We start from the raw sequence: 144,179 nt of genomic DNA, 5'->3' as shown, positions 1-144,179 counted from the left end.
TCCAATGTTTCTTTGCTTATTATCTGTTTCCCGAAATTGTCAGTGCAGTGGAGACAATAAATTTCCACTCAAAATCAAAGTGCCACTTGAAAATATGGAAAGCCTTACTCAACAATACATTCCTCAGTCATAATTTTGATTCTCACTAGTGTTTTAGGCTATTGTTACTTAATTAACCTAGGTGTTGTATCTATCCATTGAAATAAAGCAAATTAACTACAGAAATAAAAAAATTGCAGTGTTATGAATTTTACGACTTCACCATTTAGTCAATATTGTAAAAAAACAGCTTTTCATATAAACACCAAAATGGGGTTTCAAAATATTGAAAACATATTGTAAAGGAACATCATAAGTTTAAAAATTTTAGATGGATAATTACCATGTGGACAGAATAGCACCTCTAGAAGTTAGTGTACATAATTTTGAACCGCTTTGTATATTCAATATTGCATATAAAATTTGACAACTGATCTAATTTGGAAAAGTATATCAACAATATTGTTTAACATAAAATCATTTTATGTAGTGGTATCCACACTAAATACCACTTTCAAATAAAAAAAATATAAAACTATAATTGTTTCTATATAAAACTTACTCAAACAATTTTAGGAGGTATTCACTAGGGGCAGGAGATCTATTGTTCAAGATATTATGCAATCGGGTAATTTTCTGCGTTAAAAATTTGTCAACTGATAAAGGTGAAGTGTCTGCCTCTCTAGGTAAATAACTCCTACCAGTTAAAGGAGTATCAGGTGCACGTGGTGTGGCCTAAAATAAGTTTTTCCAATAAAATATATTTCAAAACGGATAAATTTTATTTTATAACTTACAATTCCATTTCTTCCATTATTTTGGGGAGAAGTAATAACTGAACACTCTGCTAAAATTAAAAAATTTTGATTAATTTATTATTATTTATGTACTTAAAATATAGGCAATCATTTTTTGATAATATATCAGCAAAAATAACACATAATTTGTTACATGGCAAAACTCGATAAGAGAGCTTAAGGTGTCTTCACTGGCTTAATTTTGTAGTCTCTCAATTGTTCTCTTTGAAATAAAATTATTTTTTAAACACTGATTCGAACTATCAACTTTAATTAACCCTAACGGTCACCAAAACCAGACTCCAAATAGCACAATCGTCGCATTCGAGAGCATTAAAAAGGTTTCAATAGACGGGGAAAAAACAAAGGCCAGGTTAGCGCCATGAGCATGTAATTAATGTAAATCGACAAGATTTTGTCTTATGCTATCTTGAAGAAATACGCGATGATATAATAAGAACACAACAGATATATTTGCCCAGAGTACCTGAAACTAGTCCTTCTAACAAATTGAAGAGTTCCACGACAATTTACCAGGAATCATCTGAACCGGTGTAGTTCTCAGTTATTGGATGTAATATTTTCATATGAACTTTTTCCTATTTGGATCCAACCAAGGTCTACAGATTATACCGGATCGACATAGGGTGGTATTAATATGGAGAACCACATCAACCAATATCATTGAGAAGATTGTCTTAATGCTCACAGGTACAATGTTGTACTTGAACCACAAGCAGTATTTTTCACTCATCTTGTAGGAGAATATTTTCTCCTCGAGAGATCGAGATCCAAGTAATGGTATGGCCAGCTAACAGCCTCTTTGGGAAGTAATTGAGAGTCGTCAATGAGTTTTATTAAATCCGTCTCACAATTTACATGACTCTTAGACTCATTGACATTAATAAATACTCTTGACCAATATAAAATCATAAATGAGAAGTATTGTATAGGATACCAAGTTTGAAGCTTACCAATGCCGATTCATTGCTTTCAGTTTTTTTGTACATTTTTTCTTAAATCTTTATACAGTTGTGGTTGACATTGGGCAATACTGGAACCTTTGGTGTGTTCAATACATTAATTTTATATTTGTTTCAATTGGAAAAATTTTCTTCAAATTCATATCAATATTCTAAAAAACCAAAATTCGAACCTAACCTAACCAAGACCATTATATTACTCTCTGCAACTACTTTTTACTAGGAGAAAGATTCTCACAAGTACTAGTGGCAGAACTCAGAAGGAAGTTTGTGAAACTCATAATAATAAATACCCAGGTCAACACATTTCACAATCTACAATTAGCAAAATTTAAAAAAAGTTTCGTCAAACTGGATATGTAAAAAATACTGAAAAAAATTTAGATGTACTTCTAGAGATTGAAGAAAATCTGCATAAAACAACTCGACAACTTGCCGCCGACAATGATGTAAGTGAATCATCTATTCTGAGAGTTTTGCATAAAAAAATACCACCCTTACAAAGTTCAGTTGGTTCAGAAGTTAAATGAAGATGATCCTGATAGATGGCAAGAATTCTGTGAATTGATGATGGATAGAATGAACGCATATTTGCAGTTCAAAAACAAAATAGTTTTTTCTGATGAAGTGATGTTTCATTTAAACGAAATAGTTGACAAACAGAATTGTAGATATTGAAACAGAAAAAATCCTCACTGGATTTGTGAGGCTCACACTCAATATTCTAAAAAAGTGAACTTTTGGGCTGGGCCATTAACAATAAAATTATTGGTCCATATTTTTTTGAGGGCACAGTTAATGATGAGGCTCATGTAGATTTTTTGGAATTATGGACATTTGGAACATTTGATTTAATTATAAAGTACATTGAAAAATATATTCTAAATATTATATGACATTATTATCTTCATTCTATGTAAAGTTTGGTGATAGACACATTATCAAAATTTTACATCTTAAAAATTAATTCTAAATCCATTTCCCAAAAAGGTGCCATACTACCCCCTTTTTATTCAAAATTTCGAGGGGATGCTTATAATTCAGAGGGGATGCTGGAAGGAGATATTTTCATACTATGAATTGTCAATTTAAGAATAAAAATAGAATTGTTTCAGTTTTTTTCACATGGCTAATAACGCTAAAATTGAATTTATTCCATACGTATGGACCACATTGTATATCCTGATATTATAAAAAAAAACTCATTCAATTTGTAGAAATGTAAATAATTTTTTCAGCTTGTAATAACATATCAATAAACAAGTTGATACATAATAGTTTTGGATAGTATATGGCTATTAAAATTAGTCAGATGATAAAGAAATTATTTTGTGCATATTTACCTGAATATGACATTGGCGATGCTTTAACACTTTGTTCAAAATTAATCTGGTTTTGTTGCTCTTCTAATAGTCGTCTACGATATTCAGCTAAAAAAAAAATAAACATATTTAATTATCTCATCAAAAGAATTACAAGCATACAATTTATAAAATCTAGTGTTAAAATAAACTCTACAATTGAAACGTTTTGTCCAAGAAAAAAGCAAAAAATTAGCTTACTATTATTGCTTGGGTAAAATTTTATTGTGATTATTTCTATTTGTATTTAATTATTTAATATGTGGAAGTGTAAAGAAGATGTACAATAGGGTAGGTTGCAAAAATGCTTTTTTAAAAGCTTGCCAACTATGATTTTTCATTTAAGTAACATATTTACTAAAGAAACAAAAATTCTTTCAGACATTGATTAAAATAAATATTTGTAGACTTGATACAAAGATTTTTCAACATTATGTATTTCTTCTTGATTTTTATTTTATAAAATTTATATTTATAAATTAAAGCTAAATAATGATTTTTTCAAAATAGGGCAATTTTCTACAATTTTAGCGCGAAAAATTTTTTTTGAAAAGAAAATGCATGTTTTGTCATTAAAGTTTTAGATATTTGTTATCTTACGCCTACCTCCTTGAAGGGCTTTCTTTAAGCCACTATTCTAAGGTTCCAGGTTTACTGGATCTACAAAAATGCGTTTCAAACACATATTCAATCACTTATAAATTACTTCATAAAAATTTCTAAACTGTGTCCAAAACAAAATGTTAGGTACTTTTTTAATGAACCATAGAGGTATGTACAATTTAAGAATGAATGATACTAACATTTTATGTTTATTCACTAAATGCCTTTGTCCCAGTTGCCTTTACTAAAATTTAGAAAAAATGCCAGACAGTTAACTCATTGAGAAGCAAAAGGCAAACTCCTGACTGTAGCAGTTTTTAACATGTTCTATAACCAGCTTTCCAACATGTGTTGGTAAAAATATCAATACATGCCATTACGAGAAGTTCATTCAAGGAAAGACGTTGTTTAGAAAATGCCAAACAAATAAGTTTTTATTTAATTTTACAATTTCTTGAAAGGTAATACTTCACTCAATAAGTCGTGTGACTGATACACAGATGGAGCTGCCATTGTCAAATCCATATGACGTTTATGAAGTACCAGCTTTCAAAACACTATGTGTAAAATTTCATGAAATTTCGATTAGTCAGAAAAAAATAATAGCCATTTTAGTGAAGCTACTAGCTACTTCTGTTATTTTCAAAACAAGTGTTATCTGGACTCTGCTCCATTGAAAAGAACCATTTGTTATTGGTTTGCTGAATTTAAACATGGTCGTACAGACATCGATGATGGTGAACGTTCTGGTCGTCCAACTGAGGTGGTTACTCCAGAAAACATCAAAAAAGTTTATAAATCGGTTACATCTAATCCTAAATGGAAATGGCATGAGATAGTCGAGGCTGTAAGGATATTAGAAAGTAGTGAGTTTACAATTATGCAAGAATATTTGACCATGAGAAAGCTTTTTTCCAAGTGGGTGCCACGTTTACTCACAGTCGATCCAAAACAACAATGGTTCAGAGCAGTGTTTGGCCATGTTTACACGTAATGAATGATGAAACATGGATCTATTACTTCCCTTCGTAATTAAAACGATCATCATCTGAGTGGACTACAGCCGGTGTACCACGTCCGAAGCGTCCACAGGCATAACAGTCAGCTGGGAAGGTTATGGTTTCCTCGAAAAGGGAGGGACAACCAATAGAGAATACTACATAAAGTTTTTGGATCGTTTGAATGCAAAAATCAAGGAAAAACGGCCTCATATGTCGAAGAAAAAACCACTGTTTCACCAAGATAATGCACCGATTCACAAGTCGATGGCAACGATGGTTAAATGAACGAATTACACTTCAAATTGCTTCCTCATCCACCTTATAGTCCAGATTTAGCCCACAGTGAGTACTGGCTATTTGCTGATCTCAAAAAAAATGCTTGCCCGTAAAAAATTCAGCTCAAATGAAGAAGAAATTTCTGAAACTGAAGCCTATTTTAAGGCAAAACACAAATTCCTCTACAAGTAAGGTATCAAGTTAGAAAAGCGTTGGAATGATTGTATTGCTATTGAAGGAGATTAGATTTATGAATAAAATTGACTTTTGGCAAAAAAATGTGTTTCTTAGTTACAAGACTTTTTGAGCGATGTGTGTATTGAGTAGTTATTCTTCTACTTATTACTTTTATGTGAAATTAAAATGTTTTAACATTTTGTATTTACTTTCTGAATTCGTTTTGTGAATAGGAAAGCGGAATTGCCCTTCAATCAAAGTACAGGATATATTTAGCTTGTAGTGAAAATGTACATTGATTCTAATAAAACATTTTCACATATACAATATAAAAATAAAAAAGTAAATTTGTAAATAAAAAAAGCCTTCCTTTAAACATTGCTATGTTTAGATGGTATTTTTATGGGAGTTATGGAAAATGATAGAATTGATTATTTGTGGTTGTCTGAAATTAAAGTTTGTACTTTAATGTTTCAAATGTTAGTAGTGATTGTAAATTAACTAATAATATTAGTTAATTTACTATCTGGGATTCAGTTAAACATAAACAGGTATTTTGGATATTTTTATAACTATCCTACATGAGTGGAATATTCTAAATATTTTCTATTATTTTTCCATAGGTATATAATTTTGATTACTTTGTTGAAATCAGTTTATAGTTTTTACAACTGAAATTATTGATTAAGTTGGACATGATTTCTTTGACAAGACATGTACTAACTGAATATAACCCTAACATTATAATATCTGATTGAAGTTTACAGAGTTTGTAAATTCTTATATATTGTATATTCTGTATACTGTATACTGTATATTCTTATATAGCAAAATAGTATTCTATTTTGTTTTGAGATCCCAATGAGAAAATTTACTGGATGATCATTAAAGTCTAATTTACTAATCCAAAAATTTCATTATTAGCTCTCAAACCAAATAATGAATCTATGATGGACCAGCTAATCTACTTTGCAATTATTTTCCTTCAATACCAATATCAAATAGTATTGGCTTTATCTAAGTGAGTAAATTTCAAATATAAGTAAAAACCATCATTTTTAATAGTGTCAGATTCTCAGAAATGAATTTAATTAGAAAATTGCAATTGAAATATTTGATTTCAACTATTTACTATAGAAACTGTGCTTAAATATTCAATTCCTACTTAATTAAAAGTGGTGAGGGTAATGAGTATCAGAGCTATTATTATACATTCATATTGTATGTATTAAACCATATTCTTATAGCATAGTTTTCAGTATATTTCTATTTAGAGTATAAAATTTCATTACATAATAAATTTTGGCTAGAAGTATGACGCCTATCATATATGATTTTAATCCATTACTTGAATTTACTTTATATGTTGGTAAATATGCATGTACTTTTTTGTAATGGTATGTAATAACAATATATCAATGAATAAATCAAATAAAAAATTGAGCAAACTACATAGATTAAATCTAAGATTAAGGAGACTAAATTATAGCTTGTAACAAAAAACTAATAGAGAATGCGTGAGGAAAAAGAATATTTAAAAATGCAAAATGAGATTGAAGCAGAAATCTTAGTTTAAACAAAATAGTTAATTAGATTGCAATATTAAGAATCATAATACATTACCCAAAAATATTTTTTCATCCACATCTACTGTATTGAGTAAATGGGCATCATATGTATTGACAACATTCTTAAAATTACTTTCAAAAGTATTTTGATCAAATAATCCAGTAAAATGTCTTGAATCGGCTGTCAACACTTTGTTGTTAATTAGATTTCCAATAAGTATCTTCAAATCATAGATTTTAGTATGCATGGCTTCTGTCACCATTTCTTTACAAAAATAACCTATTAAACAAGGAGCCTCTGAAGGTGACACAAAGTCAGGATGATTCCAATTAGTAGGTAAGCACTCAAAATTTGGATTTAGAAGATCCCTTCTTTTCCCCAAAAAAGCATTTTTGAATGCTAAGTCTAGGCAAGCAAAGAGTAAATGAAAAGATTTCACTAATTCTGTACTATACTGCGAGTCTGCTGCTTTTAATGTTATGAACAGATTCCATATAAATTCAAAAACTTTGGAACTATTGCACATAACAGGCCTGGAACAAAATATTTTTATTAAAAATTAATTTTCAATAATAAAGAACACACAATCATGAAAAATCAACTTTTATATTACATTAATATCACAGAAGAATACTACAGTAGTGATTGACAGATATCAAGTTATATAGAAAAATTATAAAATTTTAATTTTGTTAGGTCACCTAAGTTGATGCATTGAATATAGGATAGATTTAAATATAATATAATGTCAACACTACTTTAATTGTAATGTATTTCGTTATGCAGATAATATAAAATAGAATTTTTCTATAAATTCTGTCTGATTACATATAAAAGTGTACATATTTTATGTAAATGTTACATGCTCCTTTTGTGATGAGAAACACTAAAATTTATTGTGTGAATTAATTTTTGCATTAGCTACTAAGATATTAATTTGAATTATATGACATAAAAGTCTATAAAAGTGTACACGAAATGCTTAAAATAGTCAACAATGATGAGGATTGATACTGTATCCATTTAAATATTTTTTCAATTACTGCATTGTACATGATCATTAATTTAGAAGATATAATGGGTATATTGAGCTAGTCTTACAATACATATATATTTATGTGCATTGTTATACAGAGATCGACATAAGTCAGGCAACACCCTCGAATAATCGACAGGTATTCATGTAGAATGTCTTGTGAGTCCGTACTTTTTCACCATGGATGAACCAAAGTTATGCACGAAGATTTATGTGGGCAAATACAAGGATCCAACACTCACTTACGAGATCTGCCTCTTGTTATGTTAGCATAAATGCATTGATCAAGATTGGCATCAATTTGAACACTTAGAATAACCATTTTTCTGTCCCTTTTGTAATTTCCTTCAATAAATTCATTTTGATGTTATATTTTTTTCTCTTATCTAAATTTGTTGCATGACCTATACCGAACTCTGTATTTCAAAGGGGCTGATTAGAGATTTCAACTAGCTCCCAGACGACTTGTCATTTTTGGCCATCTTCCAGCACTAGTTGCCAAGTTACAACTAATATATTGTTTTTATTATACTAGGGATGAGTTGAATAATTAAAGATCACTTACCTCAATTTTCTATTTCGGTGATGCTTAGACGCTTCTAATTCTACTAAATTTGGTGGAACAAATATTTTAGAAAACAGAAAACAATACTTTTTAAATGTACTGTGAGCTACATTAAAATTATCTTTAAGACGATTTACGTTACTCTTAAATTCTTCTGATAAATTAGCCATATCAGCCCATAAATTAATGTTTGTAAAAAACTGCACAAAGCTAAAATAAAATAGATCATATTTAATTGAAAATTGTGTATTATTGAATGATATTTAAACAACTAGCCAACTAGGTTATGAATGTGATTTTTGTGGATTGTGGCAAGGAAACATCAAAGTGTACTGTTTTTAATACATATTCTGTGCTTTCAAATACCTATTCATCATCGGGGACCTAATATATGTATAAGTATATAATGTAAAAAATTGCGGTTCTTAATTCATTTAATTGTGAAGTAGTCATCAACATAATATTCATTCTTGTAGTAAAAGATTTTATCAAAATAAAAAATTACCAAAGAGTGAGAGTGTTTATTGGTGCTATTATATACTAAACCAATTGCAGCAATTTTGAAATAAACTATTAACTTCACTTTGTTGAAAAATATGACATTGGATATAAATATTTATTACCACAACTTATCAAGTATGATCTTTATTGGTTCAAATCAAATTCAAAAAAAGAACATAACAGGAAATGTTTATTGCATGCCGAGAAAAAAAGATTTTTATCACTTATCACAGAATAATATTAAATCAATAGAAAAATACTCATATGACAAGAAATATAAGCGAATTTAAAATATCTGTACAATATATGAACTAAAAGTTATAATTTAAATTATTATGAATTAATCCAATCATGATCTGAATGTTTGGAAACTAACTCAGATCATATTCATTGTGGTTCAGAAACAGATTATATTAATCGGGTCGTTGTCATATGTTATAATCTAAATTGTTAATAACTGCTCAATAATAATTATTAAACATGTAGAATTTATAATACTGAATAAATAATATAGGAGAATTGATACATAAAAAAAAAGATAAATATGAAAAATTCTCGTAGATCATGTCATCATCATCAAAATTTGGAATTTTCACTAAAAATTGATCGCGATGTCTTGAATTCTGGGTTAGGATCTTCAATCAGTTGATAGTTGATAGAGGTATAAGAGTTACTAGCTCACGGAGGTTTTAAAGCAGAACCTCAAAACAGAATTGAAATAAATACAGAATATATATAGGAGAACAGTCAGGAATTTGTAAAGAGCAATCATGTACTGGTAACAAATTTGTGTTATAACTAATAAAAAAAACAATTACTCACAATGAGTAGTAATCTAAGAAGGCATATAATTCATTAAAAGACACTTTAAAATCCCAATAAAAGTGGATTTGAATAAAACCCACAAAAGCTTAATAGAATAGAAAATAACAGGGAAGAAAATTACATAGCAAACGGCCATAAACACGAAATAAGCGAAAGATTATTTGAAAAAAGAAAAATGGCATGATTGGGGATAAATATTTATTATTTATATTAAAGTAAATTATAATAAAGTTACTGATGAAATTTAATTATGTAGGGTAGGTTACATGGTAACTGAAAAAAGTTGAGATAGCTGGTGATGATAAATGTTAACTGTACTCTCTCATATTAGATATCTGTAAATTAGTTGAATACGTAAGGTATTCTTTGAAATGAGTGAAATATTTATTAATATGTAATGAAATATAGTACCATACATGACCTTAAAATGTAATAAGTTACATGTTCACAAACACCTAAACTTGTATTTGAATTTCCCAGCCTTGTAACTACTTACAATTTAGACTATCTAATTTTATAAAATGTTTACTTACCTACTATACTTGCTACTAGTGACTTACCTTAAATTACTATGTCTTAATAGACTCTTCAGATTTATGCCGCTGCCTTTAATAACAGGAGAAGATGGAATTGTTGAAACAGTTGATATTTCTACAAATTGTGAAGCAACGAAAACAGCACAACCTAACCATTGCAAAGCATCTCCCTGAAATAAATTGAAGGTAACAATCTTCTAGTTTCAAGTTCAAAAGCCTTAATTATCAAATGGCCTTTATTAATAAGAAGAAAATTTCACCTAATGCACAAATAAATAAAAATAACAAAAAATTATAACTTTGAAAGGGCATAAATTTAAAACCAATAAAAAATAATTTGAAAAGTTTGAAATATAAAATCATAGAGATAAATGCTAGGAAAAAAATAGAGTAATATTTAAATATAAAATTTCAAATAATGTAATAATGCAATATTTAATGCAGACTTATATATGGTTGATAACAGAAAATAATAAATAGATAATTATAAACAAAAATTTCTAGTGTACAAGTTAAATGATAAATATAAAATAATTAGAAAATACCTAATTCCATAAAATTTTTTCCATAATTAAAATTATAAGTTAATAAGATTTCTAAGCTGAATGTTTAAAATTTTGCATCCACCACAAAATTGACAAAGTAAAATTAAATGAAGTTATGAATAAAAACTTACTTCTAAAGTAATATTCTTATTTATATTTGTGAAATTTTCCCAAGCTATTGAAATGGTCTTTTGGTCCAGATTTAATTTACTGCACAAGTCTAATAACTTCTTGTGCAGCTGATCCTCTCCTTCAGACAGTACCATTTTGTAAAAATTGTTTCCTAACTACCTGGATAACTGCAGTCTTTTCATAGGTGTATTAAAAAACAACGCCTACAAATAGCGGGAAAGAATAATTTTTCTTTTGTTAGATTGTATTCTTTTTATCACCATGCGCGGGAATCACATTGAAATACTTTGCATTTTGAATTATTTGTTTTTGTTTGCAAATATATCGCGGGAGTTTTTTTGTTGATATTTGAGGAACTAGTTTTGAACACGCACTAAGGTTGACATAACATAACCTTCTCAAGTACTACACAATAACGACGCATACATTACGTTTTTCTAATTAAAATATTCACTAAAAATTACTACTTATTCAATAAATAAAATTTCCACCCTGGGGTGTGTCTACCCTGAAAAAGGAAACAATTATTATTGTTTACGTTCCCGCCAATCTGTTTTACGCCATGGCGTTTGACGGTGACGTAGTGTGCGTGTATTGTCAATGTCAACTTAACAAAAATCCCTGGCCTCCAATATAATAAGCATTTATATCTGTATATACTTTATGTACTAGGATATTAAATTGATTTAAAATAAAATAATGAATAACAATTAGTTTCCTCTTCTAAGTCGAAATTTTGACTGGATGTTCGATTTCCTAATGACAACTCCCAAGAATTAAGTTGACTGAGAAAGAAGACCAACATTAGACTCAGACCAGACTTCTTGTTCTGCCACTATTGTGGTTATATTTACAATTTGACTACATATCAGTAAACTTTACTTGAGCATCATCAATAGTAAACGAATTTATAATTAATGTTAACCTTCATTTGTTAATAGTCAATAATGGCTAATAGAACTGTAAAAGATGCAAAATCTGTTCACGGAACGAATCCTCAATATTTAGTGGAAAAAATAATTCGCTCCAGAATTTATGATTCCAAATATTGGAAAGAGGAATGCTTTGCACTTACAGCAGAACTTCTTGTGGATAAAGCTATGGAGTTACGATTTATAGGTGGTGTTTTTGGAGGTAATATAAAACCTACTCCATTTTTGTGCTTAACTCTCAAAATGCTACAAATTCAGCCAGAAAAAGATATTGTTGTTGAATTTATAAAAAATGAAGAATTTAAATACGTGAGAGCGTTAGGAGCCTTTTACATGAGGTTAACTGGATCATCTCTTGACTGTTACAAATATTTAGAGCCATTATATAATGATAACAGAAAATTAAGAAGACAAAACCGCCAATCCCAGTTTGAGATTGTACATATGGATGAATTTATTGATGAACTTTTAAGGGAAGAAAGGGTAAGACTTGATAGATTCATTAGTACGATTTCCATGGCGCCGCCTGACATTGAATTTTTAATTAGGCGAAATAAAATAAAAATGAAGAATAAAATTGTTTCCATATCTCGTTTTGTTTTCTAGATGTCTATACTTGAAGTAACAACAAAATGTTGCTTTGAGATTAGCTTTATGGAACAGATGGTGTTTAATACTTCATCTAGAATGAAAATTATATAGCTTTAAATCCACCACAAGTCTTGTAATTTAACAAAGGGATTTTATTAATTTTTACATAATTTACACTTAATATTCCAATAACATATTAAAACGAACATATTGCTTACTTCAAGTATCAATATCTAGAAAACAAAGCAAGATATCAAAAAAATGATATAATATAAATATAAAAGTTGTTTTAATAATACTCCCTAATAAAGTTCATGTTTCAAAATTTTTTTGTGTTTTCAGGTTTGTGACATAATACTGCCTAGAATTCAGAAACGTTCTGTTCTGGAAGAAAATAATGAGATAGAAGCAAAAATATCAGCTTTAGAAGATGACTTAGATGATGATATAGATATAGAAGATGAAGAATTATTGAAATATGATTTGGATGAAGTACCCAAAGAAGAAAAAAAAGAAAAGAAAAAAGATAAAAAAAGGGATAGAAGTCGTTCAAGAGACAGGCATCACAGTAGAGAAAGAGAAAAGCATAAAAAAGATAAGGATAGGGAGAGGGAAAGGGACAAAGACAAAAGGGGTAAAGACAGAAGTAGAAGAGATAGAGAAAGACGAAAAGAAGAAAAGAAAAGAGATAATGATAGAAAGAGAAGATAAATTTGGTATTACTATATAAATTTTTTTTGTGATTTCAAATAAAAATAATCAATATAGAAAATGAACATTTTCAATATAATTTATTCAGTTTTAATGACATTAATTAAAATCAGTCGTCTATATATATATATATCAATATCAATATTCACCTTGTCTGGAAAAATCCGGAATTGTAGAAAAATGTAATCATTTATCTGTCAACATGTATTTTGGATAATACAAATATATTATTCGCATAACGGACATACAAAAATGTCTTGTTCTCTTCAGTGGCGTGGCAATCTGGGGAGACGTGCGGGACCGGACCCTCCCTTCAGAGCCAAGAAGTATAATCTAAAAAGAATCAAATAATTTATATGGTTTTTGTCTCTTATTACTCCAAGAAAGTTTCCGAACATTCCGTACAAAATAATATTTTGTGCAAACAAAAATTTTGACTTCAAGGCTGTGTAAGGAAATACTTACTTTTTAGTTAAATAGCTTATTCAAACCGGTGTCAAGGCTGATCTTATATATAATTTTGAGCCCAAGAATTATAGAGTAATTTGATTTTTGTAACTATAGCACTCTCTAAGGGGCGCAAAACAATACCATTTAAAACATTTTTTTTTAATTTCACCCCTCAGATGTTCCTTGGACTTATGTCCTGACCTCGACCTAAGCAAAATTCTGGGCACACCACTTCATTTAGGCCGTTAAAATCTTCATCAATATGTCGTGCGCACACAGAGCGCAAGCGCATATAATTTTATTCATTCAAGACACTGTACAATACCAATATTTTTTATCTACTTTTCTTTTAGTAATAGTTTTGTCATAGATGTTGTTCAGAAACGTCTGACGCGCGTTTCGATAACCCCGTTATCGTCTTCGAAGATCGGAGGTAAACTGAAACCTGTTAACTTAACCTATTTGTTTATAATAAATTTTTCCACTAATGGACTTCTTGCTAAAAACAATACCACTGGGAAAAACAAAAAAACAACTTCAGCAGGAACTTTCACATTAATTCCTTAACTAATAAACTATATAGTGAGCAGTAATGAATAGGCTCTTGTTCCACATTTAAATTACTGTAAGATCCCAAAAACGACCCTCCTTTTTACAAAACAGATGCATTTCAGGTAGGAGGGTTATAATTAGGGGTGGGCAAAATAATCGATTCATCGATATATATTTTTAAAAATAATCGGTAATCGATTAATCGAAAGTAATCAAATAATAGAAAAATATCGATTAATCGCAAAATATAAAAATATCGACTATTCGGAAATAATCGGTTAATCGAAAATAATCAATTTATCGAAGATTGATTCTTTTTCATAATTTTCACACATTTGTACTTTTTTGTGGTCCTGTAACCTGTAACTCAATACTCTGTTCTGTAGGTATACTGGATCCAAAATTTGACATCGTCAACTTCTTTTTTTTCTTTGCAGAAACTTACCTATTAAGAAATATTTCTATTGTTTAGTTTTATTTTGGTGGGAATCAAATCACAATGTTATTTTTCAACTTTATAGCTGCCGTAATAAAAAAATTTTTGTTTTATATAATTAATTATATTAATCAATTACATAAAATTAAGTAGGAGCTCACTCCCTTTTAATTAATCGCTTTAACCAAATACAAATACCTACATAGTGATAATTAGGTATATAACATTTAAACTTTAGTTAACTAGGTACAAAAATTATTCTTAAAAAGCTCTTTACAAATGGCATTTACCTTAAAAAAAAATAGAAAATATTATTTTCTTTGATGTTAGATAGTGTCCAGCGACCCGCGTCTTTCTAAGTATTTTATTTTATTTAATATAGGTGTCGGCGAAAAATGAAACCTTTGCGGCCTAGTACAGCATAGATAGTTTTGCTGCTGTATTTATTTTGGATCACAGGACAGAAAATATTAAATCATTTGCTTTGCATTAGAACCGTTCTGATATGACGCTTTAGCACTTTTGGCAGTGTTCATCATAAAAGAGTTTTGATATTTCACATAACGTTTGTTTTTTAATTCGACCTATCCTATCACTGTGCTTTCCGATTGATTATTTAAAGTACGCAAAGAAAAAATCAAGGTAAGTTTCTAAGCATAACCAAATTACTAATTTGTTATTATGATTATGACTATTGCTAATTTTTATGATTATGATTATTACTAATTCCATTCAAGAGGATCCAGATTTGTGTGCCAATTATTTTCTAGTTTTTGTTACAAATGATCATTTATAAAAACAGTTTTACTTAAAATTTTTATGTCACCTATTTTTTAACAAGTTAATTACAATTACTATAATCTTTGATTATACAGAGTTCGGCGAAAGTCTGGTATATTATAGTGCTGTCAAATTTTTGGAGGGCGGCTAGTTTAAAGTTTATTCTTGCAGTCGGTAATAAAAATAATGTGAATGAGGTACAGATGCAGCATTTTTTGTCTGAATTATGCTTTTTTAAGGAATATGGAAGAAAATAGAGGAAGAAGCTTACTTTGGCATTACTTCAATAAATCTGGAACTGGAGACACCTAAGTTTGTAGAAAATGTAAAAAAAAACATCAAGTCATGTGGTAACATTACCAATTTAAGGAATAACTTGAAGGCAAAGCATCCACTTTTTTACATTGAAATGCAAAATATTCATGGAACAGATAAATCTGTACTGAAATAAGCGATGAGGAATCAAGGTAAATATTATTTCATAGTACAAACTATTTTTGCATGATTGCGCCATCTTTCAACGAAGGAAGAATTTAACACTCAACTAGCGAAACTGTGATAACAATTAAATTAAAACAGTTCAAAAATTATAGTAGGTAAATAATATGAAATTTCCCCTGTTTTTAGAGCAAAATAAATTAACAACATAATTAGTAAAATTTAATTTTTTTACAGTATGAATAGAAACAAAACAATTGAGTTAAAGAGATTCAAACTTTTCATTAAACAAAGATGAATTTATTTATCAAGTGTGCAAACCTTGAATATTCTTAATCAATTTATATATGCAATTCGTCATCCGAAAATTCTTTGGAATCACTTTGAATTTAATCGTCCTGCACAATTGAATTTAGAACTTCGGACTCAAGTTCTTCTGGTGGAGTAATATAAGCCCAAGTAAGATCATGGTGAAGTTCACCATTTTCTTGATCCATCTAAGTTTATGAATAATCCGCAACGCTTGAACAATTTTTCTATTGTATTTTCTGAAACCGCTGCCCACGCACTGGAAACCCACCCTTTCGACAGAATGTAACGACGAGAGGGCTGTTTCAGATTCCCATTTTCTATTCTTTCTTCCTTACGGATGTAATTTTCTCTAATCTCGCTTTTGTTTTGAAAGGCTTATTTCAACTTACATCTGCAGGCTGTAATAAGCGAGTACAACCGGAAGAAATTAGTTTTAAGTGGGTATTAACTTCTGCAAGCTGTGACGCAGCATTGGACGTTTTATGGATAGGCGCATGATCTAACGGAATATCGTCTTCATCTGCACCCCACACTTTGCGAACCCATATTTTGAACGTTTCTCCATGAATCCAACCATTTTTTGTAGCTGTAACACGATTTTTATCTGGAATAACTGGCAGTACACTAGTCTGCAAAAAAAATCATCAAGCTCTGGCACTATTCTTAGTAATTCTTATATAAAATAACGTCCTGAATTTAAATATAATTGCCGTTTTCTTCCATCATCTACCCTTTTCGGGGGACTACTATTTTTATCTCTTTTCGATAATAATAATAAACTTATGGACACTGATTTAATTTGAAGGGTTAAAAAGAATTTTATTTTATTTTAGCTGGAAGCAATTATAAATAATTTACTTCGTACTTGAAATCATTTTACAGTAAGAAGACAGTGTAATACTTAAGTACCTAAATACTTCAAGCTACTACTACTCCGTAGTAATATTGTTACGAACTCGTCCACTGACGTAGATCGTGAATCAAGTTCTGTTTTATTATGTTAATAGAATCTAAAATTGACGGTTGCGGCGAGTACAATTACCAGAAGGACCATTTACATTATGTTTTCTATATAAGGTTTCAATTTTTTATATATTATTTTAATAATTTGTTTATAGTATGTCGCGGCTGTTTTATAGAATCAATTTGTAAGAAGGCTTTTTTACAGCAAATTAGAGATTTCGAAAATTCTGGATAAGAGTATATAAATAAACGAGTCTTTAACAGCCGTATTAGTGGGTAAATAATCTTATGTCATCCGGAACACATTGGGATAGACAAGTTAAAAAATATGTCAAGAGTGTTTAGCAATAAGTATTAGAGCGTAGTTTAATGAAATTAGTGTAAGTGTATAAATAAATTGAGGAAAAACATTTTTTATAAATTCACTCCACCGTTAAAAACCGTTTAAAGAATTGAAAAAAATAATATATTTTTAAAATATATGCCATATATCCATGAAAAATTGTTATCCAATTTTTTTTGGTCAAAGTTTAAGTTGTAAAGCAATAAAAAAACTTCTTTAAAACTAGAGTGTTTTATTGAATTGATATAAATAAAAGTTGTAGCATAATAATGTGATTATCACAGTTATTTTTAACCTATTACTTCAAGTATTTTAACAAGTTTGTACAATTCAATGTAACCAATTTATATATCTTAATAATGCAGAATATGAAGAAAAATGTTGATTATTTTATCTCTTATCTTTATTTTACACAGTAAACATCATAACAAGTAGTTTTCGACTCTTTAATAACAATGGAAAAACAGAAGATTTTGTTCTTTAGGGGTTTGAATACCAAATGGTGAGAAAATGAAAACTTTTTTACGTATCAAAGAGGTGAAAATCTACATCGACTTTAAATACTTTGGACACGAAAACTATACAAAGTTAAGTTATGGAATTTAAACAAGACATATAGACCTGTCAATAAAACAAATAATTTAAAATTGGTTAGAAAAAAAAATGATGTCATTGTATAAAAATAAACGTAGATGCAAATGTTTCATAACGTTTACGGAAGAAAAAATAATATTTTTAAACGTTTTGGGCTTCAAAAGATTTACAATAGCAGCTATATTATGTGTCGAATCAAGTTAATCAAAAGCGTAACAGTTGCTTTAACTAAAAATACTTACTCGGTAAGAATATTTATTTTTTCAAAATACACTAGAAATATCTGATCATTAATGCAGCTAAATGTTCTTGATTTTAGTTCTCTTCTGTTTTAAAATTAGATTTTTTAAAATTAAAGAAACGTCAAATTTTATCTTTCTTCCAAAAATTATTAAAAAAAAAACTAATTTTAAAACACAAGAGATCTAAAACCAAGAACATTCAGATGCATTAATATATCAAAATGACTAAGAAATTAGAAATTAAAGAAATATCCGAGTTGTGACTAATAAATCGATTGACGAAGTTTTGGAAAACAATTTTAAGGGAAAAGATGAGTGTAGAAATGTTTTGGACACTATTAAAGAGAGCATGTGCAACGATCTCAATTCCAGTCGCGAAGTCAACAAGGGCAAATACTTAAAAATAGATGTAGATGGAAGAAAATATCACACAAAAAATTACAGATTTTCACCGAGTAGCCTGTTTCCATTTACAAACGACTTTTCACGCCTTGAAGGCGATATCATTATCGTCGTTTTACTATAAAACACGAATTACATGTTACCAAGACACCGCTCACAGGCTTTCACAAAAAGGACTGGGGGTTGAATCTTTTTTTCTGGCAAAATAGGAGCAACTAGCTAGCAAGAAAAAAGATTTTAGATTTCATATTCATTCACTCAAGCAAGGTAAGTAGCAAAGCTGTAGGTAAGATAGATCTACAGCTTTTGCATTTAGAATTTTTTCACATAACCTCAAAATTTATTATAACCATCTTTTTGGTTTTTTATTTTCATCTTAAAAAATATTTCTGTCGGAATTCGGTGAAAAGCTACCTTTTTGTGCACAAAACAAAGTGTAATTTTTTTATATTATATTTTTTTACCATATTTTGACTTAATATCGAAAATAATAAAAATAAAAAACCAATATCTTGGTTGTTTGAGATTATGTAAAAAAAGTAAACTTAAAAAAGTTTTAGATCTTTATAATACCTACAACTTTGGTATTTAACTTTTTTTCTATAGAAAATAAACAGTTTTTTCCCTTTAAAAAGTCACTCCCTTCCTTTCACTATTTTTTTAGTGTCAATACTTCTCGACACTGCCCTATTTTTTATAAATCGGCTATAAGATTTTTTTACTGTTATAGTCAGTGAACAAATACGAGGAAACGTATCTGTAGTTTCAAAGATGTCAATCTGGCATCCCTTAAAGACCACACATATATCAAAAAAGGATAATAACGACTTACAGAGTGCAATTATCAATAACTCTATGCTAACGGGGCAGGAAATTTTTTTATTGCCATTTAAAGATTGGAGTTGATGATGAACATTGAAAATGTTTGTTTTTCTATTTTATTTAGTTGTCGAATATCCAGATTTACATACGTGACAAAGATTTTTCTAGTTTCCAATAGTTATGATATTGATTTTTAAGTAATTCCTCTAATTAAAAAATTTCTGAATGGTGACGATCTACAACATTCTTTGTATTCGATCTTTTATGTCTATAATCAGTTAGGTATAATGCAAACAGAAACAAAATATTTTTAACAATTTTGTATATCTATTTGCAATCTGCTTGATATTTATAATAAATGTTAATTTTAAAACGCCATTCTTTGCGTATTATGAATTTGGTTCTAGAAATATTGACAATATATTTTAATAGGCTGCAGAAGCTTCAATGACAAAGGGGTACACGGTTGGTTTTTTAATTTCAATTGTCAAGATTTTGCCTTTAATAAAGTTTCATTATATTATATATTCTTTACATAACTATTTATAGATATATACAATTGAAAAAACTTTCAAATATTTACATTGTTTATAAATACACTTTTTTTCAAATAATTATATAGCTATTTATATTTTGAAAGATTTTTCTAGCATCTAATCAATAAAAATTTTAATACCAAAATTGATTTTTCTTGAATACCAATGAATTCATTTGTTATTGTTGATACATGATTATTACAATACATAAATAAGTAATACTATTATCTTCATTGTATGTTAAGAGTTAACTATTGCACAAATTTCATTAGTTATTCATTTTCCCTTATTGTTAAAAATTCTCAAGAAAGGATTGGAAAGTTTAATAAGCTTAAATATTCATGTTCACTACATAATAAATATTAGAGATCTTGAGTATTTATAATGTATGATAAGATATACAATTTGGAGTGCTATATGCATGGGTACCAGTACAGATATAGAGAAGACATTCTACTTTGGAAAAATTAGGTGAAAGTTTTGCATGAACCTTTATTGGTGTTTCCTAAAAATCCTAGCCCCAACGGTTTATTGCAAATCTCCCGTTAGCTTATATTAAAGAAATGATGGTAACAAACATTTTAGCTTAGAAAATTGCATAAAAAAACAAGTATTACTTTTAAGACGCGAAACTAATAGTTTTCATTTCTGCGTTGTTTTGAATTTACGAAAATTAAATAAAAATATTAAGTGAGCACATCCGATCACAATATCACTTAATCCTGATATTGGTTTTTTTAATATATTATACTCAAAATTGTGCCCTAGAGTGTAATAAACAGAGTTCCTGTCCAACATATACTAAAATTACTTGACGTAATTTTATCTATTTTTATTTATCCAAAAATTCCATCTAAGAGAGTTAGAGCCCTTTGGATATGTCGCTGTTAAATCATTTCTTGAAGAATATCTTGAAAATTGATTAAAAAAAATTTGGTACATTGTATAAACCTGATTTTACTACTGTCACAAGAGTTGAAGTTGGGAGGAGCAACAACGTGGGTGTATAATCCTCAATTCATCACTGTACAATATACCAAACTTGAACATTGTAGGTGGTATTTTTTCAAATATGCTTCAAAAAGTAGTAGCTCCTTTAGGAGAAACTTTTGTATAGAGATAAAATAGGTTAGATGGGTATAAATATCTATAATTTGCATTTGTTGGATCAGTTTCTGGACACCTTGATTATACGTTGAATTGTCTGATTGTAGGTTATGAGTGTAATATAAAAGAATGTTTACATTTTCATGCAATTTTCTCAGTTAGAAATTTGGTAGCTATGATATTTTAAGAAATGTAACCGTTAACAAGATATTTGCAAATAGCGTGTTTTGTAAGCTTTTATCTAATCTGAGTGACATTTTTAATGAGACAATGGGGTCAGAAGAAATATTTATTAAAAATCTGGCTGCACGATTTATATATTAATTTTAAATTCTTCTGTATCACGCTTTTGACAACATTGTAATCTATTCATCCAAAAGAGAACGATGGATCTCCCGCCTGCCTCCTGCTAAACAAAAATCAACAACACATGTTACAGTGCCAGTACTGATGAGATTCGTTACAACCATAACATTTTGTTGGATATAGTCAGAAGACATTATCATAAATCAAGTCAATAGAATTGTTAAAAGCTCGAATTTTTTTAATCAAATTCAAATACAGTCTGCTTTTACTTCCAAATTTGCTTGAGCAACTCATACACCAGCTTTTCGCTAATTATTCCAAAGTTCATTCAATATTTTAACGTTTTCTGTGAATTATACTACAGTTTGATTTTATAAAGATATCTTCAATGCCATAGATAATAAGAATTTGACTAAAACTACTAGTGACAAACCTTGTGTTTTTTTGTTTTTAAAATGTAGGTGCATTTAAATGGAAAAACTTTTCTTCTCTTTTCTTAATCCAATTTAGAAGTCTACCTACCAAAACAATGGCAGTAGAAGTATCTACAAGTGGTTCAAAAACAACAAATAGTTCGAAACCCTTAGTATCCCATGCAAGAATAGCTTCATTTGAATTTCTCTCAAATAAGAGTTTAAGGGGTTTAGAAGTACTGTGTAACCTATGATGTGTCCTTTTATAAATTTCTGTTAAATGAGATTTAGTTTGAGTGTAAGGAGGACTTATGTTTGGTTGGTAAAATTGGGCAGTAGATTTACATTTATATAAATAATGACGTATTTCAGTGAACCCAGCACTCGCACAACTCCCTAGTGGTGCTGCTAATGATTCATTAATAGCTTCTAAGCAATTGCTCCGTCTCAGTTTTTCCACTATCTTTTGTTTAGCTTCACTGAGAGTGAAAAATACATCTTTTTCAACTGTTAGAAGCAGCAAACAAGCTTGACAGTCCTCAGATAAATAAGAAACATGACCATAGAGAAATCCGCTAGCGTCGAACTTCGGCAGACAGAGTGGAGTCCAACTTTCCGAATTTTTAAGGCTCTCAGAAGCTTGAACTAAATTGAAGATCAGATGTAAGTCAGCAGGATGGAGGCAATATTTCTTCATACGAACCAGTGTGATGAGCTTATTATTGGCTAATAGTATAGCAAACACCAAATTCTAAAACACAGACAATAATAATTTTTATAATATTTAAACTTACACATCTAGTATGTACAAGCATTGTTGTAAAGGTGATGCATTTAATATTCCTAAAGATGAAAATTCTACTAGCTTTAATAAAATCTTTTTGAGACGCTTCTTGTGTTTTATCAGTGTTTGGGAAGAGTCTCTGGGTATCCAAAACCTCCGAAAATTTTGATTTTTTTATTTTTTATTTTATTTTCCAGACGATAAGAACGAAAAAGCTATAAATGATAAAAAAGATCTCAATAAATTAAGTAAAATTTATAGCTCTATTTTGTGAATTCTAATAAATTTAATCGATTACCGCTATATATTTGAGATGTGGGAACCAAAGGAAAAATTAATTTTTCTTATTGGAACAAATTTCTAAGTTGATTTTATCTTTATCTTTTGATGAAGACTTAAAGAAAAGTCGAAACGTCAAAATTTATCTTTCTTTTAAAAACTATCAAAAAAAAAACTAATTTTAAAACAGAAGAGACCTAAAATCAAGAACATTTAGATGCATTAATATATATATATATATATATATATATATATATATATATATATATATATATATATATATATATATATATATATATATATATATATATTCATCAAGTACTTGTATTTGAAAGGGTTAAGAGGTAAGCGGATTTACGAAGATATGATTAATACCCTTGGTGATCAATGTCCTTCGTATGCGACAGTGAAAAATTGGAATGCAAGCTTCAAAAGAAGTAAATTTTCCATTGAAGATAATGACCGATCGGGAAGGTCAGTTTCTGTGTCATTCCCCGGAAATATCGATGCAGTTCATGACATGATTTTATCAGACCGTCGAATTGGGCTAAAGGGGTAATCTGAAGCACTGAAAATTTCATACGAACACGTTCATCATATAGTTTACGTCATGGACATGAGAAAAATTGCTGCAAAATGGATCCCCAAATGTTTGAATGTTGACCAAACGCGTGCAAGGGTAGAAGCATCGCGTTCGATCTGTGCTCGATTTGAAAACGATGTAGACTTCTTAAGCCGAATTGTTACTATGGATGAGACATTTGGATGGTACATTTCTACGATCCAGAACAAAGCAAAAATCGATGGAATGGCGACACTCTGGTTCTCAAAGACCTCAGAATATTTCGTGTCCAAAAATCTGCTAGAAAAGTTCTTACTTCAGTTTTTTGGGATTGCCATGGAGTAATTATGATTGATTTTTTGGATAAGGGTAGAACAATAACTGGAGATTACTATTCGACATTACTGATTACTTTTTGCAGGACAACGCCCCTGCACGCAAATCTCATATTGCCATGCAAAAAATTCGTGATTTAGGGTTTGAATAACTAGGACACCCCCCTTATTCACCAGATTTGGCTCCGTCTGGCTATCATCCCTTTTCTCAACTGAAAAAAAGTTTAAAATGTTGTAAATTTTCTTCCAACGTGGAGGTAATAAAAGCTGTGGAGGTCTGGTTTGCAGAGCACGAAGAAACATTTTTTTTTTTTGAAAAGTCTAAAGACGTTGAATGTTCGCTGTAATAAATGTATCCAATTAAGAAAAGAATATGTTGAGTAATAAAATATTTTGACATTGAAATTTTGTTTGGTTCTATAGTAGGCTAAGAATTTTTCAATATATCCTTGTATATATATATATATATATATATATATATATATATATATATATATATATATATATATATATATATATATATATATATATATATATATATATATATATATATATAATTTATTGAAACGTCAATTTTATCTTTATTTCAAAAATTATTAAAAAAACTATGTTTAAAACAGAAGAGACCTAAAATCAAGAACATTTAGAAACATAAACATATCAGTGGGTCTAAGAAATAAGAAAAGAAATTTCACAATTCTTGGTTAATTAATGTGTTATTTTCAATTTTTGAATATTTTTGTTTTTGTACAAACTATGTCCATATTATATTTTCAGTCTTCAAAGGTGAATACATAGTTATTCAAAATCTCGGGTATACTTTGGTATTTTATGTATAATGTTAAGGTAGAAGTAGATATTGCGGCGAATGTACACATTTTCCGGTAAATAACATTTACAATTTCAAATAAGGGAAATGTACATTGAATTCACAATGACCATGTCGTTTTGGTAAATGTGAGCATTTTTGAAAAACAATGGAACAAAAAGGAAAATTTAAAAACCAACTAGAACAGATTGTATCACAAAAAAACAAAAATACTTATTTGAACCAGCATCAGTATGAAAAAATATTATTGGAAGTCAAGGCAGCAAAATTAAAAGAAAAGAATAAAAGTGATGTAGATTACCGACGGCTGAAAAGATACGATATAATAATGGTAGGAAAGAAAGAAAAATTAAGTCCATTTAAAGAAGGGGGTAGCATAACATATTTTGCAAAAATTGCTCATTTGGCAACTGCCATGGTGTCCGAAACAGATTAGTGACAGAAATAAATAACAAATACAACATTACTACTGAAGCAGTTATGTTGTATTTATCTTTATGTAAAGTATGTTAAAAAAAGGCAAAGGGCAAGAAAAAAGGAATTGTGATAAAACCAATTTTGACGAGTGAAATGAATTTTAGGAGTCAAGTGGATCTTATAGATTTACAGACACAACCAGAAAATAAATTTAAATTTATTTTAAATTATCCAAATCATTTAACTAAATTTGTTGCAATTAAAATTATCCAAGAATTAGCAAATATGTGGGATGATGTGAAAATAATACACGGGAAGCCACGTCATTCCCAAAGCCAGGTCTCGATTGATCGAGCGAATCAAGATGTTCAAAATATGCTTACAACCTGGCTAGGTCGAAAATTGTATTTAGGAATATTGGGATCGTAACCGACGACATATTATATAATATGCAAAGAAAAGTATGTTATGTTTATCATTTACATTTTTTTATTAAAATAATTTTTCGTTATTAAAGCCTTTTGTATTATATTTATTTAAATAAATATTTTTTACTGCAACATTATTAACCTATTTGTATTCCAACTTTTCTTAAAACATGATGGTAAGAGTATACATTTATTTACCAAAACGTAAAAGCAGAGTATACATTTGCCGGGAAATGTACATATACATTATATTCAGTTCATATATACCTTACTTTTTAATCTACAATTACAATGTTTACTTGAAGTATTTTTAATTTCCGGATTTGTAGTATTATTATCACTAAATATAACAGATTGTGAACAAACCTTTATTTTACTACAGGCTCCTACAATAGCTGAACTAATAGTATCTCTAATAGATGCGCTGAGAGGTAGGCATTGAACAGCTCCCAACATAACAGAAGATTCATTTTCTGAGAAAGTTAGAAGGTGATCTATAAGTCTTTCGACACCTGCAAGTAGTCTTCTAAGATCATAGTTTTGCCTTTGTTCATAAATTTTGTTCAGCCTTGCTAGAGTTAAAATACTTGTAATTTGATTAAAAGCGTAACTGAAATATATTAAAAAATATAATTACATATAGCAAATAAATATTATATTAAAAGAATGAATATGTAATAAGTTTTATTGATTAATTGACGTTAATCTTTTTTAGATTAAGAACTATGTTAAAATAAAGTTATAAATTTTCTTATCTCCTTTCTAAACAATATGAATTGCCTATTACTTGTTATTAATAACTATTGTTAATTTCTAGTATCAATTACATTTAACATACACTGTGATGAAAAGTTAAATCATATATTCTTCGTAATATTTTTTCAATGTCTGGAGAAACAATTTTTGTGAAAAGTATATGTAAAGCAACATTTTTTTATAGTATTATAAAAATTAAGTTATTGAAATTTACTTGAAAACAATCTAGGCACCAGAATTTGGTTAATTTAGGTGCTATCAATACATGAATAACATTTTTGTTCCACTTCTGTTTGGCCCATCAGTTAAAAAATTCAGTATTCATGAAAAACAAAATATTTAATAAGGATTTTTCAGCTGGTGTCCCTGAGATTTAACAGAATTTGATTTACAGTAATGATAATGATATATAATAATGAAAGAAAGCATAGTTGAGGTAAGTTGTCAAAATATAACATATATTAAGCAAACACAGTTGCGCCAACTTACGAAAAAAATAATTTTTTATATATATAAAGAATTTCCATTACAGAACTATTTTAATGCTGTATATTCGACTGACTGAGGTCACTGAATTACTGGTTTATCTTTGAGAATACAGAATTTTTTCTCATGGTCATAGTCATAGACTCAACTTTAAGCTCCTGTAACATTTTTGGAAATTAAATCCTGATCTACATGATGATGGCTTTCTATTCAATGCATTATTTTTTTGTTCACCATCCACCAGACTCTGATTAAATTTGGTACTCACTTGTCTCATTTGCAAATCATTTATTAAAATGCTTTTTTTTATTTGAAGCAAAACTTAATGCTTACTCAATCCATGTTTCATGACAGACAGTAATACTATCCCACTAAAAAGGTCATAACAGTAGATGAACAAGCTAGATTGAGTTTAAACTTGTTCCTGCTTATATCAACACATGAGGGTATAAGTTGAAATAAATGCAATAAAAGTAATTGCTAATATAAAAATCATTCTCTGTATTTGTTTATTAGGCTTTGTATGAGCAACTGGTATATGAAATAGAATCATAAAAATTCATGACTTTTCTGAAAGAAAAACGGAAAGGAAGCTCTGCGTTACTCGCGCTAGCGTTCACATAAATTATATTTTTATTTCTATTTATTAAATACACACATATGTGTCACATCATCCAATCCTCCCTCCAAGTGGTGACTACAACCTAATAAGAAGAAAGATTCACATAGTTGCTTGTTGATTTAGTTTTGAAGATTTATGCATGTGCTTGTGTGGAAAATGAGCGCGCCGCTAATATGTGAGTAACGACGACTACATTTCATTTATTATTTCTATGTTGGTAAAGTTCTAAATTCCTATTTAATAATTTTTTTGATTATAGGACATTTATATTTAGTGAAATGGAGTAGTGTTAACTGATTTAAACTAGAAATATGGTTGTGAATGGGGTAAATATAAAATACATCTTTAGTATTCCAGTCGAATTCTAACAGTGTCAAAAAAAGTGTTTAGTAGTTTTTACTCCAAAAGATAAGTACTCCTATCTAATTAGTATATATATTTTAGGCTATTTTTTGAGGGAATCATTAGAATTTAAAAATGATATTTTAGATATCAAATCCATAGGTATTAAAAGAGTCAGAATAGAATTCAAATCATATCATATTGCTAATTCTTTAATCAATCAGACTTTGATAAAAAATAATAAACTAATGGCATTTATACCTAAATTCTTTACGCAAATAAAGGAGTCATCCGAATGGTCGATACTTTTTTCTCAGAAAATTTTTTAAAAATTGAAATTGAATCTGATAGGCCAGTTGTTGAGGTGAAACGTATGAAAAGACGGGTAATCGAATCAAAACAAGTCAGCTACGTAGATAGGCAAATGATGATTGTCACCTTTTTAGGCAACAAAATTCCAGATACAGTCAAAATTAACTTAGTAAGATTTAATGTAGAGCCATATGTACACCCTGTGGTGCAATGTTACAAGTGTTTGCGTTATCGTCACACGTCAACCCAATGTAAAAGTAAAAAACGTTGTCAAACTTGCACTAACCAATATGACGAAAGTGATGAGAATAAAAAATGCGAATCAGAAATATTATGCTTATTTCGTAGCACGTCAGATCACACCTCAATTTCTAGAAACTGCCCAGAGTATATCAAGCAATATAATATTTAAAAAAAAAACAATGGTCCACCAGAATGCAACATTCAAAGAAGCTAAGTTTGTAGTAGAACACCCATCTTATGCAAAAATAGCCACGTATAATAGATTCGAATTACTGAAAAATTATGAGAATTTTCCAGGAGTGTCATCTAGAGGTGTGAACAACCTCCTCAGAAAACCCAAAATTCCAAACTCCTCGGTTAAAATTGACTTCAAAATATCCAAGAAAAGAAAATGCATCTCCTTCTCTAGCAAGTAAAATACACTTGGAAGTAATTGATGATACAATGGGATCGGACCACTACCCAATAATTATGGAATTGCAAACCGTGTCTTTGTCTACTTTAATCAATCCTTTTCAAAAGTATTATCGAATCAAAAATCAAGTCTTGATTTAAATAGTTTAAATAAAAGTACTCCTTTGTCTAATATATGGAACAAAGTTAAATGTATTAATAATAAATATCACCAAACTAAAAAACCAAACTTAATTCCAGAATTAATAGATCAAATGTTAAACTCTTTAGTTACTCTAAAGTAGGTAAATTCTAAGTAAAATTACACCACAATTCTTCATCACTCGAACTGTCAGAGTTACTACCACCCGTATTTTTAATAAGAGAGCCATTATCACGCTCTGAATCCAAAACAAAATATTTAGGTACTTATTTTCTTCTGTAATTGCGTGAACTACGTATACTTATGTTCCACATAAATGTGGAATTACCTTTTTTATTAATACTTTCTTTTAGTTTGACTTACGGCTGGAGCGTCTGTAGGTTGCTACGGAGGTAAGTACATAGGTGTAATTTATCCAGAATCTTATCAAATGTCGGATTTTTTGAGGATAAATTCAATTCGTAGTATAACAGTTCACAAACACAATCTTTCACTACGGAGGCGCTTCGATATAAAACTGTCAATTTCACTTTCGGGTGTACGCCGCACGCGGTAGCCTTTGTAAATAAAATTAAATCCTTTGACAAGAGGCGGCGCGGGCGCGGCGGGCGGTCGGCCGGTCAGGTCAAAGGAGCCGCCGCTTGAGAAAAAGGATACCGCGGGCGGCCGGTCAGGTCAAAGGAGCCGCCGCTTGAGAAAAAGGATACCGCGAGCGGGCGGCCTTTCAGGTCAAAGGAGCCGCCGCCGCCGCTTGAGAAAAAGGATACCGCGACACTATTTAAGCAAACAGCCGCATTTCTCCATTTCATTTCGCGACGTGCGATGATACTGTTAACACGTGTATTGAGCTATTTGCGTCATAGTTATTATTTTTGCTAATTTTCGTCAGGTAGGAAAGTAATTTAATTTATTAAAAAATGGCGGCCGAACAACGAATAGCTGAGATGAAAGAAAGATTTTATTCACAATTACAAATAAAAAGAGAAGCAGTAAATACAAAAAATCGCACGTTTATTGAAAAAAATCGTTATGAACAATTGATAGAAGAAACAAAAAATGCAAAAACGGCTGAAAAAAAGTAGTATTACACAAAACTGATGACGATCTATATCAACTAGGCACAAAGCAAGGCGTTGTCAAGACATTGTATTCAAGACAACAGTTCACTGTTTGCCATCAGAAATTACTGCAAGAAGAAGACGTCCCCAATCTGGAAACGACACTCCGTACAGTTGCGACTTTTCAATCTACGGGGACAGGACAGGGCTTTGTGAAATGTAGCTGCAAAAAAAACTGTGACTCTAAAAAGTGTTTCTGTGTCAAAAGTAAGGCTCTGTGCTCTTCAAAGTGCCATAATAGTTTGTCGTGTAAGAATAAATAAAACCTACTTTTACTTAAAATTGTGAATGTCTATTAGACCTACTTTTTGTTATAAAGAGAATTGTTTTGTTTGTGAAGTTCAATTACAAAATTACTTATATTATGTTAAAAGATACTTGTAATGTTATGTTACAAACAAGAAGAATTTTAAGTTTCCTGTTATTTTTTTGTGATTTTAAAGTTGATAATAAAGTTTATTTCAAGTAAATACAACATGTTTTATTTGTCCGCTATTTGATAAGTAAGTCTGTTAAGATTTATTGATATTAACCGGCTTACCTAACATTAGTTTAGTCTTAAGATTTATTTATTTTACACATTACCGGTGAACCAGCAGGTATTCTATACAATCCCTAGGAATTGTATACAATACCTAGGTAAAGTATGAAATGGACAATGATATTCAAGATATTTCATACATTGCCTGGACGCCCCAGGGATTGTATACATTACCTAGGGATTGTATACAATACCTGAATTATACACATTGCCGGTAACATATATACCACAGATATGCATGACATTATGGGCGATAATATAAAAATAATCCAATTCACGGACGATATATGCATATACATCTCCCATAATACTTATGAGTGATGTGTTAGAGAGCTCCATCATGCAGTATACTGTATCAAATGATGGTTGTACAATCTTGGTTTTAGTTTTTCACCAGAGAAATCAGCTGTTTTGTGATTTACGAGATCTTGCAGATACAATATATATATATCAATAATACCTCCTTTCCTATAGTGGATTATTATAAATATCTAGGCATTGTCCTAGACCTAGACAAAAAACTGCTTTGGTCTAATCATGTTAGATTTGTGAAGGATAAATGTGGGAAAGGTTTGAATCTTTTTCGAACTGTTTCTAAAACAAAATGTGGAGCTGATGCAGGCATCTCACTTGTCTTTTACAGGGCTTATGTACACTCACTCGTGGATTATGGTTGCACTGAATATGGATCAACCTCTGACACAAACTTACTCATTCTTGACAGAATCCAGTAAAAAGCCCTGAGAATCTAAATCTTCCACATGTCATGTAATTCTGGCGGAAGCATAAGAGCCTCCACTGAAAGTTAGAAGGCTTTATTTAGCTCGTAAACAAATCATTAAATACAGAGAATTTAAATCATTACTGTTTTCAAAAATAGCAAATTTAAATAAACAAAATGTTACCAACAAATACTGGATAAAAAAGCTCTACGCCACTAGCTGATGCTTTTGTTGATACCCAAAATACTATGTATATCCCCAATAATGAAATATATCCAATTTATAGATGCAAATTTGAGATTATCTTTTTCAAGCCAAACATAAGCTTTCCTGAATACACCGATATTTACACAGATAGTTCTAAAAGTGATGATGTATATATATTGTTATGGTATGATAATGTGTAATGTTTATTTTTATAAATTTTTTTTTTAAATAAAATCAGATTTTAATTTGGGCGCCATTAATAATTATTTGAATTTCTTTATTTTATTATGTTATTATTATTTTTTTTTATTCTCAGGGTATTATATTGTGAGGTCAAATTAAAAAATTTTATTGCGATAAATTATGGTTATAAGGTCAGATGATAATAGTCTTAAGACCGGGTCTGTTCTTTATAATGAATAAAATATTCAAAATATACAATTTCTTAACTAGCTATTACAATTATTTTATTTTACAAACATTCATTCATTCATTCATTCATACTCGTAATTACATTCATAAAACTAAATTATATGGAAATGTGAACTCAAATATATACTAAAAGAAATACTTAAACTTAATAGAACAGTACCTTTGTGTTTGTTATGTTGTATTTTTTTTTTAAATTGGAAATTGTTACGGCCTTGCAGAATAAACGGATACTCCGCTGTAGTTCCACTCCTGTTCTTTTCCTTTTCACAACTTCTTTATCTTTCTCCTTTTTTTTATTCATTTTTTTTAACCAATGATATTTATTTTAAAAGTTAGTTACTAAGTTGTCATTTCTAAATTTTTAAATTATTGTGACTTTATTCAAATAATATTATTCTATAATTTCTTTGTTGTATTTATTTCATTCCTATGTTATTAATTTTATCATTGCAGTTGTCAAAATTTTTATATTTTATCATTTATAAACTTAAAATTTATGTTGGTATGTCACACAAATTTTTGAAGTTGGTGCTCCTGTTTTTATCTGTCAATTTATGGATTAAATTCTTTGATTATACAGGATTTGTCAAAATTAAATAATAATTTAGAATATAGTGTTGGCCAAAACTTAATATAAAGAATGTTATTTATTTTATTGTGATAAACTGCTCTAAATAACCGAATAACAGAACTGAACTTATTGCTTTATTTATATCTTATTATTGTTTAATAATTTATTTTGGATATATTTATACCATAACAATATATATATATATATATATATATATATATATATATATATATATATATATATATTGTATATGTATATATATATATACATGGTGTTTGAAACAAAAAACAAAAGGCATTGTAAACATATCCGACTCCAAATCAGTTCTGGAAGCTCTTCAGGGCTCCCCTTCAAACATTTCAGAAACAATGTAATTTTCAACATAAAAAAACATATTTCATTACTTCTCCAAATATAAATATAACATTTATCTGGTCTAAGGCTCATGTAGGGATCATAGGTAATGAAAAAGCAGATTTTGAAGCCAGGAAATCTATCACGGGAGTAGTTACATACTATCCCCCACAGTACTCTGATGTCATTAGTAATTACAGAAATCAGATTGGTCGATTTGAATCTGAACTGCCAAAAAAATATCGCTCCTTGAATTCCCCAACATAAGTAAAAATTACAATATCAAGAACAAAATTGAATCATGGTCGCTTCCCGGCGCATCTTCACAGACTTGGCATAGTAAGCTTTCCAGATTGTACTTGCAATAATAATAAAATTGCTGACCTAAATCATATATTCTTCGAGTGCACCAATCATATTTTACCTACAAATGAACTGATAGCTCAATTGATGAAACATGAATTCCAATTACCTGTAAATATTTCTACAATAATTTTTTCAAACAATAAATCGGTTCTAGATGCTATCAAAAAATTCATAAAAACAAATCATATAAACTAGTGTTACATTTTAGTTGCTATACAAACCAAAATTAGTATGTGGCAAATAGCAGAAGCTGATGCCAACTGCCCTCCCCCCTACACACACACACACATACATCTTTAGTATTCCACAATTAATTATGAATTTTTTATGTAGATTACATAATATGCTACAATAATGTGATCCTATGGAACAAAATCGTTTCTTGAAAATTCTTGATGAATAACAAGAAGAACAACGTCAACAACAGAGAGAAGAAAAATTGCTTTATGAGAAAAACAATGTCAATTGCTTAGAAAACAATTATGATCATCATACAGATACAGAGGAATGTGGTGATAAAGGAATTGAGTCAAACAAGAAAAATGATAAAAGACAGCCAAAAATGCTAAAACACCTTTACATACATGGAACGTTTTTATAACTAATGATTTCATTGATTTCAAGAGGTTAAGGAAAAAAACTATATAAACTGCCCCCAATATGAGATTTATTCAAGGTTTTTGTAGAGAGATGCCAAGCATGTTACTCATCAGGGAAAAATTGGTACAATTGATGAAATATTAGTGCGTTTCCATGAACTTTTGTGAGTATATAGAAAGTAAGGCTGTCAAAAATATGGGATGAAAATATTTTTGTTAAATGATAGTTATATATGCTTTACTGTGAAAATGAAAATTTACAGTGCTAACCAAGCGAATTGTCCATATGCTGATAAAATAGTTCAGCAAATGTTGTTAAAACATTTGTGCGAGCCCTTTTCTAATTCTGAACAGAATTTTACTTGCGACAATTGGTTCACTTCAGTGCTTTTGGCTGTACCCAAAAAACAAAAACATTCTTTAGTTGGAACTTTGTATGTACCCAAGAAAAATAAAAATGTCTTCCTTGAAAACTGGACAAATCTATAAATCTGAAACAATTACATATTACAACTCGATTAAGTCAGGTGTTGATACTGTTAATCGGCAAAAAAGTCTCTTTCCGGTATCAAGAATGATTTGTAGATGGAGTATATTGTTTTCCATACTTGATATTGCATATATAAATGGACATATTATATTTCAGTCATATGTCTTGGATGTGGCTAAACCAAGACTTACATATTTTCAAGAATTAGTTAGTACACTGCTTAAACCTCACATGGCAAAGTGTTTGACAGTACCAAATTTGCTTTTTTGATTGAATTGTGAATAAAAAATATCTTAATATTTCTCCACTAAACATTACTGAAACTAATAAAGAACTCATCCTGAAGACATAACAAAATTTGCTTATTGAGAAAAAAATAGGAAGACAAGTATGAAATATGTAAAGTCCGCTAAAAAATCGAAATGTTGGCATTTTAAAAAATTCTTATGACAGCTTTATTTTGAGTCCTCAACCCACAACACCATTTGAAATTACATACTAATGACAATAATATCAAGAATTGACATTTTTATTTTTGATTATAGCATTATTTTGAATAATAAATGTATGTATTTTGTTTTCAATTGACAAACTTACATTAGTATTTATAAACAGAGAAATTTCGTTTACAAATAGGCATGTGAGCGGAAAACTAAAGTGTATCAGTGTTAAGAAATAGGCAATCTTTAATTCATTAATTTCAAAATAAACATTATATGGTTAAAAGTATATCATACTATCCTTCATTTGAATATTGTATGTTTGGTAGGATTAACTAGATGCTGGAAAAAGAGGCCTCGATGCGAATTTGGGTACATTTATATTATTTAACACCAAGCCTCTGTATGAAACAGTTTTCAAAATAATTATTATATTTAATTAGTTTGTTGAAGCAATATTTTTGGATTATTTGATAATTCTAACAAAAACCAAAGTATTCTGCATACTACCATTATTCTAAATGTAGATACTCACTTCAATTGATATCTTAGTTGACTATCACTTTCTTTTGTTTTAGACACTGCAACTAATATTAATGGTTTTTTAACTAAAAAAACAAAATGTGTATCTCCTGCATGCATACTCTGAATGCAATCATCTGAGGATTGAATAAAACTAACTAAAGTTTGCATAACTCCAAAAAGCCACGCCAATTTATCTTCATTACCATACCTAAAAAATGGATTGTTTCACAAATAATAGGGAGTATAAAACATGTTAAGAATATTCATCAAATTTGTTTAACAAAATCTGTCAACTACCAGAATTTAATAAAAATTGGTTATAATTATTCAAGACTAAGCGCTCTAAGAAACTTACCTAGAGTAAATTGGTTTTCCTGCCATACTTAGAATAAATACATGTTTCAGCTTACTGGTCCATTCTTTATTCAAGTGGAAGTCGTCCTCAGTTGGTGGAACTTCATTATCATTATTACTATAATCAAAATTTTCGTTATTTGAGATCTCATTACATTCTTCTTGAGTGACATAACTGATACTTTTTATCTCCTCAAGACTAGAGCTCATTTGATCAAGATTATCTAAAATATCTGTGGTCATTAAGACACTTTCGGGCGCCGCCCCTGGTTCTAGTTCTAAATTGGACATATTAATAATTGATATATGTGGCTAGTTGCCGGTTTACAAATAATTTTTTCTAATATTTTGAACGAAATGATGGACTTTTACATTATTTAACTTTTTATGTTTTTCTACTTTTAACCTTAATTTTCTTTGACACGTGTCACTCGCTTCTTCTTTCTATGGAATTATATGGTCGATGGTATTTCCATAAAGTATCTACTATTTTTGCAATAATTACCCACAGACATTTGATGTCTTTGCTTAATAATAATTTAGTAGTATATTGTCTTAATTCCGTTTTTTATTGTACTTTTTAAATTAGACTGCAAATAGATACATACAAACAAGAACTCACATTAGGAGTATTTAAAGGTCATTTCGAGTAACGTGATTTGAGACGTTGGCCATATTGTCGAGGGGGACAAACAAAGACTTTAATTCATTTGTGTATGGATAATTGTTTTGAGCACTTTTTTGATTGAAATGAAAATCTTTGGCCAAAAAACGAAAATTAAAATTATCTTAATTTTAATGTAAATAACACGATACTTATCCCCCTATACAATATATGGTTGTGACGTCTAACTAAAATGACCTATTGAATATATTTCACACATGCACGTTTATGACCTACAGAGGCCAGTTCCAATGAACCTTCCACTCTATAAAAAAGTTCTCATCCGATCCAAAATATACCCAACGAATCTCTTATAAAAAAGTTCTCATCCGATCCAAAATATACCCAACGAATCTCTCTTTTTTTTTCTTATAAAACGAGTATATTATAAGCATTAAGTACAAGCTGTAGATTTACATTTTGTACTAGCTAAAGTACACCATTTAAAACATTTTCCGAAAACAGATTTCATTTTATTACCAAGCTCCTATTACATAAACTGTTTCTAACAAGTAACAAATTCAACAAAAATGTATCATTATAAAACCCATTGTATTATAAATATGATACGAAAATGGGATGTAGATATTCAATAACTAAATAATGATATGTCTGTATATTTATATTACACTTTGTATATATCTGAACAATTATTGTATTTGTTACTTTCCGTTCTAATTTATCTGTTATATTATCTAACAGTGGCCAAAGATATTTGTCCTCATTATTAAGTAGATATATCTTTGTCACTCCCTCTCTAAATATTTTATCTGTTATGTCCACTTACTTTGTAAAAGTTACTTTTATATATCTTACGACAATGGTCGAGTAATTCCATCATTTAGGCTTCTTTAAAGTAATTACATCTGCCCCAGCATTGAACCAAAATTGTCCAACGAAAACAAGGTGCTGTGTATAAATATGCAAATGGTTAATTGTGACAAATAGGCAATCTAAGAAAACAACTGATCTACTTGAAAAGTATGGCGTGGGGCAAACAATCGAATTTTTTGTATCCGTATTCGTGTTAGCTTTTCTTTCGCATAAAACTGAAAATAATGAGGTCTTGAATCCAATAAAAAACATTCAAAGCAAATAAATCTGCACAGAAAAGCTTATGGCAAAAGTATTTATTCACCCCATGGCGGCCGTTTATAAATGAGCATTAACTCATTTTTAAAATTAGTCAGATTCTCTAATTGGGGGCAATATGTATCCCACTACTTTCCTGCAATCTTTTTATTTTAAAGAAACATTTTTTGAATGACGTGTAACATATTTTCTATATAAAAATTTCATTTACCACAAATGAGGTTGCTTGCTTTGTCATGGGTATTTTTATAAAGTTATCTTAAAGTTTTTTTATTCAAATTTAATTAATATAATACACTTCTAGATATTTCTTTTTTAGATTTAGATTTTTAGATTCGTGACTAAGATCCATGTTTGTACTCACATTTCTTTACCCCTTGAATGTATTCAATTTATTCTTAGTTGATGCGGTGCTTCCAATTTACAAAAAAAATGTTTCCGTTTATCCCTTATATTGGAATAAATATTAATGCTATACAATTTATTTTTATTATTGTAATCTTACTTAGTAAATAGGTATCTGTTATATATTTATTTTGTTCGTTTTGTGTGGTTTATTTAGATATATTTTATTTACCTGAGCTTATATTTTCAACGATTTTAGACTCCTTACAAAAACTATTCACCATAAAATTTCAATAAATCATCCAAAAAATTAAATTTTGTCTGCAAAATCTGGAAAACCCACACAATCGATTCACCTTCCTCAAAGCTACTAAATAGAATCATGCCCAACGCGGTTGACCACCTCCAAATGCTAACGGTCGAGACAAAGACACAGGACACAAAGTGGGGGTACCCCATCGTATCCGACTACCCCATTTTATCCAACTCTCTCCTACTATAGCAGGATGTTTCCCTGAATCCTCTCTCATGCATTATTTGATGTTTTTTTTAAATTACTAAAATAATTTCTCTCATGTTAATTCAATTCCAATTTTTATTTAAAGCATTTATTACTAAATTCATTATTATAACCTTCACATGTATTTCAGATGAGATATTACTGATTTCCAATGACCTATTTAATCTAGAAATATCAATTTTATATATAATAATTGTATACAATTATCATTTCTTTCGCTTAATAAAAGGTATTCAATAATTATCATGGTCACGGTCGCCTATGGATTACAAACCATGCATTTTATTGGACAGCCGATAGAAAGTTTGTCACAAGAAAAAACATTTCTCAATTAAATACAAATATTTTGGGGCGACTGCGCATTCGTCTGGCCGATAAATGGTGGCTTACAAGAGGATTGCCCCTTTGCGAGCCACCTATGGCATGCCGTGCACTTACCGGCTATCGGCCCGTCGTCGATTATTCAAAGGCGTTGCCGAGGTTGAATGGTTGGCTAGCCTACTCTTAGCCACTTTACGGCCTGGTGGACATGCCTACCTAGACACCGAGTCGGAAGCTGTGAGCGGACTGAATGTGGCATTTCGGCAAGCCACTTTCGTCCCATTTTCGAACCAACCAGTCTGTGTTTGGTGGGGTAACAATCACTCTTGTTACTTTCTACCGTTAGATCCAGCCTTGTATATTCTCTTTATTGCAAAAGTTCACTGTAATCATTGTCACTCATTAATTTTGAATTTTGCTGGTAAACTTAAAAAAGGCTTTTGAATTGTTGCTGTTGATTCATTTTTTAATGATCAGATTCGCAAAAAGAAGGGAAGTAAACAAGAACAAATTGGTAATAGTAAATATAACCTCATTTTTTAAATAAATTTACCAAAGGATATAGGTTGCCTTACAAACTCAACTAGTTGGTTATTATGCATTAATAGAAATATACTTCGCAAGTTATCCAAATACTGTGGCTGGTTTGTAAGCAATTTAAAAACCCTGGTTAATTTGTATCCAACTTTTCTTGTGGTTTATATTATGGCTGTGTATGTTGTATAGTTTATAAATTACCTGGATAGTATACAAAACACCAAATTCTGGCAGTTATTTTAGTTGGGAAATATTTTCCATGGAAATAACAAGACATTTGGATAGTTTTCATATTATTCAGCTTGTTAATAATAGTAGACGATACGAAACTAATCGACATGCTGAAAATATTATAAAACTTATTTTATAATAAATTTAGTATGTTAGAAAATATATTAAGAAATCCTGGACAGAATATTTTTAATTATTTGTTGCAACATCAAGATACTAACTAAATTTTATACTGGACTTAAAGTACAAAACATATAGAATGTGCAGACCTGGGGTTGTCTATTATTTACCTAGACAAACTACTGGTTTGCCAGATGTAAACAGGTATGTCCATGCAAGCTACTTTCACTTGATGGGATAATAGAAAAAAAGTTATATCAGCATAAGCCCTGTTTTATTGCGAAATCTTTAATATAGAATTGTGTGTAAAAAATTCAGTCCCTATAGAGGTTTGCGAATTTTAAAGATTTATATTTCTAAGCGTGTGAAAATTAGTGATAAAGAGATCCAAGGTAAGTATACCATATAATAATAAAGAATCAAACATTGCAGTCGTGTCTGAATATAGGAAAGTGCGCATGCTCGGTACGTGAACTATGGAGAGCGGGTAATTTCGCAAAATTCCGGGAGATACGCGTATGCGGTTTATTTGAAATGGGTAGTGATTATTGTTGTGTTTTAAAGCAGAAAATTATTTAAGAAGCATAATAAATTCAGAACTGATACGTCTGTTACTTCTCATAATAGGACTGTTATATTAGGTATACTATAAATGGACAATTTATCCCAATTTTTTTTTATTCATAAAAATATTGTATATTCATATCTTATTATCATACATATACAAAATATTGAAAAAGAAATTCTTAACTATAAAACATTACATATTGGCAACAAAACGTGATATTTAGCGAAAGTCAGATTTACACTGCTTTTTGATAAATTAACAGATTTAAACAGGTACTTTGATGCTGTTTAATATTAACTAAAGTACTTTTGTCAGTGCAATTTTCAATCATCTGTATTATTAACTGTTAGGTTAGGTTAGGTTAGGCAGTAATACAAAAGCTTTTTGACATCATTGCGAAAAACCTCAATCCACCTGTTAAAGTACTGAGGAGCCTTGTAACTCGTTGTTAGGATGGAGAAGGCTGTCATCATCTAGTCGTTTATATAACAAAATAATCCCATCTTTTTGTAAATCCTCAATATAAAGATTTGTTAATATTGACAAACAATATAGTTCTGTGGTCAAACCTGAAAAATGTGTTTCATATACAAAAAAGAAGAAGAGAGCGGGAAGCTGAGTAGATAGACTGAAGGTGGTGTCGAAAGCATGGTCGACAGAGTGAATTAAGTTTTTAGTTATTATTATAAAGAATTAATGTAGTCATTTTATTCCAATAAATAATTTTATTTAACACACTCTATACAACGCACATTTAAACCTAACATTGGTTATGGACCCAGAGGGAGTGTGTTAAAAGTAGAAAATTAAAAGAAAGTTACTATAACAAAAAGGAAAAAATAGCAAGGATGGAAAACAAACATGGAATCATTCCATTTAATGGAGATAACTTTGATAATTGGAAATTTCGGTTAAACTCCGTATTAAAAGCAATGGATTTAAGTGATATCCTAAAAGAAGTACCACAAAGCAATAGGAATGATGATTGGCAAAAGAAAAATAACAAAGCCTGTATGGTGATTATACAAAGTGTAGCAGATACTCACCTAGAATATGTGAAAGAAACAGAGATAGCATATGAGATGATACAAAAATTAGAGTCAATTTTTAGTAAAAAAGGTACATGTTCCAAATTTTATTTACTAAAAGAACTAATTGGCCTGAAATATGAGTATGGGAAGAATATGCAAGATCATTTCTCAAAATGTGACAGAGTTTTTAGAGAACTCAAAAATTTAGGAAGCTCTTTTGAAGAATCTGATATGTCATGTTTCTTATTATTGTCAATGCCACAAGAATTTGAAAATGTAGTTACAGCATTACGAACCATGTCGGATGATGATCTCAAACTAGAATTTGTCAAACAAAGGCTTCTAGAGTTTTCAGTAAATAAAAAGTTTGATAAAAGTCTTAAAAATGTTGGCGAGGTGCCCTCTTCATTTAATGCAGCGCAAAAGGTACTGAAATGTTTTAAATGTGGTAAAATGGGACATAAGGTGAAGCAGTGTTTTAGAAATAAGAATAATAAACAGAGTCAAGACATCAATAGAGCTAGTTATTCCAAAACAGAGGTCGACAATGAACTTGAAGATGATTCTATAGCTTTTTGTGCAATCTCAGATTTTCAGACAAGCAAGACAGAATGGTATGCAGATTCAGGAGCAACACACCATTATGTTAATAGAGAAGATCTGTTGGTGAATATGCATAGATTCACAGAACCCAAAATAATACAGCTGGCAGAAGAAGGTAAGTTCATGGAAGCTACTTGTATCGGAGACATTGAAGCAGTAAGTAAAGTAGAAAATAAAAATGTGCTGATAACAATAAAAAATGTACTATGTGTGCCAAATTTAAGAGTGAATTTATTATCAATCTCTTCAATAGAAAAAGCTGGTTTTGAAATTGTTCGTGTCGATGGTAAAATCATTATAAAGAAAGGAAAAACTGTGTTTGTTAAAGGCGCAAGATGTAACAATTTATATAAAATAATTTTTATGCATAACAATAATGAATTTGCAAACTTGGAAGCCAACAATAAAGATAAGCAACTTTGGCATTTCAGGTATGGTCATTTAAATTACAATTCACTTTTAAAAATTAAAAACTTGAATTTAGTGGATGGGATGCAGTTTGAAAATTCAGAAGTGGAGACCATATGCGATGTGTGTGTAGATGTAAACAAAAATGCTTTCCGTACTACTCAAAGATATCTAGATCAAGTAGAGTATTACAGCTTGTACACACGGATGTTTGTGGTCCAATTAAACCAGTTTCTCGAAATGATAATTTATATTTTGTAACTTTTGTTGATGACTATTCCAGGTTTGTAATGGTTTATATTATCAAAAATAAAGATGAGGTATTTAGATGTCTAAAAGATTATGAAGCAAAAGTAGCATCTTTGTTTTGCACAAGAAGGATATCTAAAATTAGATGTGATAATGGTGGAGAATATAAGGTCAAAAATGCAGATTCATAGGATACACAGAAAATGGATACAAACTTTGGAATAAAGAAGAAAATAGAGTAATACATTCCAGAAATGTTTTGTTCAATGAAAGCTGTTTCTCTTTAGAAGAAAACAAAAATTGTAATATTCAAGCTGAAAATGAAGAGTTTGAAGATGAATATAGTAAAGAAAAAGAAGTAAAAAATATTAGTTTAAATGAGAGAATTCAAGAATCAAGAGAAAATATTCTTGAAAATGTTGAAAATAGTACAGAAGAAGAAAGGCCTAAAAGACAAGTGAAGTTACCATTAAGATTCAATGACTTTGAATTAGATGTAAGTTGTTTAGCATTAATCTCCGAAATATCAGATGTCCCGAAATCATACACAGAAACGAAGAAAACTTCAAATTGGCCAAGCTGGGAGAAAGCTATTGAAGATGAACTAAATGCATTAAACTATAATGCCACATGGAAGTTGGTTGAAAGACCAGAAAATGAGGATATAATAAGCAACAGATGGGTGTTCAGAATTAAGGATGACGGTGCAGGTAATTTTGGTTATAAAGCGAGATTATAGCAAGAGGATTTGAAAAAAATAATATCAATGAGTTTGGACAGATACATGCGCCAGTAGCAAGGCTTTCCACTTTAAGAATCCTAATTTGTATTTGCAATAACTATGATTTACTTTTGGAACAATTGGATGTAAAAAACGCTTTCTTACATAGTAAAGTTAAAGAGAAAATATTCATGGAATTACCTGAAGGTCTTAAAGTAACAGTTGCTGATAAAAATAAGGTTTGTACGCTAAATCAGGCAATATATGGACTAAAACAAGCACCCAAAGCTTGAAATGAAACCTTCAGTGATTTAATGGTAAACTTTAATTTTAAAAGATCAAAATCTGACTACTGCTTATATAGTTTCCTTGATCAAAGCATAAGATGCTACTTACTTCTGTATGTTGATGACATTTTGATTGTGTGCAATGATTCTACTTTTCTCAATCAACTTTAGTTAAAGCTATGTCAAACGTTCAAAATAAAAAAAAGTATTAATGATGAATTTGATTTCTTAGGTATTAAAATACAGAGGAATCAGAAAAGTGGAGTCATGACTTTAGATCAGATTTCTGCTATCAACACCTTAGTAAAAAAATTCATTGTAGAAAATTGTAAGAAGGTCAAAACTCCTATCGAAAAAAATTTGAATTTAAAAAGATGTGAAGAAAGTAAAAAAACAAAATTACCTTATAAAGAACTTTTGGGGAGTTTGATGTATATAATGATGGGCACAAGGCCTGATATTTGTTTCAGTATTAGTTTCTTTGGGCAGTTTCAAGATTGCGCTAGTGACGAACATTTCAAACATCTTCTAAGAGTGCTCAAATATTTAAAGTTTAGCGTTAATTGTAAATTGCATTTTTACAAGGGTGACAGTAAATTAGTTGGATACTGTGATGCAGACTGGGCCAATGATATTTTAGATAGAAAATCTATAAGTGGTTATTGTTTTAAACTATTCAATAATATTATTTCTTGGTGCTCTAAGAAGCAACCATTTGTAACATTGTCAAGTACAGAGTCTGAATTTGTGGCAGTATGTGTTGCATCATGTCAACTACTTTACATTAAAAACTTGTTAGAAGATTTAAATCTTACTTTAGATTTACCAGTTTGTTTATTTGAAGATAACCAAAGTGCCATTAAACTACTGCAAAATTTTGAAAACAACAAGAGATGTAAGCACATAGATGTTAAGTTACATTTTGTATTAGATTTAATAAATGAAAATATTGTCAGGATTGAATACTTATTGAGTACTACTGAGCAACTAGCGGATGTATTCACTAAAGCCTTAACAAATGAAAAGTTTACTAAATTTGTAAAAATGTTAAATTTGTTGTGATGAAAAAGTGTTATATGTTTTAAATTCATTTCTCACATTTTATAGGTTTGAGGGAGGGTGTTAATATTGACAAACAATATAGTTCTGTGGTCAAACCTGAAAAATGTGTTTCATATACAAAAAAGAAGAAGAGAGCGGGAAGCTGAGTAGATAGACTGAAGGTGGTGTCGAAAGCATGGTCGACAGAGTGGAGTTTTTAGTTATTATTATAAAGAATTATTGTAGTCATTTTGTTCCAATAAATAATTTTATTTAACACACTCTATACAACGCACATTTAAACCTAACAAGATTCATACTAATAGGGCTACGGGAAAGCGCACAGTTAACTCAATTACGCTAAACATTATATGTATATGCATATACAATACATTATCTTACAGACAACTTCAGTTTTAGTTTAATAATGCCAAATCTATGTGACCATTTATAATAAATACACTACATTTTATACGCTATACACATAACATGAAACATTCATTGAACTGTTTTTGACTGTTTCACATGTTTTAATGTGCCTATAATCAGATTTTGAATAAAATTATATTTTCACCCATGCATGCGCGTAAAATCTTATCTCTGCTACGCATGCGTGTAACTCCCGGAATTTTGATAAATTACCGACAAGTTGAATTTATACATACATATATATATATATATATATATATATATATATATATATGTTATACATTTATACATATTTCTTATATTGTATTTGTATATATATATATATATATATATATATATATATATATATATATATATATATTACCAGCTACATTATGAGTAATTTTTTATTGGGAGCGTGGCAAGGAATATACAAATACAATATAAGAAATATGTATAAATGTATAACAATAATAAAATTTTACTTACAATAATTAATTAAGGTTTCTGGTGATTTTTGATATTATAAAAGCTTGTAAAAGTTTTTAAACTCATAGAATTCAAAATTCAATATACAAATTGACGTTGATAGAGCAATATTGATTCTGGTTACTATAGGAATTTTCTTTAATTTTTGATTGGTTAGATAATGAATGACGTTAAATTTTTATAAGTTAGATAAGGATAAGTCTTAATAAATGATGTTTAATATTGATTGGTAAATTTATTGGTAACATTAAATTTCAATAGGTTAGATCGTTATGAATGTAGTTGAATATTCATTGACTAGAATATAAATGACAATAAATTTTATAGGTTAGGTTGTTTTAATTGAAGTTGAAATTTATAGGTTAGGTGAGGTTAGTTGGTTGTTAATGGCGTTGAATTTTCATATAATTTGTTTTTTCGAAATCTAAAAGATAGGCAAAAATTACACTAAAGTTATTTAAATCAGTTTTCTTATTAATGCATCTAATGTTTCTAAAAATAAACGTTTTTTTGAAGTTTTTTTCAGTTGTCAAAACTTTGGCAGATTCATAATTCATATTGTGTCCTTCTCCTTAGACATGAGTCGCTAATGAACATCTATCAGGATATAATCTGCTATCACTCTTGTGGGAAGTTATCCTACTGATCAGTGACCTTTTCGACTGACCAATGTATTTTTTGTCACAATTTAAATAAGGTATTTCATATACTATGTTAGGCAATTTACTGATTGGTGTTTTATCTTTTACTTTAGTAACAATAGATTGAATATTTAATGTTTGTTTGTATGCTATTTTAATATTGTATTGTTTAAAGATTCCAGAAAGTTTTGGAGTAACTGATTTTATCTATGGTAAATGTGTATAAATATTTGATGATTCAATGTTCGTGTCAATGTCAAATGAATTATACAAAATTCGTTTCAAAAGATATGGAGGATATGAGTTTTCATAAAAAAGTATATAAAGTATTTTAAAGTTTTTTTCATGAAAAATTGGATCAGAAATTTTTAGAACTCCATTTTTCATCTGTTTGAGTAAATTAATTTTAGTATTACGTGGGTGATATGAATGATAATTGATATATCTTGCAGAACTTATTGGTTTTCTATACCAGATAATTAAAATTTTATTATCTTCGTTTCTTATAAATTTAGTAGGTAACGATTTTTCAGTATTCCCCTTTTCTATAGTAAATTGTATATAGGGATCGAAACTATTGAAGTAAAATAATAAATTATCAATAAAATTATATCATCTACATACTTTTTAATGAAGAATAATTTGAAGGGTAAAACAGATATTACAAAGTCCAAGATGTAATCCATTACATAATCTGATTATTTCGATTCAAATTTTTATCATTCACAGAACAAGACATAAAAACCTCAGCCAAATTTAGCATAATTTGAATAATTAGTTTATTTCAATCTACCTGGTATAATAACGTTTTATTGAAATTTCGAGGTAAATACATTGATTCTAAAACTATGTTTTTAATAATGTTTTTAAGATATCTACTAATATGTTTTTATCTATTCTACAAATATTTAATCATCATATATTAATTATTCTTTTAAAAATGCCCGCAAGAAATATTTTGATAAAGAAAGACATAAAGAAAAATCGAAACGTCAATTTTATCTATCTTTCAAAAATTATTAATTCTCCTTTAATGTATCGTGGGGAAAACAATAAGCATTTGTACATTGAAATAATTTTTAATTGCAATTCTAACAATTGTAAAAACAATAAATTTCAAGACAAAAAATACTGGAAAAATTTAGTCACTATATATCAATGAACTAATATTCGTTTTGAGATTTCAGAAGTATATAGCAAACTAATAATTCAATAAACTCAAATATTTCTTAATTATCTACAAGTTGTTCCTGTGATGAGGTTGTCTGCCCATGAAAAATTGGTTGACCACTTTCTTCATAAGTGACGTTTTGGTCTTGAGTTGGATCCAATTCATCATCTGGAGAATTACTGTAATCTATTATTTCCAATATTTTAGCTTCTTGATTGGCCTAAAATAACATGTACATATTTAAGTGTTCACATTTTCTCTCCTTAAAATCAGAACATATAAACGTATATATCGGAGAGGACTCAAACTGAATATTTTAAAAAAAAAACAAAATACCTTCATTCTTATATAGTGAACATACTTTTAGGGTTAATGAAGATATAAGGTGTTTCTGGTAATAATTAGACAAATTTTTAGCAAAATTACTTCGTATTGACATCATAAATAAGATTTTCCTTAAATATTCATGTACACAAAATATACCATCATATCCCAGAGAAATGAATAAATTGTTTGAATTGAGTCGTAATTTATTGACATAATATTTCTATCAAGAAATGTTTGTTGCACTTCAAAAAAAACGGCAAGACATAAAGGATTTATAAAAAATGATTTTATGCAAGACAACTGCTTACGTATGAATTAATAATAAAAAACGAGAACAAGTTTAATCAGAATTTAGAATTTTCTGTTGGATTTTGCGTCTTCTCGACTTCCAATGGGGACGTTATCTTAGTATGTAGGCTGAGATTAAGAGCGTCACATTTTTCTTCCTATTTTAGTACTGATTTAATACCGAAGCATTGCCAGCCTTTACCAACGTGAGGCTTGTGGCGAGATATGTTTGCCTTTTTTTACACTGATTAAACCCCTTCTTCTTTCAATAACACCTAATTCGCCAGTCCGTCTAGCCCAATCATCATTAGCCGAGATGTTTCCCTACAATTTGCTCGCCATTCACCTGAGCCGTATCACTATTAATCGTCGGCTCTCTATGTGCACATATTGTAAGATACAAGAAATCAACTTTGGAAATACTTTTTGTATTTTGAACTTTTAGTAGTTCGTCTTTTCATATTTATTAATAAACCTATCGCACAAAGTATGGCCTAAACACAATTTAGTTTACTGTTTAGACCCATTTATTAATAATTGTAAGTAGTTTGTAGTTTAAATTAAAATATTTACATAGAAATATTCCCATAATTTTGTGAAACAGTTAATTAAATTTTCCCAAAATTTAATTTTTGGATTTTTAGTTTCTGCTAAAACTTCTACTTTTAGAAGCGCGAGGCTTTCCTAGTCGGGAGGCTTGGGGCGACAGTCTAGAAAGGACCGATTCTAATGGAAAATGATTAATATAGGAAATATGACATTTTGAGTGCTTATCCTTGGCAGATTTCGGACCATTGCTTATTAGTATGTATTTGAGTAGGTGGCAGCATAATAATGTGATATTTTTGGGGTATATTTTAAGCGTGGAGTAGGTGGCATAGAAAATGTGAATTTTTATTATTATGACATTGTTTTAGTTACTAATTCATTCAAACTGAATTCATTAATACCAAGGATTGTCCACTTGTGAAGGTTTATGTCCTTGAGAATTATTATTCGTCACATGATAAATTCGTTTTATGTATTTTTAATGAGTATCTACAATTTTGCTTGCCATTTTTATCCAATATTTTTATTTTATTTTTCCGGTCTTATAGTGGTAGAAGGTGCATGTAATTTACGTTTTTGTGATAGATTTTGAGCTGGGATTGGTTCTACGTTTTGGTTGTGTTTACCTAGAATTTCTTTCTTTCTGTTTTTGGTATAAATTCGATACTAAAGATATCAATTCTTCTTATGTTTTTGATTACTAATACTCATTTAAGCGAAGATCGAAGTCACAATGTAAATATTGGCCTGCGATAAAAAAGGATTGAACAACTTGTAGCACTATGAATTAATTGATTATTTATTAAGATATCAAGTGTGAAAATATCGGCAAGGGTTAAGGTTTTCATCTCATAGAGTTCTTAGTTTTTCTATGAATGTCGAATAGAATCTTTACAATTGTAAATTCGATTTCGATTTGTTGCACCTTTAGAATTTTTGTTTATTATTGCAGAATTGAATTCTAATTGTGGTGAGAAAAGTAATACTTGGATTAAAAGTAGACGATTTGTCTGCTATTTTATAATATTGGATGAATTTAGAGAAGGAATCTATAATTGTGCGATAAGTATTTTATTATATAGAAACAAATCTAGCATGTGGAAAGATTTTTGCCTAGCATGGGTCTAAGCTGGGTTATATTATAACGATGTCTTTTATATTTGTTTCTGTCTGAAGTTGTAGTTTGCGCGAATGGCCAATTTTATTTTAGTTCTTTGTATGTTCCGACAATTCCATTGTTATTGCCTGTGTGATATTTCTCAAGATATTCTACACGTTTTTTTTATCTTCGTTGTCTAGTAGGATTTTATTGGAAAACATGGCTTTAACAGTATAATTTATATTATTTCTAAAATAGTTATAAACATACAAAGTTTTATTGCGTTTTAGATTTGTTAACTCGAAGGAGTCTGTATTTTCTGATTTCCAATTTTTGCGATGCATCGCATTGTTTGGAATTAATCGACGATAATAACCAATAAGTCCAAAGAATGATTTTATTTCTTGATTTTTGAAATTGATTTTGATTGTTTGAATAAGGAAATTTTTGATCGACTCCTATTTTGGCGGGATACGGTTGGATTCTTCGAGAAGTGACAATAGTACTTTTCGGAAACTATGATCGGGTTAACCCGATCATGATTTGAGTGTTCGGAAGCTAACCCGGATCACGTTCATTGTTGCTCGGAAACTTATCGAGTTAATCGGGTCGTAGACATATTATATGATCCTTTCTACCCTGCTAGACCAGTGGGTAAATGATCGGCTTACGGGTTATTTCATTTGTCTGTAGTTTATTCAACTTTAACAATTATTCCCATTTAATTGACTGTCAAATATTAATTCTAATGAGCAGCGTAATTTATAGGTTATTCAGGTTTGCGGTTTTTACACTTTTCAGCATTTCAGCTTACAAATAGCTTATAAGTATTAAACCTTAAGGCAAAATCCATGTGAGTGGGTAAATCGTTGATAACTGCCCAATAACAATTATTAAACATCTAGAATCTATTATAAAATTAAATATCTATCTTGGGATTAAACTACAAAAAAAGTAATGAAAATAATAGATCATGTTTTGAATTTTAAATTTTCAACGAAAATTGAATCCGACAATGGGAAACTGTAATTAAAATCCGGTTATAAAGTTGAGAAAAGAATTTCAATATTAAATTAGTTATTATTTTTATTTTCGTAGGCAATTATAGCATTTAGCATTATAGCAGTAAAAAATTTTCGAAATGCCATCCGTATTCAAGATAAAGGGCGTTGAATAAAAAAAATATACACACATTGGCAACATTGTATTGAAATTTTATACGAATATGTTTTGGAAGCTGATACATCTAATGAATTTGTTTTTATGTCTTACCATTATAGAGGGCGCTAGTTACACGATCGACCTAGTAGTATTGAACATAACTTTTTAAATATTATTCATTAGGCAAAATTTCAAGTAAACTTAAACATCATAAAATTTGCACCAAAAAGGTACTCTTGATAAAACTCGATACTATGTACAGTTTTCGGAATATTTTGATTTGGAAATTATGAAGTAATAACCGATGTTTGTATGAAGTAATGATAAATGTATTATAGTCTATTTCAGAAAGGTATAAAGCAATAAAATGGGGAATTCCGTCCAGTTCGGCTCAATTTCGGTGTCGGCCATAGGTGTAGGTCTTTAAATATTGTGTAGGGATTACTTGGGTAGTAGATTATATAGTTGCCTCATTTCAACCCTATTTCAAATTCGGCTTAACCATGCCCCGTAAGGACAATGGTGCCTTAATCAAAATTTCTAGACCTTTATAAGCATATTTGTTTTGTTTAATGCATCAGTATTTGCTGTTAAGCCGTAAATAGTGTACACACTATTATAAGATTAGTAATAAAATGGCAACATTTATACCAACGAAAAGATGTTTCAATAATTCTCCACTATCAGTGAATGAAAAACTTATTATTTTAAATGTACACGATTGCATAAATGTACTGTACAAGAAATTGTCGACCGATGTTCCCGAATGACTGGAGTTGGAAAGTCCACCGTTTTTATATTATTGCGGTGGAGAAAGATAGCAGGCAGAGTGGAACCTCTCAAGAAAAGTCTAGGCAGACTAGTCGTTGATGAAAACACCAAAAGTGTAATTCGAAGAAAAGTTCACTCTTTTTATTTTAAAAAAGAAATACCCTCGCTAGATAAGATTTTGATGGAGCTTGGCGAGGATGACAGTATTCCGTTGATAACTAAAAAACTTTTATGGACCACTTTGAGAAATATGGATTTTGTCTGGGAAAAGCATAACCGTAAAGCACTTTTACTGGAAAGCGATGAAATTGTTTGCTGGCGACGAAAATACTTAAGAAGTATAAAGCAGTACAGAACAGAGCAGAAGAAAATCTTTTATTTTGATGAGACGTGGATTAATGAAGGTTATACAGTACCAAAAATGTGACAAGACAAAAATATAACCAGTGCTCGCCAAGCTTTCATGGAAGGCCTGTCAACGGTGCCTCCAGGTAAAGGGAAAAGACTAATAATCGTCCATATTGGAAGCAAAGAGGGATTTTTAAAAGAAGGTTTGATAATATTGAATCTGAAGATAATTTGATAAAAAAAAACTTTTAGCTATAGCAAATTTACACAAACATCGTTTTATGAAATACGCCGTGGAAGGTATAGCAGAATAACATAGTGTAACTGTGCTGCGTCCACCGCCATATCATTGAGAACTAAATCCTATAGAACTTATATGGTCGCAAGTGAAAGGATTTGTAGCAAGACACAACAAGACATTCAAAATGCAAGACGTTAAGCTAATGTTTGATCAAGCCATTAAGGAGGTGAACTAAATTCAAAATCATATTTTCTTTATTAATGGTTCTTGTTGTTCTTGGCCTACCAGACTTTATTTATTTAGGTCTCATATTTCCTCTTTTTTTACTTGGTAAGTTTCTTCGAGAAAACTTTTCTGCACAACGCTACACTATAGTTTCCTAAACACTCGCCTAAGATTAATAACATGTCATTGCATTCGAAATTTGAGTACATTTTGATTAACAATATCTAATTTAATAAATAACAAACGTTACAAGAAACGAAAGTCCTCAGTCCCAATTTTTTTAAATGGATGCGTTTTAACGATGGGGTCTCATTCATGCGACAAAAAATTTTCAATTCACATAATGCTTCCTATTTAATAATAATAATAATAATTAATAACTTTATCAATACTTTATACCAGCATCGGTTATTACTTCATAATCATAAAATCAAAATATTTCGAAAACGGTACATAAAAACGAGTTTTATTAAGGGTGCAAAATTAAATGATGTTTAACTTCACTTCAAATATTGAAAAAGTTATGTTCAATACTACTTGGTACGAACCGTGTAATTAGCGCCCTCTATGAGAGTAAGGCATAAAAACAAATTCATTGGATGTATCAGCTTCCAGAACATATTCGAATGAAATTTCAATACAATATTGCCAGTGGTTGCGGTAAAGTCGTATTAAATGTGTTATCATGAATACGGATGGCTTTACGAAAATATTTTACTCAGCAACTAATATTTTTCAGTTTTCTATCTATCCTTGAGACGGAATCACTTTTTTGAAACACACTGTATAATCGATAGCGATAAATTTATTTGAATTATAATTAATATATTTTATTTAAAATAAAGTAGTTGAATAATAAACAGCATGTTAATAATTTGAAAGTAATAGTGACTCTAGGAGGTGTTGGGAGGTTTGATCATATCAAGGAGGGAGGTGCTCCCTCTCTTATGACTTTGTTTTAGTTTTTTTCCCATTCAAGCGATGCCTTCAGATTCAGGTGAATAGTTTTCAATGAAATACTTTGTATAACAGTAATGTCGAGAAATCAGTAACAAAGCCTTCAGTGTACTTCTACTAATACTCAACCTATATGAGTAGTGAAGTATTATTTCCATTCAATATATATTATCAAGTTAGCACTTTTTTATGTAGAAATTTAGAAAAGTAGTCATTGTTCTGTTCAATCGAAATAGGTTAGGAAATACGTGATACAAAATATCAACATTATATAATGCTGTTTTGGTGATTATGCAAAACAGTCAACGAAACGGTTTTATAAGTTTTTTTAGGCCAGGTCAATAACATCCGAAGATAATGTTTCAAGCTTGTTACAAGATAAACGTTTATCTGACTCAACGAACAATTTCAATACTTATAGTGTTCTAGATTGCATTTATATTTTATTTTAAATTAAATACGTGTATATAATAATGTTGTTAGTGGTACGATAGGTGAGAGTATCAGGTATGTTCGAAAAATTTATCCGGAAATATGTGCGTTTTATTTTCTATTTACTATTGATTCGAATAGAATATTGATATAGTAAATATTTAAATTGATTTTATAATTATGATTTGCAATTATTTACAATCAAATCAAGACAAATGAACGAGATATGATATCCGAAACGTAATCGGGCCTTGTTTGTATTTTACATTTTTCTTGATCATATTTTCTTTAAGAAATATATATTTATGTGCTTTCAAAAATATCAGTCAAGGTCAATATCAAGGTAATAGCAATTTAGTTCAATAATATAGTATTCCGTGGATAATAGGAGAAAGTAGGTAGTCATAGTGATGTTATTATTTTCTTAGATTTTGATCAGCATCGCATACTATTAATGATACATAGAAATGGTTTTCACTTAAATATTGTACGTTATAGTTAGGAGTATGGCTTTATCAAAATATTGAAGAGTTTTATACAAAGTGAAACTGAAAAAACAAGATGAATAAATAAATGAGTAGAAATCCGTATCTAAAAAGTCATACTTCTGTAAGTAAATGTCTATGAATATTCTTTACACGTTGTGAATAATAATATGAATAAGATAGTAGTAATTTAAAATTGGAGTAGCAATTTGGAAGATGACATATAGAATTGATTAATAGGCATCATCAATTTTCAGCCAGTAATAAAGTGCGTTTCATTCCTAAAGGCTTTTTTTTCTCTCACAGTTTTCAGGCGAATAGAGTAACTCGTAGTATTAACAGGAAGTAATTAAAAGAGTATTTGAAAAAAAATTTAAGGCTCCGATAGAGTAGAAGTGTAGTAGAAGGAAATTAATAATTCTCAATAATTTTTAACGATATCTATACATTCCAAATAAAAGTGAATAAATTAAAATATCAAAAATTTAAAGGTAGCTTTCAAATTATATCCAAATTTCAACATTTTTTGAAATAATTTTCAAAATCAATTTATTTGACAGTTAATTATAAAACAATCAATAAATAGCGAAACTTTCAATTCTTTCTTTCGAATTTTACTTGAAACTCAACATAATTTAAATATTGCAGGGAATTTTGAAATTAACACGTTGACGGACAATTGCGGCTATAGCCGTCAAAACGAAGTTCACAATGTGGCATGACTGCTATAGCCGTCCAAAACGAAACGGTCGTTTTTAGACACTATGGCTATAGCAGCACAAATGTGCACTTACTGGCGTATACGTAGAAGCATAGTGTCGTGTTTTGAAAACATCTTTTTAGGTTGAAGTTCATATTTCACCTGTTATACGAGTTGCAGATTCAGTATGCACGTGGTTGTGAAGGGAGTAGTGCGATCGTGTTTTCTATTGAATTTATAGTTCTTATTGATACGTTTAACGATATTTATTATTATTTATATAACTATACTGGTATGTATTTGTTTATTATTCATTTTATACTTTAAACAGAAATAAAAAAACAAAATTTAGCATTTTAGGTTAGGTTAACGATACTATAGGTTATACTGTTTACTTTTTTTTTTTGGTTTTACATTTGAAATATAAATAAATAATGATAATGTAAATGATAAATATATATTATATATATAATATACAATAAATAATAATACAAAATAAAATGTTTTATTCAATATTTACAGAAAATGGACAGTTGGGAAAAAGATCAGGCTAGGCTGCTGAAGATTGTTGAGGAAATGAATAGTGGATCAAGCAACAGTGAGTCTGAATCTGATGCTGACAGTGCTGAAAATAACAATTCGGATAGTGAAGATGATGAATCAACTACAGATGAGGAATATGAAGCACCAGAAGAACCAGAAAATGATGAGACATGGCATACCAATACAACATCTATAAGAAACTTTTCTTTTGATGCAGATGCCGCTGGGATTCTTTTGGATATAGAAGAAAATGTTTCTCCAATTCAGGTTTTTGAAAAAATATGGGATGACCAAGTAATGGAAATGTTTATAAAATCTACGAATGATTACGGCATAAAACTTTGCAATCAAGCACGGCCACATACAAGGCATAGTAGAAAGGCAAATTTCAAAAATACTGATATGATCGAAATGAGAAAGTTTTTAGGTTTGTGTTTGCTTCAGTCCCAGCTAAAATTCTCCAGCCTTAGAAAACTCTTTTCCATTGATGCATTACATTACCATCCAGCATTTCCGTCACAAATGTCTGGAAGGAGGTTTGAGCAAATATTGAGGTGTTTTTGTGTTGAGGAAGAAAATTCAAACGACCCTTTGAGGAAAATAAAAATATTTCTTGATTTGCTCATACAAAAGTTTGCGAATGCATATGCACCAAATGAAGCATTATCATTAGATGAATCGTTGTTATTATTTCGAGGAAGGCTTTATTTTCGCACGTACATGAAAGGCAAAAAGGCAAAATACGGAATTAAATTCTATGAACTTTGTTCAGCCCAAGGTTACGTTTTGAATATAGAAGTATACAAAGGCCATCGAGAAAACGATGAAAACATGACAACTATTGAAAGTCTTGTGATGCGATTGATGCAGTCATACTTAAACAAAGGCCATCATTTGTTCATGGATAATTATTACAACAGTCTACCATTGTCTAAAAAATTACTTAGCAAAAAGACACATGTGACAGGAACTCTTCGTGTAAATAGGAAGGGTCTGCCACAAGAAATAACACGTCGTAAGCTTAGAAAAGGAGAACATGTATGGCGACGCCAAAATCAGACTTATGTGTCCAAATGGAAAGATAAACGGGATGTGCTATGTCTAACAACAGCTTACCACCCAAGCATGATAAACACAGCTAACCGGCGACAACAGGAAAAGAGAAAACCAATTGAAATAGTGAATTATAATCAGAATATGTCAGGTGTAGACAGAGCAGATCAGATGATGTCCTATTATTCCTGTCCACGGAAGACAATTAGATGGTATAAAAAGGTAATCTTTCATCTACTGGATGTAGCAGTATGGAATTCTTTCTACATCTTTAAAGAAAAGGCAGGTTCTCAAATGAAGTATATAGAGTACAGGGAAGCAATCATACGATCTCTAACTGGTATAGATAATAAACGGGATGGAAGAACTTTGGTTCAATTTAAACGTGCACAAATCCAAACCAATGAAATCAACAACAATGGAACACAGCATTTTCCTGAGAAAATTTCACCTCCTGAAAATTATCAGCGAAAAACATATTTTCAACGTTGTAAACAATGTTATAAACAGGGAATAAGGAAGGAAACATCATATTGCTGCAAGAATTGCATGTCAAAACCTGCACTGTGTCCTGCACCATGCTTTGAAACATGGCATACCGAAAATAATGTATAATAATTATAAAATTATAATAAATTTTTTTGTCATTTATTTATTTTTGTTTGTTTTTTGTCATTTATTTATTTTTGTTTGATTAAGAACTAACATTTCGTGTAAAACTCCCAAAAATACTTTGTTGCATACAAAAATTGCTTGTTTGAACCATTAAACCTGTCATTTACGTTTTTAAATTTTTGCTGTTATAGCCGCCATCGTCCTATGACTTAGTGTATAGAGTCCGCTGGCGCCATGACGGTTATAGCCGCAACCTAATTAAAGGTACTAAATTAATCAAAATTAAGTTTATTTAAGCAGAAAGAGTAAAACTATACTTCTAACATTCTAAAAATCACAAAAACATATAGTGTCAATTTTCGAACTTCGCTTGTTCCTACTGTCCGTCAACGTGTTAAAAAGTTTTATAATTATACTTATTTATCATTATCTCACAATGATATCTATCAAAAAATTTTTCAAAAGAACGAAGTTATGAATGGTTCTTTGATAACCATTCCGAAATACAAAACATCTCGAGTCAAGTTCCAAGAATATTGTTATTGAAAAAATATGCATAGATCGTCATAAAATCTAACGTAATCTTTGTAGACCAGATATTTATGATTATTAAAATAGGGTACACAGTACTAGAAACCTACATAATGTTTGATAAGAAACTAGAACTTGATATCTTCGATGCAGTGATAATGAAAAGATATTTTGTAAATAATATCTAGGAATGAGTTCCGATAAATTGTATTGTTTCTTGAATAATCAAAAAGAAACTACGCCACAACACATCCCATTTGCTTATGGTACGATATGGTATAATAGGATTAAATAAGCCTAGATTGCAAGTTTATAACGTTCTGGTACGATTAAGCTGAAATTTGCCAGTAAAATACTTCTATAATAATACTTGAGTGTTGAACATCCAGTACACTTATTTAAATTTTAACATTGAAATTTGAGATTATGTTCAAGGAGGTCCATACTTATGTGTATGAATTTCTAGCTGGAATCATGTACAAAAATTAGGACAATTTGGAGTACATACATTGCTAAATAAGTGACATGCAATCGTTCAAGTGAATAAATCGAGAATTTTCATTTTTTAAATATTTCTTTAAAAGGTTTTCATTAGAGAGTTTATTATACTTTGGAAGAAATTATAACATATAATAACAATTTTCAATACACTACACATATAGCATTTCTGAAGCATAACAGAAAATTTTCGATGATTTGCAGAAATTATTTTCGAAATTGTTTTCTTAGACTTTCCCATGTAAAAAATGCTGTTTAGTTCATTTTATAGAAATCACCATTTTCGATTTATTTCTTAAATGTTTAAGTATGAGCTTGTAGTATACAGATTTTAAAGTATACTTACAAGTGTTTTCGATTGAAATATTAACATAAATTTCCTACAATCCCTATACCCTAAAACTAAAATTTAGTTATTAGTTGTTCATAATGTGAAAAAAACCGTCTCCTAACATTATTCAACATATTATGCTTGTTCAACATAACCGCGTTAAGTGTTGCCAGTTTTTTAAAACATAATAAATCAAGAGCATTAGTTTTGTATACAGTATCTATATTCCAATAAGAAGCAAACCAAGTGGCTATTATTAGGTATATTGATTATCTTTTTTCATAAATGCCGAAGACGTAGGTAGGCGTGTTAGACATTCCAAGATATCACAACAGCGCAAAAGAAGGGGAGAACCTTCGGAGTTTTGTTGTTTATCAAATTAATGTATTGTCAAGTGCACAGAAATTGACTTTCGTTTCTTTCCGTTACACACATACATACAAGCTTATATAAGCGTATTAAAAATGATTCTAATAATAAATAAATTCATGTTTTTATATCTTATTTCATTTTTTAGTACTTCTACATCTTTAACCTTCATTCTAAAAATTTATTCATTGTAAGTACTTTCTGTTCTAATAAATAATTAATATCAACCGGTAGAAAAGTGATTTAAGTATATGTTCCGCTTCATACTTAAATAACTTTTATGAAATCGATTTCATAAAAAAATTTGTTGAATATTCTTAGTTTGGTGTTTCTTGATATTTCTTTTTTATTTATGAATTCAGTGTTCATGGCGTAATATAGTTTATTGGTTTTTGCAAATTTGTTACTTATATTGGCATCTTGTGTCCCGTTTTCATCTATTATTGTTTCTAGTTATTGGTAGTCCACCACTTATTCCAGTGTTTCTGTATTGATTCTTATATTTATCTCGGTTTCTTCCTCCTCAATCACCGTTACTTTTGTTTTTTTCTCATGCCCAAAAAATCTTCAAGTGTGTCTTCTGCTGTTGATCTAATTCTTTTCTCTGATATTGCAGTCTTTTACGTTACCTTTTATATCTTTCGACTACCACAGTGTTTGTTCTTGTTTCTCTTGTAGCATTTAATATAATATTTGTAAAGTAATTCCACAATTTTTCTGCATTACATTTACATTCACTATTATAATTATTTTTCTTATTGATATTCCTGAGTGATGTGTTTTTTCTTAGTTTGTTTTTATATTTTCCCTTTTTTGTTACTTCACAAAGGTAGTTTTTTCTGTTTTTATCTTCAAATTTGGATTTTGCTTTGTAGTGGTCGCAGCCAAATACTGGTCCTCGTTTTATTCTTGCGTATTTAATTATTGTATTTCTATGTTATCGTTTTATTACTACATAATTCATTATTGATTATTAACTCTCGAGTGTATATATTTGGATATATTGATGCTGACAGAACGTATTCGTTATTATCAAGTTTTTTATTCAGTATTCTTCTTCTGTACAATCTCCCATTTGATTCTTCTATTGTTTCTGTTAGCTCATTCCAGAATATTTTTTTGTTGTCAATTTTATCATCTTCGTTTGGGCTATATACTACTATGATGGTTTTCTTTTCGTTTGTTATCTTTTCATTTCAACTTTAAGTGTTCTTTCTGACCTTGGTCTATTTGGTCTGTATATTAATATATTGTTTTTGGCCATATTTTGCATATCTTCTCCTAATCCTTCATTTTTGTAATTGTCATTATATCAACTTCCAATTTTTTAAACTTTTCTTCCCATTCTATTTCTATTCCTGTAGTACTTTCGATTGTTTCCATGTTGAGATATTTTTGGTTCCCTTACTTATTTTAGCGCTAACTCTACAGTTTGTTTTTCCTTTATCCTTATTTTTTTTCTATCGAAGTATATCATTTTTCTCGTCGTTATTTACTTTGTTGTCCTTGTCATTTTTTGGTGATTATTAATATCAATATTTTTTCATTATAATTATTAATATCATTATTATCACCGTCATTATTACTTTTATTTACATCAGTAATATTACCCGCATTATTGGTATCGTTATCAATATTTTTTTTTGAAGAAGAATGTGGAATCCAAGTAACGGATTCCACCAGAGAAGGTGATGGATTTGTGGGACTTCCGTAGCCTATCCACTAAACCGCCTCTTCTATAATCTCCGTCCAACTAGGAACTATGTAATATCAGTTCTGGTTGGTGGATCTGTCTTTGTATGTTGTTCCGTCTGTTCGTTTTCTATGAAATCGTCATACCACCTACATTATGTTGCCTATGAATTCTTTCGGTGTAGATGGCAACTAGTTGTTACAATTCTACCTTGCTTAGCATCACCTGGACGATATTGTCAAGATTTAGGCTACTAACAGTTTTCTCTACTTCCTTTTTTCGTGGGTAACACGCGAAGAGTGTGGTTCGGCATCATCTGAGTCGTGTTCGCAACACTCAGGTGTTTATACTTCCTTCATTTTGTCGAGATACCTTCGGAAAGAACCACCGTGTCCCGTCAAAAGCTGGTTAATGTAGAAGTTCACATCTCCGAACTTCCTTTCGGTCCACAGTCAAAGGTCTTTTATCAGTTGTCGCGTCAATTAACTTGATGTTTCTTCTGTCCGCCGTTGTTGCCATATCTGTATTGTTCTAGTGCGTTCTCTGGCTTCTGTATCCTCTCGTCTTATATTTTAACTGCTTCTGCATACCCTCTTACGCTGGAAAACCAGGAAATCCACGGGGATTACACCCGCCATCATTATGGCAGCCTGTGCAGAGACATTCCGGTGTGGGTTGTCGCCATCAGCAGCCTTCGTTTATCTGGCCGTGTTTTGTTAATTTTTGCCATTAAGCGGCTCAAGGATGCGGTCCTCTCGGCCGCCTTTCGTATGTGGGGCCAAAAAGACCTTCAAATACTTTACTTCGCATCTAGACTCGATTTCGTCTGTCTCGATCTCGATGGGAAGTCTGTATTCGTTTACTTGTGAGAAATATCGTTCGGTGATCATAAGCAGACTATCATATAGACCATTCCATAGATCCGGTCCCAGTGTTAATCCTTAAACGACCCTTGCGGTAATTTGTTTTGTCACCTGTCCTTCTGTCGTCTCGTAGATTATTCTCCTGTTTGTCAGATAATTCTCCACCACTTGGGTCAAATAGTCAGCGATTCCGAAGTGGTCTTTAAGCGCCTTTAGGATGTCTACCCATCTGGCCCAGTTGAAGGCGTTCCTTATGTCTATTGTTGATAGAATCACGATTGGTCGCTCCGCGAGGCAGTGTCTGTCCAATTCCAAAACGGGATTGGTTCGATTGATATCGTTATTACTACTATTATTATTGTTATTGATAGTATTATTCATATTATTCCCAATACTTCTTTGTTTGTCTCTCTTACTATTAACGCTTAATTTATTACTAATATTGCAATATCTGAACTTATTCTTCAACTTTGATTCATTATCTTAACTAAACCTTATTTTATTGTTATTGTCTTTTTCTTCATCATTTTTCTGACTCATTTTTTTGATATAACTTTTTTTTATTTATTTTTCATGTTTCCTCATTTCCATTCTTCTCCTCCAATCTGTATTATTCTGTAGCCAGTTTTGATCTACATTCCTTTTTTCTTTTCTTCCTCTGTTTTTATTCTGGTTATCTTTTGTATTTCTCTGTCTTTTCGTGACATATCGTTTAGAATGGGTATTCTTTATCTTATTTATCTTTCAATCTATATTTATTCTACATGATCCTTTTTTGTGATTTGAATTAGTTAATTTTATTAAACATGTCTTCTCGCCGAGCTTAACATCTTCGTGTATCTTCGTATCTTTATATGGATCTTGTTTTAAATAATTTTCCATTCCGACTGTTCTTTTTCTTGATTTTTCGTATTTATCTGTAGTCCTTGTACTACTATATTATTTCTTCTTCTCTCGTTTATGTTCTATGTTTATTATAATTTCTTGCATTTCTTCGTGTATCTTCGTACCTTTATATGGATCTTGTTTTAAATAATTTTCCATTCCGACTGTTCTTTTTCTTGATTTTTCGTATTTATCTGTAGTCCTTGTACTACTATATTATTTCTTCTTCTCTCGTTTATGTTCTATGTTTATTATAATTTCTTGCATTTCTTCGTTCTTTTTATTTAGTATTTCATTTTCGGTTTCCATCTTAAAAATTTCATCTCTGCATTAAATGTATACGATATTCTGAGTTATGAGTTTATTAATATTTGGTAGTTTTTCTTACTTGTTCTGCAATTTTCGTAGTTTTTAGTCTTCGATTGCTGTTTTAGTTTAATCACTGTTATTTTTAATTGCACTTATTATCTCTATAAATCAAAACACGTTCCTGCCTTCTTGCCAGGAAACAGGTATAAACAATATTTCTCTGAATCTTATTTAAGAATATTATCAACAATTTTATGAGAAAAATATTTTTTACTTTATTCTTTTTTATATAGGTCAAAAGTACTAAAATTTGAGATTTTTTAAATACGCTAAAAATATTAACTTTATTGTGAAAAGACCTTTTTATTTTTATTTCAATAGATACTATAAAAAATTTCTGGTTGGTAAATGATGATTCCTTTTAATTGTTCAAACAATTTTGGTTAAAACAATAAGCACCGAATTGCCAAATAGTTTTCGGTAGTCATGCGCTGATTTCTTATGGACTAATTTTATCAGATCTGATTAGTCGTGTAGGAGTTCTGTTAAAAAGCACCATTGTTTTTCATCATTTAGATCAAAAATGCATTCAAAATCTTGAAATGTATTGTAATACATAGCCACATCTACAAAATGTTTGCAACGATGAGTGATTTTAGAGGAGTGCTAATTGTGAATGAAAATTATCAAACGTATTGGAAAGCAGTTGAAAAGTTCAGTAACATACAATAAGAAAAAATACGCACAATAATGATAATTATAAGCAAATTCAATATATACGGAAATATAAATCTAGATATTCTCTACAAAAGAGGGCAAAATGTAGATTAAAATACAAAAATTTTTAAGGAAAACAAGCTTCTCTCATATAAACCGACATTTGTTCTTACTTTGAATAATGAAGACTACACAGTATATTAGAATATTGTTTTCTTCTCCAAGAAAAACTTAAATATGTGCCTTTTATTGTTAGAAAAATAATTTTTTTAGTGGAAGATTTATTTTTCAGAAATCTCTAACCCCCAGAATGATATCTAAATTATTTATTTCTCGTCCCAACTTGTCATGGCAAAAAGGCAATATTTGGAAAATATTTTAATTTATATGAAAATTTTACAAGGAAAATCAAAGATTTTTTTATCCAGATATCACCTAGTTAGTTTATTTGTTTTGGGGCTACTTGGAAAAGAATGTATACAAACAAGAGCTGTTTATAAACGTTCAATATTTGGAAATAATTATGATAATGATTCAGAATTCATTGAACTTGCTATAAGCAAGTGTTTACATAAATTTGTCGTATAATGAAAATTTATATTAAAAGAAAAATTGGGGACACTGAAGCACTGACCGCTATCACGTTTTATTTTTTGGTAATTGTTTCTTGATGTTAAATTGTATACTCATAGTTCCTTTTTACACTAAGCTCATGTTATGATGGCCATTGAGACAAACACGATGAGCTGAATTTTTCTATAAATGAATTATTTATTCTACAATTTGTGACATTAATTTGTGGCCTGATTCTTTTCGCATGTTTGTATTGTTTTTATTTTCAGTTGAATTCAAAAGTATTGTTATTTAAAAATCTAATTACGTCTTTATATATTTCATATATTTGATATTTACACATAAAGATCTATTAATTAATTAACTATTAAACTATTCTTAGAAAACGATGATATAATTTGTGTTCCTCCACAATTTCAAATAACTTTTCTTGAAAACAATTATCGGTACTATTATAATTGTAATTTTATTTATTTACTAACGAACAATAGTGTTTTACTTGTTAAGTGACGCTTAGTCTTGAAAATTTACTGGTGGACTATTCACTATATTCAATTTAAAGACAGAGTCACAAAAATATGAAATCTATTGATTATCACGAGAGTATTAAAAATAATGTATGTAATGTATAATCATTGGAAAAATACTATTAAGTATTGATAAACTTGCTACAAAGAGGTAATGAAATCATATCTTTCAGATTATTTTGTAGGATGATAGTAACCTAAACAATATCTGCGCGAGACAACCAAGAACTTTCGGAGTAACTAGTTCGTCGAAGACAACAAATCTTCTCGTAAATTTTCTAGATCTAAAATTTATATTATCCTTAACTTAAGAATTATTTATTCTTCATTTCGGTTTAATCTTAATATACTGGAAATACTTCTTACTGTTTCGGCCGTAAATCGGAATTATGGGTGCTTCTGTTTTGCCAAAAGAAATCCAAAGTAGCTTACAAAATTTGATAGAGCAGAAACTAGAAATTAAGGATTATGACTTGAGCTTTTCAAAAGGTTCATCCAAAGGCGACAATTATTTAGGTGTTTTGACCAGAGTAACAGTAACAGAAAAGAATGATAAAGTAGCAAATCCTAGAATTTTTAATTTAATAATAAAAAGTGCGCCACAATCTGAAGAATTCAGAAAATATATTAAAATAGAAATTCTACATGGACGAGAAGTTTGTATGTACGAACAAGTTTTTCCGGAATTGAAAAGATTTCAAGAAGAAGTTGGATTAGAAGATATTTTCTATCCAGTACCAAAATGTTACAAAACATCTAATGTTGCTCCATATGAACATTTAATTTTAGAGGACATGACGGCTAAGGGATATGAAATGAAGAATAGAAAAATTGTTACAGGTATAGTTTTCTCAACATCGGTATATAAATTTGAAATAATATTGTTCAAACTAAATATAAGACATTTGTATCAAATAAACTATATATACAATGATATACAATCCTATGGATTTTATATATCTAAGTTCACCTATAACTTTTAACTATTTTATAAACGAAGTATGTCTGACAGATTATCCGGAGTAGTGAAGATAGAAGCAAAGCAAAAACATCCGATGCCTTAAGAGTAACCGTCGCGTCGGTAGCCCTTAAGCATATTAAGTTCAATCATACTCTACATGGTGGAGATATAGGCGAAAGGGCTTGAAGTAAAACGACACTTAAGCTAATTACAACGATGTAACGCAGAGGTGCGCTTAGAATATTATGTACCCGTCGTATGAGGCAGCTGTTGTATGTATTTTTTCAGGAATAAGTGAAATCGGACCTTGGATCTATAAAATAATTAGACTAGTACGAGATTGAGTCTTACGGGAACATGGTAAAGTAGTTTATTTTCTCATACAATATCTTACTGGACACAACTTAGGTGTTGAGGACTTCGCCATGCACATATTTTTTGAGCGCCAACGTTGGTCCGGAATATGGCTGCAAAATGAAAAGGAACGTAACGTGGAGATTTAACCATAAAAAGTAACATGGAGAAATCTTGATACCGGGAATTATTACTCACGCGCTACTGCTATATTAGGGATTAAAGAGGGAAGCTGTTGATTGAGTAGAAAGCAAGATTGGTGTATTTTTAGAAGATTTTATTTCCCTTATGGAAAAAAGCCTAGCACAGCTCAATTTCTATCAATTTTGTATGTTGTACTGGTGATATAATTCTAACGAAAGCTCATGTTTTTTTATAGATTTAAACCATTCCATGGAAGTTTTAAAAGCATACGGAAAGTATCACGCTTTATGTTTAGCACTAAAAATCAAAGAACCAGAAGTATTTGATAACTTAGTAGAACTCACGAAAGAAACTTATTTTACAAATGTTAATTTGGAAAATTTATGTGGAACCATTAAAGCCGTCATTGACAAGGTGACTCAAAAATTGGATCAAGATAAAGAAAGAAAACTAATAAAGAAACTTAATGAGTTTATCAAATTTCCTGTAAATGGTTTGTTGGAAAATTTGTCTATTAAAGCAGCTAATGGCGACGCAGTATTTTCTCATGGAGATAGTTGGATAAATAATATTCTGTTTAAATACGAGGTAAAAACAATGAACTACTATTTTTCAATTTTGTATTTTTATATTTAATCAATCCCATATTTGAGAGAATTCTATATCAATCGGACCCATAGAATACATGTATTATTCAATACAATCCCAATTATTTTTTTAAAGATTCATATAAAAATTAGATGAAAAGCACTGCAACTGTAGTAAATTTGACCGATTATTCAATAAAAATTTTGATGATGACTAAACCTATTTAATTCTACACATTTACACAATTTTATGTAATTTGTTTCTATCTGTTGAATTTATAAACCAATTTCATTTTTAACCATACGATTATAAAACTCAACCAAGTTCTTCCACTCATCTGTGAATCTTCTTAGTGACAGAGAAAATAAGCATCGTTAAGCTTCTTATTATGTACTGTAAAAAAGTTGTTGGAAATGACACCTACCATTTATAGTACACAGACAGGCAGGCTTTGAAGTATATAAGACTGGTACCAAATGCTCACTCCCGCCAGAATCCATTACCTTTCAGGGAGATATACTTGTCATTGAAATGCATGGAAATTAATCTGGAAATAAACTATCAGGTACGGGACTCAGTGATCTATTCTGACAGTGAGGAGAAAGCTAGCATAAATTATAAAAAGATGACCAAGTTCAGAGACTGAAGGTAAACAGTTTGCATTCAGTTCCTGAAAAAGATAACTTTGTTATCGAAATGCCCGTCAGACAGTGTAATTGTGAGTATTGGTGTAGTGGTAGTGTAAACAGTGTATTCAGAACTTATAGACCGATACAAATAGTTGGGAATTTGGGTAAGGCAAATACCGAGCAAGTTTAGAAATAATTCAAATAAGTCAGCTGTGAATAACATTTTTTATGCACAAATATTATCAAAGACAGTGTTCTCTCATAATGTACAGCCTCTAATTGTTGATAATTTTCATTTTTGCTTAGTTGCTCTATTTATTGTAATTTCTTTTTAGGACAACTGTTCGTGTCCTTCAAAAATTTGCTTTCTGGATTGGCAACTAAGCCGATGTACTTCGCCAGCAATAGATATATCGTATTTCATTTTTTCCTGCACAGATAAAAAGTTAAGAGCACATCACTATGAGGATTTACTGAATGCCTATCATTCCAGTCTTTTATCCTTTTTAAAACAGTTGGGATGTGATTTGGACATATTTTCAAAAGAAAAATTATTAGATAACATGAAAAGATTCTCTAAATATGGTTTGATGATGTGTCTTATCACTATTCCATTGGCAGCTGCGGAAATGGATGAAATACCTGACTGGACAAATGATATGAATGAAGAAGAACGCACCAAAATGTTTTCCCAAGAAAGAAAAAGTGAGAAATACATAATCAATAAATTAATTGATGTTGTAAGGGATTTTGATAAATTGGAATATATTTAATGTTATTTTGTATTATAATTTTGTAAGTGAATTTTCAAAATAAAATATGTTGTTGATATTTGTGACATGTGACTTATACATTTTATATGAGAGAACTAATTTTCATAAAAAGATTATGGGTAATTCTTCAATAAAACCCATCGATATTCCATTATTTTAGTTCGCTACTTAATAGTCTCGTACAGTTATAATCCATTATGCAGGTCATATTTACATAAAATGTTTTTAATTTAACTTAAAACGCTGCTGCACATACGTAGGAATTAGGCGGCCAAGTCGAAATTCCAATAATCGACTAATGACAAACAATTTTTTTCCTGGAATAGTAGAAACTTGATTGTCGCACTTACTGCACGTGAAAGTTCTTGACGCCCTTTTCGTATATCATTTTCTTCGGTGAATATTTTATATGTCGTGTCATATTTGCTTGTTTAAGTGATGGATACCAATAATACAGGTAAGCCTTTATTAAATTATTATGAAATTGTATTAAATATATTGTCAATAAATGACTTAATGAGCCGTCAATAATACCCTTTTTTAGAAATGTTTTTTCTTTAATTTTCAATTTCAATCGAAAAAAAACTTTACTTCCGCACCTTTCCGAGTTACATTTTTGATTTCATTATATGTATAAAGTCTTATAAAGAAAACTGCTTAAAATCAGCTGCTAGTTTTAACAATAAACGAGTTTGAAATTTTTTTGACAAAAATAGGAAAAAATAGGATTTTATGTTTTTGTGTTAATATTATTTTTTGATTGTTATAGGTTCACCTGGCTGCTCGGGGGTGAAAATGTTGACTCGTAAATACCTCTTTGATAAAATGAACGAGCAACATTCATTATCGATAAATAAAAAAATTAAATATTTAGAAAATTATTTACTCGTATGTTACGGGGACACAGAAGAACATAAAAATGTGATAAAAAAGAAGTTTTCGTATTTTAAATGTGATTTGATAAAGAGGTGGTCTCGGGCGCATAGAATACTTGAAAACTTTTTGGAGGCCAATAATTCTTGGTTGGAAGATTTGAGATACCCGTAGACACGCATCAAAGGCCAGGACGACCTACCAAATCTTTTACCGAATCTAGTGAAAGAACAAAGAGAAAAAAACTGAAGGAGTCCGAGCATCTTACGACGAAGAAGTAATTGTTCACGCGGCACAAGTAATTTTACAAACAGAAGGAAAAAGAAACGCGTCTACTGTTTTAAAAGACATTAAAAATTCTTCTGCGTCTGCCAGTGATTGTAAAAACAGACATTCAAAGTCTAAAGAAATAGAGCCCCTTACTCCTCTGCAAGCACTGACAATGTTTGTTGAAGTCGATTTGACCCGAAGACAGTACGAAATTATTCGAGCAACGAACAAAAGATTCTATCCACATTATGAATTATTATTGAAGGCCAAAGAAGATTGATACCCACCCAAGGAGTCATTACGAGTGACGTCTCTACCTGCGCAGAAGGAAACCTACAATCTTTGTTGGATCACACTGTAACCAGATTATCCCTCTTCTTAGAAGAAGTCTTACTCACACTTGATGCCGTTGAAAGGAACTCGTTACTGTTAATCTGCAAATGGGGTTGTGACGGCTCTCAACAAACCCAGTTTAAACAAAGACTCTCAAACGAAGATGAATCTGATGCTAATATTTTTATAAGCTCATTTTTTGCCTCTACGAATAGTTTGTGGTGAGGATAAAAGTAAAATCGTGTGGCAAAATCCAACTCCATCTTCACCTAGATATTGCCGTCCAATAAGATTTAGATTCGTAAAAGAATCTACGAACATCACAAAAGAAGAAAACAATTATGTAAAGAATAGTGTAAACTCATTAAACTTGACGAAAGTTGACCTCAATGGAGAGAATTTTTTTTTCAACATAGTTTTAAAATGACTATCGTTGACGGAAAGGTCTGCAATGCAGATACAGACACCAAATCGACCAGCAGATATTATATATGTGGAACTACATCAAAAGATTTTAATGATTTAAGAAAAAAAAAATGATGTATGCCCTGAAGCTGAAGAATATGATAAATACGCCATGGAAACTGCGAAACTATATGTTGAGTTATATGGCTGGCATCATATGACTCCAACGATGCATAAGGTCTTAATTCATGGAGCTTCAATAATAGAAAATTCGTTGTTGCCGATAGGGCAACTTTCGGAAAAAACCGCTTCAAAATTATTTTTGCCTGAGATAATGCAGCTATTAATTCCTGCTGAGCCAAACCGACCAATGGAAATTGATGGAAGCGGCGAAAATTTAAATGTAGATGAATAATTCTCCAATGTATGATTGATTATTTTTAGTGATTATCTATTTAGCTTATGTAACTTTAATATTGTATAACGAATGTAAAGATCCTTTTAATAATATAATATTTTTACTTACTAACAAAATAAACTTTGTTTTATTTAATAATACATACCTGAAAGTATTACTAAAACGTAGACAGCTGTCCCTCCTTGGCGAAAGCCGTGAGTATGTCATATGTATTTTGAATATAATATTAAAAAACACTTTGAAATCAACTACGATCTCGAATAAAATATTTTTTGATAAAAAATCACAAGTAGGTGAGCCTAACCACCGTGCACCAACAAATAATTTCGATAAGTTATTCCAAGCACAGAATTCTTTTTATGTAAATATTTTGTAATATAAATATCACATAAAATAATTTTGGCCGCCTAAATCCCGAAAAACGATCTATGTGCGCTGACGGCAGATATGATTGATAAATTCCTGTCACTTTCGTTGAAACTTATAACATATACAAAACCAACAGAATGTTGCCTATTTAAAATACAATGTCATAATTTCTAATAAAATGTAATCTTGCAGCTTTAACACAATTCTTAAATCCATATTAGCAGATTTTTTAACAAGCCAATAATATATACTGATGGACGGAGCTGGATGCGCAGTGTACATTCACATCACCTTAAAATCACATCACAGAGAATAATTTTATATGACTCTAGATCAGCACTTTATAACTGCAACAAAAGAGACTCATCTCAAAAAAATGGGAAGTAAAGTAAAATTTGTAAAGAAAAACTTACCGATTAGCCAAAAATTCAGGTTTGTATGGACTCTTTTATAACGAATATAATGGAAAAGATGCTTTTGAGTCAATAAAAAATAAAATATACAGATCCAGGCGAGTGCATTGGGAAAATCTGTACGACAATCTATTTTCAAATTTATCATACCTTCAAACTAGATAATTGTACAACTCTGACGTTTTATTCAGTAAGTACAGTTATGGAAAATGTACCGCCCTTCTTGCCAAGATAGTTATCATGCATTTATCATCATGTAGCTGCAGTAATAACTCGTATACTGATATTAATCACATTTTGTTTGGATGAAGTAATTACATCCACAAGAAAAGTTTACTATAGTTTCTTGTTGAAAACTACTCCTTGCCTTTAAACTCTCTAATAAGCAGAGAACCGATATATTTGATTACTAGAAAAATTTTTTGGCTAATGGTTCTAATACAAAAATTATAATACATTGTACAAATATTGACAGTACTTATTTGCAACTGAACAACAATAAGTTCACAAATGAACTCTTATAAATGAACATTAGTATTTGCAAAAATCCTACAGAAAAAATTGTGTAAAATGTGTATCATTGGGATTAATGAAAAATTGATATAGTGTTTAGTGAGAATTGGATGCCAATTTCAGTTAGTAGTGAGAATCAATTTTACGAAGATTGGGAGAAATACAAAGGCATAACTTTTCATTTTATTACCCAATTAACTATAATACTAGTTTATTCAACGGTTAAAACAAATTTTGGAAAGAATCTTTTCTCAAAATCTTAAATGGGTCTTGCAAAATATATTCACTCCTTATATTCCCGTTAAAGCAGATTTTGAAAAAGCTGCCAGTTTTAGATGGTATAACAGAAAAACATTTTCTAATAATTTGGTAGTTAGTTATTATTATATTCTTGTATACTTACCGCTGCTTTTAAATTTTCTAATTCTTCTTTTTTGGATCGCTTGAAAAATCCCGCCTAAAATTAGGATTATTAGAAATTATTAACAAAGTCTTATTGCACTATACTTACCTTAATTAAGACTAAAATCAGTATCATTAACAGTATTAATCCAATTATAACAGAAATAATGATAACCCATAAAGCCACTTTAATTTCTTTAGTGTCATCATTTATAAGGATGCTTGATAGGATAGTTGTATCTGATCTAAAAAGCAATTATTCCGTAAGCTATTTTTTTAGAACTAGAGTATGCATTCCAAACTAAAGAAAGGTTGTAAGTATGAATTAATGATCTTCGATTGTAGGAGCTGTATCTCGAAACTTAAATAAAGGATAATTCATTAAATGTGTTTAATCTCCAAGATATAAGAGCAAAAAATATTGTACATCTCATTGTGGGAAAGATAGTTACGATTTACGATTAATTATGAAAATGAAAACAAGATCTTGAAAGATGATACCGTAGAACTAGCATGGAAAAGATTAAGTACTAATATAAGGACAGCTGCAGAAGAGGCATTAGGCAAACGAAAGATGAACCTAAACGGAAAGCCCAACACGAAACCATGGTTCACACACGAAATCAAATCACTTGCGGAAGAAAAAAGAAAAGCATATCTTCAATATAGAAGTCAAACAATTACATATGCTGATTACAAAGTCGTGAGGAATAGGACAAATATTGAAATACAAACGATTAAGAGAAATTCTGGGAGAAATACTCATCAGACATGGAAAACGACTTATATGGGGGACAAAAAAAGATCTGGAATATGATAAGGAACATCAAAAGACCAATCAATGAATACATTCACACGAAAACAATAACGTTAAAAGAATGGGAAAGGTATTTCCATGAACTCTACGGTGACACAATAACAAGCCAACCCATAGAACAGAAACAAGAAAATATATCTGGGGAAGGAGAAGACATCCAACAACAATTAATATCAAAAGACAAAATTGAAGCAACAATGCGCAAGATGAAAAACAGGAAATCATCAGGGCTGGATAACATTAATAACGAGCTTCTTAAATATGGTGGCAATGAATTAATAGACCAAATTCATGTCATGTTCAACAAGATATACGACCAGAGAAAAGTACCAGAGGAATGGAAAGTAAGCATAACGATCCCCGTCTTTAAAAAAGGGGAAAAGAAAGATCAAATAATTATAGAGGGATCAGCCTCCTAAGCACGACTTCAAAATTACTAACAAAAATTATTGCAGAAGAAATCTCAAGTAGCGGCATGAGCGAAGAACAACAGAGATTTAGACAAAATAGATCAACCATAGACGCTATATTCATCTTAAGACAGATTGCCGAAAAGGCCATAGAGTACAATAAAACCGCGTTTATGTGCTTCATAGACTTAACAAAAGCATTTGACAGAGTGAGATTACATGACACCATTGAGCTACCAAAAGAACGAGGCGTAAACCAAAGGACAATAGACATAATTCGGGACATGAACATCGGAAATAGCACATATGTAAGAGCAAACAACGAACTCTCCAGTAAAATGCCAGTATCAACAGGGATCAGACAAGGAGATAATCTCAGCCCAATACTCTTCAACATTATAATGGACGAAATCATAAAAGAAGTCAAAACGGCAGGCAGAGGATACAGAATGGGAAAACATGAGTTTAAGATAGTTTGCTACGCTGGTTGTGATATCCGAAGATGAGGATAATCTGCAAAAACTGCTACACAGATTTGAAACAGTTGCAGGAAAATTCAATATGATCATATCGACACAAAAGACACCATCCTTGACAATAGCGAGAGAACCAAGAAGTTGCAAACTGGCAATTTATAATAAAAGTGTAGAGCAGGTTATGTCTTTTAAATATTTAGGGGTTAACATCACGAGCAATAGGAACTTGAAACAAGAAGTCAAAACGCAAACAACAGCAGCATCTAGGATATCAGGATTCCTTCGAACCGTGATATGGAGGAATAAATTTTTAAGTATCGAAAGCAAAACACGGATATATAAAACTTGTGTCAGACCAGTAATGATATACGCCATAGAAACGAGGGCGGAGACTGCAACTACTAAGCGGATTCTTAGAACGACCGAGATGAAGACATTACGCTCAATCACAGGGGAAACTCTAAGAGACAGAATAAGGAGCAATGAAATCAGAAGAATGTGTGACGTTCCGGATATAGTGAGAGATGGGATGAGATGGGCCAGAACTAGAAGAAGAGCATGGAGAGATCATGTCAATAGAATGGACGACGATCGACTGGCGAAAATCGCAAAGGAAGAGAGACCCAATACAAGTAGACCGCTTGGAAGACCACCAAAGCGCTGGTATGAGAGCTGGTCCTCGGAGTCACAACTTAGGCTGCCTCTTTGAAAACACAAGACATAGTCTTAAAATAAGAAGAAGAAGAGATTAATTATTTGTTAAGTATCTATTACCCTATTAACACCCTTTGTATTGTTAAAAAAGTGGTAATTACTATGATATTTGTATAAAATGATACTAATGCCAAGCTTGATCTTTACATAAACTGTTTAAGACTTGAACAAGCCTATTTAGAATATTTACTTTGAAGATCTTTATTTTTTGTTTTTGTTACACATTTGGAGAATAAAATTTTATTTAAAATTAAAATAAAAATTCTATAAGCAAATAACTCAATAACTGATCGATTTACATGAATTTAAACGGTTTTTATAATATGTTTTGTCCGTTCGTCTGTAGCAACGATATCTTCACAGGAACCATGTAGCGAGCTCAGGTTATTGCATTTAATTAATATATAGCTGTAGATGTGCCAAAACGAAAGAAATTTTGTACGTTATAAGGAAAAAATTAATTAAATTAACCAAAATGTGACATTAAAGACAGCTAAAAATTTTACGTTTAGACTTGCAATAGTTATTTACATAACTAGTTATTAAAAAAGCGATATTGTTCAACAAGCGTAATATTTGCCAAAACAAGCGCCAGCCAATTTTGTAAATTACGTGAGCTGAATGATATCGCTTTTTTTCATCTTTACGTACAACGTTGTATCTAATTCCGCGCTTTTATAATATTATAAAGAATCTTACAATGAAAATATTCTTGTGGAATCAAATGGTATTAGTATTGTTACTATGCAAGCAAACAACGATTTTTAACATGTCAAAACAAGTCAGAAGTAATTTTTTGAAATGTCTTCAGATAGAGAATTGCGATTTCAAAAATATAAGGAACAACGAAAAGGTACTACTTGCTTTTTTTGAAAATTTAAAAACATAAAGAGTGTCGACTTTGTGGACTACATATTCAATATTGAGATTTGAGCTCACCGTGCGTAGAAATGTCGATATCAAGAAGTACACTATGCTTTTGGCTTGGCTGAAAACACGGTTAACAGGATACCAGTAAAAAAATCGAAGATTTTGACGAAGGAGAATGTAGAAAGATTTGTAAAAAAGGAAGAAATCGAAATATTTCTATTTGCAAAAGTTCGACTCAATTTACGATATGTATCTAATTTATTATTAAATAAATCTATTCCTTAGGTCCCAATGATAATATGGATTGCCGGAGCCTGCAGGAAGACTGAACCGACGTTCCTACGAGAAGGAGACGTATTTGATGCATGTACCTTTAAAATTAAAATTCCAGAAACACACGTTATTCGCGAATTTGTGGTCATTGCTGGAAATATTGCTGGTATCAATCTGGTTGACCTCTTCAAAAAGTATAGAAATATTAGACCTCCTACTGTAAAGTATGACAGATTGTTTGTGCGGTATTATAATGGAAAATGTGGCATACAACCCGTGGGCATAAATACCTTGGAAAGTTACCAGCAAAAATTGCTCAGTACCTGGGTCTACCTAATGTTAAAAGGGTACACAGGACATTGTTTCTGACGCTCTCTCGGCTCAGGCTGACTCAGGAGCGGACATTCTGGAAATAAAGCAATTCGGAAGATAGAAATCTAACAGTGTAGCCGAAGGCTACGTTGATAGTTTTTCAGAAAACATTCTGGGCCATGTATCTGGCATACATGTAGATATCACAGCTTCGAATGAAATTAACATTAGACAATAGTATATTCACCTAGAAAATGGAATTAATTTAAATAACTGTCTTTAACAATATTGTTTTCAATGTTTATAAATCTTAAAATACTTTTGAATTAGTCAAGAGTCAGTTTAAATAATGAAAAAATTGTCAGTTTTCACAATAACTAATATATTATTCTTTGAAACTTAAACAGTTACGTAAAGCTTTTATATAACTACTTTTCATAAATGATATATGAAGGTTATAAAAAATGTGACGTTTCCTGATGTAAGAGTGACTTAAAGTGTCACATTTGATACAGGGATCAGATAAAATACTATTGTTTAATAGATCACCTACATCATGAATATCAAAATAGAAATCTGTTTTAACCACAATAATTTTTTTAAAACGGGTTAGAAATTAGTACTTTCTGGTTTATTTTTAGGTCGGAAAATCTCGTTTTGTCGGACCGAGCCAGAAAATTATTGTGACTATTTCCTTCGAAAAATTTAAGCCAACCAAAAAGCTGTAATATTTAATGTTTACCTAGCAACGATCAAATTTCAGCATTAATACTGCACTAGTGCAAATTATCGATAATTTGCACTAGTGCCAAATTTTCGTCTAGGATTAATAAACATCATTTGGTTTTAATTTTATATTTTAAGAAAAGGAACAATTATTGTTTATTTTAAATTAAATTTTTCTCAGGAAATAGTCTGCCAAAATGCCCTCTCGTGCATGTCAAATTGTCTCATAATTTCCTCTCGTGCGCATTCGCGCACTCGAGAAAATTAAATTATCGACAATTTGACATGCACTCGGGACATTAATATTAATCCGGTAAAAGCTTTTCTAGGACTCATTTTTATTTACTTTTCGGCTTATCTTTGATGAAAAAAATAATAAAATAGTTAGTCTAAGATAGTGTCAATTGGTTTCTATAGTAACCGAGTATTGTATTATTTAAAACTATATAATAACTTGACATATTTTGACGTTTTGAAAACGTGACATTTATTATAAAGTGGATATTCAAAATGATGCATTTGATTGTGTTTATTGTACAACAATGCCCGTTTTAAAAAAATATTGTACGTAATACGTCCCGAAAGTGGTTTTTTACCTGCGGCTCGCCCTGCAATTTGCCCACTCGTTCAGTAAAAGACCACTTTCTGAACTTGTTAGGTAAACTATTATTTTTTTTCAGTTGTTAGTTCGCAAAAATATGTAAAAGCCATTAATTGCATTTTTGTAGTTGTATTGATATTCCGGTTGTAGGTTATCTATTGATCGACATAATTTTGCAAGTTATCAATGTCAATGTTTTGATAAAGACCACAACAAAGAAACGTCAATTTTTTTATGGAAACTTAATTGCTAACAGTAAAAAATGCGCTATAGTCTCTACTGCCGAGAACGCGACAACATTTTTACTGGATATTATTTTACTCATAGTTCAGTCAAATAAAAATTATTATTCTAACTAACATTTTCTGTTAGAAATTAGAAACTCCCAATAAAACTTCTAATTTTTAAATAAAAATTGTCAAATTATTACAAAAATTGAAATTCATTAACCTTTAAACAGCCAGTGTGTCACATCTAACAATATTTGCATACGGTAAGTTGGCGTCATAAAATATACAATAGAAGTACAATAAGATATGCGTTACTTTGGAAAGTCTTAATTATCACCCTGTATATTGCAAAACAGTTACGTATATATTTATAAAGTTCAACAAGTCAACGACTAATCAATTTTTCAAATATCTTTTTTTTATTGCAAAATGTTATCATTTTGAAGATGTTCGGAACTAAAACACAGATTCAATCATCTGTTTAGTAAAATTTTAGGATTTAGGACAATAAATATTGCTAAGTTTTTGCAAGATGGAGCACCACCCCATTAATTAGGTTTTCAATGTCCTGCAGAATCACGACGTCACATTTCTTAGGTCGGTAAGTTCAGTTGACGCAAAAGGACGTTTGCTAAATAGGGATCATTCCTGATAGGTTGAATAATGCAATATTCGTTATAGTTAAGATATTGCCTTAGAGTGTACTTTTTGCAGTAAAGATGAAAACGATAACAATCAATGATTTTATAGATTGACTAATGTAGGTATTCTTTGTTATAATTAGAACAAGGAATTTCATAAATTATGTTAGTCAATTGAAAATTACTGAAAATTGAATGATTGTAAGTTATTGTTTGTTTGCAATTTTTATATCATGTCGTCTAAAGATTCTTGAAAGTTAAGGCATAGCCGAGTGAAGAAGTATAAATGAGACGGCTATTATTGCTAGATATTGCACAACTAGACTGTAAGTTTCGTCTCATGTCAAAGTTAATGTGGGGAGTATTATATAGAATTAATTTCGAATGATATGAAGGATATGAGTTTTCAACAAAATATGGCAAACTTAATATTTATGTCTAATGTCCAAGAAATATAATACATTGGTTTGATGTTCTTGAAAAAACATGTCTAGCAACCTATAAAACGAGTAATCAACATTCAGAAAATCAAGAAATACTGCAGAATTAGATAAAAACGTATGATAGTATTTATAATTCGAATTTATATCGACACATTTATGTATTGGCCAGAAACAAATTATCACAAATTAAGCAATAAAGTCGAAACAACAAATTGTTTAGTTACCTGTTGCCATTTTGAATGAATATTTCAGGAGAGTCTATTATAACTTCACCATTTGTGGAAATAAGTACAGCATCTTTATGTTTCGCCATATCTAAAAAATAGATTATTGATAAAAATGTTTTGAAATTGTTTCACATTTCTTCGAAATATATATTTTGGTTTTAAGCAAGTGAATAAATAATTTTCAATTACGTATTGGAATGATTAAAAAACCATAGCTTTTTTCTTAAATTTATCAAAGTAATATGTTGGATACTGTTCAGATAAGTTTTATATAGAAATATTTATAAATTGATCACAATATCTATCCTAACATTTTTATATTTTTTGTTTATTTTTATTTTAATTTAATTCTTCAACATTTTTGTGTGTTCGTTTTTATTAATTTCGCCCCATTGAGGTTTTGGAACAAGCTTTTTGTTCATTCTTTATATCTACATATCCTCACATATTGCATAATTCTTATTATACAAGGATTAATACTAAAGTTTTGAGATGGACAAATAAAAACAAATATTTATTATTGTATTTGGCTTTATTATTTTTCAAAAATTCTCTATTGAGATGAATACACATTTATTTGAAGCATTTTTCCATTCCGATAGAATATATCCAAAATATGTGATTTGTGATTTTCAGCATTTATTTGCACCAATCGATACGAGCTTTTTTTAAGCGATTGTCAAATTATGCGGTATCCAATGCGAAAAAATCTTTTTGGAGAGCCAAATTCATCCTGTAGAGAATTGCGACCTCGATTGATTTCGGAAAACTAGTGAAACACGGTGGCTCGAGATGCTTCATCAACAAAAGTAGAAGCGAGTTGATTGGCACACTGCTGTTGGTTAAATCCACGTCGAAATTCATAGAAAACCACACGAATATGTCAGTGATTTAATTACATTTGTTGTCCAAGAGGAATGTTTCAAGTATCCGTAAACAACTCAAATAGCACATCAGTGTTGCCATATCTTAAAACTTCAGTAGCAACCCTTGTATATATGCGATGTCATTTTGGTAAATTCAGCAGTGCAAATTGCTGAAGATTTATCTACTCACTTTTAAATGTAAGGAGAATTATTAACTTTTCAAATACATAGGAAGAATTCATAATATGAATACAGTTTTTAGCGCCTTATAGTTCTTCCAATATCAATTGCAGATTATAAAAATCTTTGCCGGCCATTTTTTCGATCTACCATATGCTAGAAAGTATTCGTTAAAAGACAATCGAATCATTATAAATTAGACGGCATTATTCGCCGTTATTTAGACAGATGCAGTTAATTGTAGTCCTATTTGGAACTTAGAAATAAATAGGTAATTATTATACCTCGTTAACTTGCTACAGCTAAATATTAAATTATAAAACGTAAATAAGACAGTAAAATGTACATGCCTGTAATGGAGTTTGGTTTAAACAGGGTACCAGACGTGGACTGAGTCCTTTTTGTACTACATTCGTCTATTAGAACTCAAGCAAATAAGTTTTTCTGTGAATGATCCACAGCAACTCCTTTCGTAAATACTCAATAAATGGAAAATTTATTTACTCTAGTTAATTAAACAATTCTAATTGCATTATCAGATTGCTGAATATTTTCCTTTTCTAAACATTCGAATACATTTAAAATAACTTGCTGTGCTTGTATATCTGAATCTTTATTATTAAATTCATACCTGTCTTTATTCTCACTACATTGTGCAATCTCATTGTCTTTTTATTTATCTAAAGAAATTTATGAATTAAATTAATCTCACCAAGCCACGCCAATGCTTATCGCAGACTTTCTAGCAGGAATATTTCAAAGAAATTGTGTACATACACCTTCGGCCAATAGAAAAGCATTTATGTTTATGAATGAATATTGATGGTCCTCTCATAACTGACTTTTGCAATTGATATTGGAAGAACCATATTAATAACATAAAAAACCTTTTTATCTATGACTACCATTAAAATATGAACATTTAAAAACTCATACGTCTAAAAACGTGGAAAAATAACAGTGATTTTTAAATGGCATAATCATTATAACACTCTTTTCTATTTTCATATTTATCAAGTTACCTTAGATAATTTTGTGTTGTGTATTCTCTCTTTTCGAAAAAAGGCACTCACTACGCTCTGCTCGTTTCAATCATATTCGCAACTCGTGCGTAAAACTATCACTTCACTTACTTGTATCATAAATAATTATTGAAAAATACTATTACCTATTAAGTGTGTGATATTAACATTCATGTAAAAACTAATTGAAGCTGGATTATTTTTTCTTGTGTATGGGCCAAAGGTACAAACAATATCAAAACAGGTTACTTCATCCGTAGTACAATTTAAATATAATGTTTTATTTGTTGTTATCGTGATTTCCTTTTCGTTTATTTTGATATCTTCTTTTTTATTGCTTTCTGTAATGCTCTTGAAAATTTCTACCTGTCTTCTTCTCCGTTTCAGTAAACCTAATTCATCTAGAGCTTCTTTCTCTTCGGAAATATTACAAGACAATGGTTGTCCTGCAAAAAAGGCTTGTATTGGAGAAATAGTGAGGAATTGAATTTTCTTCTCTTTTGTTTGATACTTATATGGAACTTGAACTTTAACTTTGATGCTGTTTAAGGGACTAACTCCAAACTTTTCAATCTGAAAATTAATTTTATTGAAAATAACAATATTCAAAATCACACGCTTCTACTGACATTTATCTACAACTTTAAACAAGTATGTGTTTATTATAATACTTATTATTTACGTAAGTTTGTATTAATATGGGCAAAGCAATTGTCAAAATATTCGAATAGAAAAAAATTTAGTTTTATGCATTATTAAAAATACATATTCTACTTTTATTAGTAAAAAAATAAAATTTTCGAATAAGTTCAAAATTTAAACAATGGTTTCTAATTCAAATCAGTAGTCATTGGATAGCAATCTTTCTTTGATATGCGATCCGTTAAACCTGCTTCATATCTGCTGCAACTAAGTTGACCACCGAAAAAAGTATTTCGGAGGAAGTTTGGCAGATTAAATACTTCAAGGCGAATTCAGAGAAAATCTGCGTAGACTGGCAACAGTTCATTCAGAACTCTACTGGATCTGAAGTTATTTCAACTATTGGTTAGTCCAAAAATTGTTTAAGATCCTTAAAGATACTATCAGAAATAGACTTTGCGATATTTGCGCTGAGAGGCATGAATTTTTCAGGTCTACCAAAAATTTATGATATTGGTAATTTACTTTTTTCCTCAGTTTTTGGTATTGCTTTAGAAATTCCGTAATTTTATGATTGTAGACCTAAATAAAAGATGTGAAAGTTAGGAGAGGCTCGGAGATTGGAAGTGATCATTTCCTACTAGTAAGGGAATGGATAAAAAACATTAAGAATAAAGAAACTGCAAAGTGAAAATAGTGAATAAGAAATTAGGTGCTACAAATTAAAATAGTAACTAACCAAGGTCAAAAAGTATCAAGAATAACTGTATGAAAATCTAACCGGCAGCAACGAAAACAAGACAAGTAAGTACGTAGGACTAAATGCAGAAGAAAGATCATGAAGTATAAGAAAAATTACGAACACAGGATTTAAAAGAATATTGATAGAACGAAAAAGTGAAAGAGGTAGGGGAGTAAAAAACAGAAATGTAAGAGTATCCTATCTACACAAACTAAAGAAGTATAAGGAATACAAAGGGCAAGAATTGGAACCAAGAAAATAAAAAATCATGGACTGAGTTATATGTTAAATACCGTCATAAACTGTTTTGCCAAATATATTCAACTAAATATTATATATACAGAAGAGTTAAGGCGCATTTTCGTGATGGATCAACTATGTTTTTCAACAAATGCACTCATTTTTTCTAAGGCTGGCATCTCAACGTATACAAATGAGCCTAGTTTTATACATTTGGAAACCCAAACCCTTATGGCTATCACTTTTTTTACTTTCTGGGGAGTATTTTCATATAATGAAATCCATTGTTTCTGTATTTTTGAAACTAGAGTATAAAGACACACCCTAGTTACGTCTACTGTGACATATCGAAGGAAAAATTCACTTGGTTTGAAGATATTCAACGACTGTTACATATTCGGATTTTATTAACTAACTAACCTAACCTAACTGTTTTTTGAATAGCTGCAGACCACAACCACATGAAAATCACTTCATTACACGGAACACTTTCAGGATAATATTTGGTTCATCTATCTGCTTTTCCAACTAAAAAATATTCTATCAACACTCGAATTTCATTTTTCTCCATATTTATCGAAGAGCAAGAGCAGTTTCCTCTATACGAATACTGAAATTCACCTTTCTGTAAGATTTGATAGAAATTTTGACAAATGATATCCGAAACATGGCAGCAGCTAATAATATAATCACCGTAACAAAAATGATGTAAATCTCTGAGGCGTCAGTCTTCCGTTAAACGGCTTCCGCTTTAGCAGAGATTTTCTGATTTTTGCTTTCGTACTCAAAACCTGTTATTTTGAAATTTGAATTGTTGGATTTTTCAAGTATTTCAAAACATTGGATCCATTTGAAATTTTGCACCGATGAGAATACAAGAATTTCATAAATTTTTGTCTCGTTGCTTAAGAACCACTTACAAAAAGTATGTCGCAGACATGTGATTTGTCCACATTTTGGTGAAGTTTCAATAGCAAATTTGGAAACTTAAATTAATTTCAAATTAATTTAAGTTTCCAAATAAGGATAGAGTGATTGATAAAATATATCATTTTAATGTAAAACAGCAGAGGGTGCTTTCTAACATAGTTCTATAATGGCTCTACTTATAACAGTATCTATCAACATAAAATATTCACTTCAACGGACATCAAACAGGCTTTCTACATTAAAATATCTTTTACTAATCATTCTACCTTCATTTGGAGGGTTAGAAAAGTTCTTTCCTTATATCTAATTTGTATTACTATTAAATAATGTTTTTTTAGTTTTCAGATTATTACTATTTTTGCATTATTTTTAAGTTGATTGCAAATAATATTGCAAATAGTAAGCGGTCAAGCCAATAAATAAATAATAAATAAATTTTATATTACCTTATATGTGTGAGTCAATAGGGATGCCATAAGTGAACTACTACCATAGTAATTTGTTTCTTGTTCAATTTTCCTACAAAAAAAGTTCGTATGAATATTTTATATGAAACTGAAACGAAATGAAAAACATTTTTTTCTGAATAAGAGTATTGAGATATATGTCGAGGATTTACGAGTAAGAGTTTTCCTTTAAAATATCAAATATGTGAAGTATTATACCCGTTTTCCCTTGGTAAAATTAGGCGCGTTGCATGTTAGGGACTGTTCATAAATTACGTAACGCTGAAATTTCAAAATTTTATGGCCTGTCTGTCCGTCTGTAACGCTACCGTAACAATCGTACTCTATCTGTCTAGGATAACCAGGGCCGGATTAAGATTTATAAGACCCGGGGCTAAAATAATGACGGGGCCCCCTTAAGGAATTCGAAAACCCGTAAAAATTCACAAAATAATATCAATACGTTAGATTTGTGGTATCAACACATCAAAAAATACAGAATGATTTCCAAATGATGGGGCCCTCTTGGACCTGGGGCCCGGGGCTATAGCCCCCCGAAGCCCCTAGCTTAATCCGGCCCTGAGGATAACGTAACAACCTCTCGAAAAAGAAAACGAGTTATATAGACCATAAAAAAGCTATTTAAAAACGATGCTTTGCTTATACTTGTTTATTTAACTTAAATATTGCAAGCTAAATTATCTAATGTCATATTATATGATGTTGAAATTATATTTGCTCTGATACATTTTTTGTCTTATTAAAAATAAATAAATTTTAGGCGTATCGTAAGTTACACTCATTTTAGATTAATCAGTACAATTATAAAAATCATTTCGTATCCTTGATAAAAGGTTTTTCCAACAATTCTTCAACATTATGAATTTCTGGAACAGAATTTATCTCAAGTCCACAATAATTGATTATATTCAGATTTTCTATATCAACGTTCCCTTCATCCACTCATTCGATTTTTTCTCTGATTGTGCTTTTTTCCTTATTAATATTCCTTTGCCTCGTCTTGCAATAAATTCTAACAGCTTGACTCTTTCTGATAACGACACAGATGAACCATGTATGCTTTGCTTATGAATTTTGAATTTTTTTTTTGTAGCGAAATACAAGCCACACGAGTTGCAAGTTCTTCCCAACAAATCTTTTTGCACGCTTGATGATTGAGCACGGCGATTTTTATTTTTAAATGCGGATTCTTATTTCAAATAAATAAATTATTTATTGTGTGATATGATAGTGCCAAAACCAACATTTTTATTTTCAATGCAACTCCTTGTATATTATCAATTCAAATTATAACGATCCTCAACTATTTTTTAAACATTAAGTGTTCTCAGATTTATTAAAAAAAATTAACATTAAAAAGAAAATTATTTTACTTTACAAACTGCCTACATTACACTAAAAACCTAATAATTAATACTTATTATTTCTTAATAATGTAAAAAAAAACCTGTCAACGTAGGAAATGTTTAAAATGCTCGGTGAGCAAGTCTCAGTTACATGCTAATCTGGTATGTTTTCTAACGTTACTCAACATTCTATTGATCCGCGCCTTTCTATTCACCGATTTGGAAAATTTTGGTTCAGGTACTGCCGGACATTGATTTGTTAATAGCGAGCTGAAACCAGTTAATTCGCAGAAACTAGTGGGTTTACTGGATCTGTATATAATTTAGTCAAAGTTGGCATATTATTTTGGAGCAGTTCGAACTATTTATCTCGATCCAAGTTGACATAAATGAAAAAAGGACCTACGATATGATTTCCAACAATTTCTGCCAAAACAAAAACTTTTTCAGGATACTGCGTATGTTCTTCTCTCATTAGACTATACCGGCAATTTTGACTATTAACATGATCGTGAAATGTAAATGTGCCCTCATCTCTCACTTTGGTCAGCTACTTTTTATACAAGAATTAGTAGTTAAGTTTTGTTATAAACCAATAAAAACAAATATTCATAATATTAACAATATTCTCCATTTAGCTTACTTCTGCATGCGTTTGAACCAATTGTAGAAGCATTTTTTCCATTCCGATTGAGGTACCTCCAAAACATGTTATTTGAATGCATCAACCGCTACTTAAGGTGTAGAAACGTTGAAATCGCAATTTATTTAAGAAGAAATCATTTGGAGCCAAACAAGTGCCAAGCTGTACGGCGGATGACCTATCAATTCGATATTTTGCCTGTTCAAAAACGTTTTTGTTTGAACTATGTGAGAGTTCGCATTGTCGTGGTGAATGATTAGTCTTTTGCGATTGGTTGGCCTGATGTTTTCGAACACTTTTGCCAAAAAAATACTGGTGTACAATTCATAATTGACCGTTCTACGTTGCTCTAATGGAACGGTGGCGACATGTCGAAGTGCTTCGTGCGCGTCCAAATTTTGTTGGAATTGTCTCGTCTTAAAAGATCAGATCCATAAAATCCTTGTTGTTTAGTTTCTGGTTCATAAGCTCACATCCATGATTCGTCGCCTATTACGACTTTATAGACATCTTTTGAAGCACTGCGATTGAATATTTCAGCATTTATTTGCCCCAACCGACACGAGCTTTTCTATGACCTATTGCCAATATATGCGGCATCCAACTTGAACAAATCTTGACAGCGAAATGTTCATACAATATTCAATGTATGCGAGTGGAACTAATGCCTAAGTATGCCTCAATTTCACGGTATGTTATTCATCCTGTAGCGAAGTGCGACCACGATTGAATTCGCAAAACTAGCGGAATATGGTAACATGAAATGGTTTAATCACCAAATCAAGGCAAGTTGATCGACACACTGATGTTGGTTTAATCCACGTCGAAAGGCATAGAAAATCATTGCGATTATATTCTATTTTTTGACCAAGATGAATGTGACAAGTATCTATAAAGTATAAACAGCTTGAATGTCACTCGTATGATAGTACATTCCGAGTACGTCCACCATTAAAAACGTTAAACTTTATTTGACATATTCACATCAGTGTTGCCATATCTCAAATCTTAAGTAGCAATTCTCGAATTAGTCTTACATTATGAAGCTCGCGAAACTGCTTTTCTATTTTTCTAATTGTTCCTTGTGACATAGGTGGCAACTTTGCAAATGTTTCGTGTAATAAGCGAGCAGCTTCCATTTATGTCCGTGTGTTGTCTCCATAATTAATAATTTGTAGAAAGGTTATTTTGTGCATTTTTGTTAAATGAACCATTTTTATGATTTTATTCTGTACCGTTAACGAAATTCAAAGTAGAGTAGAGTAAATATAAAGTGGTATGTACTTTATAAGCTACGTTTATATAGTACTTCTAAATAGTAAAAATATGAGGAAGTTATTAACCATTTTACAAATTAATATACCCCAAGTGGTACCAGTTGGTTTCCAGCTGTCAGTGTAAGTATAATAACATATAAATATACAACGAAACATGAAGAAGTGCACAAATTTATCAATATTACATCACTTTCAGGGTAAGATGTCTATGCTGATTCCCTATTGTCATTAAATGGAATTAGTTTACTTGAGTTTAGGCAGCGGATAAATGGAACAAGCCTAAATGCACTCGGGAAGCTGTAGCTGATATACATGCAGCTGCACTCCAAATCAGTAGTTCTACACTCCCACCTTTGGGTGGATCAGTTCTTATAAAGCTAAGTATTTACCTTAATGTATTACTATAGAATTTGTCGCTTGTTGATTAGTACCACCCGGTTTACGGGTTATACGGAGTTGTTCGTGATACTTGAAGAGTAGTTATTTAAGTACAACCAAACAATGAAGTTAACGAATGTAACAGTTAAATTAAGGCCGATGTTTTTATGCGACTTTATTGGTGTATTAGTAACTTAAATTTCTAAATCTTCTTATTAGAGTTTATTTCCAAAGATTCTGATATAACTTAGTTACTTAAAAGTAGCTAATAGTTATATTTTTCCCAGAGGGTGAAAATCCTAGATATTCTAGAATGCTAAGCATATGCTTAAAATTGGTTTCAAATCCCTCGAAGACAAAAAATCAAGAAAAGAACATAAAAAAGTTTTAAGCTATAGAATAGGGGTGCTCAAACTTGAACTGCTGGCTCAATATTTTTAGACTACTTACGATCGACTCTGAGGGGTTGCAAGTATGTGTGATGCAGGGTTGTCGTACATACACGATACACCCTACCTACCTAGGTAGGGTGTACCGTAGCATATATAAATATTAGCTTTCTGCACAATATAGGTACATTATTTTAGTCAAGGTTTGGGTTAGGTTTAGTTAGGTTCTTCTCTACAATATCAATGAAAAAACTCATAGTTATTCAAAATTGCGAGTTTATTGGTTGTTACAAAACGAAAGAGTTACATATGGTGTTAAACCTAACTAAAGAGTGGCTTTGGATGTTGAAGCGTGGCACTGTATGTCCTCAGCATACTTTTCATAAGATGGTACGTAACCACTGAGTGTTAATCGCAAGCATGATGACATATGATCGTCAGTTAGTCGATTGCGATATTTTGACTTAATTATCTTCATTTCAAAAAATGCAGACTCGCACAAGTAAGTTGACCCAAACAATGCCGTCAGTTGAAGGGCGATTTGCCTTAGATTCGGATATTTATCTTCAGATATAAAACACCAGAAATTTGTATCAGATGAAAAAGGATAACTCATAAATGATGCTATATTTTCCAATTTACTGCAATCATAAAAACGCATTTCGAATTGTCCCAAAATATTTGATAATTCAGCCTCATACGTATCATAATTAAACTGAGGAATCCTTGCTTTCAAAGACGGAAAATGTTTCAGATCCTTTCTTTTCAGTTGATCTATCATAAGTTGCAATTTACTTTTGAATGCGTTTCCTGCGCTAATCATCTCAATAATAGTTTTACCTTTACCTTGAAGCTCCAAGTTAACGATGTTTAAGTGCATTGTGATGTCAGTCAAAAATGCCAAATCAGTCAGCCATTTTTCGTTTTTCAAAATCTGAGTGTCATCACCTCTTCCGTCCAGAAAAGCTGTTATTTCGGGCAATAATTCTTGAAACCTTTGTAAGAACTTTCCGCGACTCAACCACCTGACGTCTGTGTGAAGAACTAAATCAGTGTGTTCAGCTGACTCCCTATCTTCCAACTGCAACTGAAAGAGCCGCCGTTGCAAGCTACGTGCACGGATGGAATTCACAATTTTTGTTGCAATGCCCATAATTTCCTCCGTGTTTAAAACTTTGGAACACAAAATTTGTTGATGTATAATGCAATGGAATGAAAAAAATGAAGGGAATTCTTCATTAGCTCGACACAATGCCACAAAACCGTTTTTGTTTCCAGTCATTGCTGGTGCTCCATCGGTTGTAATGCGCACTAATTTATATATTGGTAGCTCGTAGTTTTTTACAAAATTAAAGAAAACTTCATATACATCTTCGCTACGGGTCTTTCCCTTCAGAGGAATGATTGTCAAAAATTCTTCCTTAGCCGACATGTCACTGAATACCATCCAAATAAAAATACATAGCTGGGCAGTGTCTGTCATATCGGTGGATTCGTCAAACTGTAAAGAAAAGTATGTACATTCCATGATATCATGTTTTAGTTTATCTGCGATGTCCTGACTCATGACTTCAATACGCCTTGTGACAGTCGGACGAGATAACTGAAGTTCTCTAATAGCAGACATGATTTCTGTTTTATTTTTAAAATCTCCAAATAAAGTCTCACCCGCTTCAATAAATGCTTCCTTCACCACCGATCCATCTTCGAATAGCTTCTTGTGTTTCGCCAATATATGAGATATTTTAAATGACGCGATCGTAGCAGCTTTTGATTGTTTGGCTGGTTTTGTGAACATGGTTTGTTCTTTTTTCAAACAAGATATAAAATCACTTACTTTCCGTTTTCTAAATTCACTCTGTGGCGAAAAATCCTTTTGATAGTTTTTATGAACCGTTTTATGATGCCTCTCTAAGTTACCACGCTTAGGTATTACAACTGACGCACGACAAATAACACAAATGCATTTATCCTTCACCATACAAAAGAAAAATTCTTCCTCCCAATCCTTATTAAAATGATACGTTTTAGATTTCTTCACTGCACATTTTCCACTATTTAATAATAAACTTTGTATCGACGTATTATCGCTATCAAGTTACAATTCAGAATGACTCCAATTCATGCAGGCGCAACATTTATATCGGCGTGAAAGAAAGTCTCGAATGTTCCCGACAAACGCGCCGCCCGAAACTAGACAGTACAGTTTAGTCTAGGAACAACGCGGCTTTTCTTTGACAAGTGCCGCGCGTTCCTTTGATAAAGCCGCCTTTTGCCGCAAGCAGTGTTATTTTATTACGTAATACATTTTTGTAGTTTAGTTACCTACCTACTTATTAAAAATTTTTTTCTTCTCGAGATCTACTCAAAAAGCACTCGCGATCGACCGTTTGAGCACCCCTGCTATAGAAGGTAAAGTTCCACACTTAGGGATTTTGGAACTATTTTATGCCTGGCCTGCAGATAACTGAGAGAAGATTTGTATGGCACAGAACTATATTGAGTAGATAGAATGATTGAATACACATTTATCAGTTCCATGGAAAACTTAAATGTTAATTAATTTGATTGTAATTAGTGTCAAATCATATAACCTGTAATGGTAAAGAAATTATGAGTAGTTAATAAAATTATTTTAATTCACAGATGATTCTATTTATTTATATGACTGTTTAAAGGTTAATAGATCATTTTACAGATACCGTATACTTAACTAAATCAAACCCGTAACAATATTAATTCTTGTCATGAATCTTAATATTCCAGAAACAGTTGAAGATAGTTATAGAACATTATATATGAATTATGTTAGAATTTTTTGAATAATTAAAATATAAATAATATATAGAGGGTATAGATTCTGTCACATGACACACTATATATATAATTTTTTTATTTGAAAAAATGCACATATAAAAATACAATCGACGTCTCCAAGCGTTTTCCCCAACACGCCCCCATTTATTCATTAACGAATTTATTCCATTTGGCTATTTCACACCGTATGCATGAATCGGTCTGTGTCTACCATTTTGAAAAAGTTTCAATTTCAAAGTTTCCGAATAAAAAACGGAATTAAAAAATAGTTGTTATGATTTTCAAGATCTCCACAGTTGGACAATATTTGAATATTTTTTCTATAATTTCGGATCTAGTAATAATCACTGCAGAAGTGGGTATTGTGGTATGAAATGAACAGTAGCAACTTCAAAAATTGCTGGAATAACATAATGTTTTTCAAAAAGTGTTCCTTCCCATTTAAAAAACAGGCAATAAAAATGATCAGGAGTTATTTAACCGGGGAATGAAACTCCCTTCGTCATTGAGTCCACTGTCAGCTTTGATTATCCAACCCCATTTAGACACTAACAAGATCCCCTGATAACTAAACTATATCAGGAGTTCATCTCCGGCATTCTCTCCCAAATCCTACTTATCTAGGATTTCGCAAAAATTCTTTCCATCTAATAATTACACTTTCCTAGGCGCCACGCCTAAAAAGAATAGAAATTTATTTTCAAAAACCTCAACCCAAAACATACAAAAACCGTCCTATCTATAACGTACTATACAAACTCCACAAACAACTCAACAACCCCAAAGTTACAAACAACCCCAACCTACCTAACTTCCCAACAATAAAACCCCATACTTTTCACTTACTTTATCTTCGAACCTTAAACCTAAGAAGCCTTCTTCAAAAATATATTTCTCAGAGAGAACTTCATAATCTCCTCAAACCCTAAAGGCCGTTGAAAGAGCAAATGAACTTCCTCGAAGCCAACTCCAACGGCACATATCTCTTTAAAATCTACGCCTCTTTCCTCTCGAAACGTTGAACAACAAAATCCGTTACGCCATCGTCGTGATTCCAATCAATCCCGTACAACGTCCTCCAAGATTTTCTTTGAGATCGTGGAAAACCACCTATTCCCTGGTCTGCAAAAATTCTACTCAGTCGAGGAATTTTACAAAATCCCACTTTCATGTTTAGGATCATTAACAATTCCGAAATAGTTTATCCTTACGCCCTCCCTTGTGGCATCAGATTCTGGACTTTCGCACTACTGTGAAGTTTCAAATTCCAATGCTTCACCTGTACTACCCGTCAAATAGCCAATCCGCAGGCTTCTACAGATCAAATCCAATCTGTCTGGGTGCATAGGACCACGAACCCGAAAATTCTAAAATTGCAGCGGTTCATACCCCGATTACCACCCACGTTGTGCTAAGAGGATTGAAGCCCTCAAAGTCTTCTGCTCCAATTACCCTGGAAAAACCACAAACCTCTTATCTGTCCGCAGACTCCAAAATCCTTATTGGAATTGTAAAAAAGTACGTAGAGTCACAGCATGAAGTGTAAGGTCAAGAATTCTTCACCTCCGAAGACAAAGCTGCCCTCTTCAAAAATAGCTTGCGAATTTGCTTCACTCCAGCTGACTGAAATGGTCCAATCGGCTTGCCGAGTTGGGATAAACTCCCGCTCCCGGACGGAACGGAATCTCTAGACAGACATTGAAAAATCTACTTGAGACAACTCTCCCTAGCGGCCTATTTAAGGTCTACGTGGCATTTTCATACTTTCTTCAATGTTAGAAATCTACCAACAACATTCCCAAACCCGGCAAAGACCTCACTAAGCCTGAGTCTTACCCCATATCGCTCATAAGCGTCCTAGATGAAGTCTTTGAACGGCTAATCAGAGGTAGAATCTGTGACCGACCAAAATATAATAACAATATTTCATAATCGATTCAGGCTCGAACACTAGTTACAACGCCATCACCAATCTTCAAACTATCATAACTCAATCAATCGAAGACACTGTGCCACCACCCATGGATGCCCAAAAGGCTTTCGGTTAGATCTGTCATATAGGATTTATTAGAAAGCTTCTGACTATCCCACTACCAAATCTTCATTTGTCACCATACCATTCATATCTTACTGACCGCTTCATAAGTGTTAAAGTCGGTTATTGCCTACATCAACCATTTAGCCCTCTTACTGGCTTTCCATAAGACTCCATACTAGCTCCTTTTTATACATATGATACCCTAGACAATATCGCACTTATTATAGCTTCCGCTCCAGACATTCGCTCTCTCAATGTCCTATCCAAAAATTATTTGAATCAATTTTTGGATTGGTGCAGGAAATGAAGGGTGACTCTCAACTTTTAAAAAGCCCAATCCAACATCTTCAAACATCCTAATACACGGAGCGAACGATCTCAACCGCAAAATTACTACTTGGGGCTTTGGATTCGGATTAATTTGCGAACATTCAGATCATGATAGGGTTAACCCAATCATAGTTTCCGAAAAGTCCTATTGTTTCTTGAAGTTGGTCAAACTATTTAAGATAGCATTATTATGATTCTAAATAAGTGTATGTATTAATGCGTGTGTTTTTTGAATGCAGAATTGATTAATATATTTATTGAAGTGAATTTCTAACTTCAGAAACGGACACAAAAAGCTGTCCAGTGATGTTAAACCCTAACTAATTGATACACGCAAAATGGGTGTTCCATAAATCAATTTAAAGATATAATTTTTCACTTAAATTTCAGCAAACTTCCAAATTACGTGAAATGGCGCTCAAAATTTTCAGTTGCTCCATAATCTGAACAACCTTTGATAACCTAAATATGTTCGTTGTGTTAATATGTAGTTAAAACATACAGACACCACAATTTTGTTAAAAATATTTGTATAACATAAACTGGTTATTTTCATAATTTCATGAGCAACTGATATTTTTATTTTTCCTAGTTTACCACTTGACAATTGTTCTGTGAGCCTATTAGATTGTTATTGAGATTTGAAACACTGTAAATTTCAACAGAGATAATCGGAGATATGCATATATATCCCAAATATATTTAGAAATATATTTGTTTGGTACAACTTCACTATTAGTTACAAAATTAATGAGGAGCCAAGTTATAGTCAAACATAGTACATTTATATTTTTTTTTTTGATAAAAATTATACCAAGTTTATATTAGATAGTGTTAGAGGAAGTTAGAGGAACTTAAGCTCAAACTAATCTCTAATTTAAAATATCTATTTAATAATGAAAAAATACTAATGTGATCCTCATATGTATCTTCCATTCCTTTAGTTATTATACATTTTATTAAAAACAATAATAATATATCGTAAAGTATCGTAGCAAAATCTCTCTTGGAAAAATTTGTAATTGAAGGGTATTGCAGATAAAATCAACGTTTACAGTTGAATCCCCTGTTTTGTTAATTAATTCTCATATTTTTGGTTAGCAGAATACGGTAGAAATTCATGGTTACCTACACCCAATACCAAGCCGGGTATCATATTTCTAGGTATCGATATCACACGGTGTCTTCAACGTTGCCATGATATTGCGCCGCAGTATATTTTTCCCGTACAGTTATGTCAGATCAAAACGAGTTAATGTAAAAAAACTTAAATAAAACTGAGTCACGTTAATTTGTTGGAAGAGCTACTATTACTTCAAAATAATTATAAGAACTACGAATGGAAAGAAGTCGCAAATATTTGCCATTTATTATCATCGCTCGAATAACAATTATAACAATAAGCAAATAACAATAAGCAAATAACAATAAGCAAATAAAATACGATGTGCTGTTATTTTTTAAATTTCTCCAAATTTTTTTACCAATGTAGCTTCACTAAGAACGGTGAAATAACATTACCATACCTCACGTAAAGCTTACTATGACGATCGTAAAAAATAAAATAAGTGAATTTATAAATAGATGTGATGTTCACAAAAAATAAGTGTAGTTATATTTTGGTTTGAATATTTTGTATTGTTACGAACTCGACCCCAACATGAAAACGGTCCTGTACGGTTATAATGGAATTCTAAGATATGTGCGAAGTCGCGTCCCGTTTGATGTTTTTTATATATGGTTTCATCAAAGCAGGTGACTTGTTAACATTATTTTTTTTGAATTAATTTTTATGAAGCTCTATTTATTTATTTGTTTTGTTTATTTTATAAAATTTTTGAGAACATCATTTTGGATATATAAACGAGTTAATAAGCGCGATTAGTTTATATCAACAAAAATCCAATCAAAAAATATGCGACAGGGAAGCCTCAGATAGCAGTTTTACAAAAGGGGATAAAGTATAGCTGCACAACCCGAGAAGAGAAAGTGATTTTCTCCAAAATTACAAAAATCCATACTTAAAAATAAAAAATTAATGATTTCAGCTATCACATAAACAAGATCCCCAATGGAAAACCAAAAGTAGTCCTTCCTATCGACTAGCACCGTTCGAAGGAGACCATGACATAAAGGAAGAAGTGACCGATTGCGAGAAGACACTGATCTTTCCTTCGAAGAATTTAGAGAACTTCGTTTTGGATATATGAACGAGATTGTTTAACGCAGTTAGTTAGTTTATAATAAATAGTCATAGTGAACAGAACGAAATAGAAAAATAACCGAAGAATTTAAATAAATTATATGCTTGTTATGTATTAGTGATAAGTTAATTATTATATAAGTTAGTTTAGTATGGTGTAAGGGTTTAAATAAGGCAGTATTTAAAAACTTACCACACGAATAGAAATAGTATGAATAAATAAGAAAAAAATACAGTATTTTTGACCATTAAGAACGGCAATGAAGATTTAAAGTTTACCATTATTATATACGTTTAATCATGGGGCAGAGTAATATCCAAAACTTACTACTAAATCTATATATGACTGAATCTACAAATTGTATATAATATGGATTTTAAGTAAGAAATGTTAATATTTGAAAAAATGACCGGACCAGATTGAAACATTTTTCTACCATAATATTCTCGTATTAGTAATTTTAATGCAACAATCGCAAATTTAAAATAGGAGTACAGCTCAAACCATGAATTCAATACAGAAATAATACTTACCCGTATATAGTTACGTCTGCTTCTGAGGTCAACGCCAGAAAGTACTTCATCGAGTTATTATTCTTGTTGATACTTGTAGTTAAAACTTCAAAATGAACACTTATACGATCTAAATATAACTCCTGATCCAGATTTGTAATATCCAAAACAAAATCAACAGATTTCTGAAACCCAACATTTCATTAGACATATTTCAAATATTTAGTTTTCCCACTTACACCTGTATTCTTTCTTAATGGATTCGCAACGTCGCAACGAATTGCAGATGCATTCACTGATATACATCTTGGAGGAGTTTCTCTAAAATATAAGAAGTTCGGCAAAACAATGCCCAATTTTGTAGAATATGCATTTTCTCCTAAATTTTCAACAATCGTTTTCATTTTCAAATATTGCTTTGAGCCTATGACTAGCGTGTTGTTTCTAGAAAAATATAAAAATTACTAGAGTGTACTTTAAATTTGTTTTTCAAATGTACTTACCTTAATTCGGGAAATTCAATATGAACTTTAAGCTCTGAAATACATTCGTTATCTGAGCCACAGTCTAGTATGAAAGGTATTTCTGTTTCGAAAGATGTTGAGTTAGATTTTGATTCATCTAATATGGGACATGTTACACAAAAACCATCCTCTTCCGTTGAAGGTGCAAGCACAACAGTTTTTTTTATTGGAGGAGAGTCCAAAACATATCTTATGAATACTTGTATTGGCGTTTTGATATCTAAAGTTGTAGAGTTCTATAAAATTGATAATAACCATAAATATATTGGTGATAGTGTTGATATTTTTTATAATGTCTTCATTTTTTATAAATATAATTATTGGTAGAAGATAGTCAATATCCATTATGTAAATTAAAATGGAACGTTTTAATTCATACAGAAAAATTCATTATTAAAAATTCAAATACTATACTACAAATGATATTGTCAACAATTAAGGAATATAGGCAAAGAAAATGAAATTAACATCAAGATTGGTATACTTAGAATCAACTTCTAGCTAATTACCACTATAAAATAAGGTCGAGTTTAGCAAATAACTAAAATGAATAGCAAATAAAAATACAATTGAATTATTTGGATACGTGGAAAGAAATACTACTGAATCATAAAAGAGAAAGAAAAATGTTTGAAAACTTATTTCTATATTTTCAGTTAATGTACCGATCAGCAGAGTCCATGTCTGAAAAAACACTGAAAGAATCTCAAACCGATTTTGAAGGAGAGTTAGCTAATTTACTATATATTATGTAGTCGATATTTTTGTCATAAATCTAATATAACAAGCGAACAATTCAATCCATGCCTAGTTTCACAAACTGGTAGAGGATCTCGTGTCATGTGATTTGAAATATTACCAAAAACCCACAATAATCATAATTATTACAAATCTTACCGCAATTGTTGTAGAGATATTTTTACATTCTTCGCTGTTTATACTTTCTATAATAAGATTATCAGATATAGTTTTATCGGGTCCAATCGATGCTCTTCCTAATCTTTCATCGACAGTAATTGTGTAGTTGATACCTAAAAAATTTATTTGCTATTTATACATTTATTATACTATAATAACTATAATATATTACGACCGTGCGCCAAAACGTTCTCAATCGAGAAACCTTCTGTTGTGAATGCAGTGCCTCTATTTAATGTTAACAAATCAGAATATTTTAATAATGTATCAAATCTTTTATGACGTATTCTTTAGTTGATTGATTATATTATTAGTTTGTTTCTGTTGATATATTATTGATTTAAACAGGATGGTTTATACTTATTTTCTCTTAATCTAGATTTTTACAGATAGTATTAAGGAGAATTGAAGTTTAACCTAACGGGGATTCAGTTCGTCAGAATATGCGATATCTATAAACTCTTGCCAACATTGGGTATGTGTTCAGTATTTTCGCTAGCTTAGTTGAGATATTGTGCCAATTATAAAAGTTGGATTGATTTAATTTTTCTCCAACTATTTAAAGAAATTTCTAACATTGATAAATATGAGTGATAAAGTTGTCGTCATCAATTTGTTTAGATATGTGTGTTCCTACTTTTTGAAAGTAGTGCTATATCAATTCTGATGTGACAAAAAAATCGAAACAAATCAGGCAAATAAATTTCATTTTCAAACATTATGAATAATCATATGCCAGTTTATTTCATTTACATCATTTATAATAACGAGGATGGTCCCAGAAGTACCTGGCCTGACCTAGATATGGCGGTGGTTGCTTGAAATACTGAATTTGTATTTGTTAGGCAGCCATGACAAGTGAATCTTTTCATTGAATTTGTAAACATGGAAAAAATTAATCATCTTTATGTGATATAAATTTTTGTGATTTCTATGTTGGGCCTGGTACTACTAAGACTACCCTCTTTTGTTTCACATTTGGTATACTTGCTTTTCTCAATTAAGAGATTGTGTAAGTAGAAGGGAAGGACATATAATACATATATGTAATGAGAAAATGTCTTTCTCTTTGAATAAAAATTAACGCGTTTGAGATTATTTCCAGCTAAATAGCTATAAGAAATAACAGCATAATCCCAATATTAGTATTTTTGCAAAAAAGCTCCAATCTATTAGTGTGTAACTTCATTTTACGAAGAACAGAAAGTAAATATAATATTTGTTGTGTGAAAGGAGAAATGTTCCAGAACTAGAAATATGAGAGTATTCGCAAATTTTAAGTTTTATATTTTCACATGATGATTGGAGGTACAATACCTACAAAATCTCCTTCGTACAGCGAATATGAAAAACAAATGCTCATGTAGAAAATTCTGGTAGATTCATGCAACATGTTTGGAGTGGTGGTAAAAGTATATTTAATAGCTATAATTGGTTTACTTCGTATTAAAACAGCATGTCCTGACACATGTGATCCGATTGCGAAATCTATAAATAAAAATAATAGTTTTTGAATCCAGCTCGATCAAATTTAATATTACAATGAAAGTAATCGTACCTCTAAATTTATTTCCATCCATGTCCACAGCCCTAGAAATTGTGATACCGAAACCTAAAAGATCCTTGTAAATATCTCTGCCTCTAATTTTTTGGTAGAGTTTAGTTTCTAGACCATCGACAGATCCTTTATAAATATAAACATTTCCAGTGGCTCCATCTTCATAAGGGGAACCAATAGCTACCTCTACAAAAACATATATATATATATATATATATATATATATATATATATATATATATATATATATATATATATATCATATCATCGGAGACTCAAATACAATTTAAAAATAGAAATAATATTTTTATTGATTCACGTTGTTTTGTTCAAATAGTCATTACGAATGAATGAATTTTTATTAGTAACATTAGCTAAGCTGGTGTTGTAACGCTATTAGACATATATTTAAGTGAACATTACTAAAAAGTGATGTAAGTAAGCAAACTTTAAAAAAGAAACTTTATTAGAATTAATAAAATTAATTTTTAATAATACATACTTTTCTTATAATAATAAAAATTACCAACAGATCCATGGATCACCATTGGGCTTTTCAACATCCCCCGTATTCACAGTTTATGCAAAGGATTATATTTTCGAAATTGTTATATCTGTTTTGTCTGTCAAACTATTCATTAAAATGTCGATAGGTAATAGATTATATAATTTCCCTTCTATATAATGAAATTGCTAATTTGCCATTTTAGTTCAATAGTTCCAAAGAACCTTACAATCATTCACAAACTATTCCGGGAATATTAATATGCATAAAATTTTTTTAAACGATTTCTAAATAATACAACTGACACTGAATTTCAAATCAGGCGAGAGAAAAATACTAATTCTGACAGGACTATCTTACATATTTACACACCCATACTTTCATACACTTCAATCGAAAGTTACCTTAAAAAACAAAATTTAACACTTTCATTCCCCTCTACTAAAATGGAAGATATAACACCAACTAATAAATTAACTAACATAGTTTATGAAATTCCTTGTTTAATGTTATAAAAATATATTTGTCAATCTAGAGATCACTCACCAATCGAATAACTTATAAATATAAAAAATCAACGTCATCAGTAACCAAACATCATAACTTATAAAATACAATGCTAATTGTGTAACTGTTATCAATAGCGACAATTTAAATAACAAAAAAGCTTCATATTTATGTCAGGAGTCAAATTGAATATCGAATGATTGATTTTTGAAAGAATAAATTTTAGATCAATTAATGTAAGTATTTTTGATGTTGTTAAATTTCTATACATTGTTTTAAATTGTATTTTCCCCATAATTCCAGTTCTGATGATAAAAAGTGTTTGAAAGCTGGGAATACATATTAAAAAGAGTATACTATATATATATATATATATATATATATATATATATATATATATATATATATATATATATATATATATATATATATATACATATATATATATATATACAGTGCTTTTCAGATAAAAGTATCCACCTTTAATAACTTTTGTAATACTGGTATTTAGAAAAAATCCAAAAACACGTCAATTTATGTTGGAAGGGGCAAGCATTATGGCTTATTTAAACTTACCACCCCCTCACCCCTAGCAGCATCCCCTTTATTTTTTTAAATTACTTTTCATATTTTTTATGTAAAATTTGGATACTCCTCTTTGAGCTGATTTCAAAAATGTATAATTCTTGTAGGTTAAAGTGGTTAGTTTATGAGATAAACAATTTTTCTTTTAAGAGCACAAATTGAAATGGTTTACTCTTTGCAAGAAAGAATTGAAATTGTAGGTTTATACTACCAAAATAATAATTGTGCAAGAGCTGCTGCTAGAATATTTAACGAATTACATGACGGAAGACATGCAACTCATAAATATGTAATTCAACTGATGGAGAAATTTACCACAATAGGGTCTGTTTGCAATAAAGTGCATAAGCGAGAGGGACTCGTAAATAACGAAGCAATCCAAGTGGCAATTTTAGGGCAAGTCAGCTTAGAGGCTCAACAACCCCAATCGTTGTCAACAATAAGTAGAGCGATCGGTGTTTCATCTTCTACAGTTTTCCGAGTTCTACATAAATTCAAGTACCACCCATACAAAGTTAAGTTGGTGCACGAGTTGAATGAAGATGATTTTGATCGTCGTCTAGAGTTTTGCGAATCAATTGTTAAACAATATTTGCTTTTCTGATGAATGCTCATGGTCATTAAATGGCTTAGTAAGTAGGCATAATTGTAGATATTGGGCTGAAAGTGATCCACATATTATGCGTGAATTCCATACACAACATCCCCAAAAGTTAAACGTTTGGTGTGGTATCCTAGGTGACCACATTGTCGGTCCTTTCTTCATCAACGGAAATTTAAATCTTGAGGGAAGGGGTTGACCCACGTATTACAACAATAATAGAAAATGATGATAACCTTTCCGAAGATTTACTGGTATTTCAACAAGACGGAGCTCCCCCACACTATGCTATGCCTGTCCGACAATTTTTAAACGAAACATTCCCCGCTCGTTGGATAGGTAGAAGGGGGCAGATGATGGAGTGGCCACTTAGGTCACCGGATTTAACACCCCTAGACTTCTTTTTATGGGGGTATTTAAAAACAAAAGTTTATGCTACCCAACCAGAATCTCTGGATGATTTACGAGAGAGGATAGAAAATGAATGTCGACAATTAAATCCAGCCGTATTAAGCAATGTCAGAGAGGCATTTCAAAATAGATTATACCATTGTATGGAAGTGAATGGTACTCATTTTGAACACTTATTATAGCTTCATAATAAATAGGTACAGTTAAAAAGATTAAAGAGTTTGAACTGTTGTACAACCCATTTTAGTACAGGCAAATAAGGTGAAAGTAAATAAGTAAAATTTGTGCTCTTAAAAGAAAAATTTTTTATCTCATAAACTAACCACTTTAACCTACAAGTATTATTTATACATTTTTGGAATCAGCTCAAAGAGGAGTATCCAAATTTTACATAAAAAATATGAAATATGACAAGTAATTTAAAAAAATAAAGGGGATGCTGCTAGGGGTGAGGGGGTGGCTTTTCCAGTAAGTTTAAATAAGCCATAATGCTTGCCCCTTCCAACATAAATTGACGTGTTTTTGGATTTTTTCTAAATACCAGTATTACAAAAGTTATTAAAGGTGGATACTTTTATCTGAAAAGCACTGTATATATATATATATATATATATATATATATATATATATATATATATAATTTATTGGAAATATCGAGCTTTTTCTAGATTGTGTCATACCTCCATATCCATCCATGTTTAAGTCTCCTAGAAACATAATAGCTGTACCAAATTGACCATTGACATATTCTCCATTTAAAATTATTGGTTGCCGCAGATTCTTCTGAAACGGTATATATATATATATATATATATATATATATATATATATATATATATATATATATATATATATATATATTGTTTTTTATTGAGAACGTGACAAGGAAACACCAAAGTGGATTAACTTCAATATATTTTCCGAGCTTTCGAATACTTATGTATTCATCGTCTGGAAAATAATTATTCGAAAGCTTGGAAAATATATTGAAGTTAGTCCACTTTGGTGTTTCTTGCCACGTTCCTAATAAATAACTACTCATAATATAGCTGGCAAAGACGTCTTATATATATATATATATATATATATATATATATATATATATATATATATATATATAACAATATACTATTTTGAAAAATATCACAATCATATATAATTGAGGAATTAGTGTTGAAATTTCAACATTGAAATCGTTGCTTATAAAAAAGACGTTTCATAGTATTCTAAATTGGAAGAACTTTGGTAGATTCATAATTCATGGAATGACCTTTATAGAAAACGTGTGATGCCAACGAGCATTTGTCGGGAGATTTTTTCTGTCACTTTTTTTGACAAGTTACCCGATTGATGATTGACTGATTAATGTATTTTTTATCACAATTTAAACAAGGGTCGTATAAACTATGTTAGTCAATTTATTAGTTGGTGTTTTTTTTAACTTTCATTTCAATAAAAATATATTGTATATTAAGGATTTGATTGAACGCTATATTAATTTTATGCTATTTAAAAATTCCGGAAATTTTAGGAGTAACTGATTTTATATATGATAAAGAAGTAGATAAGATAGAGCTGGCAGACTTAGTGTTAGGTGGTAAGACTAGTATGACATCAAAGTTACTATCATATTATGCATTACATAGAATTCGTTTCAAAAGATAAGAAGAAGATAAGATTTCATAAAAAAGTTTGTAGAGTATGTTTAGGTTTTTTCATGAAATATTGGATTCGAAAGTTTAGGGACTTTATTTTTCATCTATTTCATTAAATTGATCTCAGAGTTACATGGATGATATGTACGATAATTCCAGAATTTATAGGTTTCCTATACCAGTCAATAAAAATTTTATTGTCTTTGTTTCTGATAAAACTGGTATCAAAAAAGGTAAGGATTGTTCACCGTTATCTTTTTGTATGAGGATCGAAATTATTGAAGTGAAATAGCATATCCAATATTTCATGAGAAAAATTCAAAAATACTCTACGAACTTTCTTATAAAAACTCATATCCTTCATATCTTGTCAAATGAATTCTATATAATACATATGACAGTCACAACATCATACCAGTCTTACCGTCTAACACTAATTGTGACAGTTCTATCTTACCTAATTATACATCATTAACATTTATAAAATCAGTTACTCTTAAAACTTTCCGTAATCTTTAAGCAACATAATATTGCCTACTGACAAATCCTTAATATCTAATCTATTTTTACTAAAATGTAAGAGAATACTATTAAGGTCATACTATGGATTATGGAATCTGACGAAGTTTTGACAACTGACAGCAACTACAAAAAACGACTATTTCTAGAAATAACATATATTGCTCAAAATATTAGGTGTATTAATGAGAAAACTGATTTAAATAACTTTAGTGTAATATATGGATTTCGATTTAAAAAAAAACAAATTCGATATAAAATTCATGATCATCAATAACCAACCAACCCATAAAATTAAACTTCATTCATAACGACCTTACCTAATCTAACAACAATTGGAATAGCAACAAGATTCAACAAATTAATATCATATGTCAATTTGAATATTTACTTCTGAATCTTATGAATTTGATTTTTGTTAAAACAAAAAAAAATTCAAGACACCATAATTCTCGGTTAATTGATAAAAGTTATTTTCAATATTTTTATACTTTTATACATATTTTTCCATTTTTACATTTTGTCACAATCTCACGACTAAAATGTTGGCAAATACTTGTTTTAACATTTTTGTCGAATTATATTTTGATAAAGATGGAAATAGGTTGAAGCAGATAGAAAAATATGATTTGACAAGAATGTTTTACAAGGCTGCGAGATTATATTTTGATCTATTATTTCAAGAAAATAATTGACTTACTTGTGCTCCCAGGAAAACGTAAACTCTACCTTCGTTGTATGAACTGCCTTTATAATAAGGTGCCCCTACCATAAGATCATCAAAATTGTCGTTATTCAAATCTCCACTAGCAAGGCACGCTCCAAAGTATTCTCCAAATTGTTGCCCAACTTTGGATTCTTTAGTATTAATTATTTTGTTATCTTCCTTGAATTGGAATACAACAACCTAAAAATTATTTTCAAGTATGCGATTTATAATTGTATGGTCGAATAACAAAGAAATGTATACTTTTCCTCTGTAATCATTTCCTCTTGGACTGCTAGATGCGTAATAAAGTTTTCCCCTACCATAATAGTAACCCGAAGTTACGCTATATCCTAAAATCATATATCAAGATTTTATGCAAAAAAAGAGGATTTATTGCCTAATATCAAAAATAACTTACATAAAACTGAAATTAATTGCAAGTCGTATTAAAACAACCCAAAATACATTACTTATTATTAAATTAGAAGTGAATTTATTGCTAAAATCTCACGGTTTAAACATATTCTACCATTTAAATAAAAAATAGCACAAGTAAGAGAAGCTAAACGGAAATAAAAATTGTTAAAATGAGAGAAATAAACAAAAAACCAAGCAAAAGTAAACGTACAAAAATTAAAATACAGTAGTAGGAAAATAGGGAGGAAAATTATGGATATATTTAATTGTAAGACATCGATAAAAGATGCAAAAAAAACAAAAAAAAGGAATCAGGAGTATGATGGAGAATGCTAAATAGAAAATAAAAATAAGAGTAAAAACAAAAAAGACACTCGAAGAAAACAACTAGAGTCCTATAACACAATCATAGTTAATGTGGAATAAAAATCAAGCAAAAATAGTAGAGATTTCTATAAAGATTACAAAAACACGAAGAATTTCATATGCCATTCAGGATATTAAAAGAAAAATAATGATCTCATGACTAGAATCACTTACAACGGTATCTCAACAGCTAATCGCACAGTTACCGAGATACGATTATAAAAAGCAATTGATCAATTGAAGAATAACCAATTTCTAAGAAATACCTAAGGGAATTCATGATATATGGAGAAAAAAACGAACTGGAATTTAGCTAATAATTTTAAAGGAACTGATTTCGTATAAAAATGGGCGAAAATGGTAGTAAATAAGAGATATGCGCCTTATTTAATAAGTTACTCCAATTCATGTTCTTGAAATCTGAATTCAATTTGATTATAAATGAAATTATTTTTCTTTATATTACCAAATAAACCAAAAGCCATATTTTGACCAGCAAATGGAATTTCTATCGTTTTAAAAATTTCAGTATTTTGTCCACCACGCTTTTTTATTATTCTTTTACGTCGACTGGAATCTGGAATGTTGTAGGTATAATCAGTAACTCTAAATGGTGTACCAGCCCAATTGTAGATACCTGGCGCCCCTAATATTAACTCATTCTCTCTCTAAAACAAGATTTCAATTTATACTTTAGCATTTATAGTACTGGAAAGCAATATACTCACCTCAGGAAAATGTACCGAAAACCCTGCTTCTCCTTGACCATATAAATAGAAGTTATTACCTATTGCTTTATCTGGAAGAAGAAAACAATAAAAAATATTTTTATAAACAAAATATACGTGGAGGTTCGACGTGTCGACTCTAAAACCCGATAAGAGTGATCTTTATCTTTACACACGAGGTGTGATCGAGAAAAAAGGAGAATTATTTTTTTCAATAATTACTTACGCTGCATATATTTGACCTAGTATGTTTGATACTTGTATCGAAACAAGTTTCATTTTGATCCGGTTTGTTAGTCTGTTACTAAAGATGTATGCAGTGTCGAACGTAAAGCACGATTTCGAAAAATGCATTGAGTTTGGTTTTGAGTTGAAAAGTGCCATATATTTTACAAAATGTTAATATAGTACTTATAAGCAATGGTAATTGTGGTATCTGTAAGCAACATTCCACTTTTTACCTCTGTTAAATTCGAAATTCGTGAGGTGCAGCAAATGTGGAAACTGTGTAATAGATATTGGAAAAGAAGAGATTCAAAACGAAATAAAAAAATTAAAAACAAAAAGTTGTTTACCAGATTTCTAAATTATCGAATAATTTTTAGAGAACTATTTATAAGAAAATATGTCATCAAAAAGAAGATACTTTCCGCCACAATAATTACCTACAATTAATTTCGTAAATACAATTCTTTTTCAAAAATAAGTTTCTATACTTAAGATAATATAACATACTTTTCTCTTGTTTTTCATTCAGATTTTGAAAAAAAGTAGTGCCAAAAAAAGATTTCTTTGATCTATAACGATTAAACTTACCTAAAAATTATTCTACATCATAACAGTTGATTACAACTATATCCTCAATCTTATTGTTCTTCTTTCATTTTTCTAAAATAACTTGAAAATCAAAACTGGGCATTTTATGTTTAATAGAAACATATTTCTTACAGTGTACCGTATAATTTATCAGACGATAATTAAGTAAGAAAAATCTTCTCTAAGTAGGTGGTATAAAATCTTACTGAAAATAAAGTTATAAGGTTCATATATTATTAATGTTTACATGCCTAATGAAAGGATATGTCGATTTGTCATTAGATAACATGATCCAGACAGGTTTTACCGTCATATCGCAACATTTAGCTGAAAAAATTAGCACGTAAACCATGAACCAACTGCAAATGATGTAGTTGTAAGCGACACCGTAAGACTTTCAGAGCAGAAATTATTAATTCACAATTAGCCCTCCAACCGAATTTCTTTGACCTAAATGTTAGCAACATATGTACTTGCTTAACAGTGTCTTCACTAACTCTTGGTCGTCTCGTACTCTTTCCTTTTTTAACAATTTCAGTCGGTATCTTCAGATGTTATATCATCTACAGAATCACAACCGGAGATGAAACGCATGTTGCGTTGTTACTAGATAATCTAACAAATATTTGATGTATCGTTTATAACTGTGGTTTGAATATGATAAGGGAGCGTCAAAACCCCGGTCTTAATTAAAAACTTTATCGTTATATTAACGTGAACCGCAAAAAAGAAAATACTTGAGAAGATCCGTATTAGAAGAAATATCTTTGTAATAGACAATTCTACTAAGAGTATACATGAAAGATACGGGACATAGAAAAAAGGGAGAAATAATAAAAACTGATTATGGTAGAAGAATGTTGGGCTACTGTCAAATTTCTCCTAAGCTGTTCATATTATCGACTTTACACATTTCGGGGTTCTGAATATCCATATTATTGCACGAGGATATGGGTATATAATCAATCACTATGTTTTTATAGTACTCTACTATCGGACCCGACAAACGTTGTCCTGTCCCACGTCTTAAATGTAAACTTTTGGAAATTAGCTGTAACAATTAGACCGTTATGATGAAAATTTTTCATCAGAAACTTATTACAATACCTAACGTGATTCATATATATTTATCACAGATCAGAGATGTTGAATGTAGAAGCTGTGTTGAATAAAAACTTGAAGTCGTGTTAATTGAAGGTGAAAAGGTTGAATCTTAAACTATTCTATAACGGGCATTTATTCTTAGAGTTAATTATCTACAAATACTGAAATTATCGTAATGCCATTGGATGTACAATATTTTTGGTTAATCCTTGAGAGGTATAAACAAATAAATTCGATAATTTTCCCACTCTCGAGCACGCAACGTATAATTGACCGTGAGAAAAGCATGGATTTTCTAAATCTAATACACAAATCGTCATTGTTTGACCTTGTTCCTTATTACTAGTCATCGCAAATGCCAAACGGATTAGAAACTGTAAACGTTTGAATGGTATCGGCGAATCTGAAGGAATCATTGGAATTCGTGGAAGGAGTACAACTTCACCTTGAAGTTTTTCTCTTAAAATAGTGGCTTCAAGAATGTTGCCTATAATTTTTTTCATGACTAGCAGTAAGCAATTGTTCATTATTATCAACAAAAGTAGCCAAAGAGTTCAAATTGCTGTTCACGTTGGACATCGCTGTTAATGATATCTGCTGCTGGGCGATTGGGAGCTGGCATGCCAAAATGAAAGAGCGGCATGTTCGAAATAAGAATACAAAAATCCTCAATAATTATTAATGCCTCATTATATATCTCAGTGGAAAATTCAATATTGAGATTTTAATTACTTATTCTAATCCGATGCAAAATATCTTCACTCATTGAGTCTTTATATTTGTTTCACAGTGCAGATCCTTCAGACGGATATTATTTTATATTATTGAAAATAATTGACGGATTTGGTGTGAAGATGAGCTCAGTGCTGCATCTGCAAGTGTGAGATTCCAATGATTATTATCTTCCAATAAATGTAACTCACAACAGGCATCGAAGAAAGTATTGCATACAGTACCATTGACTGTACGCAAAAATTGGAAGGATAAATAATAAAAAAAGTAATAAAAGCTGTGGAGGTCTGGTTTGCAGAGCAAGAAGAAACATTTTTTTTAAAGGTCTAAAGACGTTGCAGGTTCGCTGTAATAAATTTATCCAATTAAGAGGAGAATATGCTGAATAATAGAATATTTTGACATTGAAATTTTGTTTGGTTCTATAATAGGCTAAGAATTTTTTATTATATCCTCGTATAACGGCTGGATCTCTTTCATGTATAAGAAAACTAAAAATGCGCCAAATTGCTTCGTTACTACTAATGTATCGGCCCATTTGATAACGTGTGATTTCGTCATTGTCGTTTACATTTTGAACAGCAAATATAGCTTTATCACTGCCCTTATGAACGCACTTACAAATGTATTTGATAGACTTCGCCGAACTACATAATTCAACGTTTATGTGTGCTTTGTAAGTTTTACACAGCAATGGTGAATATGGAACCACCCAACGATTATCAATATCTACTCTTACACTATTTGACAGACGCAACTCATATGATTGACCTCCATTGTCTACGTCTCTACGACGGTAGGATGGGTAACCATCGATATTGGTGATGGTATCAGCTGTATATGGTTTTGGAAAACGTTTAGTACATTTTCCATTGTCCATACATGGTGACATCATATTTAAAGTACCACATGGCCCATGAATCATGTTAGTAGTCATAATATCAAATAATTCTTGATCAGCATTCGGATCCGGAATACGTTGCCGATAAAGGCGTCACGCAAATGAACGTACTCTTCAGAACGAAATTTTTTGGTTTTATTAAACTTAATGTATCGTAATCTCTCACTTTCAATTTTCGCATACATATCGACAACATACTGATGAAATAGCTGCTAGCATCGGAGAATGTTATTATCTTCATTAACACGAATCATCAACCGGTATGTGTAGAAGTTCATTGCACTATCTTTCTTGGTCAGTACTTCACCTGTAGTTGGATTACTTTGTTCAATATTTAAATGATATCCATCTTCTCCTTTCCAAAATATCAACGGATATTGCAATGATCATAAGAACGATGATTGTCTTGAATTATTTGTACGGTATTATATCGGCGTTGTATACTCTCCATAGGGTACTTTGTCCGCTTTAATGACAATTACGCAGTTGTTGTTTCGCAGTCTGTTTGAAAGAGACTCGAATAATCGTACTAATTGGTTATTGTTTTGTAAGAACATTTCCAAAATTTCAACGATTTCTCGCTTCTCCATGTACTCTATATAGTTATATACACAACGTATATTAGCTTGTTTTTCCTCGTCGCCCATAAAGTAAATTTGTAAGAATTTTGGATCGGCATCAGGCATTGGAAGTAATGAACCTATTTGGTGGTATACTTAACCTTGAATCTTGAATGTAGATTCAAAATTGCGACCATCTTCATTGTGAACAATTTTTGTTGCTCCAAATGATGTCATTTAGAAGAAAGAATTAAATTTCCGGATTTTACACAAAACAACTTTGATTGAGATGTGTTTCCAGCTAATAGCGTTTTCAAAGGTTCTGGTGGCGGATTTAGTGATGGCAGTGAAATTTTTCCAAATGCGCAACATAAGCCGGCCGATTCACCTTTGTATTTGAAAGCATGACAATATTGACATTCTTTTTCCTTACTACCACTCATGATTAGCGAAAGTGATGAATAGTCTATTTCAGGGTCATATTCAAACACAAGGCGATTAAACGATGCTCGTGCCAGTGCTCGATGATTTTGCACCCACTGTAGCTCATTTACTCCGTGAGCGTCGGTCACTTGTTGGCGCGCCCCTAGTTGCTTTAATGTATTAGCACGAAGACGTTGATTGCGTTTCTCTGAATTCTCATTTGCACGTGAGTTTGCTATTTGTTCTCTTACATTAACATTAGTTGTGTTCTTCTACTGTTCTGTTCAGTCGGTTGTTATGGACCATTTGCGCATTATGAGAACGTCGAACAATATTTCTTGCTCTTCTGCGAAGACGTGGCATTTTTTTGTAGAAATAAAATACTATGAAAAATACACAACAATAAATGTAGGTAACTTCTAAAAGTGCAAGCTTACAGGGCCAAACACATATTGTAATTATAATTTCATTTCTTAGTTTTGTATAATCACTATTTCCAGTACAGTATAATTCAAAATGAGACATTGTGTTTAAAATTCTTTGCTGGTTCAAATAAACTAATTGTTGATGTGCGAACTGTATTATTTATTAATAATATTAAAACATGTGTTAGTTGGGTTTTAATGGCGATATAACAACAACTCATTTCTAATTAATACAAAAAATAGAAAAAACTTTATGTTGGGCGGCGTTGCCACGTTTTCTTATTTTAACATAATAAAAAATTATTTTAAAGATTAATTTTAACATAATAGCCCCCTCTTTGAAGGGATGCCTTCAAAACAGCTTATTGTAGAAATTAACTTGATAATATATACCTATGTTTACAAAGTCTATCACTGTATTAAGATTGCAATAAATCGATTTAATTGTCTAGGTCTTCTTATCTTGGTAATGGACACAAATGTCTGATGGAACGAATAATTAGTCCCTTATGGGTTTGGACTTCAGCAACTCTTGTAATGTCGTCTCTTCCGGGAAATAATTTCCTAATTATTCCCATTGGCCATTGGCATGGTGGATATAGGGTGTTTTTTATTAAGACTAAAGTGCCCACAGAAATAGTTGATGGGGCGTCTTTCCACTTGTACTGCTGATGTAGCTGAGAAATATATTGTCTTGAAAATCTTCGCCAAAATTGTTGGTAGAGTTTCTGGATGTGTTCTAATCGAGTCAAACGATACTTGTTGGTATTAGTACAGTCAATGTTGGGAATGGAGGTCAGAACTCGACCTATTAAGAAATGGGATGGTGTAATGGGTGACAAGTCATTAGGGTCATTTGATTGCGCAAACAATGGTCGAGAGTTTAATATACCTTCGATTTGTATCACTAAGGTGCACATTTCTTCGAAAGTCACATTATTATTAATAAGAGCTCGCTTCAAATGAAATTTGCAACTTTTAACGGCTGCTTCCCACAATCCGCCATGATTTGGGGTGTACGGAGGAATAAACTTCCATTGTATATTATATTGACTGGTAGAATTGACAATAGAGGCCTGATTGTTGAATAAAAATTTACTAAGATCTTTCAATAAGTTGTTAGTGCCGTGAAATGTAGTTCCGTTATCGGAATATATTATTTTGGGAACACCTCGTCTAGATACAAAGCGTTTTAAGCATGATAAGAAATTTTTGGAAGTTAAATCAGTTACTATTTCGCAATGTATTGCCTTAGTGCAAAAACAAACGAAAATAGCCAAATAACATTTATTAAGTTTAGCTCCTTTACCTGGTTTGTTCAAAATATAGAATGGGCCGGCATAATCAACTCCGGTCACTTCAAATGGAAGCGTAGGCCTAATTCTTTCATTCGGTAGGTTTGACATTGGACAGGAAAATGGAATAGAATTGAACTTGAAACAATTCACGCAATTTCTCACTGTTTGTTTGGCTAATATAGAACCACCAAAAGGCCAGTAGAATTGTCGAACCGAACTTAATAGTAGTTGTGGTCCTGGGTGTAACAATTGACTATGTTTATGATTAAAAATTAGCTTGGTAAAATTGTGTTTACTTGAGAGTAAGATTGGATGTTTGATGTTAAATGGTAAGTAAGTATTTTTTAATCGTCCCCTAACTCTGATGATTCCTTTCTCATCAATAAAGAGCGCTAATGAGGCAAATTTATGTTATCATCTAATTGCTTGTTTTTACGAAGTAATTCTAGCTCCTCGGAAAATGATTCCATTTGAGATAATTTAATTAAAATAGTATTGGTGTTTTCCAATTCTTCAACTGATAATGGGCCAATAACTTTGGTATCAGATTTTCGTGCATTATTGATAAAACGCATACAATATGCTGTGACTCTTTTTAATCGTTGTAAACAAGAGAATTTTGTAAATAAATCACAAATTTTTGTATGTTGTGATATGACCAAAATAGTTTTAGATTTTCTTAGTTCTGGGAGATCGTGTTTAGAAATTGAAAAATTAGTAATTGGCCAATCTGATGATTGTAACAATAAAAATTGAGGTCCTTTCCACCAAATTGCACTTGACATCAGCATTTTAGGCATTATACTTCGAGATGCTAAATCTGCAGGGTTTTCCTTAGTACTAACATACCTCCAATTTTCAATGTTCGTGAGAGACTGTATTTTAGATACGCGATTAGCAACAAAGGTCTGTAATAAATTGGGTTCCGTGTTAATCCAACATAGGGCGACTTGAGAATCGGACCACAAACAATAATGAATATTTTTTAAATTGAGGGCATTGACCACAGTATTTACTAGTTGTGCTCCTAGAAGACAAGCACACAATTCAAGTTTTGGAATTGTTATTGTCTTCAGTGGCGACACTTTGGTTTTGTCACATAGTAATTGAACGTTATAATTTCCGCTATCGTCAACACTACGTAAGTATATGCAACATGAATATGCATCTCTCGATGCATCGCAGAAGCAATGGACATCTGTAAGTACATAGTTTAAATAAATAGCATTTCTAGGAATAGATAATTGATTTAAACTGCCAAGTTCATTCTGAAATCGATACCAAGTTTGTTCTATATCTTGTGGAATAGGCTCATCCCATCTAATGTGTAGGGACCATAATTTCTGTATTATTAATTTTGCAATAACTATTGAAGGGCTCAATAACCCTAAAGGATCGTAAATTTGAGCAATAATTGAAAGAATGTGACGTTTAGTAATTGTGTTTCGATGGGTAAATTGTTTAATTGTATATTTTAGAATGTCATTTTTATTGTCCCATTGGATTCCCAAAGTTTTACAACTTTCTTTATCACCTATATCTAAAATTGCATTTGAGATATTGTTATCTTTGAAGCCACAAACTACTTGAAAATTATTAGAAATCCACTTTCTTAAAATTAAATTAGCGGATGATAAGACATCATATATGTCTTTGCATAATTTTTGTAATTCTATTAAATCGTTAGAACCGGTCAACAAATCGTCCACGTACATGTCCTTTAGTATTGTTTCACATGCTTTGGGGTATTTATTCATATTGTGTTCCGCTAGCGTCTTAATACACTTGATAGCCAGATATGGAGCTAATCGAGTTCCATATGTAACTGTATTCAAGTGATAAGTGCAAAAGTTACTTTTGGGGTTATCACGCCATAGTATCTGTTGTAAAGGTCTATGCCCTCGATCTATGAGAATTTGACGATACATTTTTGATATGTCAGCAGAAACCACAAATTTATATGTTCTGAATCGTAAAAGAATGTTTATAATGTCATTCTGAACTTTAGGGCCGATATATTGTAGATCGTTAAGCGACCACCCTGTAGACGTCTTACAGCTTCCATCAAAAACTACGCGTAAACGAGTTGTCGTACTCATTTCTTTTAAAATACCATGATGTGGTAAAAAGTATTTAATTCCATCGGGTTCAATAGTTAATTTAGTCATATGACCTAAAATTTCATATTCTTGAATCGGTGTATAATTGTTTAAATTGAACATCCGCGAACCGTTATTCTAATGTCAAATCTTCTAATTGCTTCGGGTTTATACCTGCCCAATAGTTCTGGGGATTGTTTTAACGGGAATTTTACTACAAACTGACCGTTTTCTATGCGGAAAGTATTTTCGTTAAATAAAGACTCACACACAATATCGTCTTGAGATAAAAATTGATTACTACCTTTTATTTCTTCAATTTCCCAGAATTTCTTTAACTGGTCATCTTCAGGAATATGACTTGAAAGGTTACACATGATTGTTTTCTTATTATCAATTGGAAGCGCACCTGTTACTATCCATCCAAATACAGTGTTAACTAACATATTATTTCCCAATTTTATTTTTTCGTTTAATAACAAATCCCAAAATATATTGGCGCCCAACAATAAATCGACTTCTTGTGGACATCCAAAACTGGGATCAGATAATTGAACATGTTCCGGTATCTTTAATGTACTAGGATTAAAATAAGCAAATGGAATATTACCAGTTATTACAGGGACGATTAAACATGAAATTGTATATTCATGATCATTAACGCAAGAATAAAGAGAAATAGAACATTTTTTATTTATATAAGATACAGATTTACCTATTCCAGAAATTGAGACATTGGTAGGTAACAATGGTATATTTAGTAAACTACATAACCTTTCAGTTATTATATTGGATTGAGCTCCACAATCCAGCAGTGCTTTTATTTGATGAAAATTGCCTTGGTTGTCTTTAATTTGACATGAGACGGTAGATAACAGTGAATTGGCGAAAGTTTCCGCTACATTCATCGAAGTTGTTGGTTCATTAGAAGGATTATTTGCCGGGGGTACTACATTATATTGTTTGTGAAGCAGTGTATTGTGCTTCCTTTTGCATATTGTACATTTGCCGTGTTTACAATTTTGTTTATCATGACCTGCAAGTAAACAATTTTCGCATAAGTGCAAATTTTTAATTTTATGAATTCTTGTATCAACATTTAAAGCTAAAAACTGAGGACACTTATAAATTGTATGAGCTTGTTTACAATAATTACAGGACAATGATTTATTTGTCGATAAAAGCATATGTACTGGATTGTTCTTATTCTTACTTAAATTGCCTATGGATTTAGTTGATTGTTGAGACTCGTCCAAACATTGTAAAATGTCAGATTTGTCTTTCAAGAAATTCATAAATTCGTCCAAACTTGGTAATTCAGAATGATATTTCATTTCTTTCCAGTCACGAATCGTATTTTTGTCCAATTTATTGGACACAATATAAATAATAAAGGAGTCGTTTAAAATATCTTCAGTTAACTCCAAGCCTTCTAGCGATGTTAAATGTTTAGAAATTTCATCTAATAACTTACGGAATTGTATATAATTTTCTCTAACAATATTTTGCACACTTAGAATAGACTTGAAATGGCTATCGATTAAGAATTGTTTTTTATCAAATCTTTCACCTAAAAGGTTCCAAGCTCTTTCAAATGGTTTGTCAGTACTGTCTAAACCTTCAATAAATCGAGAAGCGTACCCTTCTAGAGACGCCTTTAAAAACTGAAATTTCTGATTCTCATTCAAATTTGTATTGTCACATATGATAGTTTTAAAATTGGTTTTAAATTGAAGCCAATAATGAAACTCTCCATCAAAGCTAGGTAATTTTAACTTTGGTAATAAAACATTCTGAAGAGGATCAAAATTATTCGACGAAATGTTGTTAACTGAATTTGAATTTTGTTCAACGCTTGTATCTAGACGTGGTTGTAAAGTTTGTATAAATTGTTTCAAAAAATCAAAAGCAGCATAATATCTATCTTGAAATGTATCGCGTTCATTGAATTGTTCATCTAAGTCATCCTCTTTACATTCAGACTCTATAATCGACTGGATTTTGTCAAATTCATCTAATAAATTTAAGTGATTGTCGTATTGCATTTGTATTTCATTAAATCCTGGAACTGATTCGTTAATTTTATCTATGAATTTTTCTAATAATGTAAGATTTTGTTTAATTGTACCTCTTTTACGGTATAAAATTGTGAGGTCAATATTCTCTATTGGGGGCATTATTGCAGTTTAAATTGTAATTTATTATCAAAAAATAACCTACGACAGAAAATTGTATCTTAATTGTGATGAAATAGCTACTTCAATTGCTTAACATTCTTACTAGGCTTAAAATTGTAAGTAAGGTAATAATTTGTATCTTTTAAAATAATTGCTTCTGATTTTTATAAATCAAACTAATGAAATTGTATTATAAATTGCCTAGACTGAATAGAAAATAAATTGTATTATTATAAACTGTTCAATTGAAAATTGTAAGAAAAATACGTTGTATATCTTGTTGCGATGTAAAATACCGCTAAAATTGTCTTAACACATTTAAATTGTAATTTTTATTGAAATAATTGAATCAATTTTCAATAGTTTATTGAAGAGTTTCGACCATTTTCTGATTAAATAGAACAAATGATCCTAAGATAAAGGAAAAAATAGAATAAAATAGGAATTGTATGGAAAAAGTACCTGAATTGCAGTCGTTCAGTCAGTTAGTCACTATCGCTTGTTACTTCGATTGATATTTTTCTTCGCCACTTCTCTGTGCCACTGGACACACTCGATTGTTGTTAAATTCCAGATAGTTTTACACTGTTTAGATATTTTTCTATCTTATATTTATCTGGATCGAAGACCAAAATGTTTAAAATTCTTTGCTGGTTCAAATAAACTAATTGTTGATGTGTGGACTGTATTATTTATTAATAATATTAAAACATGTGTTAGTTGGGTTTTAATGGCGATATAACAACACATTTCTAATTAATACAAAAAATAGAAAAAACTTTATGTTGGGCGGCGTTGCCACGTTTTCGACTTATTTTAACATAATAAAAAATTATTTTAAAGATTAATTTTAACAGATTATTTTGAAATTGTATCTCTGAAATCTATAAATTACAAAAAAAATTGTAGGTTAGAATAGTTATGTAGGTTAGGAAAATTTTATGAAGAATTATGTAAAATGTACTTCGAAATAGTAACAAACTTCAAAATAAATAGTTTTAAGTAATATCCGTAAGAATAAAGTAATGGATGTACCAAAAAGTAACAATTGTATTCAGCCGAACTGTCCTTTATGAATCTTCATTCAGATATTCAGTCTCGTATAGAGTAGCATAGCAGTATGAATGTTTAGACACTATACACCATATACATGAAGTCTATAGTCTCCATAGTTTAGACTATACTTATGTAAACTTAGAATCTGATCTCAGCGTCATCTACCAGGCGCAACTGGATCTCAAATATACTTTTGAATATCTGACACGACTGCAGCGCAGTCTGCCGGAATTCTAACATCAACAACAATTTAAAAATAAATAAATTCATTGATAAAACATTATCTAATTGATCGAATTGTGAATCTAAAACATTCTCGAACCCCCTTGAATACACAGAAAAAATTTCATCAAAATCGGTCTAGCTGTGTAGGAGTTCAACTACAAACACACGTACAGAAGATTTATATATATAAAAATATAGTATAATTTAAAAATAATATTTGAACATAAGTTTTGGTTTGGAAAGCCTATAATTCGAAAGAAAAATTGATATATTTTTTCATTTTATAGTATTATTTTGGCTTCCTATCGCTTCCAAATTCCTTAGGTATTTTTATAAATGTTCAATATTCATTTAATAAGATTTTCGGAAACTTGAACTGATTATTTTAGTCAGTTGAATCAATACGCAAAGAACTCTAGCATTGACTTATAAAAAAATTATTTTTTCAGTAGTTTCAATTGCACAGGTAAGAAACGAAAAATAAAAGCAACTCTTCTCTTTTAAGTCTTATATTTGCTTTCATCGCTGTTCTACTAAGCGGACATCTTAAGTATTTTTTTACTTGTGTCATAGATCAAATTATATTAACATATAATGTTCTCAGTAATCCTGTTTCTAATATATTTAAAAACAAAATTTGCAATGCAAAATTATGTTGAGTTGGCAATTTAAAAATTTATTTTTAGCTTTATATAAGGAATCTTCATCGTTATTATAACAGCGTATCTAAAAAATTGAGTAAATTGATGTTAGTTTGCGCAAAAGTCTGACAAATTGTTATATCCTTTCATAGTATAGTTCTTTCAATATCAATTACAGAAGACAGTTATGCGAGAAACAATCAATATTCCATAAATACGCACTTCACTCATACAAATTAAGAAATGAAAAATGATGTTTACTCCCCGTATAAATTTCGGTAAACATCTAACAAACCGTCAGACCACGTGGACTCATCATCACCACTGTTTACCAATGAAAACATCGAATCGTAAATATAAATGTATTTCTATTGCATTGGTGTGGCTTGGTGAGATTAATTTTATTCATAAATTTCTTTAGATAAATAGAAATATGGCGTTCTTTAGACAATGGGCGATTAAAGACAATGAAATTGCACAGTGTAGTGAGAATAAAGATAGGTATGAATTTAATAATAAAGATTCAGATATACAAACACGGCACGTTATTTTTAATGTATTCGAATGTTTAAAAGAGGAAAATACTTATGCAATCTGACAATGCAGTCATAATAAGAATTGCTGAATTAACTAGACCAAATAACTTTCTATTTATCGAGTAGTCACGAAAGGGGTTGCTGTGGATCATTCTAAGAATCGAGAAGCATGTAAAGAACAACTGAAATCAGTTGACAAAGCTACTCAAGATTTTATACGTAGAATTTATAGTTTATATAAAAAGAAAGAAGAAACATGGTTTGACAGTCACGATGTAGTAAATTTCGGTTGGGTTAACAATAGCAAAAATTGTTGTTTGAATGGGCCATGTTCTAAAGGGAAACGCATTATAATAGTACACGCTGGAAGCAAAAACGGTTTGGTGCCTAATGCTTTATTAATATCTGCTAAAAAAATTATAAACTGTGCAGCTGATTATCATGAAGATATGGCAGCACAATTATTTGAAAAGTGGTTTAATGAACAGCTTTTAGTTTACATTCCACTACAGTCAGTAATCGTTATGGACAACGCATCCTACCACTCGCGGCAACTCCTTAAGATACCAAATAGTAGTAGTAACAAAACTCAAATTTATTATATTGACAAGCTGTGGAAAGAACAGGGTCATAATCTTCTCAGACTACCCCCTTACTATTGCCTATTTAACCCTATAGAGTAAATGTGGGCAAACGTAAAATTAGAATTACGAAAATGTAATCAGTCTCCAGAACTGAGTAAAGATGTTGTAGAACTCGTAAACAAATATTTCTAGCAGTAGACCACCAAGAGCTTTTGAAAAAACTGCGTTGAACATGTTATCAACGAAGAAGATGAGTATGTGTTATAACTCTTTTACAATCCTTCATAATTCAATCAAATAATGTCCCTAGTTCATACGATCTGACTACCATTATTATTTATAAAGATACTTTGGAATTGAAATGTTTTTTCTTTTGTTTTATTTAGAAAGAATTCATTTTCCTTTGCAGTTTTTTTAAAATTTAGTTTTCCAAAAAAAACAATTAGGGTACAAAAAGATCTCGGTTCATATCTGGTACCTTGTTTAAACCAAACTCCCTTACAGGCAGACACATTTTACTCGTCTATTTACGTTTTATAATTTAATATTCAGTTGTACCAAGTTAACGAGGTATAATAATGATTTTTTTCTAAGTTCCAAGTAGCGCTACAATTAAGTGCATCTGTCTAAATAACGGCGAATAATGCCGTCCAATTTATAATGATTCAATTGACTTTCAACGAATACTTTCTCGAAAATTGTCGGCAATGGTTTTTCATAATCTACAATTGATATTGGAAGAACTATAAGACTATAATGCGCGAATACTTTCTCGCATAAGATATGCATATTTTTAAAAAGTTAGAAAAATAATAAAGTTATAAAATGAGGTATCTACGCCTATGGTAGATTAAACCAAATTGTTTGCAAAGGTTTTTATAATCTGCAATTGATATTGGAAGAACTATAGATATATTTTCATTTTATACTATTAAACTGCTATATCGTTGTTTTTCGATATTTATGCTCTTGACTTTTGCCTATATAATCAAGTCACACAAAACTAGAGACAATTATTATAATGACATTTCAGGAATAAGTAACCCCGATTCTTCCTACTTCTAAAGTTGCTAGGCTAGATTTATATCGGAAGATTTTATCGAATACCCAACCTAGAAAACATTTAAGAGAAAATGAAAACGAACTGAAAATAATATCAAGAAAGATAGAAGAGATTTAAAAGATTTTTTGACAAAACATAATAGTCTCAATATCTGAAAATTATCGAAGATAACAGAAGTGGTCAATTGAGATGAAAAACCTGCAGAATTATTATAATCACTATATTATGTTCTGTCCATGCAAAAAACAGAATTCTCGAAAATATTATCATGCATAGTAGTGACGAAAAGGAATTTATTTTCATTAAATAATACAAAATGCAACTAGGTATGAAGAAAAAAGGAATGAAAAACCTTTTATATTTAACATTAATTGATTAGAAAGAAAGGAACATTTTATTTCAGCTGAATAAACCGGTAAACAGTTTTTGATTTCAAAATGTGTGTGAATAATAAAAAACAAAAAAAATGATAATTATGAAATCATAATTGATCATATTGGTCCGGTTACTCAGAATCTGAAGAGTAGCCAACAGAATAATCAATATTTAGATTAATTATCACTGGATTTATATCAAATAATTCATCCATTAGATAGTACTATTTTAACATTTCCACTTCTACCATATCTTTTATAGGCCCTACGTAATTATTCCATTGCTCAGCGACAATAGACAATACACATCACCAAAAATATTTATACGATCGCCAAATTTAAAAGTATTATTTTTTTGGTGACAAGGGTTTTTATGTCCGCTCAATTGTTCAAATAAGCTCTATTGGGATGAGCTTGCAGTGATAACGGGAAGATGTGATAATATTTTATTACGTGCTTTAGCATACAATGAATCTATTATATTTGGTTTTATGTTTATTCACTATCCTCAAAAATTCTGCTTCTACCACATTTTCCTCGAATTTTAAACTTATCAAACGCATCCAGTCATGATTAAGGGCTATTTGTGTGGCTGTAGTATGGGTACGAGGCGTATAGTTTGGACCTTACTAAACTAATTCTCAAAAAATTTACAGACTGCCAATCTCCTCATGATAGTTGCCCGTTTTCTTAGACTCAAATGCCCACAAGGCATCACTTCCTATGTGACATATTTTCAACCTTTTTCCTTTTTGCTAAAAGAAAATCAATTTTGTTTTAGTTGAAAGAGAAGAATTTACTGCGGTTGTGGTAGATTTTCCACCAATACCTCAATCGCAAGTTATCTGGTTTACAGACACACATAGTTTGTTGAAAGTATAATAAGATTATTTTTACCTAAAAGGTTAGGTTGATGAGCCATCTAAAGAGGTTTGCCTTGAAGAATTTATGGATTCATCAACCCATATTTTGGACTTGTGTGGCCACATCAATGGGTATGGTTTTTGGGCCGAAAAAAAATGCTTTTCCTCTCATTACAGCATCAGTGTCTGACATTCAAACAATATTAAAGTTTAAAACGCCATATTTGTACACCAATCGTCATAATCTATCAGCACAAACCGTTAAAACGTAACTGACACTAAACAATTACTAACTGATGCCAATTGCACATAAACCTGATTGGCCTACGAAGGAGGCATATTTATTTTAGCTTATAGATGCAAAGACGTATAGTTATCATGCTTCGATCACGCATTGATTGTTGTTTGGGTCGCTCGGTTTGTTGGATGGATTTAGTATAGGTCACGTGAACATTTGACACAAATTCCAGAAACCCCAGGAAAAAAATATTCAGAATAAAGACTAATTTTATATTCTTATATTTCAAACTAGACATTTACGTCAAACTTTTTTAATGAATAGGCTTTGGAATATGAAATGATGAGAGGTCACTCCTTGTGAATATTTGCCAGTATTAAGACGTCTAATTATAAAAGAATAACAACCAGACCATAAACAAAAAGCTTATAGCGTAGAGAACAGCCAGGACTCAATTTTTAGAGTACTTATAGCCATGAGCGAGAAGGATGTACCAGTGTCTGTTGCGTAACGCATAATTATTGGTTTTTTGGTAAAAAATTGTGTAAAATCTTTTGCAATTCGGGAATGAGTGCCTCTCCATGACTCAAGTGTGTGAACGATATTCTACTTTCAGAAAGGCCGAGAAGTACGCAGAACAGTACGCAATATAACTGAAGAGTGTTGGTAGTATTGAGCAAGTAATTCATGAACGTCTCGATCACCGCAAAATTTCAGCCAGATCGGTGCCAAGACATCTGAATTTTGAACAAAAATTCACACACTTGGAAGTTTGCACGCGTCTTCTGCAACAATATGAAGAGGAAGAAGAATATATATTACATCAAATATTCACCACGGACGAGACTTGGGTACACCACTATATTCCAGAGAATAAACGCGCGTCTATGGAGTGGAGGAAGAAAGACGAAGGCGCGCCAGTTGAATCTAGAGTTACACTCTCAGTGGGGAAGGTGTTCTCACTGAAATACGAACTGTGAACGCTTAGTATTAGAGTAACCTCATAAAAACAAGGCGGAATCTGCCAACAGATCAAAACGATGCGATATTCCAATCCGTATTGCAATATTTCTGCAAGACAACAACGCCTGACCTCATACAACTCGGTTGGGTTGGGATACACTGGAAACCTCTCCTTTCAACTCTGTAACTTAATAATAATTTTTTTATTGTAAAATTCCGGTTAATATTTGAACCACCCTCGTATTTCATCTCTCGATCCATATGAGGGTATCATCGTAGTCTGTGTATGAAGATTCTTTTATGGTGCAATCGTGTAATGAAAAAATGCACTGACTAATGTTTGCAATATAAATCTATTGATACTTTTTAAGAACTGTGCTAGAATGAAAAATACTAATACTGAAAAAAAAGAATACCTTGATCTAGAAGTTCCTCGATTTTTTCGAATGCGCTTGAGTTCAAATACGACCAATAACATGAACCCATTGTTCGATAATCTCCATCTTTATTATAGTACTGACGGAAACCACATACCTAAAAAATGTGAAATGTGTTAAAGAAAAAAAAATTCTTCTTGTTAGCCTAACATGTAGCTAGAAAATATGTACAAAATAGCTTAAGAAATATATTTAAACACAAAATGCAAATGCTTTTTCAAATGACTATTTCAAAAGCAAACTACCAAGTTTTGCGTTGTGCATTTTGATTCCTAAATGCAAAACAGGTATTTTCTAAACCCTATTTTGAAAAATACAAACTCTTTTGTCGAATTAAATTCTCTCTTTTTTCATTTATCACACTTTTTAACAATACCAGTTGCTCAAATGCATCACTTTTCTTCTGCGAGGTCTCAGTAGCATCCATATGAAAAAGTCTTCCTACTGGTACTGAGCTTAGTAAGCATGTGTTGTTTTTTAGAAATGCAATTGTTCATTCCAATGGAAATTTTCTTCGTACTTTATAATTCCTAAATTTAGCTCGTATCATTGTAGGAAAAGCTTCATTTCAAGGATGGTAGCTCAAGTTTGATCCCAGTGGATATGTTACCCTTAACTAAATTTATTCTAAGAACACCACTGATAGTTTTTAAATAAGTATTTTTGAATGTCATCCGTCATTATGGTTTCACTGTGAATTGTAAACATTGTAATTCGAGGAGATGTTTGTTGGATAATTTCCAAACTATTAATATCATATTATGCAATAATTTAAACATCTACAGTTCTATTGTAGCGACAATCCTACCAGCAGAGTTCCAGGAGAATTTTTTTATTCTCGGAATCTTTATGCTAAATTATAAAAATATTGTTTAATTTTGGTATTTTGTTTATCGGCAGTGGCTTACAAAATTCATGCAGGTGATGGTAGTGAACATTTGCAAAATGGATGTAATGTAAACCACGACATAATTTTAGGAAAAGTCATCCAGATTTTTATTCTAGATAATATGGATCACTGTTTTTCGACTACCCATTTTATTAGCTGTTCAGGATTGATGGTAGTAAATATCAATCAATATTGGAAGGCTTTATAGTGAATTATGTACATCCTTCATTTATTTTAGTCGTGAGTAGCCAAAACATTATATGAAAACGATCGTATCTGAAACATCTCTACGTAATTATTCTAATATTTCTTCCTTTAGAACAATGATAAAGGAATGTATCCATGGGACATTTTTAGATAGAAAGTTTCCTAGCTTACAATCCTTGATGACCAATTAATAAGAATGATGAATCTCTTTTCATTAATTCGTATTCATTGAAATCCAATTCATCCAAAATAAACAAACCATTGTAAATGTTCAATGTGTCCATTATTTGAAGCAAGACAAACACCTATCTTATATCTCATATCTGCCATTACTGAATGAACGACTGATTTTTCAAATATTTTCTCCTGAAGCAGTGGAATTAGCCTGTAATTTCATTTCAGTGTCATTCACGATTGAGAACGCTTACGTTGTATCAAAAAGCGAGTTACAAATTGTAGTACAGTCGACATTCGTACCAATTTCGGTGTTGAACCAACAACTAGAAAATCCATTAGTCTTTGGTTTGATCAATTTGAATAGACTGGAAGTGCGTTCAAATTAAAAAGTGAGTTTGTCAATATAGCTGGTGGAGAATGACCAACTATATGAAAAGTACAGCTAAGCGTACATCCGAACGAAATTCAAATCGCTCCGTTTCACTACTTCAGTAAAAAGTGTAATTTTTGCTAATCTGTATTCACTTAATTCTTCCTTAATTAAACATTAAACACTTAATTTTTCAAATTGGATGGTGACTTTCAATTGAGTCGTTTGAAATGTTTTTAAGCGAATATGCTAATACTATGCTACAATTTGGTCCAATAAAATAAATTGTCGAAGTTGATGAATTCTGGTCTAACATAGTAAGAAAATTATAAATAAAAAAATCTATTTACACTTCTAAATCTAGTTACTTTTGGATAAAAGTCGTAATTACTTTTCTGAGAGACTTGACATATATGCTCATTCATCTAATGTAGTAATGAGTAATGAGTAATGAACTGGAGTCATTTTTCATCAAACAGGGAACCAGGGCTGGATCCTGCGTAACAGACAACTGACAATTAGCATGACCGATTCGAACAGAAGATATCAGTAGCTGGTCAATCTTTGAATCGAGCTGGGAACGAGAATGAGGGAATTTCTCTTGCAGTATAGAGACCTATTCGTACGAAAACGAGGAAGACATTAGCCGTCAAACACATAATAAATACTGGTGATGCCAAGCCAATTAGACAATCAGCTCACAGACTACCAAGAGCAAAGTGATAGGAAACTCAAAGAATGATTCGTGAGATTTAAGAGGAGAAAGTAATAGAACCATGTACAAGTTCATAGGTGTGAAGGAATTACCTTAAACGCACTCATCATGCAGGGCACAAGTGGTTCATGCAATTTAGGAATCCTGAGGGCCAGATCATTAGATGGATTGAACGTGTTTAAGAGTACAATTTTGATATCTAACATCGAGCCGGTGTCAGTTATCGAAATGCCGATCCCCAATCTAGATGACCGTGCCCGCCAGTCGGTTCCCACTATAACAAAGCCGAATCTAAGGAAACCGTAGTTTCAAGAACTACAGTGGCTCACCTAAAAATGTTTCGGCAATGGAAGGTCGAAAATCGGCGACCTACCTGGCTAGAAGTGCCAAGATTTTCACCGGTACTAAAGGCAAGTGGGACTTCCTTGTCCTGTAAGAGGGCCTTTTAAAATTAAAAAGAATACTTAGGAATGTCCATCTGGAAATCATCTGGGAGTTAAGAAAACTTCTTAGGAAGTTAATGGAAAGTTTTATTGGATGACCTGTTCCAACGATGTGAAGGACTGGTGTAAAAAGTGTACGACTTGTGCTACGAGTAATGGACCACATCACAAGAGAAAGGCAACCATGAAACGGTATAATGTTGGAAGCCCTTTCAAAAGGATTGCTTTAGATATCGCTGAACCATTTCCGCCGACAGAAGGGGGTGGTAAATTCATCCTAGTTGTTTATGGATTATTTCATAAAGTACATGGGAATTTACACGATCCCGAATCGAGAGGCCACAACTGACACGGAACTATTGATAAAAGAATTTATCGGCCAATATGGTGTCCTTGGAAGTTCATATCAATCAAGGAAGAAACTTCGAGAGCCAAGTGTTCCAGGAAATCTGAGGTCAGCTGGGAATGAAGAAAATCAGGACGACCACATTACATCCACAGAAGGAATGGTCGAGAAAATCAACAAGATCATCTGTCCAAAGATGTTTCCAACTACCGAAGTGATTAGGATCAGTATCTATCCCTATTTGCAATGGCTTATCGATCTGCTATCCGGTGAAACACCTACAAAAATTCTCTTTGGACGTGAAATGAGGCTTCCTTGTGACCTACAATTTAGCTGTCGGCCTAGAGAAGACCTAGAGAGAACAGATTATGCGATCCAATTTTCAAGTTGCCAGCTACAAAATGAACAGAACAAAAAAAACGGTACGGAAACCAGAGACGGTGGTTTTAAAGAGGTGAACGCCTGAAGTATGCCTGCACAACCCCTTGAAGAGTGAGGGATTTTCTCCAAAACTACAAAAATCTTGGGAAAACCAAAAGTAGTCCATCAAAATCAACTAGCGCCGTTCGAATGAGACTATAACCTAAAGGAAGGAGTGAACCATTTGCGAGAAGAGCCTAATCCTGCTTTCAAAGAATATATGGGTGCGTACAGAGGTAACGGCAAAGTTGGATATAGAGTCACTGCAGAACAACTACGAGAAAGACTTTTCATTTATTTGTTTATTTCTTTACTTTCTAGAATTTCTAGAATTGTAGAAATCCCTTGATATAAATTCGAGCTTGTTTTACAGCGAGAGTCAGTTTATAATAAAAAATATAATGAACGCAACAAAGTAGTAAACAGTAACCGTTGCAGTTGAAAGTAGTGGATATCTAATTATATAAAGTGATTAGTTAAATATTATAAAGTTACTTAAGTCTAGTGTGTTTGATTGAAGTAAGTAATTTAAAAGAGAGTGTGTATAAATTTATCCCACTGTTGAAAAACAGTTTAAATAAACTAGGAAATAAGAAAAACATTACATTATTATTACTTACCACATTTTTTTGGAACTTATAGGAGACATCCATCGATCCTCCAATAAATCCCCCTTTCCAATTTTCAATTGGCTTATGAACCGCTGAAAACAAGAAGACGCTAGAGTTAAAAATGTTTCAGTATGTTTTGATTCACTAGTGAATTCAATTCATTCTTCACCCCGTTGATTTAACCGTTATTTGAAGTTACTGCGAAATCTTAATCGATGTTTAAACAAAATCTCACAATTCTCCATAAGTTCCTAAATACAAAATTTAATCGTTAACTTGAACCCCAAATGTATAAAAATTCGAAATCCCAATTTGCGAAAAATTTTCTATTGAAATACTTTGATTGATTCATCATATTTATGTTATAACCTGTTAGAACAAAACTTTTAGAAAAATCACTGATAGAGCCAATAGAACCGATTCTAAATGCCAACAGACTAATACCTAACCACCAATTTGGATTTACAGGGTAACATGCCCCCATAAAATGAGTACATCGAGTCGCAAAAAAGTGTACCAATTTTTTTAAGATAAAAAATACTGTTCGACTGCTTTTTTCGATATCGCCCAAGCATTCGACAAGGTCTGGCCCGACGGACTACTACACAAAATACAAAACCTCCCACACAAACTTTTCCAAACCCTAAAATCCTGCCTGCATGACAGACACTTTTTTGTCAAAATCCAAGACTACATCACAACCTTACTGGCAATTGTCATATTAAACGGGCATCTTCTGCAAAAAGAGAGTGCAAAATACCATGGAATTCATTTGGACCGACGAATAAACCGGAGCGCTCAAATACTAACTCAAATAAATCAAATGGGCTAAAACTCAGCAAACTGTACCGGTTAATAGGTCAGATCCCAATCAACAACAAACTGATAATATATAAAGTCACACTAAAACCCATCTGGGGTTATGGTAATTAATTATTAACTTAACACCCAATCAAATACAGCAATTCTAGAAAGATTTCAATCAAAAGTACTCAGAATTATTATAAACGCTCCATGGTATGTACCCAACCAAGTTATTGTTTGTGACTTTCAAATTAAGTCAGTTAAAGGAGAAATATCGCACTTATCCCAGAAATATTCTTACCGCATTGAAACAAATCCCAACGGATCTACCTCTAATGAGACCTCCTACCCAGCGAAGGCTTAGAAGGCATCTTCCGTGTGATCTCCCTGCCGCATTGATGTTTTGTATAGCTGTCCCTCAATCAAACCATTTTTTAAGTGAAAGGAAATTGCCACTGTGCAATCTTCCTACAAGATAACTCATATACTGCCCTAAATAATTTGCTCATTGTAAATTTTACAGATTACAATTAAAAAAGGGGTTGTTGGAAAAAATTTTTAAGTAAATACAATATAAAAATATGAACTCTAAAATGATGATCGTTATTGATATATGAATCTATTATACTTCTATATTCTCTACTGCAATATTAGGGAAATTTGTTAATACGTTGGGACATTATTGTATTTATAATACAAAACTACAAAACAGAGGTGGTGAAACTTATATTTTTAATCTTTTAATTGACAAGGAGAAAAGATCACGCCTGCGGATATACAAAGAGAGTCAGTAAATTCAATAGTGCCAATACTGATTTTTGCTTGTTGAAAAATGCTGGGATCCGTCGATAATTTTTTGCAATCGCGATTATTTACACACAATAATAATGTGTATTTTTATGTGTTGTGTTGAGTTACACACTACCTCGTATCGAATTCTCATTCTTTACCAATTCCAAGAAAAATCAAATTGGTAATTAAAAAAATCAACTACAAATGAAATTTTGCAAGTAAATGAATATAAAGACAGGAAAAATAAAGTAGAAGATAGTTTATGTCAAACCTCAATAATACCCATAAATCATGGTAGTGATATTCATGAAGACATCATCCAATTTCACTGTTGTGCTCGTCTACACCTTAATAGTGGCGACGAGATAAACATTGCGCCATCAATGCCGATCAATTGGCACAGTTTCTGGCTGTGTTCAAAAGGGAACAGAAGAAGCTACTGGACACGGTGATTCAACAATCTACTGCCGCTTCGACTACCGAGGTTCAAGCTGCTATTTCTGGTGATGAAGATCAGTTTAATCTTGCTCTAATTCAATCCTTCGAATATTTCTACTCAAAGAAGGAATCCTTCAAAATCTATATCCAGAGATTCGAAAAGTACCTACACGAAGAATATTTCCACCAAGCATGAAATGTGTGCACAGTTGCTTCTGAATTCTGTAGGTCCTTCGACTTATGACCTTCTCAACTCTTAAATTTCGCCCAAAAAAACCTGCTGATCTTGACTATACGTCATTGGTTAAAGAATTCAATAAATTTTTATGCCCTAAGAAAAGTATGGTGATTTCTCAACATGTTTTTCTCTCAACTTACCCGGAAAGATAAGCCCATCGCTGAGTATGTAACCAAACTACGCCGACTTGCAATTGACTGTCAATTTCAATCTAAATGTGAATGCACACGCGTCACTTCAATTGTAGACATATTTCTCCGTGCTCATTTTATCAGAAGAATAAAAGATAATTCAATTAGGGAGCTGCTTTTGCAGTCGGACTTGCAAACGTTTAATGATATTGTCGCTAAAGCACAGGCATTGGAAGCTTCGAAATTAGATAGTCGGCAGTTGTCAACCTCAAAGAACTGGTCAACTAAAGGAGTGAAGAAGGTTTCTAAGTACTACTCTAAATCGCGCCCCACGTCAAGGTCGCGCACTCGAGAGGGTCCCGCCACCGAAACACTCTATCTAAGCGAAACCAGTTAAAATCACGCTTGGATCTCGCCAAATTAGGGATCGCCAACTTTTGCCTAAGGTGTGCTAGAGACAATCACTCTACCAGCGAATGTCGTTCCAAAAAATATAGTTTAAAATGTTCGGGATGTAGCCGTAAAAATTTGCATTAAAACACTTCTCAAAAATCAGAAACATGATTCCAAAGACGTGCCATCTACAAATTTTGTTGAGGATGATAACTTTGATGACGTTTTTCAACACCAAAGCACCAACTCCGTGACCAGTGTCATAAACTGAACATTTCAAATGAATTCAAAATGTTAAGTGTAGCATTTCGATCTTATACGAGAAACGTTTTCGTTCCCGATGGAAAAGTCGAAATTCAAGTAGAATACCAAAGGGAACTGTTCCACAGAAGAACTCTACGTGGTTCCGGAGGAATTTGACGCTCTTCTCGATCGAACCTGGATCTGCCATTTGCAAATCAACAAGTATTTTGACGATATTGTGTGCCATGGCTCCACCAAAGAAGAGTGCATTAAAAATCTTGAACTCAATAAAATGATGACTCTAGCTTAGACGATTCTGACTACCATTATTATTTATAAAGATACTTTGGAATTGTAATGTTTTTTTACTTTTGTTTTATTTGCAAAGATTTTTTTTCTTTATGGGTTTTGCTTTGAAATTTCGTTTTGCAGAAAAAAAAGAATGGGTAAAAAAGGGCTCAGTACACGTCTGATACCCTGTTTAAACGGCAGGCACATTTTACTCGTCTATTTATGTTTTATAATTTAATATTCAGTTGTAGCAAGTTAACGAGGTATAATAATGCTTTTTTTTCTAAGTTTCAAATGTGCATTTGTCTAAATAACGGCTTATAATGCCGTCAAATGTATAATGATTCAATTGCCTTTTAACGAATACTTTCTCGCATAAGATATACATATTTTTAAAAGTATTTATAAAAACAATAAATTCATCAAATGAGGTATCTACGCCCATGGTAGGTCGAACAAAATATTGTGGGCAAGGGTTTTCGGATAAGTTTTTATAATCTGCAAATGATATTGGAAGAACTATAGTACCCATGATACACATACACCGGTATGCTGTATCGGCTCAAAATTGACACACCTCGCGCACATGACGTCTCGCTGGTAAAATAATTTTTTCTTGGCCATTAAGATTAGGCTGGAGTTGTACGTATTTACTGGGTTTTTGTGTGTATGTGATATTTTTTTTGTTTAGCGGCTTTTAGTTGACGTAACTGTTGTTTCTTTTAAAATATTGTAGTTTTTATTATGAGATCATGATGCCGTCGCTACATGCTAAAACACTAATCGAAATACCAAAGAGATATCTATTATTTCGGTTTCATAAAAAAAGGTAAATATGGTAAATGAATGTCGTGAATCACAAAATAACAGACACAATTCCAATTTTTTTCCAATAATTATACTTATTTTATGTTGTAGATTCACTTGTAGAATTATAAACAAAAACGGCTGGAAATATTTAGATTCGGTACCCCTTATTTATGTGTTATTTATTTTAGCACGAGTTTGTTCCATTAATTTCGAATAGGATAGTTTCCATAAGTCTCTAGGTTCAAAACATGATTGATTTGCCTATATATTATTCGCTCAATTAGCCCAATCGGAGCAATTTTCCTTCGGAATTCGTTGAGGGGAGGTTACTGGTAGTCTAAACTCAAAAAGTAGAGGTACTAGATTTGTTGCTGCATCCGCCATCTTGATTTAAAGGGTTATTTTTGTCTCTTGAATAACTCAATTATTTTCAATTTTACACGAAAAATAGTTATTACAAAAGTTGTTTAAAATTAAATTTCCTACAATTTTGATTGTCATCAATTTTTTCCTAGGATCGATTTTTTTCGATTTATACTCGAAAAGAGGGGGTGAATTTTTGGTTATCGAATAACTCGTTTATTTTCAATTTTACGCGAAAAATTGTAATAAACAAAGTTGTTTAAAATTAAATTTTCTACAACTTTGATTGTCATCAATTTTTTCGTAGGATTGATATTTTTCGTTTTATACCTGAGGTGGGGGAGAATTTTCGTTCATTGAATAACTCGTTAAATCTCCATTTTACACGAACAATGGTTATTCCTAAAGTTGTTTGGAATTTCCTGTAATTTAGGTTCTTTTCAATTCATAATTACTGCACTAATAGCTGAAGTGAATTTATGGATGTGGATGTCAATTATCATTGATTATTAGGCCTAAGTACGTTCGTTATGAAGGTCGGGGATCACTTCCCCCAATTATCGAGAAAGTGGGGACAAGGAAAAGACGACACAGTCAGTATTGAGCTGGGACGAGAACGAGAAGGACGACTCCGCTTTCTCTGAATAGCGGACACACATTCAATCTAACTACTACAATCGTTGCCTCTATACAAAAGGGTCACATCTAGGTATACAGTGAACCCTAAAAGAACGCGGCAGCGTGAGAGCGGCCTGAATTTCAGTTTATGAATACGCTCGGTAGTGAGCTATTTTGTGTACGGAGAATCTACAAGCGAAGAGAACGAGGTGACTGTTAAACAACGTGGCATTAAGACTCTTATATCGGCAAGACGATATCATGTAAATACAAAACGACGTGCGGAAAAATGTGTGGTTGTCGCAAATCCGGATTCAAATGTTCCGTCTTATGCCACAACTGCAACGGAGAAACGTACGAAAACGTTGTCTCAATTCGAGAGCTGCTGGATGAAGACGACCTTGGTAGTGACGAAAACCGCTCAGAATAAGTCATCCTGGACCCTCCCGAGCTTCCGGACGAATTCGTCGACAATTACGAGGAGGAATTGAACGACGAAAATTTGGCCGCGCCATCGCCTAAACGTTCCAAGCAGACGTAATTGAAATTTCGAAACACTTTTAAAAGTGTACTGAAAAGAAAATAAAATTCATGTTTTCAATTGTAAAAATTATACTGTTCGATAAACTGATTATTTACACCCCTCTTTTCCTTTACCCCGAACATGCGTCCTAAAAATATAAACTTTAGAAAAAATCGGAATCATAATTGTAGCAAATAACATTTTCAACACATTCAATTTACAAGGACAATCAACAACAAAAAGACAAACAGAAAAATTAATAATACAACATCAATAATAAAGGCGATAATAGAATATTCAGGTTAACCTCCTCTCTTCCGGTATGAATCGAAGAAAATCCATCCTAGGAAAAAATTGATAAGAAGCAAACTATTTTTCGTTTAAAATTTAAAATAAACGAGTTATTCAAGAGACAAAAAATAACCCTTTAAATCAAGATGGCGGATGCAGCAACAACTCTGGTACCTCTACTTCTTGAATTTAGACTACCAGTAACCCCCCCTCAATGAATTCCGAAGGAAATTTGCTGCTTAGAATTTTCGTAAATCTTAGCCCCTCTTTAAAGCCAATCCGACTGGGCTAAAAGAAATAAATAAAATATATCAGAAACAATAGTATTGAATTGCAAATTTCATAATTTTACTAATCATGTTTTAAATAGTCTCTTATTTCTAGGAGCAGGCAGGAAATTATATTCCTTGAAAACCGCAAACGGCCTTAGAACGTGAAATTTAAATGATAAATTTAATAACCATATAAATATACGTATAGACGTGTCTACTTCAAATATCACTTTCACTTTCAAAATTAAAGTTTATAACAGCAAACATTATATCTCACATTTTGATTCCAACGTGACGTCACATTGTGCGAGAGAGATCGCACGTGCCTGCGCTTAGGCATACCGTGTATGTGTATCGTGCTAATACACCAAATAGTATCAACTGGTGTCAACAACCGGTACTTTGAATACAACATTTTCACAAACAAATAAATAATTTCCAGAAGAAAAAAGCACCAATAATGTGTAGATGAATTTCGCCCAAGTCATTAGATATGTACAAAATGAACTTCGATTACGTTATTACTTAATAGACATCATTATGAATTTTCGCTTTGATGATATAATCAAATCAATTAATTGATTACTTCCTTTTCGTAACATGCTTATTTTTTATTATCTTGTTCATGCCCTATAAAAATACTCATCCATATGACAGTGTTGTCATTTGAAAAACATATAATACATTGTCAATGTATTTGAAAAATTCCAATTTAAAATTCCAAACAGCAAGTAATAATAGTTTCCAAAAAATTTGTTTCTCAATTATTGAATGAATTCCAAATTACAGATCGTACCTCAGCTCATATAGTTCATTATTAAAAAAATTAGAAAATCCCTTTTATTGTACCAGAAGTGCTAAATAATGAGAAATCTTATCTTAAATAATGTGATGTGAATAGATACTATTGTAGGCTTGTGAGCAATCTTCTGAAAAGTGAAAGATGAAGTTTGACTTAATTTCAAAAGCTTATTACTTAATAATTAGTTTTTTATTTATTTACGACACTATTTAAGAGGCGGTGCGAGATTCTTTGGAACCTTTTATTCAAATATTCAATATTTTATAATCTAAGGAGCATTCCGTAAAGATTACTTTCAAGTTCTGCCGTCACCTTTTCTCCTTTTTATGATCGTTTGTTTAGGTTCCTCTAATCTAGTCTATTCAAATTGGTGTCCTTTTCACAATACAAATAATTATTCTGTTAATTTTCTTGTATTTATTGTAGGATCTGAGTTAATATTATCTAAAAACGCTACCTCTATCTGACCTTAATTAATGAAAATCGCTATTCTTACATATTTTTAATCTTTTCGTACTGCAATAGAATATTCGATTTTGGAAGTATACAAAGGATATCTTAATCACTCGTTTTTCAATATTTATTCTTATTTACTTTTGCTGTGAAAGGAAACATGACACATTAGTAAACCATAGGCGTTGAGTTTAATTTTAACGTATGTGCTACACTTGATGATTATTTTTTCAGAATAATTTAAAAATAAAAGGGATGGTAAGGACAAGGTTGACAAGTTACAGATGTCTTTATCATAAAAATATGTCCTCTTGAAATAAAAATCAACGTTTTTCCCCAATTTCATATAATTTAATATATACTGCAGGATATATCAGAGTTAACTATTTTCTGTGAACAAATTAGAGTCTGATAATAGTGATAATAATCTTTGAAACTAGTAATTACTATCTCCCTTTCACTCTCTTAAAATTTAAATTTAATGAAAATAGAACTTACAATGAGGAAACACAATTAGTGAACATCCGCTTAATATTTGACAGCTATGCACTGCCCCTGGATTCTCAATAGTTTTATACCGCGAATCATTTCCTTTTGGTGCTCCTATCCGAATCCTAAAACATAAAAAGTATTATCCTTGTATTCAAAATATTATTTTCGAAATTTAATATTTCGAAAATAAATTCTGCCGTTCTTCAAAAGAAAAAACAACTACTTTCCTGGCTAATGCCTCGACAAATATTGAATTACAACTCCTCTAACTCTTCAAAAGAGCGTGATGTGACTTTTTGTCCCCAATGGCTCGCAAATGCAAGGAGAAGGTAACTACTGACTAGTTTCGACGTTATTACGTCTAATAAAAGTGGTTTAACAACCCTCGTTTGGGCTTGAGACCCGAACTGAACACAATGTCAAAGAGTGTCGGTATTTGGTTCATGTAGTTAAACATTTCTCAGCGAACGCTAACTTCCAACTGCGAACCACTGGTCAGATAGAAATCTAGCGTAGTTGCCGATAATATAGATTCCGATGGGAAATGAATGTGTGTAAAATGTATCAAAGTAAAAGATTTATCTGAGGTGAATAGAAAAAAGTAGGGACGGATTAAGCTAGGTGCTTGGAAGGGCTATAGCCCCGGGCCCCAGGTCCAAGAGGGCCCCATCATTTGGAAATAATTCTGTATTTTTTGATGTGTTGATACCACAAATCTAACGTATTGATATTATTTTGTGAATTTTTCCGGGTTTCCGAATTCCTTAAGGTGGCCCCGTCATTATTTTAGCCCCGGGCCTTATAAATCTTAATCCGGCCCTGGTAGAAAATCACCGATAATATAGATTCCGATAGTAAATGAGGTACGTAAAATATGTCAAAATAAAGGATTTCTCAGTAGAAATCTACCTGACCAGTGGTTCGCAGTTGGAAGTGAGGATGGCGTCAGTTAGCGTTCGCTGGAAAATGTTTAACTACAAAACGTTGTGTTACCTGTCAATTTAATTGTACTGGAATAAAGTCTAGCGTGTGTTTATCAGGAAGAAGACCAACTCTCAACTGAGACGTGCCAGAGATCGTGAAGATAGCGAGATCGTTTTGCTTCTACGCGTCGAATTGGTGTAGAAAAAAATATAGAACTGTTACTAAGCTTACATTATACTGTCGCATTTGCCTTTGGTCTCTTCTCGTATTGTCCATATATACTACTTAATTGGTGGCACCAGTAGACGGAATGGAGTTCTGTTAGAATACTTATATGGAGGGGCTATTTATTGTAGTAACTGATTATTATTTGTGTTTATTCGAGTCAATATGATAGATGGGCTTTATGTTGATGAAGTTCTATAAATCAATTTAATACCTTATCTCAATGGCCACCTATGAGTCTTTTTCAACAAGATAATGCTCCTTCATTTATTGCACAATGATCTATAGAGCTAATGTCACTAAGTATATTCAGTTTTATTAAAATAAATTTGTAATTATCAACGATAGAAATATTTTCATAAACTCATCCAATATGTCCTGGTATAGTTACGGTTCCCAAGCATACTCTTAGTGTGTTAAACTCAATACATAAGAGAGCAATTCGACTTGTAGGCTACCGAGAGTTGAGCAGAAACTTGGACAGCTTAGAGCATAGAAGAAAGGTCGTTGACCTGACTCTCTTATATCGATACTACCACGGCAGATGCTCTTCTGAGCTGTCGAGCAAAATCCCATCAAAAGCAATATTGGAAGACCTACTTGACAGGCACCGTGGCACTCAACTCGCCTGCAGACGCCTAGAATGTTAATTTATCGGTACTCCTTTTTTTGGCGAAGTGAAACCTGTGAAATCAGCTACCAAGACACGTCTCTCGAATACTACAACCTACAGAAAATCAAGATCAATATCCACACGGCATTTCCAATGGCAGGCACCACTCGAACTATTTGAGTGTAATAATGTTTACTCTCTTGTGATTGCTTTTTAAACAAAAATCGATATCATACTAATTCACAAAAAACCGACCGAGAATCGAAAGTTGTTTTAGTTACGAATTATGGATTAAGAATTACGAGCCACGAATGAGGGGCGATAAAAAAGAAATTGTATCCAAGAAAATGAAAATTACTGATGAATAAGAAAACTTATTCTAAAACTAAAAATTGTCGTTATTCAGTACAAACATTAGTAATTAATGAAATGATAATAGAATATTTATAAACATTTGATTGAAAATTTAACATTTGATTTAAAATTTAACATTTGATTTAAAATTTAACATTTGATTTAAAATTTAACATTTGACACATTGTCATTAATGAGAAAACATTTATTCTCGATCATAAACTAAGATATTCATTCGAAATACATGGTTTTTCTCGTTCATTTGAAGGTAGCAGTGGGTTTTTCATTATGAGCTGAATGGTTATTTTTCCAGCTAACATATGAAAAATGAACCATGTCTCTATACATTGTTAGTTGTCACGTTACATCGCCATTGTTAAACGCCAGGATTTCAAACAAAACAATTTTCGATATAAATCAAGCCGACAAAATATTATAATGTTTTAGTTATTTTTAACATCAATGTTCTCGGTTCATTACAAATATACAGAAAATAATTCATTCTGGACGGCTCCATAACAATTATTCGTGTCTGGTACCTTAATCCTTATGAATTGAGTGAAATACCAATCCCAATCTTTTATAGTTATTATTAAAAACAATGACCTATGTTCACTTAGTTCAGTACTCTTTATCCTTGTATCATCAATATTTTATTTTTTTAATTTGAGTGCTAATCAAAAATAGACAGTTTACAAAAACCTTTCTAGCTTCGTTGCCATATTGGAGCAGGAAAAGAGAATTCGTCATCAACCACGTCAGATAGCTATTTATCAAGGATTAAAACCAATACTAGAAGATCATTGAAATTGGTTTGAAGGTATGCTAAGTAAAAATCCAAATTTTTAAAAATAAAAATATAATAATAGATCTGCAGAGATAATCAATACATTTGATCTGATGGTTGCTGGTTAGTGTGGAATTTTATTTTTTATGAACATTTGAATGACGATTGACACCCATGTTCCTTTCCTTATTTTTATGCCATTGGTTGAAAAATATAGTAATACATTTTTAAAAACAATAGTCTGAACAACTTTCCTTGGTAATTGTCCCAAAACAGAAAAAAATAATACAATGTTTAAACAAGCATTGACCTCATACTTCTTGAATCAGCACAATATAATTTTAAATTTATTATATAAAAATTTTATTTTCGTGTTATTATACAACACTTGTTTCTCTTATGCAACTTTATTGTAAAATTTTCCTAGAGCTTGAGCTATTTCCGAAAAAGGTGTTCATTTTCGTTAATAATTCGTAACCGAGAAATAATATACGGAGAAGGGCGCAAAAAAGTGGAAAATGAAAGAAAAATCGTACAGAAATACAGAAGCTGGGGATATTAAAATTTATCACAATGAACAAACATATATTGCTGTTATTTAAAAGGCAACATTTGAATTTATAATAATAATAAAATAAATATTTAGAAACCGAAATATTTTACGATTTGTTTTAATGTGTCAATTTACTGTTCATGTACCAAAAATAAGTTCTTAAAATTGGAATTATTTTATTAGTATTATGGTATCAAAGAATATGGTATTTCTGATCGTCAATAGTTGGAATCCAAAATAAAAACAACCACAAAGTATTTCACCAAACTTACCATTCATTACCATAGGGCTTTCCAGGATATATAGCAACTGTATAACCAAAATAAGTTTTCTCTTTAGTTGGGACAGGCTCTTGAAAAATAATTGGAAAGTCCACATCCAAATTAAAACAATATACACTTTTAGAAAAAAATATTAGTAAAAATATTGATAACTTCATAATAAAACACCCGTAATCACACAATCTTTGTCATATAATAATTTAAGCATGTCGTTTTGTCACCTTACCGGACGTCGGAAAACCATTATCTTCCTGCTTAGACACATTCCAATTAATTTTACAAATAAAATCAGACATTGTCATTGTGGTGTGCCAATGGTAAATGGTAATCGTGATAAACAAATACTTTATAATTCTAAAAATACTTTTCATTTTATTTATGATTAACGAATTTTTTAAAACAATGTGTGGTTGACATCACCATTGAATTACTCCTAATTTTTTTTTCATATGCCAGTGTAATTGTAATGGAAGTTCTAAACGACTTTCCATATTAAAACGTATCTCGAATGAAAGAATTGAAGAACGTGAACACATACGATGGCAGAACCAATTAAACAAGTACAATTGATCTGCTACGGACACATTATTGGTTTAGATTAGGGATGTTACGGAGCTTCGACTCCGATTCCGAAAAGTCGGAACTTTCGATTGATATTAGACTTGTTCCAACCTGCTAGTCGGGACCGTACTTGGAACGATTATCGGAAGCGTTTATAGATACTTTCTATGCACTCTCCGGCTATGTACGGTTCTTATAACACTATCAACCAAGTATCGAAAAGACCGTCCCTGAAACGGTTCACAAACGATACCTAAGTCGGTTGGAACGCAAAACAGAATTGTTCGTATTACGGTAACCGCCCGGTTGGAATCCATAATCTCTATTGCGCAGAATCGTCACCTTACCAAGGATGGTTATTTGATGAGCTGGAACAAACCTATCAAATCTCGGAATTCGCCTTCGGTTCTGATATATTTAACTCCGAGTTTAAAATTGGAGGGCGAAATAGACAGCGTGTAGTGTGTGAACAGGTTTATACTTATCTCGCTGAGAATCACACCGCTCACTTTCTGTTTATTACTTTTTCACAATTTCAGGAAGATGGTTCATTTGTTTTTTTTATGCTTGTGTTGTGTGTTTTCTTTTATTTGATGTGTGATATTTTGTTAGGGTTCTAATAATGAAATCAAAAACAAACGTTATTTAGAACTTCTTTAATGAACTACCTGCGAATACGACAAAGTGTAAACTTTGTAATAAAATAAATTCGTGAAAGGAAGGGACGATTATATCGTGAAAAGGTCACTAGAAGTTTGTACATCCTTTTGAATACGAAGAATTGAATAACTAGAAACTGAAAAGAAAAGTGCAGTACAGCGTTCGACTTCGGCCAAAAAACAAATTAATTTCAAAAATAATTTGATAAAGAAAAAATGGTGTAGTTCTAATCCTAAATCGATGGAATTAGATAGATTGATTTTTTAATGGTTTGTAAGATCTTCCCTTTAATTTCGTAGAAAGCATTAAATTTAGATGTCTGATGGTGCAAAAATAAATAATGATTTGCTGAAACAATATGACAATATTTTTTTTACAACAGATATTTGGAGTTACCAATTTCAAACATATCATTATTAAGTATAACAGCGCACAGCATAAATGAAGAATTTAACAGAGTTGAAGTTATTTTGAAATGCCACACATTCAACGGAAAACGTACAGGAGACTTAGTCTAAGAAAAAATTAATGAAATGTTAATGGAATGGGAAATCACAAATGAGAAAATTCACTGTTTTATTTGTTGTATAGAATTTGCTTCTTCTTGAATAACTTCATGTGATTTAATGCATAACTTATATTGTATAAGATTTTATATATATATATATATATATATATATATATATATATATATATATATATATATAGGAATATACAATGGGCCCAGACTTGGGCCAAGTATGTACAACTCTGGCCCCAGATTTAGTGGGTATCTGGGATGATATCAATGTCCCTCGCTTTCCCATAGCCTAGCAATTCTGTTATCTTCCTCTTCTGTAGCACCGGCCACAAAGAGCGTGAGATGACATAGTCATCCTATTACTCCATCTCTTGCCGTGCTCTCCTTCTAATATTCTATCTATCGTGTCTCTCAGCAATGTGATCGGTGGTAGTAGTAAGCCCACCGCTTCGTTTGTCTGCCATTTGATTCCCTTCTACATTGCTGTGTCCAGGTATCCAGCAGAGTCTAACCTTTCGGTCACGAATCCATGATAGGGCTTCGCGACACCTCACCACTGACCTAGATGTCACTGCCGTAGACGATAGTGATCTCAGAGTGTAGATTGTGATGTCAAACATAGTTTCATTCCTGATCGGATTAGTTCCGCGGCTCGTTCTATTACCCGCAGCTCGGCTTCTATTGTGTTGCAGCCATTTCTAACCCTCAAGGATTCCCTTATTCCCAGAACTTCAGAGTATACTCCCGTTCCCGTCCGTTCGTCCTTTACGGATCCGTCCGTGAAGATCGAGATACTTACTGTTACTGGGTTTTCTTTCCAGTCCTCTCTCGTTGGTATGAGGATGTTCAGGTCTATATCAAAAGTCAGCCAGGTGGTAGTGTAGTCGGTGCGTTCCTTCAACACACTTTTGTCCACCATATCCGCTATATTATTTATCTTCCTTAATATCCTGTTGTGCCCATGGTTGGATTGTTTCCACAGCCCAGTTTCCCTCAGTCTGGGGGCAATTTTAGCTGCTAATCCTTTTATGTGCAGATCCAGTGGTTTCAGATTCAGCAGTACATCCAGTGCGGCTTGGGGTGTGCTTCTTTGTGCTCCCGTTATGCCTATGGCTGCTAGCCTTTGCACCTTGGCGAGTTTTTCCGAATATGTCTTCCTATTCATGCTCTCCCACCACACTATGGCTCCGTAAGTTATAATGTGTCTTACAACCTCTGTATACACCCAGTGTATAAGCTTTTCTTCCAAACATCTTCCTACTAATGAAGAAATCGTTGATTCCCTTTTTCATCCTATCCTCCACATTCCTTTTCCAGGAAAGCTAGGATTTATCCCAGATATGTCGCCTCCAGTGAGAGGGTCAGAGATTGACATATACTGGCATATACTATTATCTTTACTCCTTTACTCCTGAGTTTTCTCAGGATTTCCCCAATTACACCACTCTGTGGTGTGCTCCTGGTAGTCCTCGTTTTGGTTCTGATTTCTCCCATTTCCGAACTGATCTGCCTGCTCTCCAGCATGCATACCAGCCAGTTTGAGATGGTATCGTCAACCTTGTGATTCTCCAGAGCTCTGATTGATTCCGTTTTGATGTTCTTGAATGCTCCCTGTATGTCCAGGAATGCACCCATAGTGTATTCTTTTCTTTCAAGGGATTTTTCAACAGTTCTCACTACTTCATGTAGAGCACTCTCTACGCATTTCCCTTTCAGGTATGCGTGTTGAGCTATGCGCTGATATTCTATTTTTATATCTTCTTTGACAATTTGATCTAGAAGCCTTTCTAGTGTCTTTTGCAGAAACAATGATAGGCATATGGGTCTATAGTCCTTCGGTTTGGTGTTGTTTGATTTACCCGATTTCGGTATGAAAACATCACTTACTTCCCTCCACCTTTTCGGAACATGTCCGAGCCGTAGGCAATCTGAGAAGATCTCAATTAGCACTTCCATTATATCACCCAAAGCCTTCTGCAACATGATCGGCAGGATCTCGTCCGGTCCTCCAGACTTATATGGGCCGAACGAGCCCACCGCCCACGCTACCATCTCCTTGGTGATTGTTCTTCTAATCAACTCCTCATTGTACTCTGGAATAGCCGATCACACGTTTTTATTGCTCTCACTACCGACCAGCCAGATTATAATAATATGTCACTCAGTGTGCCGACCGTTTCTTCGAGCTTCTCAATCGAGGGCTGTACGGGTCTCGAGTCCCGTTTGGTTCTCGTCTCCCCGAGTTTCTTCCCCACGATCTCTAGCTGGCAAGGTAGCGCCGCTTCCTTTTGATCCAGGTGTAATAAACTCCGTAAATTCAACTCATTCCGGGATGGCTCAAACTGATTAATATGGTAAATTATATTGTATATTTAACAAAAAAAACCTACCAGCAGAATTGGTTGGAACGGAATGACTATTCAAAATATGCAGCTGGCTCACAGACTATTAATTCTTTATGTGGCCTCCATTGGAATATACTAAACCTTTATCGAATGTTTCTTTTTTTTCTTTTTCTAAGGTCCCATATATGAATAAATTATCAATCATTATTCAAGTTGCGCAATATTTTTGAACCATCAAGATACTATCAGGTTATTATTTAACTGCATTACATTATTTGGATGATTGCAAGAAATATCAAAACCACAAAGCTCTACTTTTTTAATTTTAAAATATTGCATGGAGTCCTTTTTTTTATTTTCACTGGATTCCAATTCGAATAATCGATTAGCGATTTGGGTAAGTGGTTTATTTGGCGATTTTACTAAATGTTTGAATAAACCAATATAATTTTCTCCCCAAAAAGCTGATATTTCGGTCAAAGGAGCTTGGAATTAACGGACAACGTCTGACAAAAATATTAAGTTATGCATATTAATTGTTTGTGAATCTTGAGTAATTTGAAAAATTGTCTCAACAGATATTTATTTATAGATAAAACATTTTCAAAAGCAAAAAGCCAATATATAATAAAAAAAACGAAACTGAGTGACTTCCCACCTCGAAACCTGATCGATGACATATGATTTTCTTTTAAATTCCGTAGGAATATCTGGTGTTATTGATGTTTGAATGTAGGGTGCTCGTGGTCGGGATATTTTAGTTAAATCAGGTCGGACCAGCAATCAAATACAATAAATAATCATTTGTAGCACCGCTGTCCAACTTATCGTAGCCCGAGGGCCACATTTTATTCACTAAACACTTCGAGGGCCAAGAAAGTTAATACATGAAAAATCGGTTCATGTAAATTGAAAAAAAATATTTATACTAAAAAGAAAGCTTTAAAATATTCGTAATATATTAATAAGAACATTGTTTAGCAGCGACATCTTTTATATCCACATCAATATTTATTGTGGCAATTATATCTTTAAGAGTGGAAGAATCTGTTTTTATATTTTGACTTTATATATTCCAAATCGGAGACGTTTCTTATAAAAACGGCCAACGAAATTCGGATTTCACGGTTTAAATTGAGACTTATAAATCTGAAGCCACCTGTTTGACCGGGAAAGTCAGATTCTACAAGAAGAACCATAGCACGAATTTACAGCCGCCAAAAAGTAGCTCTACAAAAACAGCCATAGTCCAACCGAATTCCTGCAAAAAGCACCATTGTCCCGGTTCGTTTGATTAGTAAGCTCGGCGAGTGTTAATGATATTTGTGATGAAAATAATGTTACAAATTGGCAGAAAAAAATAAAAAAAATGTGTAAAGAAAGAAACAATTGTAAATGAAAATAAAGTAATTGGT

The 144,179-nt window shown here is 31.3% G+C and overlaps 5 protein-coding genes across 11 annotated transcripts in view; 2 read left to right on the top strand and 3 right to left on the bottom strand.

Moving 5' to 3' along the window:
• The window catches only part of LOC130440552 (retinoblastoma-like protein 1), a 26,457-nt gene extending 14,927 nt beyond the window's left edge, over positions 1-11,530 (bottom strand). The window contains exons 1-7 of one of the 2 annotated variants that reach the window (XM_056773797.1): positions 10,946-11,530; positions 10,294-10,439; positions 8,408-8,617; positions 6,861-7,339; positions 3,163-3,249; positions 837-886; positions 602-774 (exon numbers count right to left, since the gene is read on the bottom strand). In XM_056773797.1, coding sequence (XP_056629775.1) covers positions 602-774; positions 837-886; positions 3,163-3,249; positions 6,861-7,339; positions 8,408-8,617; positions 10,294-10,439; positions 10,946-11,080 — 1,280 coding nt within the window. In that variant the 5' untranslated portion in view covers positions 11,081-11,530. The remainder of the gene's footprint in view (positions 1-601; positions 775-836; positions 887-3,162; positions 3,250-6,860; positions 7,340-8,407; positions 8,618-10,293; positions 10,440-10,945) is intronic. The other variant, XM_056773798.1, reaches the window with a different exon arrangement.
• A 228-nt stretch (positions 11,531-11,758) lies between these two features.
• LOC130452958 (pre-mRNA-splicing factor 38) lies at positions 11,759-13,421 on the top strand. Its single transcript, XM_056792508.1, has 2 exons — positions 11,759-12,361; positions 12,812-13,421. Exons 1-2 carry the CDS (start codon positions 11,894-11,896, stop codon positions 13,178-13,180), a joined length of 837 nt encoding a protein of 278 aa, XP_056648486.1. The 5' UTR covers positions 11,759-11,893; the 3' UTR covers positions 13,181-13,421.
• A 4,248-nt stretch (positions 13,422-17,669) lies between these two features.
• On the bottom strand, positions 17,670-35,992 carry LOC130453310 (vacuolar fusion protein MON1 homolog A). Its single transcript, XM_056792974.1, has 4 exons — positions 35,548-35,992; positions 35,203-35,400; positions 25,877-26,120; positions 17,670-22,627 (listed from the first exon to the last, which is right to left on the bottom strand). Exons 1-4 carry the CDS (start codon positions 35,835-35,837, stop codon positions 21,914-21,916), a joined length of 1,446 nt encoding a protein of 481 aa, XP_056648952.1. The 5' UTR covers positions 35,838-35,992; the 3' UTR covers positions 17,670-21,913.
• A 10,889-nt stretch (positions 35,993-46,881) lies between these two features.
• Positions 46,882-138,875, bottom strand: LOC130452766 (integrin alpha-PS3-like). Of its 3 annotated transcripts, XM_056792189.1 has the most exons (22): positions 138,670-138,850; positions 134,948-135,063; positions 126,997-127,079; positions 122,789-122,906; positions 105,295-105,365; positions 105,204-105,234; positions 105,033-105,143; positions 104,045-104,133; positions 103,775-103,981; positions 101,581-101,683; positions 98,292-98,477; positions 98,051-98,221; positions 96,713-96,846; positions 95,795-96,051; positions 95,531-95,735; positions 95,313-95,476; positions 83,337-83,409; positions 80,483-80,909; positions 78,266-78,356; positions 71,638-71,773; positions 71,530-71,583; positions 46,882-47,213 (listed from the first exon to the last, which is right to left on the bottom strand). In XM_056792189.1, exons 1-22 carry the CDS (start codon positions 138,834-138,836, stop codon positions 47,052-47,054), a joined length of 3,156 nt encoding a protein of 1,051 aa, XP_056648167.1. In that variant the 5' UTR covers positions 138,837-138,850; the 3' UTR covers positions 46,882-47,051. The 3 variants fall into 3 exon arrangements, with proteins under 3 accessions (XP_056648167.1, XP_056648165.1, XP_056648168.1); XM_056792187.1 differs by having other exon boundaries at positions 105,033-105,234; positions 138,670-138,875; XM_056792190.1 differs by lacking the exon at positions 46,882-47,213 and adding an exon at positions 70,365-70,547 and having other exon boundaries at positions 105,033-105,234.
• LOC130452767 (piggyBac transposable element-derived protein 4-like) lies at positions 50,516-69,876 on the top strand. Of its 4 annotated transcripts, none has more exons than XM_056792193.1 (4): positions 50,516-52,999; positions 64,257-64,923; positions 65,778-66,130; positions 67,095-69,876. In XM_056792193.1, exons 2-4 carry the CDS (start codon positions 64,473-64,475, stop codon positions 67,530-67,532), a joined length of 1,242 nt encoding a protein of 413 aa, XP_056648171.1. In that variant the 5' UTR covers positions 50,516-52,999; positions 64,257-64,472; the 3' UTR covers positions 67,533-69,876. The 4 variants fall into 4 exon arrangements, with proteins under 4 accessions (XP_056648171.1, XP_056648170.1, XP_056648169.1 ...); XM_056792192.1 differs by lacking the exon at positions 50,516-52,999 and adding an exon at positions 53,024-53,466; XM_056792194.1 differs by lacking the exon at positions 50,516-52,999 and adding an exon at positions 53,479-53,495.
• Positions 138,876-144,179: the final 5,304 nt, after the last annotated feature.

This window comes from Diorhabda sublineata, chromosome 2 (genome assembly GCF_026230105.1).
Source record: "Diorhabda sublineata isolate icDioSubl1.1 chromosome 2, icDioSubl1.1, whole genome shotgun sequence".
NCBI classification, from domain to species: domain Eukaryota; kingdom Metazoa; phylum Arthropoda; class Insecta; order Coleoptera; family Chrysomelidae; genus Diorhabda; species Diorhabda sublineata.
Note: the sequence above shows the minus strand (reverse complement) of the source record. Positions and strands in the feature narration are given on the sequence as shown.

Excerpts from the sequence above, each read along its gene's own strand:
- LOC130452958 (XM_056792508.1), top strand. The coding sequence starts at position 11,894 with ATGGCTAATAGAACTGTAAAAGATGCAAAATCTGTTCACGGAACGAAT. Across the intron at positions 12,362-12,811 it reads AACTTTTAAGGGAAGAAAGG|GTTTGTGACATAATACTGCC; the intron begins GTAAGACTTGAT and ends TTGTGTTTTCAG.
- LOC130453310 (XM_056792974.1), bottom strand. The coding sequence starts at position 35,837 with ATGTCCAATTTAGAACTAGAACCAGGGGCGGCGCCCGAAAGTGTCTTA. Across the intron at positions 26,121-35,202 it reads CAACTAAGATATCAATTGAA|TTACGCTTTTAATCAAATTA; the intron begins GTGAGTATCTAC and ends AATATATTTCAG. Across the intron at positions 22,628-25,876 it reads GAGCCTGTAGTAAAATAAAG|AATTTGGTGTTTGCTATACT; the intron begins GTTTGTTCACAA and ends TCTGTGTTTTAG.
- LOC130452767 (XM_056792191.1), top strand. The coding sequence starts at position 55,102 with ATGGACAGTTGGGAAAAAGATCAGGCTAGGCTGCTGAAGATTGTTGAG.
- LOC130452766 (XM_056792187.1), bottom strand. The coding sequence starts at position 138,836 with ATGAAGTTATCAATATTTTTACTAATATTTTTTTCTAAAAGTGTATAT. Across the intron at positions 127,080-134,947 it reads ACTAATTGTGTTTCCTCATT|CGGTTCATAAGCCAATTGAA; the intron begins GTAAGTTCTATT and ends TCTTGTTTTCAG. Across the intron at positions 96,052-96,712 it reads ATATCTCTACAACAATTGCG|AACTCTACAACTTTAGATAT; the intron begins GTAAGATTTGTA and ends TCAATTTTATAG.